Raw genomic sequence first — 141,755 nt, 5'->3', positions numbered from 1 at the left:
GGAAGGCACCCATGGCAAGAGGGGTTTCCAGAGATCTTCACAAGCAATACAAAGGATCTATAAACTATCATCAATATTGTGAAAATCCAAATAGAAATGGTTCCTCTCCTTTACAGCTGATTGGCTTAACCAGAGTGTCGGACTCCTGGGCTTCCAGCCAGCATGAGAGCAGGGGAAACAGAAGCAGACAGAACAAAGCCTGGTGAGACGATTCTGGAGAGGAACAGGACGACCCCGACCTCACTCTCTTCACTTACAGACGTCAGAGTCCCCTGCAGCCCACGCGTCACGCACAACAGGCCTCGAGCAGTTTCTTTAGCTTAGGAAGAGAATAAAATGCCTTGTTGAGAATGACTCGGCGCGTCCTACGACGAGAACAGGACAGACTCTGCTTCAACGTAAGATGTGCAGGACGGTTACATGACATAGACGCTGCGGTCAGACAGTAATTCCTTCTTCTTCAGGCTCTGCTCGGTCACTACCCCCTTTCAGGGTAGCTGGGACCATTGGTCTGGTTTGGGATGCTGTTCCTTCCAGACTCAGAAGGCCTGTGTGTGCCCTGAGGTCTTGCCCTGGGCAGTCTCCGCGGCAGACTTCCCTTGTTTGTGTGTTTGTTTGTTTTTGATGTGTGTTTGTTTGTTTTTGTTGTGTGTTTGTTTGTTTTAACGAATGACAGGCAGTTCTTGGATTTTGCTAGGCCATTTTCTCAAGACACGGTTCCTATATACAAATTCTTTTTCTTTTGTTTTCCATCTGATTTGCTGTGAAATTTGCTGGATGCCTTCTTGCTAGTTACAGAGGTTAGTGCTTCTTGTGAGATAAATCTGAGCAAATAGAAGCATGCCCAGGGCGGGTTGTGGGAAACAACCCTGGTGAATGTGCAGGGCCTTGCTGGGGAGGTGTGAAATGCTAGGCAGTAGGCTTCATCAAACATTTCTGGTTAGGAGACTGACAAAATTATGAGGTCCTAAATTAATTGGAGTACTCTAGTTTTCTTGGGTCCTAACTTCAGTCATATCGAAAAGGGGCTTTCCTTTACCCCTGATTCCAGGAAGAGGAGTGTCTTCCTAAGTGATAGCAGGAGGCATTTATAGGAGCGCCCAGGGAAATGGGCCTTGTCCTCAGAAAAGTCTGGGAAATTACCTCTTAAATTGTCCTTTTGGGACTAACGTTATACAGCGACATCATGAAGAACCTGAGTTCTCTGCCTGAGGGAAACCCGTTTAATTTTGTTTGGTACAAACCTTCTCAGGCGTACTGGAGAGCATCCCTTGCTGGGGAGTCCTAGCACACAGTTCAGTGTTTGTTTTACCTTGTTCTTTCTGCTCAACTCTGCCCACAGGCCCTGCTCAGAGAGAACAAGGTGAACTCACTGAAGTGCCTTTTGAATATTGAACACAAGTTAAAATTCATTTGTTAACTTTTTAACTATATGTCAGGACCCATTTTCTACAGGCATGTGCCCTGCCTTAGCCAGAGGGAGACCCCGCTGTAGCCTGTCCCAGCCACAGGAAGACCAGCACGCCCTCTCCCAGCACCAGAATCCTGCCATGTCACTGCAGCCTAGTTCCTCCTGCAGACTGTCCTAAACTTTCGGGAAACTGGTCAGTACCCCCTTGTGAAAACCTACTGAGTAGTCATGAGAAAACATTCCTTAACAGCCTCTCACTATCTGGGCATCACGCCGGGTGGCTTTGCTCACCTTTTTGTGACTGTCACCACGGTCCATTTTCTTCCTTACAGTCACTCTAGGGCAGCTTTGAAGTTCATCAGGAAACAAGAAACACAGGGAACAGAGACTTCCCAGTGCACAGAGGCAGCTGAGTCATAGTTCTTGGAGCAGAGAGCTCTAGGTCGCCAGAGGGAAGGGGGGTGGGGTTAGTGGGGGTGTTAGTGGGGGTCAGTGGGAGGCTAGTGGGGGGATGCTTACTTCCCCAGGGGTTGAGGCCACAGAAGCAGACAACTCCAGGTGCTAGAGGGAAGGGGGGAGGTTAGTGTTGGAGGAGGTTGGAGGGGGGTTAGTGGGGGGCTAGTTTTGGGGAGGGATGCTTACCTCCCCAGGTTTTGAAGCCCCCAGAGGCTCCAGGTCACAGCATGACCCCATCCACCCCAGTAGCAGCCGGATGGCTTTTAGGCAAACACACAGAGACTCCTCAGGAACACTGTGGGAAACCAGTCACAGTGGAAAAGTGGCACAGTTGTTCTTTCCGGACAAGAACACAGTGTGCTTGTCTAGCACCTGAGCACACAGGTGCTTCAGACAGCGACACTGTGACCTGAGTGAAAGAAGACACTGGTGTCGAATTGCAGGGACGTGTTTCTAATTCTCTCTAAAACTTTCATGGCTTTGTGTGGATGTTAATCTTCAGTTAATACGATTTTACATAATCAATTGGCAGTTCAACAGTATTGAACCTGTTCTAAGAGGGCAGATATAGTTTCTGGAAACCAAAAACCCGTATCAAGGAACCTACTTATCGTGTCCGTGACTATGCCAAAAAATGAAGTTTGGAGGAAAAGGCCCTGGCTTGACAAGTTTGCCTTGAGTGGCCAAACGAGGAGCAATCCTCTGTGACCCATGGGAGGTTAGTCATGTCGTTTTTGAAGAGCTCACACCCTCCTCGGAATCCAAGGGACCAAGAAGTTCCCAAAACCAATTGCTAAGAACTGGATATTAACCAAACAGTAAAATAAATAATAAATTACCTATACAATAATATACTTCCAGAGATAATGGCAGACTTTACTAATTTACTTTGACTTTATGGAGGAAGTTTATTAATTTTGAGACAGCTTTTTTTTCTTAAAGATCTGCACATTGATAGACCATGGGAACAGCAGCCGCATGGACACGTTTGCTCCAATTTCCGGTTCTGATTGTAAGTCAACACCGGGTTGGGAAAGTACATGGATTTGTTCTATTTTTTTAAGATTTTATTTATTTATTTGACAGAAAGAGAGAGCACAAGCAGGGGGAGCAGCAGGCAGAAGGAGAGGGAGAAGCAGGCTCTCCACGGAGCAGGAGCCTGATGGAGGACTGCATCCTAGGACCCCGGGCCACGACACAAGCCAGAGGCTGTCGCCCAACCTACGGAACCACTCAGGTGCCCCAGCACACTGATGTTGAAGCCAGGTGGTCTGGGGCCAAGTCCCAGCTCTGCCGCCGACTAGCTATAAGGCCTAATGGAAATTAAGGACTGTCCACTAGAGCTGCATGAGGCTATTCCGCCTTCCTCGCGGGATCCTACACAGACTGTAGGGCATTGTGTGTGGAAGTCTCGGATACAATCAGCATTTTTTCTTCCTCTAATGAACTCTTTCCCTTTACTCAGATATTCTCTTTCTGTCAGTTCTGAAATCTTGAGGTTCCCTAAGCTAGAAAGTATGTCTGAAAGCAGCTGGGAGACTGCGGGCCCCATTTCCCTGACAACCTTGTACAAGCTTCTTCGGGCAGATCTTCGCCTCTGTAGTTAAATTTGCTAAATTTGCTCAAATTGTCAATGTGATACTCCAGATCAGGAGTCAAGTACTGATTTTGGTCCTTAAAATCCCATCTCTCATGCTCCAGGGGTGCCCTTGGGCTCCAGCGGTGGGAAACCTGCATCTCTGAAACCCTAAAGAGAGAACGAGCAGCCGCAGAAAGCTGTCTGGACGCCCACTGGAAACCATGGGACAGGAGGAGCGAAAGGGAGCTTGTTGGCAAAACGGGTGATAGCTTCGGGCTGTTTGGGGCCTTCGGTCAGGCAGACCCCACAGTACTCAGGCTCTGACCAGTCCAAATCAAGTCAAAGCCCCAGAGGGTTATCTTGTTGGTACTTCCATTTCCTCTGAGTCTAAATTACATGATCGTTTACCACAGATCTGTCATCTGAAACACCTGGTTAGTTAGCTGTCAGCATTCTCTTCTTTTCCTTCTAGATTTTAGAAAAGACACAGTTTGATGTGAGTCATGAGGAACAAAAAGCTCCAGGTCGCACCCGTACGTGGCAGTGATTTGTAGTGGGAAAGTGTTACGAAGGAACTTTGAGGTGGTTGCACACAACAGCATCTGAAAAATGGAAAATAGGTACCTCCCTTGAGAACTGGGTTAGGCTTTTCTTTAGCTCTCTCTGTTAACTCTCACATGGATCAGTAGTAACGTTCTCCCTCTCCCCTCAAAACAAACAAACAAACAAACGAGAGAGAGAGAGAGAGAGAGAGAGAGAGAAAACGGAGGGTTTTGAGTCAGAGATGGGAGCTCAAATCCTGGTTCCATCAAGTCAGTAAATGTGAAATCTTGGGCAAAGCATACGGCCTTTCTTAGACTTGGGTTCCTAATTGGCAAAGTGACTCCAACTCCATCAACCCGTAGTTCATGTCCCCTGAAACAAACACCGCCGCACCCGTACCCAAAGATACGTGCTGTTTGGAGAAACGCAGGCTTCCTCCTCTCTGCGCTCTCTCGGCACTACAGACACTGCCTCAGCCTGGTCCAGCACTCCAGTGGCCTCGGAGATCATGCCTCGCTTGTTCTCGGAATTTCACCAAGTGTAATGCATAATGCAGAGCATAAAGGCCAGGGCAGAGGATCTGCCGCCGCACTGGGCTGGCTTGATCCCTGACTCGGTGACTTGCTAGTAGAGGGATACGAAGAATGGTGCATCGACTTCTGCTCTAGCTGCAGAGGGACAGGCACCGTCCTATAGGCTAGGATGAGGGTTAGAGAAGCTGATATTGGAACTTAGTACATCCCCTAGTTTGTGGGAGGTGCTACACACTCCTCTGATAAAGGAAGGAACTTGTTCTCACGTCCACAGTCGTGTCCCTTCAAAGACCCACCTCAGATGTTTCTCTACGGTTCCATCTCCTTTCCCTCTACTTCCAAATCTTGATAGCAGTAAACTGGTAGTCAATGGTTATCCCTTTGGAGTATGGAATTGTCTCCCTTGGTACAAAGTAAGAAAGAAAACCATCTTTGATAACTAAAATAACCCCACAAAATTATAGGGGCTTAACATAACAGAAGTCACATTTCTCACAAGGCAGCAGGGATTGGGAAGTGGATGGCTCTCCACCAAAGATTTGTGGTCGCCTCAATGCACTTATATTTTGCAATGTTCCTATGAGGAACAACATTTGCTAGCGCATCTTGCATGGGTGAATTCATGCAACTGAGTCCCAGCCAATAGAATATGGACAGAACGATGCATATGTTTCCAGGGTCAGCCCGTAGAAGTGTTCCCGTGGATCCTCCACTCTGATCTTGACCCCAGCGGCCACTGGGTATTGTTGGAGCTGACTTCAGTGGGTCTTAGAAGCCATTCATGGAAAATAGCCAGGTTACTGTTAGGAGGGTCCCTGCAAGTTGACCTGACCCCTCATCCCTGCTGCTGGTCAGAAACACCCACCCTTGGAGATTCTTGGAGATTACTTCCAAGAACCTAGAGCCAACATGAGAAGTCCTCACTGTCTCCCTCAGTGATTAAAATTCATGGAAGCTCACATCCTTCTAACCCATTAATTCCAATGAATTTGGTGGTCTGAATTTAAGTGTATTTGATGAGAGAAAACAAAGACAAGAATGTGTTCATGTAACCTATCATTATATTTTGGAATATTAGTCTATTGTGTTTTTGTTTCTCCCCCATTCTGTTAAGGTTTAAACATGAAACTTGTGTTTCTAAGTTTTAAAACTCTTTTAATTATTAATATTTGAGTAAAATATTGCATGAAAAGTTGTATGAGAGAATATGTATTCTTGGGCTGGGAAATATATCCTTGCACCCAATGCAGACTTTCAAAAAATTACTTTTATCACACAATACTACACGCATATGACCTTTGTTTTTCCACAGAAGACATACAGATGATCAACAGACACATGAAAAGATGCTCGACATCACTCATCACCAGTGAAACACAAATCAAGCCACAATGAGGTGTCACCTCACACCTGTCAGAATGGCTAGAATCAACAGCACAAGGAACGACAGGTTTTGACAGGATGCGGAGAAAGGGAAACCCTTGTGCACTGTTGGTGGGAATGCAAGCTGGTGCAACCACTCTGGAAAACAGCATGGAGGTTCCTCAAGACATTAAAAATAAAACGACCCTATGATCCAGCAATTTCACTATTGGGTATTTAGCAAAGAAAATGAAAACACTAATTCAAAAAGATAAATGCACTCTATGTTTACCTCAGCATTATTTACAAGAGCCAAGATATGGAAGCAATCCTAGTATTCACCCATAGATGAATGGATAAAGAAGATGGGGAAAATATAAGCAATGGAATATTACCCAGCCAGCAAAAATACGCCATCTTGCTATTTGCAAGAACATAGATGGCTCTAGAGGGTATAATGCTAAGTAAAATAAGTCAGAAAAAGACAAACATCATATTATTTCACTCCTATGTGGAATTTAAAAAACAAAACAAACAGTGGCACCTGGGTGATGCCCAGGTTAAGCATCTGAATCTTGGTTTCAGTTCAGGCTGTGATCTCAGGGTTGTGGGATCGAGCCCCACATTGGGCTCTGCACTCAGTGCAGAGTCTGCTTAAGACTCTCTCTCTCTCTCCCTCTGCCCTTCCCCTTGCTCTCTCTCAAATAAAAAAATCTTCTAAAAAATAAAATAAAAACACAAAACAAGTGAACAAAAAAAGAGACACACAAACAAACAATAATGGACTCTTAAATACAGAGAATAAACGGGTAGTTACCAGAGGGGAGGTGGGCTGGGGGACGGATGAAGCAGGTGAAGGGGATTGAGAGTAAGCGTGATCCGTGTGACACTGAGTAATGTAGAGAATTGCTGGGTCATTAGACTGTACACCGGAAGCTAATATAACATATTAATTACGTTAATTTGTCATCTATACTGGAATAAAATGGAGAACACACACATAAGTGTCCGTGTAATGAGTTATTACATGAACACCAACGTGCCCACCACTCAGGCAGGAATAAAACATTGTCAGCATCTCCCCTGTGACTTGGCCTGGTCGTAATGTCTTCCCGTCGAACACACCAGGTGTGTTGGGCTTATCATCATTTCAGAAGGGAAGAGTTCATCATGGGGGAGCCGTAAAGCTTCTCAGCAAAAGGCATTAGAAAGGACCTGTACTAGGATTTGATTTATATTTGGTAATTTGGGGGAAAACTTAAGGAAGCAGGGCTTTGCTCTGGACTGGAGGCTCCCCGGGGGATGGGTGATTTCACTGCTGGGCCCCAAAACATCTGGTGCAGGAGATGGAGGACGGAGTGAGGCAGACAGCCAGCAGACACGGCCTCTGGCTGGAGATGGGCACTGGGCGGTTTGTAGCTTGGACAATGTCCACATTTGGTCTGTTGAGGCGTGACTGCCAAGGGCTCTTAATCTTTGTCCACACCCGGTGTTGAGGAGGAGGGCACCAGCCCAGCTCCAAAAGGGGAGGGTAAGTTTTTCTCTCTCTCAGGGGTCACCACACCTCTCTGTGCTCCTCTTCCTGGGGACCTGCAGCTGCTGTGTCATTAAAAGTACCTTTGTGACCCTGGGAATCCAGGTGTTGAAATTATCTGCCGGACAGTAGCACATGGGTCCCCGACCTCCCGTTCAAACTGAGGGTCCTTTCTATTCTTCTCCAAGTTAACACTGAAACAATTACAGGTGACCTCAGAACAACACAGGTTTGAATTGCATGGGTCTACTTATTTGTGGATTTTTTTCAATAAGTATCAAAAACATGTGATATCAATAAATACAGCACAGTACTGTAAGTATATTTTCTTCTCCTTATGATTTTCTTCATAACATTTGCTTTTCTCTACCTTGCTTTATGAAGAACATGGTATATAATGCACATAACATACCAAATATGGATTAATCAACTGTTTATATTATCAGTAAGGCTTCCAGACAACAGTGGGCTATTAGCAGTTAAGTGTTTGGGGAGTCAAAGTTACATGAGGTTTTTGAATTGAGAAGGGGGCTCAGTGGCCCTAAAGCCCATATTTCCAAAGGTCAACTATATACCATTTTCCTCAGTTTTTAAAGAACTCTAGAATCAAGCATTTAAAGATTGAAGGAAATAGTCAGATGTATTGACACAACAGCTCACTTTCACAAAACTCCGTGTGGTATTTAAAAGGACCACCTTTGACTTGCTTTGTGGCTTCAGCCTTTCTGTGCCCTCAACTCCATGCTTCGTGCAGTACCAGCCCATTTTCAGAAGGAAATCTGCTTCAAAACCATATGAAACATATCTTCTCTATTGACCATATTGGCAGCTAACCCATAATCCGCATGGTCAAAAGATGTGCCCCGTTCTGCTAACTTGGATGCGACTGGCTGTGGAACTCGGGTTTACTCCCACCAGCAACATGGTGCCAGGAGGGCTTCTGGGGATAAAGGGGGTGACACCAGAGAACACGCAGTGAGTTCTTGGTCAACTGCTGCGTATTTTACAGAACTTCTCTACCTTACACTTATGAATCTTACTGTGCTGTTGTCTTATGTAATGATTATTGTTTTAACTAGAGTGAGAATATTCAACCATAGAGTGGTTCAGCAATTAGCCCAATTTCATTTATTGTGTTAAAGCCAGAAACCGAACTTTATTTTTTTTTTCACTCCAAACATATATATTATTACCACTGTTCTACTGAATTGTTTTTATTTTTTCATGTTCCAAGATTCATTGTTTATGCACCACACCCAGTGCCCTCCACAATACCCACCACCAGGCTCACCCAACATTCCATCTCCCTCTCCTCCAAAACCCTCAGTTAGTTCCTGAGTCCACAGTCTGTCAGGGTTTGTCTCTTCCTCTGATTTACTCCAATAACTCAAGGCTTTTTTCCTAAGGAGAATTATGCTATATTTTCCTGAACACTCTCATTTTCATGCAGGGAAAGCACTACAATACAAAGATAAGAAGAGGGGCACCTGGGTGGCTCAGTGGGTTAAGCCTCTGCCTTCAGCTCAGGTCATGATCCCAGGGTCCTGGGATCGAGCCCCGCATCAGGCTCTCTGCTAAGGGAGTCTGTTTCCTCCTCTCTCTCTCTGCCTGCCTCTCTGCCTACTTGTGATCGCTCTCTCTATCAAATAAATAAATAAAATCTTTAAAAAAGAAAAGATAAGAAGAGCAAAGCTTACACCCCTAATAGCCCAAAGGCTGTGACTTTTGGGTCAAGATCTTAGCAGTCTGAGTGTGACTGTCCTGGAGCCTGCTTCCCAAGTCAGTACTGAAGTTAGACGTCACTAAACACTCTGCTTTCCAGCAGTTCCAGCCATGCCGCCTGTTGTCCTGCTATTAGTTAGCATTTCAGGGTGATCTGAGAAAATCTGAAGTGGAAAACCATTACACACCAACCAAAACAAGAGGAAAATATGCATGTAATGCAATCACCGCTCTCAGAATCTAGTCATTGACTCCAGGCCTCTGAGCCCGCACCTGACCCCAATGCAGCCTTCTAAAGATAGATATTGGGGAAATTATATAAGTAGGAAGAACAAGACAAAATAATAATAGATATATGGTAACTTTAATTTAGGAATAGAGACATAGAATTATTGCTAAAGGTGAAAATAACTAGTGTTTCTTGACTTAAAAAAAGCTCCCCACTGAGCAGAGAGCTCGATAGGAGGCTTGATCCCAGGATGCTGAGATTATGACCCAAGCCGGAGGCAGCCACTTAACCAACTGAGCCCTGCATGTGCCCCAAGAGCACCGGGTCTTAAGTCAGAGAACTGAGATTGAGACCGGTCTCTGCATTTGCTAGATGAAACTTCATCTTTCTTCTATAAACGATGATTCTAACATTTGTTCTACCCAACTCCCAAGATGGTTATGAGGATCAACTATTTAACATTCTTGTGTTTGGAACCTCTGTAATGTTCCTTTTACTTGTATCTCACTGACATTATTAGTAAACTTTATCTGTGAAAAGAAAGAATTAAATTTAAAAATTGCCACGATTACCTTCCTGACTCTAAAATTGAGAAGATGTGTGACTTTTTGCCTTCCCCACCCTCTGAGCACCTACTTCTCATCATAAGATCAAATGAAACCCTGACAGCTTCCAGCTGTTGAGAACTTTCTGGGTCCTTCGTGTGCACTGCTCTCATCTGCACTTTAATTTTTGTGATTAAGCTACAGACCTTTTCCCCAGGAAACACACACACACACAAACACAGGTGCATGCTTGTTGATTCAAGAGCACTTCACCGGTATTCATATATTATTTATCAAATGCTAATTAGGCATCTAATGTGTACTAAGTGCTATGCACCAAATGCTAATATTCCAGATTGGCAAATAAGGATCCTGACATTAAACAGTGCAAAATTAAACCACCAGTTAGTCCCAAAGGCAGGATTCAAACTCAGGCCCTTCTTATTCCAAAGTCTGTGCTAACACACTCTGCTATGTTGCTGTTTCTCCAACAGTCCAGTAGAATACAAGTGAGTTGTCTTGAATCCTTCCACTATCATTCATTCAGTATAAAGTCAACTGAACAGAATCCTGGGGACAATCACGTTCTGCTTACAGGAACCACAGTCCAAAGACAGTTTTACTAATGAGTAACATATGCACAGCACCTATTCTGACCCATAACACCTACAGGTGGGTGCTGTCTTGCATGGTTACGTTAGCCATGAAAAGTGCTACAAGCCAGGCAGCGATGGCTCAAGGGAAGAGCTTAGGAAGCAGTGGAGAAAGAACATGACAGGGGTTCCATCAGAGCCTTCAGGATTTGGATGCCCAAGGAAGGAGCCAGGGTCACTGGAGCAGGGGAAGTTGCTGAGGTTGATGGTTAAGTTCCTGAACAGGATCACTCTGAGGTAGGGGCTGGATCACAGACAAAGTGCCGGTGGGACACTCGTGAGTAAGGTACCGAGCCCAAACTGTATCTCAACAAAATGTCAGATCAGAAGCAGGAGTCAAAGGCAAACAGAACGAAATTTTTTTGGGGAAACCCAAGTCCACAGGGACAAGCCCCCGGAGCTCCCATAGGGAGCCTGGGCCATGGCCTACTGGTCATTTGAAACCATGCCTCCTTTAGTGTTAGCCTTCTGCTCACAAGCTGCCATGTGAGAGGCAGGGTTAAGGACCACTTTGAGTCAGACTCTCGAAAGCCCTGCTCGTCTGTGGAAGACTCAAGCAGCAGGAGCTTGAAATCCAAGACTACTGGTTAAGAAGGAGCCATGAAGCACCATAGGCCAAACAGCAATGCAGTCTTCCCAGAACCTGGGGAACCATAGACTGTAAAATAATAATCAGCGTTCTTTATCAGATAACAGAACAACTGGAAAGTTCTCATGTCATTAATGCCATGGACATCTGTTCCTTTTTAGAAAAGGCACACACACATACATATTGTTAACATATTTTTATCTAACCCCTTGTTAGTGATAATAACAGTTTCTTCAGGAGGCCAAATGGTTTATTTTATATTTTTGTTAATTATGGATCAGGAAGCTTAACTTCTTTTCCATGTATGGGATAAAGACATCCTTCTGTGAATACCTGTGAACAAATATCACAACTTTAGAGACAAAAATCTACAGTTGTATGAAAAGAATGTAACAATTTTTGCAAGGTCTGACTTCAAAGAACCCAGAAAACATGAAATATATTGTCCTAAAATAAAAGCCCCAATACATTGCTTAGTAAAGCCATTGTATTCACTGGAAATAGGTTTCCATATACAAAAAAGAGGTTGGCTAAATAAGGTAGATATTATTTTACTTTCAAATTCAAGAATCTCAGCTTTTGCTTATCTTTTGTAACCATGTCTTTTAACACATGCCACTTTTGAAGATTACAGACCAATTATTTTGTGCTTATTATCCTTAAAGGATAAAAAGCAAATTTACAGTGGAGAAACCCAGAAGACATGACTTTCAACAAGCAATCAAAGTTGACATAAACTTTGATGGGAAAAGTTGAAATCATATGCCATTCCATAGGATGAACCAAGAAGGACATAGTATCTCGTCTGTGATATATTTGCCAAAGATGTATGATATGACTCAAATTAGGAAGAACATGATAAGCCCAAATGAGGAACATTCTCCAAAAAAGACATACAAATGGCCAACTGGTATATGAAAAATTGTTCAACGTCACTCATCATCAGGGAAATACAAACCAAAACCACATTAAGACATCAGATCACAGGGCACCTGGGTGGCTCAGTGGGTTAAAGCCTCTGCCTTTGGCTCAGGTCATGATCTCAGGGTCCTGGAATTGAGCCCTGCATTGGGCTCTCTGCTTGGCAGGGAGCCTGCTTCCTCCTCTCTCTCCCTCTCTCTCTCTCTCTCTCTCTGCCTACTTGTGATCTCTCTCTGTCAAATAAATAAATAAAATCTTAAAAAAAAAAAAAGACATCACATCACACATGTTAGAATTGTAATTACAAAAAAAAAAGCTTATTGTTGGTGGAAATTGAAATCCTTGTGTACTATTGATAGGAATGGAACTTTGATAGGAATGGAACAGCCACTGTAGAAAATACCATGGAGGTTCCTAATAAAAAAGTGTGTGTGTGTGTGTGTATGTGTGTGTGTATGTGTGTGTATGTGTGTGTGTATGTGTGTGTATGTGTGTGTGTACATGTGTGTGTATGTGTGTGTGTATGTGTGTGTATGTGTGTGTGTATGTGTGTGTATGTGTGTGTATGTGTGTGTGTATATGTGTGTGTGTGTATGTGTGTGTGTATGTGTGTATATATGAATGACATGATTATATATGGGAATGACATGATGTGTAGATATATATGACATGATTCAAGCAATCTCCCTTCTGGATATTTACCCAAAAGAACTGAAATCCCATCTTAGTTGGGATAGGCACGTACAGGCACCGTGGAAAACAGTGTGAAGGTCTCTCGTAACTCAAAAATAGAACTGTTCCATGAGCCAGTAATCCTAATTCTGGGCTTTTAAATGACTCCAACTTCTCTCTTTTCTTAGAGTATTAGTCATCCTTTAGAACATCATTTAAGTAGTTGCAACAGAGTTTTCAATATACATTTGAAAGGAGTGGAAGTTTCCTTTTTTTATTGTGTTATGTTAGTCACCATAAAGTACACCAGTAGTTTTCGACGCGGCGTGCTTCTCAGGCAGCGCAGGGGTCTTCTTATGAGCACCCCACTCCTGCTCTCTGTGCCTTTGCCACTGCCGTCAGTATTCCACTCTCTGACCTGTAACAACCCAGGCATTATTCTATTACTACTTTGAAAAAGGCTGTCAGCTCAATATGTTTTAGCATTAAGGAAGATAAAAATTTAGTAAGTAAAGTAGATTTAATTTTACCTTCATTCATTCCTTCTTTAATGCTCTTTCTTTCTTTATGTAGGTGCAAGTTTCTGATCTATATATTGTTCCTTCTCTGTGAAGAACTTGCTTTAACATGTTCTGCAAGTCAGCTCCACTACGAATTTCTTCAGATTTTGCATGTCTGAATAATTCTTCTTCACTTTTGGAAAAATAATTTTGCTAGATATTGAATTCTACACTTTTTACGTCTCCTTTCTACTCTTTTCCTGCAAGCACCATTTCTGAAAAGAGGCTCAGTGCAGTTCCTGTCCCTGTTTCTTACAGGTAAGTTGTCTCTAACTCCCCTTCGGCACTTCTCAAGATTTGTTTTGTGTTGAGCTGTTTGAACACGATATGCCTAGGTGTACTCCTATCCTGTTTGGCCTTCTCTCGGCATCCTGGATCTACGATTTGGTGTCTATCATTAACTTTGGGAATCCTCAGCCGATCAATATTACTGGAAAGATTTGTTCTGCTCCTTTCTCTCTCTTCTGTGATTTCTGTTATACGTGTGTTACACCTTTTTTAGTCGTTCCACAGTTCTCGGATACTCTGTTCCATTTCTTTCTAGGTTTTTGTTTGTCTGTTTGTTTTTCTCTTTGCTTTTCAGCTTGGGAAGTTTCTACTGACATATCTTCAAGCCAACTTATTTTTCCTTGGTTGTTTCCAGTTTGCTGATAACCTCTTCAAAGGCTTTCTTCGTTTCTATTACCATGTTTAATATTTCTACCATTTCTTTCTCCTTCTTTAAAATTTTTTTCCTGTAGTTTCTACCTCTCTGCTTACATGACCTAACTGTCCCTGCGTTTTGTACACTTTTCCCATTAAAACCGCTGGTATAATAATCATAGCTGTCTTAAGTTTCCAGTCTAATTACTGCAAAATCTCTGCCAAATCTGAGTCTGGGTCTGAGGCTCATGTGTTTCTTCAGACTGGGTATTGCCTTCTAGCATGCCTTGTAATGTGATGGTGAAAGCTGGATGTAATGTACATAGTAAAAGGAATTGAGGTAAATAGTCCATGAGTATGAGGACGTGTGTGTGTCCGCCTAGGAGTCAAGTGTTACTTGCTGTAGCTGAAGATGTAAGAACTAGAATTTTCTCTAGTTTCCCTGTTTTTGTCTTCCCTGATGTCTTTGGGTTTCTTTGGACTTTTTTTTTAAGATTTTATTTATTTATTTGACAGAAAGACATCACAGTAGGCATAGAGGCAGGCAGAGAGAGGGGGGGGGAGCAGGCTTCCTGCTGAGCAGACAGCCCGATGCAGGGCTCGATCCCAGGACCCTGAAATCATGACCTGAGCAGAGGCTTTAACCTACTGAGTCACCCAGGTGCCCTTCTTTGGACTTCTCAAATAGGTTCTGAGCCTCCCAGGTTTTTCCCTTGTCCTCTCCCAAGGGAGCCTATTGCTATGGCGAAGCATGGGTGGAGAGGACACATCCCGTCACACTGTGCTTGTGTCGTAGCCTTTCCAGGAGCCTGTTTCCCTTGGCTGCAGGTTTCACGTGTGCTCTCAGCCTTTTTCTCATCCCTAGGTAAAACAGGAAGGCTGGAGTTGGTATTCCCCTTCCCAATGTTGGCTGTTGTGGTAAAGGAGTTTTCCTTGAGGGCAAGTGGAGAGCAGAATGCTCTGGGTGTACCTCCTCCTGGTTCTTTTTCCCCAGATGTATTTCAAAGTGCTTACTATCTTGTCTGTCTACTGGAATGTAAAGAATTGTCCTCCTGTTTTCTCTGTGAGTAGCTGGTGGAAATTCTGGAGGCAAATCTCATGAAATTGTGGGGACCCTCTTAAGATTGACTCCTCATAGGAGTAATCATGACGTCTGTAGTCATGCTTTCCAAGGGTTATAAGGACTTTTTTAAGGCATTGACTATTTTTGTTATATAGAAGTTTTTGTTCTAGACAGGTGAAAGTTATTATTGCTTATGAGATATGAATATAATGACCTGTGGCCACTAGTGATGTATGCCTCCATCATCACTAGCCGTTGACTAGTTCTCTCCCACACTGACCCAGGGCCGGCCCTCTCTGACCCATGTAATAAGGAGGGAATGTGTGACTTCCGAGGGGAGGTTATTAAAGGCACCACTACTCCTACTTTGGCCTGCTGCATTGCTTTCTCTGGAAAACCCAGTCACCATCCTAGAGATGGTCTGTGGGCAGAGGACTAAAGCCTCCAAAACAGCCAGCGCCAGCTTTAAAGCCCCATTCCAACTTTCAGATGACAGCCCCTTGTAGATCAGCACATAGCCACAGCTGAATAGCTTTCTGTCTGTCCTGCAGAGTCTCAGAATCCAACAGACTTCCTTCATTTTGTCACATCTCCATTTCCTTCCGTCAGAACTGGCATTGTTTCTGCTCATAGAATCCATTCTCATTCCTGATGTCTGCTGAGGTGGCCAATTAAATTTGAAATTCACAGGCATACTGATCTTATCAAATGGTTGTCCAACCACACCTCTTATGTTCTTTTGGAACACAATTTTTCTCCCTCTCTTTGCAATACAGATAAGCAGAGAATTTTCTAAGTCTCTAAATTCTTTAATCCCAAGGATTACCTTTTCTCTATTTAACAACAACCTTTTCTGATTTGCTACATACAAGGAATCCTCAATAAGATTATAAGGAGGCTTCTCATCAGAATCCATGGAAACCAGATGGTGGTGAGCTGATATATTCAAAATGCTAAAAAGAAAAAAAGAGTCCACAAAAAATTCTACATATAGCAAATTTATCTTTCCAAAGTGATGGAAAAGTTGAGTTCTCAAGCCAACAAAAGTTGAGGGTTTGTGACCACTAGATCTACAGGGAAAAATTCACATGGGGATCCTGCAGGTTGAAATGAAAGGACACTAGACAGAGACTTGAAACACTTACTGAGAAATAAAGAGTTCAGTAAAGGTAGGTACAAGGCCGCTGGGTGTAAGAAGTCAGTGACAGCCCTGGGGTGTTCTCAGTCTTGCAGGCTGAGACTTGGGAGGGGTGATCTGACCATTGGTTCCTTTGGTTACCATGCCGGGTTAGACTCAATCTGGCAAAGGAGAGCCACACTGACATCACTTCCTTGTTTGACTTTTCTCAGTCTCTCCCTTTTTCTTTGGTCCCTCCTCCGCCCTCTCCTACTCCTCTTCCACTTCTTTCCCACTAAATTGATTTTTCTTTTGTTCAGGCTTAAACCTGTGGATGGTTGCTCCTATAGGGGTTGGGGAGGCGGTTGTAAAAGACCATTGTTCCATGAAATGATGCTTTAAGCTAAAATATCCAGAAGCATCAACTCTAAGTGGCTAAACTCGTTGAATTAAATGACATATTGCTCAGACATGACTGATGGCAAGTGACATGAACCCCAGGAGTACAGTTGAACCACAGGAACAGGTATGACTCCAAAACAGGATTCAAGGTGAGTTTCAATGACCACGACAAGGTTAGATGGAGCTTAAATCCCTAGTTAGAAGATTTAAATTGTGACCAGATATTGTTTGTTTAAAATACAGTATTTGATAATATTATTTCTCTTATTTTAAGATTTATTTATTTATTTATTTATTTGAGAGAGAGAATGAGCAGAGGGAAGGGGCAGAGGGAGAAGCAGGCTCCCCACTTAGCAAGGAGCCTGATGCAGGACTCCATCTCAGGACCCTGAGAGCATGACCTGAGTCAAAGGCAGAGGCTTAACCAACTGAGCCACCCAGGTGCTCCAATAATATTGCTTCTGTTTAGAAACTCTATTTTTCTAAAATTGTATTAATTTTTTTAAGAAAATGGGGAATTCACTTTTTAAAATCTGAGTCCTATGGTTTAATCCATGGGGTCCTCCCCTGGGATTCGATTTTCTTCTCCCTAACAGTATATGCTAGCAGTGTGTCAATTAAGTAGGAGGGAATTACTTCTCTAGCTTCAAACCTGCCACCTCTAACTTACCAGATTCCAGCATGGCAACGTCAGTTCTTTTCCTGAGAAACCACTCATGCTGTGGCACTAAGGATGCAAGTATTAAGGATAAGGATAAATAAATAAATAAAAAGCAGGACTTACTTTCCCTTGGTCCATGTAGAGATGTAGAGATACCACAGGAGCTGCCTCTCAAGTCAAGCTACTGAATTTTCTGTACCTCAGTTTCCATATCTGAAACAAATCTACCTTACAGGCATGTTGGGAGGACGAAATGAGATCTGGCCTCCATATCCCTTAGCCACGTGACTGTATTATAGAAGGCATGATAAAGCCATACAACTAGCTTTATTAGGGTTATTTCTATTGTTCTTTTGCCTAGATGACTGTGACTAAATTTTAAAACAGATATTTGAACACTTACTTGTACAAATCTTATCATGTCTCATTGAGTGCTGAGAGTAAAGTGTCTTCATAAACTAAACAAGACCCATACTTGCCATGTAAATTGTACTGACACTTCTTTAGGATATTTTAAAGCAAAACTCTCCCTAATTGTTAAACTGGTATCATTGTGATCAGGAACTGTTGGCAGCTTGTGCTGCATTTCATTACTGATCAATAATACAAACAAATATTAGTCAGTGAGCCACTAAGGACAAGGAAACTGACTTTTAAAAAAGAAAAAGAAAAAAGAAATACAATATTTAAATATTAGTCTAGAATTTTGTTTCTGTAAAGTGACTTCTTTTTTACTGTCTTCTGATCCTTGTGCTGACACAGTGATGTAACAAGTTGGAAGTGTGCAAACTAACCATAAAATGCATATTGTTTAACTTCTTCTGTGAAGTAACTGCAAAATGCTGACATTTTTACTATCTTATTAAGTTAGGGACTTGAACCACCTGCTATACTTTCTTAGGAAAACCATTTATAAGCTTTTTGTTAGTGATCTGATTGGGCATGTAACATTTTAAGAAGTTTTGTTTTCTTTTCTTTGGTAAGAAAGAAAGGTAAGAGAGTGTCCACAGAGGAATAGTATAAACTTTCCAAGATAAAGACACTTAGGAGCTGACAAAAACCAGTGCTGGCTGTGCCGAGACCTTACACTAACAGAACTTCTCACAGCTGGAGTAAATGGTAGAGGCTATGTTTGCTTGAAAACCTGCTTATACACACACGTGATTGCTGTGCACTTTGAAATAACGACTTACAGGCTGACTGTCAACTTATCCAGGCACTGGAAGGGTCTTCATCCTTAATTTATCTTGACTTTAGACTTAGTTCAGAATAGCTAAGAAATTAGCAAAACCGATTATTTTTATGATTTCCTGAAAGCAAATCAAATGTGCCAGAAAAATCCACACCATCTGGTAAGGCAGGACAAAATTTGAAATATTCTTCATTGAGATTGATAATTTATAGTTTCTGCATTACTCCAAGTAATTCAACGGAGGTTGAACACTAAAAAAAAAAGAAATAAGATAAAATAAAAAAATTCCCACAGACATGCATATGTTTCCAAATTATTACCTGTTTGTATTTATATAGACAAAACATCTAGACATCTGGCTTAACTTCTCAACTTTGTATTTGTGTTAGGTGAGCAGTATTTTCTTTTAAGTCCCAGGACTGTGAACAGCTTATCCCTTAACCTCACTAAAAGAGATGCCGCACTGAAAATTGCCCCAGGCATAAAAATGGAATTCTACTGATTCTAGCATTTTGGCACATTACATTTTTCCTTAGAAATCACGTTCATAAAATAGTGTGAATGACTTACGCAAGATGTAAAGCAGTATGTCTGCCAACCCACCAAACTATCCTTTTGTGATGTTTTCAGGGAAAGGCAGTAAATTAGAATTAAGATCATCATCAAACCTGAACTGGATTAGAATTATATTTGTTGAATGAATGAAATGAAGTGTTAAAAGTATTCGTTGCTATGTTATTGCATAGGAAGATGAAAAAATTTGGTCAGCAAGATTTGTTTCACTTTTGAGATACAAATATAGCCAAAGATAGAACCCAAGGATCAGAATTAAGAATTATCAAAACTTGAGTTTCTCTTTCCCTATAAAATGTAGTAAGCGATTCCTAAGTTTGTCTGGCTCTCTGCACACAGGCATCCTCCAAACTAGTAGTGGGGCTGAGGAATTCACCAGGATAAAATGGTGTCCTGATGTTGACTGGTCGGCAAAGACTGGTCAGATTATACTGGGTATGGACTGACTTATCTCCACAGAGCTAATTAAATTAAGAGGCTGCATCGCATTAAATGTAATACTAGGAAGAGATGAGTTCCCGTTGATTAGGAAACTCAGGCTGAGTATGAACCTCAAGTCTGAGCAATGGCAAACTGACCCAGAATTATTATTTTCAAGAGTATCAACCTCATTTATCACTCTATCCCCAACGTTTGACATAGTGCTTGGTACATAGTAGGGACTCCATAACTATTGTTTTAAATATCAAATGAATAAAGAAAGAAATGACCTTAATGAATTACTTCATTTAAATTTTAATTCCAAGAATAAAACCTTGAGATTCTACCTTTTTTTGAGGAAAGACAGAAAAAATAAGTAGATATGGATTTTAGACAAATAATTATGTATTTCATGAAGGACAATACTCATATCAAATTTTGAAGAAATAAAAAAGTCTAAAAACTATGGTAAAAGGAAAACACATTTCATAAAATTATGTAGAATTCTCCAAATGGGAACACTGAGAAATTTCCACCAGACTTATCCTAACGGTAATCCTGTGTGGAACAGAAAACACATCTGATTCGTGTCCTACCCGCTTGTTCTTTAACTGTCCATGGGAGCAGTGCCAAGAAAGCTTGTTTCTTCTCAGAGAGTTTTACACAACTTCAGGTCATCCTAGTTTTCTGCAGACTGCCTCAGACTTCCTCAACCACTCCTAAAACGGTGCAGGTCCTAGTGCCGCCCCCACCACGTTGTCATCCTGCAGATAGACTCCAGGTCGCTGGGGTCCTGCAAAAGGGTAGAGGGGCCCTAACCGAAGCCCCCAGAACCCTAGGCATAGCTGAATCTGTGGTTTTTCCCCCATTTGCTCGGTGCCTTTCCTCTTCTCCAACCTGTTACTCTGTGTGCCGAGAATACTTGCCTCCCTGCCCTCTTCCTGTCATTAGGGTTTCCTCTAGGGACCTTTCAGTGATCATGACTACTTCGAACCCCCTCATATTTCACGGCTCCCTGTACTTAACTTTGCACTACACTGATCATCATAGAAAATGTATTTATTTGGATTCGTGATTCTTCGATGAGTACGTGTTTCTCCCACTAGACAGTAAAGCGCAGGAGAGAAAGGATCATGACTGATGTTCGCACTTGCTATCTCACGGCTGGCACGGTGACTGACATGGAGGTAACAAAATGCTCCGTATTCATTTACCTAATACTCTGGGAACTGAATTTCTGATCCCATACCTTTAGGTGAAATTTGCTTTGCTTTTCCCCAATCATTGTTGATTTACTTTTAGTATGGGTTCCCTAAGAGTAACAGTGGGATTTTCGTTAGGTTTTTTTTGGTAACTGAAGTCACACAGTCCGTTAAAAGGTGAGCCCAGATCCCAACCAAGTCATGACGATTCTAGAGCTTTCGTTTCACAGTGCTCGGACAGAGAGAAGGAAGGGTTCCAGGTGCCAACGCAGACACTTGGTGGGAACTCTGATGCTAGTCACAGTTCTCACCAATAAGCCCTGTGTGTGTTCACGCGTGTGCACGGGACACCCAGAAGTCAATATGCAGGACTGAACGCTTGTGGGCCGGGCTCAGCAGCTGTGGTGAGCCGTAGCCCCACACAGCCCCTGCGGCCCGGGGACCACAGACACAGGCACTGTGGGTCACATTGCCCCAGGCCCCTGTTCCGGATGGATTCCCAGGGAGAGGCAGGAGTGGGGACAGCCTCTGCCTCTGGTCTCGGAGACTGCGTGGCAGCTACCCTGGGGTAGAGCTTGGTGATGTAAAGACGGTCATGCAGCGTGTCAGTTCGCACCATGCCCTGACGTATCAATAATGCTTTTGCCACCCTCCGCGCACCGTCTGTAAACAGACGTCCACGTTGAAGAGACGTCCTAACCCCTCTGTCCTGCAGTTTGAAACGTCGGCTCTCGCCCGACTGTGCTCACGCCGCCTCTTCTCTGCTCAACACCCAGCCTCTTCCAGGGCCTCCGGCTGCTGATCGGAGGCTGTTCTCGCGCTGGCACCCATGTGCCCGGGAGACGTGCTCCCGCCCCAGACGAGCGCAGCGGCTGAGGGAGCCTGACAGGTCACAGCCAGGGAGGAGAGCTCTCCTCGGCCACCAGAGTAGTCACTGACAGCGGGCTGCGTCTCCTTCCCTGCCCGGAGAGCACGGAGCCAGGGGCTGAATTCCCGAGACAACGGCTCAGGACTGGGGCGTTCGTGGGTCTCGCTGTCTGCAGCTTATGGGCCGACGTGGCCTCCCTGCCGCCTCTGCTGCAACTGCGGAGGGTCGGATTCTCCATCGCGGCCTGTGCACTGACACTCAGAGGTGTGCTGGTGGGGCTCTGGGGCTCGTGCTGAGTGCCGTCACTGCGTGGACGGGCCTGTCCTCACAATGCGTCAAAGTCGTCGTGTGCGAGTTACCCTGTTATGTGGTTTCCCTGGAAACAAAAACTGTCTCATGTCTGTGCCATAAGGGAGAGCCTCTCTCCCAGCCTTTTGGGCTAACCCCGTAGGGAGAGACAGTCCCTTGCCATCGGCGAGACGGGCACCCGCTCGCAGGGGGATGGTCCTGCCGTCCTTGTGAGGCTCTGTGCCCTGAGGTCAGTGTTGCCGAACAGTGCAGGGGTCCTCTGGGGCCACGACTGCTGGGGTCCTGGGGGAATCTCTGGACGTTCAGTGGTGGCGGCAGAGGCTTCTGAAGTCGCCTCGTTCTACTTTTCCTCCATGGGGGGCAGAGCTAAGCCAAGGGAACCCTGTTGGCATGGGGTCCGGCATATAGCGCAGAGAGGGGCTCTGGAGCTGGAGTCAGGGGTGCGTGGAACTTCTGTAGCCCCTGGGATTTAGGGCACGAGAACCAACAGTTGCTATGGTGGGGGAGCTGCTGTGTGAGGTTCGAGCGTGTACAGATCACCAACGCAGCGGGGCTGCAGGTCTCTGGGGCTCACTGCCTTGACTCAGGTCTGGGGCTGGGATGAGACACACCATTGGCATGGACCCGGGAATGAGGGCCCAGGAATGAGGGCCCAACAGCAGCTCGGCCCAGGGTGCGAGTGCAGCTGGTCGGAAACCTCACTTGGGAGCCAGGCCCAGGCAGCAGCACTGCAGGTCCGTAGATGGTGAGGACGTGGGGATCCCACGGCCACAGAGTGTGGGACAGCAACAGCTCAGGCCTCTGGGGCAGGTGTCAGCATAGTACAAGCTCTGGTCCCAGGGATGCAGGGTGCCTCCTTCAAATGGGTTCAGCATTAGTGAAGACCAGGACACCCTTGGTAGTGAAGACTGTAGGTGTCCGGCTGATGTCACCTCCAGTGGTGTTTTCTGAATAAATGTACTATAGCCAACGAGTGTTTATACATTATATCATCTATGTTTTATAGAATATTGTGAAAATAATACAGTTTTCATATACCCAATATCCGGTTCCTCCTTATTAGAAAATCTCACACTAGTGTGGTATATTTGCCACAATTAATGAACCAATGTTGATACATGATTATTAACTGAAACTCATACTTTATTCAAATTTGCCTAATTTTTCCTTAATGTCCTCATTCAGTTCCAAGATCCCTCCAGAACACCACCTTACATGGTAGTCATGTCTTCCTAATCTCCTCTTGTTTTTATGACCTTGATGGTCTGGAGGAGGACTGCTCAGGTATTTCGTATGTCACTTGCTTGGAGTCTCTACGCCTGGTTTTCATAATTAGACTGGAACTAGGGTTTGGGGAGGAAGACGCTGCAGTCTTGCTCACCATGTCGTATCAAGAATGGGTGTGGTCAATGTGACATCGTGGGGATGCGAGCCACGTCACCTGGTTGAGGTCACGTTTTTCAGGTTTCTTTGCTGTGAAGTTAGTCTTTCCCCCACTTTCCGTGCATACTTGTTGAAAAAGGTCATCATACACAGCCCACGTCTAAGGAGTGGGGAGCTATACTCCAGTGTTTTAGAGAGAAGTACCCTCACGAGTCCATAAACTAAGGGGACATGCTGTGTTCCTGAGTGTACTGAGGGTCTGAAGCAGAGACATGCAGGGGTGCACACTACTGGGATGTCTTAAAAAGCAGGAGGAGGAGCCACCCTCCCTCTAGCATGTGGCTGAAGAATTAATCAACCGCACACACAGTTTGAGCTCAGAGTTTTGTTTCTGGATGTTACCAGCCCTGAGTTCAGGGAACTACTTCCAGGATTTGAAATACGCACTATTTCATGTCGCATGGTAACCCTTAAATCTGTTTACCATGTCTGATCTCCCTCCCTCTAACACTAACACCCAAGGATAAGCAGCTTGTTGACAGCAGAAAGAGCCACCTCTATATTCATTTTAACGCAGGCCAGTGGTGATTTGGGAATGGAAAGGTATCTGAAATGGTGTGTACCTTTATTGTCATTATCAGCGCGTGTCATTGTGGACACAGAGGCACAGGCTGTTTACTTCCGACTGAGTTTAAAGGTAGAGTCAGATTCTCAGATATTGGCTTGGGTATCTGAGAAGTATTCTCTGAGATAAAGGCAATTGCTACGAATCATATGAACATTGGCTTAATGAAGAGAAATTACTTTATAGTCCTAAACTCAAAAAAGATAAATATACACGTGCAGTTTGTGCATTTTCTATTAGTACAAATCAATTGCCCATATGAAGGGAAGGTGAGGTACGTAGAGCCTCAGCCCACAGCTGGCCTCTGAGGGACAGACACAGAGAGGAGAAGCAGAGACTAATCACGCAGGGTTAGAAGCGTTCTTGGCACAACCTGTTAGCAGTGTCCACCTTTGTCTCTTCGTTTTGGTTCCTCTCTGATGACTTAACTGGTCTTCCCAGGGATGCCTGCGTGGCTCAGTGGGTTAGCATCTGCCTTCAGCTCAGGTCATGATTCCGGGGTCCTGGGATCGAGTCCCATGTTGGCCTCCGACTCAGTGGGGAGCCTGCTTCTCCCTCTCCCTCTGTCTCTCCCCGCTCTCTCCAAAATAAGTAAATGAGATTTTTTTAAAATGTCTTTTGGAGAGGAGAAGGGAGTTGGGGGAAATCGGAGGGGGAAATGAATCCTGAGAGACTGTGGACTCCGGGAAACAAACAGGGTTACAGAGGGGAGGGTGGGGGAGGGGCGAGCCGGGGCTGGGTAGGAAGGAGGGCCAGGTCCGCACGGAGCACTGGGTGTTACAGCAAACAAGGAACCTCGGAGCACGACATCAAGAACCAATGATGTGCTGTATGGCGACTAACAGAACGTGATAACACACACACACACACACACACACACACACACACACACACTAGAGCGTTATAAACGGTGCTGTCCTTTGTTCTCGCAGACGGACGAATTCCTGCTACGATGACGTGTTCCTCGGAGAGAGCCCGACGGCTGGTGATCGGCCGCAGCCCCCGGAGCTGAGCCCCGTGGGCCGCTGGTCATGTCTGCTATTTACACACTTCAAGTTTTCCTGCCAGTTTATTACTACATATTTTTTTTTAGTAAAGCTGTGTTGAAATTTTATGTCAGTTGCCAAACTACTTTAAAATCAGGTTGTAAAGTTTTCTCTCCTGGAGCACAAACTTTTCCCGTGAGAACGCATAAAACCCAGGACTTGCAACCATGGGGACTGTCGTTCAAGATATCTGCACTTATAAGCCAGAACGTGCAATTTCTCATAAAATAAATTCGAGGCGGTCATTTTCTTTGGAAGTATGGTATCCGTCAGCCAACTGTAACCATGTGGTTCCAAACACTCAGTAAACTAGGTCTTTGTTTGGTCAACACGTGGGACTTCAAGTGCAAGCACCGGAGCACAGAAGGCCGCGTGTCACCCACGTCCCGGGCTGCGGCGAGCGCCGGCCCCAGAGCTCTGTTCACACCCGACCAACCCGGGAGCCTGTCTTCCTCCTTTGTCTCGGGCTCACTTTAATACACAAAATGACACCTGCTCCCGCTTCCCAAGAAGAAAGGCAACTCTAGCGCCGGGAAGAGGCCTTGGCCCTGCCTTGCTGTCCCCAGGCCCCGGGCGGCCCTAGGTCCGCGGGTGAGACGGAGCGCACGGCCCTGCGCGAGTCCTGCGGGCCCGGGAGGTGGGACTGGGGAGCGCACGGCCGGGCATCTGCCATCTGCGGGCGGGTGAGCTTCTCCAGGCCGCAGCTGCCCCCGCGGGCGCCAGGACTCCGTGGAGACCGAACTGAAGCGGCTTCCCGGGATCCCTGCTCCGGGCAACCCCCGGCGTGGCTCTCGGGAGTGCAGAGCTCGGCTTTTCGGGGGGACGTGGACGCGGGCACCAGAGCGACGTCCTCCGCGGGAGCCCGGGGTCCCTCAGACTCATTCCTCCGAGGCGGAGCCGACACGTACCAAAGCTGGGCTCGGGCTCCCGGGTCCCCCCGTCGGGGACACACGACCCCCGCGTCCTCGGAGAAGATGAGGCTCCGAGACGCGCCCGCCCCGTCACGGGCCCCGTCAACGTTAAAGGCAGGATTTGGATGGTGGGGGGGGCAGGGGAGACGGACGCACGGACGGACGGACGGGCGGCCTGCAGCGGGCAGGGACGCCGGCGGGGACTGTGCAGACGGCGGGGCCGGAGTCCAGCAGGCTCGGGGCGGCCGCATCGCGGACACTGAGCGTCGGTTCGGGAATGGCGCGTCCGGCCGAGCTGCGGGTCTCGGGCTCCGTCCGCGCAGAAGCCGCGTCCCCGCAGCGAGGCCGGCCGGGCAGGGCAGGGAGCGCCGTGGCAGAGGCGAGTGCGGAGAAGGACGCCCGCGCGCCCCGGGGAGACGGGCAGAGGCTCCCAGGGAGCCGCCAGCGGAGCAGGAGGAAGAAGCACTGAGCGTCCGGAGGAGACGGGAGGAAGCGCGGAGAGACGCACCCCGCGGTCAGGACGCACGCACCGGACACCCCACGCGGAGCCCGAGCGGACCGGGAGGTGGCCCGGGGCGGGGGTGGCTCAGCCAGGGGACATCTGCCTGCCGCGCTCCCGTGTGTGACGCCCAAGCCCGGGACACTCTCGGGTGTGGAACACGGAAAGTGTGAGAAACGGACGACCCAGTGGATAATTGAACACACGGCGAGACCCGGTTTCAACGTCGAGACATAAGCTCCTAAAGGCAAAAAGCACATGAACAAGTTATATTTCTATTTATTTATTCTATTTATATATTATATTTCTATTTATTTCTCTGACATAAAAAAAGGTCAGAGAGAGCCGGTCTGAAGAATTCGCAGGGTCGGCAGCCAGTGGAGTGAGGCTGCATTTCTCCGCACTACCCTCCGTGCTCTGCCAGTTTTATCAAAACGCTTCCACAACCCCGGGTCATGGAGAGTAGGGGGTTGGCGGTTAATAGGGGCTTTACCCGCGTCTGTGCCCCGCCTGTGCGTCCCGGGCGAGGGCCTGCGCTCCTCTCCGCGCTCCGCGCTGACTGGTTCAGGTTGGAGGGGCCCGGCCGAGGCCTGCTTCGCAGAGCGCTTCCACAGAGCAGGCGTGTTCTCGTTTGAGCTATGGTTGACGGACCTTCTGCCTTAGCACAGTGAGATCTTCCCGTGAGTGAATCCGGCGAAAGCGTTCCAGCCGAGTGACAAGGAATCTGCCCGTACTCACGGCCCCTGCTGTGTGCAACGGCTGCGTGCAGTTTCTGAGAATTCTCTTCATGTTGGTGCATTTATCTCTATTATTGGTTATTTTGAAGACGACATATCTGCATGTTTTTCATTTACTTGCTCTTTTAGCGGACCCCCTTTCTGCCGACTTGTGGTAGCTGGAGATGGAACACTTTGGAGAAGGGTGACCACAGTCGTGACCCCAAGACTCCATTCCAATACATTAAAAAATAAATCTAACTATTAAATGAATCTACATGTTGAAAATATAAATCACAGACTGCCTTAGGATGGTCAGGGATACTTCTAAGCAAACCCATTACATCCCTGAAACTTGAGAAGACCAGACAATCTGATCCCTTTCTCAGGGAGGGCTGCTGTCCTGGCAACAATCCCGCTGACCCAGTGGAAGATCAAACAATGCTTACGTAGGATTAGAAACTGTGGCCTGGGTCTGGGACAACCTGTGACTTTTGGCCTGTGAGCTGCACAGGACTGTTTCCCCACCTCAAATCAGGTAGAGAACTGTTGTGGTAACATGGGAAAAAGAAAGTTCATTATAGATATCGAATGCTCCAACTCCAGAACCTGTAATGATCAAAATCAGAATTTTTATAGACATAACTGCAGAAAATGCATTTAAATTAAACACATTTGTCATCCGGATGGCAAATTAAATAGTCATATGTGGTCAAACCAAAAATATTTACTACATAACACCAGATTCAAAGTTGTGAGGCCTGAGGCCATCAGTCTCAATGGCGTATTTTGAGGATATAATTAAAAAATTGTAAATGAATCTATTAAGCTTTTGCCCCCTCTCAAGTATCAACCACAGTGTGTTTTTAATTCCATGAATATTTGAGAATCTTACTGATGTCACAGACTGTGTTGGAAGAAGACAGAAATGAATAAAAAGCATAGTCTGTTAATTGAATCAAGCAGACAATGTACGTGTTCATTCAAACACTAATCAGAATGAAAAGAGCTAAATTTAAGGGAAGATTTTAAGCACTTGTGTTAGGACTTTTCTGGTGCAAGTTGTTGTCTCATGCACCTGCCTCACAGTGTCCGTTGGCATCCACGTATTAGCCCCACACGGTATTTTACTACTATTACCACTTCTGAAAAACAAACTTAAAAACAATTGCTATGGGGGAAATACCTTGTTCTGCCTTTAGTTTCATAGGCTTGGCTGTGGCTGGAAGCCAGAGGGACTTACACCCACCTCCATGCAGACAACCAGAGACGCAGCCTGCCTGGGCTGCCGAGACTTCGGGGCACCCAGGGCCAATCTGGGTGAAGCCGGTGCCTCACAGAAGACCACCCCAGCACTCGGCCTAAGGCTCAGAGATCACGATAGAAAAAAAAGTTGGACCACAGGCCCAACGAAGTGTGAAGACATGTGTTTATGGTGTAAGAAAGAAAGTCTGTGTGATGCTTCTTTGGAAAAAGGGCAATTTTAGTATGAAATGAAGCATCATGTGAGAATGAGCCATGGAAATGTGCCTCTGCTGGCAATGTCTGCAGTCGTGGTACATCCTGAGTAAGAGGCTTGGCACATACTGAAACTCCCTCATTCTATTTTGAGAATAAATACATCATTTAGCAAGTGTCGACTCTGACAGTTCCCTTTGAAGAATGTCCGGGAACTTTCCATGCTGTCCGGCACCAGGACTGAATCAGGGCACCTCGAGATTAGGCAATGGGCAGAGGAGGTGCTCTGACGAAAGTGGTCCCAACCAAGATGAATTGTTGGGACCTCAGCCTCCGGCGAGATGAATAATGTAAGATCTCACAGGAAATTCCCAGTGACTGAGAAACTTCGTCATCTCCTACACGACTGAATGCTGACTCTAGAGCTGGGCACTGTGGTTGCGTTTACTATAAAGCCCAGAGTCGCCTGTGGCTGCTCTTTCCAGGGGTTCAACGGTGAAGAGGAGCACAGAGCATTTGGATCCTGCCCTTTTCTTTGCTTATAGTTCTGGAGCTTTGGTTTCTTCAGCTACAAGGTGGGGATAGTCATAGCCCCTAACTCACAGAGCTGACGTGAAAAATAGGAGTGAACATAGGTACAGCACTTGGGAAATGCCCACTGGCTGTTATGAGTTACAAGAAAATTGAAGCTCAGACCACAGAGGACGTGGCCAAGTAGCACCGACAGGAAGTGGAAGGGCCGGCATCGGTGTCCTGGGCAGTTGGGCTCTAGAGGACTCTCTCAGCCGGCGCGCCACACTGTGGGGAAGTGTTTACTTCACGTCAATAGCTGCTCACCGAGGGTGCTGGACTCTAACCCCTTGGAGGTCGGGGACCAGGTCTTATTTACGTTAGTGCCCTGAAAACCCAGTGCAGAGTCGGGCACACAAGAGATGACACACGGTGACTCAGGAGGTGTCAGGCTCAGGGAGGTATCACGGGATGCGCAGAGGAAGACAATTGTCGGTCTAGAAGGAGTTCCAGCTGTGGGCCGACTCACCTGGCCCGAGCCCAAGCGCGCCCGAGGGAGTAAAATACCACATGACCACAGGTTGTGTGACTTGTCACATATAAAGAAACGCCTGAATCGAAACAAGATTGTGCCGGAGTTCTCAGAGACCGTCCCTTTCCGCAAGAGGTTAGGGTGATTGCTTGCCCTTCTCTTCTTCACTTTAACGTCGATACAAAAGTCCTTCCAACTTATTTTTGTTCATGTTAATGGCCTAGAACTTGGAAAAGGATAAGAGACTTCTGCCAAAGGGCTGCGTGAAGGGCGTTTCTCAGGAGAAACTGGCGCGGGCAGACTCACGGGTTGCAGAGCGAGCTTCGCCTCTGAACAACGACAGGACTTCGGAAAACCCCTCGGCACTCCTCTGTTGAAGGAGAGGGCTGCATCAGGTTTTCTTCCCAATGCCTTCCTACCTAAACTTTCTAGAATTATTTGACAGACGGGCTTCAACGATTATCTGTGAAAATGGCCAAGAGGACTTTGAAAACGATGTTTGACTCCAGGTGTTGAGAAATCAGAAAGCTAAGCTCGCAGTTCTCAACTACAAAACCACCTTCAGGGTTTTCCCGTGAATTCAGATCTTCTAGGTATTGTTGAATGAAAGCACTTTTGTTCTTATGGTTTTCTGGTTCTAAAAAACTCCTTCTCTAGATCTGAGCCAAAAACAATCAGAACTTGAGTATTAGTCACATTAGTCGTTAGGGTTCTATTTCTAGTTTATCACGCTCCTTAGATCCTCTGTATTGCTAAAAAAAAATAAGTCCAAGAGCAGGGCTTGTTTTTCTTAAAGACAAATATCATTTTGTATTCACCACATAGCAAGCTTACTCAGTAACAACCCCTAGTGGATTTCCCAAGACATTTTTGTCCGTGGTAGATAGACTAAAGCGCATAAAATAGGGCAACGTAAGAATTCAGTGCTCCAGATTCTTACTGCACAAGACACCCGTGACAGCTTCATTTACGCTGTGTTTGGATGAGACGGTAATTTCCCACATTTTGCAGCAGATTTTTAAAAAATTTTTGATACTATGTTATCAGTGGTACGTAAATGCCAGATGTGCCTGAAAATGTCCTTACAATCTTGATTCTTTGGATCATTAAACCTAGCTTCCATTGATGCATTCAACTCTAACAATAGCCCCACTTGTTGGAAATCTAATACACATTCGATGGTGTGCGAGGTACTTGCACTTCCATTTGCTCCCAGCAACACCACAACGTGAGAACTGTTACTCCCATCTTGCAACTGGGGACGCTGGGCTTCCAGTGACCGGCAAGTTCTTCAGGCCGGAAACAGCTGTCAGGAGACGGTGCTGGGATGCTTTCCTAGACTGCATGACTCTGAACCTTTGCTCTTCCCCATGCTGTGTTCTAGGATTTAGGATTACCTGTTAGGGTCAGGGACACAGACAGTAAGTGACAAGGTGATCTCCTATGGAACACCTTGAACAGTTTGGGAGCTGACAAGTAAACATGCTTGAAATGTGAAATAAACAGTGGGTGGTTATGTACAATGGAGAATCAGAAAAAATGTAATTCTGAGAAAGCTGGCATGCTGGGAGCTACAGTGGTCCATGAGGGCCCCACAGGGGAGGAACAGGCTACTCCCTGACCTCATGTAGGATCTAGACCAGAAACCAGAGCGGGAGTTATGTGGAGGAGGTGAAATCAGTCTGGTAAGCAAACACATTTGCGGAGATCCAGGAAGTTTGAGTAGTGGTCAAGGGTCACACATTAGCAGCCTGAGGGCTGACTAGGACTCTGAGATGCTGTTGTCGTGACCAACACGGTGTACGCGCAACTCTTCAGCTCTGGGTCTCTCCAAGCGGGATGAAGGCCTTGTTCTTTGCCAGAGGTCCCTTTCTTCTGTACGTCTGGTCAACGTACCCATCTACCTGCTGTCCACCGAGCCAACTTCAACAGTCCCTAACCTGCCCTGGTCCGGAGCACATTCAATTCCGTGGCCTCCAGCATAGACTGCTGTGGCACATCTGTGTTGGTAGACTTGGACCCCAACTGACAATAGTACGGCAAGATCGTTTGGCCTAACTTCCAGGAGATCTAAGAGTCATAGAAGTAATAAAAATAATAATCCTTGTATTTGCTTACTAAATCTCCTCAGGAAGGACCTGGTGAGAGTCGTACATGCATTTTTTTTTTCTTATTTGAACCTCCAAATCCCTCTGTGTGTGTGTGTGTGTGTGTGTGTGTGTGTGTGTGTGTGTGTAACAGAAAGCCCTAATTTATACAAATACATCTCGGCCTTTGGGAAATGATTTGGAGAATGGGAAAGGTAATGCGAAGCGCACACAAAAATATTACGAATCAGTCATTTCTCTGGTAGTTCAGCCCGTAACACTGGGCATATCTGAAATAACAGATTTAACACATGCTCATCGAGTGTATTTTAAAATTTAGCACTGACGACATGAGTGTTGCCAGCGAAGCCCCATTTTTCTGCGGGCCACGGGATGAATGCCCACCGCCTCCATGAGTGCAAGCGCCGCTGCGTGGGAACCAGAGACGATTTTTGTTTCCGCTTCAGTCCCCCCGCAACCACTGACCATTGTGCTGTCTCCATGGTTTTAGGCTTCCCAGAATGTCATAGAGTCGGAGTCAGACACGATGCAACCCTCTCAGATTGTCTTGCCTCACTCAGTAATACGCATTTTTGGATACTCCATGTCTTTTTGTGAGTGCTTCGCGCGTTTTCTGTGGAGAGAGTCTCCATTGTGCGGCTGGGCCGTCATGCTTAGCCATTCGCCTATGGACACACCTCCCTTGCCTCTAGTTTCCAGCGTTATGAATAAAGCTCCTCCACACGTTTGTCTACAGGTTTTGTGTGGACATAACTCTTTAACTCAATTGGTTGGACATGAGCGCGATTACCAGGTCAGACGACAAATCTATCTGAGCTTCCTGAGAAATGGCGGGGCTCCCTTCCACGCGGCCTGCAGCCCTGCATTCCCAGCGGCGACACAGCAGCGTTCCTGCCGCACCCCACCGTGTGTCCACATTCTGGGGCTGAGCGGTCCCTTCCGCGTGGCGTGCTGGCTCATCGCTCTTTTAATGTGCGTCTCCCTGGTGACGGCTTGTGCTCCTGTTCTCCCCTGCGCTTCTCTGTCACCCGCACACCTGTTCCTTTGAACTGAGTTCTCTGTCTGCTTATTGTTGTTTTCCCTCTTTGTATATTTTAGATACAGATCCTTTCATAGATTAGTTTTGCAAATATTTTTTTCCCATTACATGGCTTGTCTTTTCATTCTCTTAACAGAAGCTTTCAATTTAAATTTTATATTTAGGTTAGTCATAAAATGTTAAACTTTGGAAAAGATTCCAGTATTCAAACTCTGAACTATAAAACTTGAATTTTCTTTTTTAAAAAGATTTTATTTATTTATTTGACAGAGCGAGATCAAGAGAGGAAACACAGTCGGGGAGGGGAGAGGGAGAAGCAGGCTCCCCTCCCAGCAGGGAGCCCGATGTGGGGCTCGATGTCAGGACCCCAGGATCATGACCCAAGCTGAAGGCAGATGCTTAACAACTGAGTCACCCGGGCGCCCTAGAACTTGAATTTTTTTCTAAATTGAGTGCAGTTTTATTCAGAATTATGTATTTTCCACTTATTTACCAAGAACTATAGGAAATGTCATTTGGGCATCTTTACAGAGTGGGAGACGTGACATCCACACCTGTGGATTAGGTGCTACCACAAATGTCATGTGGATTTTTCTTTCCCTTCTAAACGGAGGTCACTGAAATGTGGCTGGAGCCTAACCCCGTTCTCATCTACGGTGGTCCTGGTAGAATTCTCATTTGCTGTGTGCCCCTCGGGGCTCCTGAGGCAGATCAGGAGGGGAGAGACACTGCCAGTCAAGGCAAGTCTAACTGCTGGGTTCGTTTCCGAGGGTGGCGTTGAAGCGGGCGCTGGCAGGCATCTGTGCACCCACAAAACGCCTGTGTGACTTTTCTACACAGTCAGGGTTTGGGGACCCACATGCTCCTGCAAGAAAAAAGTCATTGTCTATGTTCCTGAGAAGTCAGATATTCAACTGCATTATTAAGCATCCATTCCAGTGTGGAAATGTTTTGAAATCAGACTTACACCTTGGAACTTAGCATTTAATTCGTTGATACGTAGCTGTTTCCAAATTTTAATTACAATGTTCAAAACCACTAGTTGTGTTTTTTGGGAATGTTACATTAAAAATGATTAGACATTGTTTTGAAATTGGTGAAAAAATAGAAAGCAGAAATTCATCTTTCCTGTGGGGCACGCCTCCAAGTCTGTGAGGAAACGGGCCTCCAAATTTTCTCTGCACTTGAAAAAAAAAATGTTTAATGTCCTTGCAAAAGTCAAACTGATTCGCTTCTTTCACTAGTCAAAGGCTGTAACTAATCTCTCCCAGAGCAGCCTTGTGAGGATCAGCTGCCCCACCTCCACGAAGCCGATCTGGTAAAGATTCTGGAAGGCCAAAGGGGTCAGGAGGAATGTCAGATTTATTGGGCAGAGGGGTTTCTTTTCACTAAAATCCCATGAAGTAGTAAATTACGTACCATTCCCACTTTAATTTTAAAATAACTTGTTTTTTCTCTGCTCCAACATGGATCCCACAGCCACGAGTGCTGGGCGGCAAGAACTCTGCGGAACGCAAGACAAAAGGACAAAACGGCGCGCGAGTACCATGAGGCAGAACGACTCCTGCAGGCGCGAGAACCAGAGCAGACGCAGCAGAGTCGGGGCAGCAGGAGCGAGGACCGGCAGCGCGAGGCTCGGGGCCGCAGAGACGTGACTCTTCTGAGAAGCTCCTGTCCTCCCTGCCTCGTCCCCGGAGCTCGTGGTGCCCCCAAGGGCGCAGTGGGAAGACGGTCGTGAAGCTGCGGAGGCGAGGAGGGGCCTCGGTTCCGGGAGCGGCACAGGCTGCTGCGGCCGGGGGACCCTGCGCGTCTCAAGGGGGGCGTCCCTGCTGTCCAGCCTGAGGGTGGTGTGCTGTGGCGCTTTGTCCAAGGTATGACTCTGTGAATGACGAACGTGGCTTTACAGCCGCGAATTCACATCGCATCCTGGGCAAATGCTTATTGTAAATTAAAATGCATTTTCAACTTCTATGCGCATCTGCTAATTTGGCGGGTGTTTGGTTCCCTCAGAATCATTTCAGCCAATTCGGTTAATCAGACACGCGTCCGCACTTGAAGCCGGCACTGCCGCACCGCCCGGCGCGCACCCAGCCATTTGGGTTTGTCGCATTGTCAGAAAGTGACGTTTCCCGGAGATGCCACGTCGCCAAAATAAGTTGTTCGGGTTTGCTTTCTTAGCGCTCCTGTTTCCCTTCTACCTCGGCTCTCTAACTGTTGGCGTTTCCCGAGGGTCTGATGACAGAAGTGCGCTGTGCGGTCATGGAGCAGCGCGGACGTGGCGACTCAGAACACGAAGTAGCAGCCGCTGACGGACAGACCACCACCTGGCGGCGTAGCAAGGGACAGGAGACAACAGCCAGGAAGGCTGCAGAGAGGGTCCTGCCAGCCTGCTGTGGGTCACCCAAGGGCCAGTGTTCTGCTGGAGACCGGGAAGAGGAAACCTGTGAACCGGAGTTTCCCACATCTTGGTATGTGGAAGCTTCTGCTACGGAGCTTCGTTTATATTTTGAAAAGAAACATAATCGTTGCGCATTTAAACATCGTAGAACGGTTAGTGGTCGTCGTCCAGACGTTCAGGTTAGTGGTTGTCGTCTGGATGTTCTTGAGTCTGAGGTCCTGAACTTCACGCCGGTGGACTCGCGTTTTTCAGAGCCACTAGAGAGACGTCACAATAAGTGCAGAGCAGCTGTTGTACAATGTGTTGTGACCTCAGAAATACAATATGAGTAACAATGCCCGGCATGGAGAGAATCAAGTGCTGAAACCCTGTTAGGCAGAGTTTAAAGAGAAACTGTGTAGGTCGTGAAGCTCCTTGAAGTTCTCTTGAAACATCGGGAAGCCACAGGCTCAGACAATGTCAGAGGCGTGTAACCCTCTCACGTGTCCCTAACCTTAGCGGGCAGTTTACCTTTCCCTGGGGTGTTTGAATGGAATGGAGGCCGGTGTGTTCACAGAAGAGGGGTCGGTCCTCCTGGGAACCTCGGGCAGGTCCCTTAGGCGCTGGGACGTGGCCACCAGGGGGCCCTCTGCCGCTGCCGGGGAAGGACCCAGGCAGGCTCGGCCTGTCCTTGAGAAGCCCCAGGACGTGGGCCACGGGGCCCTCTCCGACCCTCTCCGACCCGCCGCCCCGCCACCCCGCACTAAAGGGAGAGAGAAAGAAATGCGGGGTTAGCACGGTGAGAGCAGGCATCTGCCCCCAGCCGGCCAAGCAAAGAAATCCACGCAGAAGGACGGATGCCACATCGTAGGAGAGAAGGACATTAACCTGTGGAACAGAAATCCAGGGTCTGGTCTCAGTGTAGCCGCTGAAGAACACTCCTGAAGCTTGGTTTCCGGCTCTGAGGAGGGCAGCCGTGGGCGCCACCCTCCCCGAGGTCTTCAGCAACAAAGCCGCGTAACTTCCCGGCCGGCGCGACAGAACGAGAAGCGACACAGTGAGTCACCTGGTTATTCTTGTGTCCCAAATCTTCTAGAAAACCAAGAAAGATAACAGAATTCCCAAATAATTTTTTTTTCAAAATACAATATCTGCATTCTTACAGAGAAGAAGAGTCCATTTTGTCTCAAAGCTTTGGTGGCACCACAAGGATGGTCCTAGAGCTTAGTGGTTTCTTCAAAGAAAACCTTATATCTAAATTTAATCTGCACTTTCTGAATGTGAATAACACCACACACACCTGTGTAATAGATTTAAAACAAAGCAGAGGCTAAATAAGCAATTATTCTCCTATCATTACTTTCAGGAAACTCAGGACAAATACTCAGTAGCGCAACTTTTGGGGACGTTCATATTGTCCCAAAAAGTTGAGCTACTGAGTATTTTTAAACGCTTTCCCCACGCCTAGAAGAAAAGGCCTTCCAAGTTGATGATGACAGACCAAGGGAAGCCTGGGTGGCTCAGTCAGTCAAGTGTTCGACTCCTGGTCTCAGCTCAGGGCATGATCTCAGGGCTGTGAGACGGAGCCCGCCTCTCTGCTGAGGCCCTCTTCCTCGTCCCTCCCCCAACTCGCGCTCTTATGCTCTCCCTCGAATAAATGAGATACATCTCTTATATTTATTTTTAAAAAAAGAGTTTATTCATCTATTTGACAGACAGAGATCACAAGCAGGCAGAGAGGCAGGCAGAGAGAGAGGGGGAAGCAGGCTCGCCGCGGAGCAGAGAGCCCGATGCGGGGCTCGATCCCAGGACCCTGAGATCATGATCTGGGCCGAAGGCAGAGGCTTTATCCCACTGAGCCACCCAGGCGCCCAATAAATCTTTTTTAAAAAATGAAACAGCATTAGACCAAACATTCACACGTGTTGTCCTTCCTTCCGCAGAAACCACAGCACAACGGGCAAAGGGAGCCACGGGCTTGGAGCATAGAAGCCTGTGGAAACGAGGCCCTGATCGCTGGGCCTGAGGCTGCGGGCCACGGGCCTGGAGGGGCATGCGGACAACTACCTGGAAATGGAGGGACCGATTCAAATCTGGACTCAGTGGGGCCCCTCGTTAGCCCACATCAGCCCTCTCTGCCGGTAGCATGTAGGACACCAGCCAGCAGGCAGCTGCCTTCCAGCGAGAAGAAGAAGAACTTTTCTCCCCAAGAAAGGACACTGACTAGACCAAAGACCTCACTTCCTGATGTTCAGGAAATATCCAGAGTAACAGTCTACTCCCTGCCAAATTACCCCAGAGAAAGGCCCTGAGCTGCTCTCACTGATGGTAGCATAGACCGTGCCCACCTGAGTAATGGGGTACTGTAAAATGCGAACAGAAAGTAAAGGATCACCAGACATTCGGGGAAACCGCCTGCAGGGAACAGGACGTGAGCGCATACCCGCAGGTGCGTGTCCTCCGGAAACCGGCCCTCGATGCCGGCAGCGCTCCTTGTGCAGCCCGTCCGGCCTGTTCGGGGCTTCAGCCCCGCACATACATCGCGCTGCCGTGTTTTCACTGGCAGGATAAAACATGTGAAATTGCCAGTCTCACAGCTAAAAAGAGTCTAACATTGCCCGTTTCCCGTGTTTGACAACTTAAAAGAAATAGAAGGATGGAATTAACTCGGGTCTGGGTCAGCAACCAAGGAAGAAACAGGACTGGAGGGTTTTAAAATCATCGAAGAATAACAAGATCTGAGCTTAAAGTTTACAGAACAGGCTGACGCACAGTGTCTTGTTTGACCTTTCAGCGACTCTGCAATCATGATTATTATGAATATATGCAAAAATCTACATGTAAGTCAGTCTCGAGCAATGCAAGACTGACTCAGTGCAGCTGCCGCTAGCCCGCAGCTCTGCCCCAGCGAGTGACTGGTGGGGGCGGGGCCAGAGCTCCAGGTGCCTGACTCGTTGCCCTGAAGTGATGGGGAGAGATGGGAACTCGGGGCACCGGGAGACAGAGGCGGCCGGAAGGGTGGAGGACAATATTGAAACGGGGAGAATCGAGCCCGAAACCCAGGAGTTCTTGTCGCGGAGCCAGAAGTCGCACGGATCCCTGTAATCACAGAGCCTGGTGCTGGCAGCGACTCTCCAACGCTCAGGGGGAAAACATTCATGACACTGATTCCAGGAAGGATCAACTTGAGATATTCCAGATGCGAAGCAATTAAACCCTCACTTGGAAAGAATGACCCACATAACTGCAAAATGTCCATGTTAAGACATCAAAATCCATATGCCCACAGCAAATACAGCAAAGAAAAGACTCGTCAGCTTTCTGGAGACCAAATCAACGAATGTGGGAAACATACATGCACACACCAGCACATACACACCCGCACACCTGGGCAGCGTGCACACACTAACACACACACACCAGCATATACACACCCGCACACCTGGGCAGCGTGCACACACTCACACACACACACCAGCACATACACACCCGCACACCTGGGCAGCGTGCACACACTCTCACGCACACACAGGCACATACACACATGCACACCTGGGCAGCGTGCACACACTCACACACACAGGCACATACACACCCACACAGCTGGGCAGGTGTGCACACACACACACAGAGGCACATACACACCCGCACACCTGGGCAGGCATGCATACACTCACACACACAGGCACATACACACCCACACAGCTGGGCAGGTGTGCACACACACACACAGAGGCACATACACACCTGCACACCTGGCAGGTGTGCACACACTCACACACACACACAGGCACATACACACCCGCACACCTGGGCAGCTGTGTGAGCACAGATGTGCATATGCTCCTGTAAATACACACGTATGCACACATACATGCACACGTGTGCACACACCCATCATGAGCCATGAAAAATGGGTCAAACAAGGCACTTAGGCAGCTGGGGGTGTGTCTTTGGCAGGAGGATTGTTGTATCCCTGTCCTCCTGTTCTCCTTGTCTAGAAATGAATCCTGTTCACACACTGAGACCTGAGCTTCCTGAATCCGAATCAGCTCCCTTTGGAGCCAAGGGACACCCGTGTGACTCACGAGACCTGACTCCATGTTCTCTGCCGCGTGCAGCCTCTAGGGCAGGCAGAGAACATAAATGTAGTCAGTGGGCGGATGGAGACGGTGCCTGGGAAGTCACTTCCAGCGCGTCCCAGGACCAACTGTTTTCAAATGTTCACACAGAGAAGAGAGCACAGTCTGCAAACCGAGACCGAGCGGGGCGAACTCCCCTGTGGCTCAAAGCAGTGGAAGGCGGACGTCTGCAAGAAAGCCCAAGACATGGCTGAGCCGCATTCCACTGTACACGTGGACCATGTCTTCTTCATTCCTCAGCCGTCAGAAGGATGCAACCCACCGTCTGCATCAACACGGACGGGACTGGAGGAGATGATGCTGAGTGAAATCCGCCAAGCAGAGAGAGTCAGTTATCATACGGTTTCACTTCTTGTGGAGTAACACGGAGGACATGGGCAGATGGAGAGGAGAAGTGAAGGTGGGGCAGGAATCAGACGGGGAGACGAGCCATGACAGACTGTGGACTCCGGGAAACAGGGTTGCAGAGAGGAGGGTGGGGGATGGGAGAGCCCGGTGATGGGTTCTAAGGAGGGCACTGGGTGCTGCCTGCAAACAATGAATCGTGGAACACGAGCTCAAACACGAATGACGTACTGCATGGCGACTAACAGATCACAGTAAAATACAAGACCCAGACACGAAGCGCAACCACCTTGATGCCGGTCCATGAGGGTTGCAGGAAGTCCGTGTTCCCTCCCCACCTATAGACCTCCAGCTCTGCTGCAGAAAGCATCGGGCTCTGGCTGGGCTGTGGGAACCAGCACCTGCCTTGTCTCCGCCCCCCCGAGCAGGTGGCAGGGCTCCGTGCTCCTTGCGCCCGGCACCTGGGGCGACCAGAATGTCCGTGAGGACGCTCGTCCCTCCTCTGGGGAGAGGGACTCCCAGCCCACAGTAGGTCGAGTCCAGGCCCTTCGAGGTCACAGGCAGCTCTCTTCTGTGCATCGCTGGGAAGGCACACGGCAGAATGGTCACGGAAGCTGTGCTCTGACACCCAACTTCCGCTACTCGGTTCATATTTTTCATCCCAAGTGAATGAAACATCTTTGATCTTTCAAATGATCTGTTTGGAAATGTAAAAACAAAACAAGTTGAAACTCTGAATCCCAAGAAAACAACATTCAGTATTAGCAGACAGCTCTTAACGACCTAGGGCAACACTCTCAGGCACCTGACTCCCCTCCTTGCAGAATAAAGGATGGCCGGACGGCTCTCAGCCGCACCTATTCTAAACTTCGCAAACGTCAGCAAGTCCTCAGGCTGCTTATTTCTCCTTTTGGAAAAAAAGGCAGTGCCATTTGCTGTGTTCTAGGTCCTGCGAAGATGGATCCAAGCAGAGGTCGTAGAGCACACAAACTGAAACGTGCAGTCTTGGGAAAGAGGGTTGATTATTTTTAGACATCATAAGCTTGGTTTTATTGACACCTTTTATTAAACAGACCTTCCTTGCCAAACACCGCAAGACCAGCGCTGTGGAGGTCCCCCTGGGCGGACGCTGTCGGAGACGCGGGTTGGTGACTCGGGGAGGAAGCCTCAGCGCAGAGCAGCTGCCCCGAGAGCCTGTAAGTTCACAGGGTGCCGTTCTTTCTTTCAGAAATCTGTTTGCATTTTAAAGATTGTTGTTACATTTTCTTATGTAAGCTTTATGCACTGTAAGGTCCTAATTAAAGATTTTTAAATGTTGAGTAAAATGCTCATCAGTCTAGTTTGTAATATATATAATAAACCTGTCATGTAATTTAATTTTTTAAACAAGCTTCTTATACAAATTGCCCATGGAACTTTTATTTAGAATTTAAGGTCATTTGAGGCTTAAGGTAATATAAACAAAATTCTCAAAACTGCTAAGGTCCTTTTTGGGGCTGCATTGCTATACACCATAATCAAGCCAGGTTTGGTCAGCTATTGGAAAAACAAATCTTTCTTGGTCTGGGAGCTCGAATGCCTCCGGCTGTGCCAGATGAAGTTTTCATTACTGAGTCATAAATTCCTAAATGCAGTGCATTCTAGAAAAACAGACACACCTTTAACATCAACATTTTCATCTGACAAAGGCTTCAGATATTTTTCTCACTATAAAAGTTACAAAAAGGTGACCTTGATTCCTGGAAGGAACTTGCGGAGGACCTGGGCTCATGGAACCGGTGAGACACAGCGTGTGGGTCAGGAAGCCTCTGGACCTGAGCAGAAAGAACCCAGAGCCCCGTCCCACCTGCACTAGGCTCCAGAACACGGGCATACTTTTCCAAACTTCGGTTTCCTTCCAGTTAACAGAAAATCACAATATTAACCTGTTAGGGCCAATGTGTGGATTAAATGTGCTGCCCGGTGAGGTGCCTGGAATGAGGTGTGGCCCAGAAAGAGGAATCAGGACACGGATTCATCCCGTACCAGGCGCTGGGTGAGGAAGGGCCGAAGGTACCAGAACTTCAGGGAGCTGCCCTTAACTCCCTCCTGCGGTGTCCCCGAGGTGCGTGAGGAGAGGGGCTACGATAGGAGCAAGCAGGACTCGGATGCGGCAGGGCCCGGCGTGCCATACCCATGGCCGAATTCACTCTCCTGGATCCCGTCTTCCACGGTCACCTGCGCACAACAGCAGCCCCGAGTCCACTCCGTGTAGACAAACCCTGGTTTCCTGCGTTAACCCAAGAGCCACCTAAGCGCAGGCCGCCTTCACCCATCCCCCAAGTGCTTCTAGAGTAGGAGGGTGAATGGAGCGAATTAGCAGACGCGACACGACGTGACGTGGACCTATGAACCGTCTCAGAGGCTTCAAGGCTCTGCCGTGGGAGTCCCCAGTGGGCCTCGGCGCGTCACACGCTCCGTGGGGACACCACCCGCCGCGCCCCCGTGGCTCCGGGCGCACGGTCACCGCTCCGCCAACGAGCTCGTCCCTCTGCGGCCGGCGGAGAAAGCGACCCACGGGTCGACCCGAGCGCGAGGTGAAGGGGCGGCGGGGGCCTCCGTGGTTAGCTCGGTGGCTCCCAGGGCTGGGGAGCAGGCAAACAAACACAGCGGCAGAGCTTTCAGAACGCGCACGATCTCCTGTGTCCGGAAAGCCGCTGTTCCTGCCTGGGGGGGCCGCGCACGATGGAAGTTGGCGCTCCAGGTTAGGTTAATCTGAGAACCCGGTCTCTACTGTCCACAAAGGGTTGATGTGAGAACCGGGTCTCTGTTGTCAATACCTGAAGGTACCTTAGTTCTCATTTCGCTGGTTTCTGTAATGTAAAGCACAGGAGATGGAGCCGCCCGGGCGGGGAGTGGCCTCAGCCCCGGCGCGGGGTCTCCTGCGCGCGGACAGCCTGGGACCGGCCGCGCCGCGCTGCCTCCGCCGACGCCGCCTCCGGGGCCTGAGCCAGCGACCAGACCTGCGGCGGTGAACGGCACGGGCCCCGGCGAGGGCGAGCTCGTTCCAAGCCGCGGCCGCGGAGAGGCTCCGGCCGCCTCTTGCCGTCGATCCTCGCGCCTCTGCAGGGAGCTGCCCTCGGAGAGGCCGGTGCGGCCGCGGCCCGGCAGCCCGCGTGGAGGCGACAGCCTCGGGGTCCGGGTGAGAGCCGCGGGGACCCCGTGCGGACCGCAGGACGACGCGGCTCCGGGCCAACCCGCGGCTCCGGCTCCCGGGCCTGGAGCGCAGAAACCCACCGGGCCTGGGGCTGGTTCACTCTCGGCGCGACGTGACCTTCCCGCCTCCGGCCCGGGGCTCGGCACGAGACACCCGGACTGTCTAGAGACGCGGCGACCCCGGCCTCCAGCGTCCTCCGCCGGGGCCCCGAAGCGCCCGCGTGCGGACGGACCGACCCGGGACAGGAGCCGCGGGGGCGAGGGGCGGCCTGTGGGCGGGGGTCCCCGAGCGGCCTGAGACCTGCCGACGGCGCAGTGCGAAATCACCATCAGGCTCGGTAGAAAATCAGTTTAAGAAGGCGCTGGTTAAAATTTATAAAAGTGACTACTAACAAAGTTGTATGAATAAACAAATATATAAAGACCATAAAATTCACAAGAAAACCAACATTTCGTTACTATGTGAGGTGACAATAACTAGACACTTCAAAGATCATCTCACACCGTTTACTAATATCACGTCATTAATTTGTCCCCCTGAAACTAATACACTCTATGCCAACTACACCTCAATAAAAATATCTTAATTAAAGTTTTTAAAAGAAATCACATGAAAAACTGAGCTTTTATTTTTTTCTTGTCCAAACACCAATTTTATTATATCTCACAAGCTTTATAAATTACATTTTATTAACATTAATTACTGTTTTTAAAAGTTTTCATTTTAATTTTTCTTTATCTCATTCGTTAATTAGCATCATATATTATTTTTTTGATTTTAATTTTCTTTTTTATAAAGATTTTACTTTTTAAAAAAAATTTTTAAATTTCTTTTCAGCATAACAGTATTCATTGTTATTGCACCACACCCAGGGCTCCATGCAATCCGTGCCCTCTATAATACCCACCACCTGGTTCCCCCAACCTCCCACCCCCCCTTCAAAACCCTCAGATTGTTTTTCAGAGTCCATAGTCTCTCATGGTTCACCTCCCCTTCCAATTTCCCCCAACTCCCTTCTCCTCTCCATCTCCCCATGTCCTCCATGCTATTTGTTATGCTCCACAAATAAGTGAAACCATATGATTAAAAAAAAAAGACAAAAAAAAGACAGTCTCTTCAATAAATGGTGCTGGGAAAACTGGGCAGCTCTATGTAGAAGAATGAAACTCGACCATTCTCTTACACCGTACACAAAGATAAACTCAAAATGGATAAAAGACCTCAACGTGAGACAGGAATCCATCAGAATCCTAGAGGAGAACATGGGCAGTAATCTCTTCAATAGCCACAGTGACTTCTTTCAAGATATGCCTCCAAAGGCAAAGGAAACAAGAGCGAAAATTAACTTTTGGGACTTCAACAAAATCAAAAGCTTCTGCACAGCAAAGGAAACAGTCAAGAAAACAAAGAGGCAACCCACGGAATGGGAGAAGATATTTGCAAATGACAGTACAGACAAAAGGTTGATAACCGGGATCTATAATGAACTCCTCAAACTCAACACACACAAAACAGACAATCATATGAAAAAATGGGCAGAAGATATGAACAGACACTTCTCCAATGAAGACATACAAATGGCTATCAGACACATGAAAAAATGTTCATCATCACTAGCCATCAGGGAGATTCAAATTAAAACCACATTGAGAGACCACCTCACACCAGTTAGAATGGCCAAAATTAACAAGACAGGAAACAACATGTGTTGGAGGGGATGTGGAGAAAGGGGAACCCTCTTCCACTGTTGGTGGGAATGCAGGTTGGTGCAGCCTCTTTGGAGAACAGTGTGTAGATTCCTCAAGAAATTAAAAATAGAGCTTCCCTATGACCCAGCAACTGCACTCCTGGGTATTTACCCCAAAGATACAGATGTCGTGAAAAGAAGGGCCATCCGTACCCCAACGTTCCTAGCAGAAATGGCCACAGTTGCCAAACTATGGAAAGAACCAAGATGCCCTTCAACAGACGAATGGATAAGGAAGATGTGGTCCATATACACTATGGAGCTTTTATTTTTTGATTAGATATGAGCATGTTAGAGCATGTGGAAGCTCTGGCCAGTGGATCAAAGGGAACAGGATTTTGAAAACACTGCACCATCCTCTCTCCGTACTGATAATAGCTACTAGGAAAACAACCTGCGGGCGCCTGGGTGGCTCAGTGGGTTAAAGTCTCTGCCTTTGGCTCTGGTCATGGTCCCAGGGTCCTGGGATTGAGCCCCACATCGGGCTCTCTGCTCTGTGGGGAACCTGCTTCCTCCTCTCTCTCTCTCTGCCTACTTGTGATCTCTCTATGTCAGGTAAATAAATAAAGTCTTAAAAAAAAAAAAACCAAAAAACTTGGGGTAAAGTATGGATTTAATTAGCTAAAGTGGACACCAGGGGAAAATTTAAAGAGAGTTTTGTTGTTATTTTTAAAGAACATGCATTTGTGCCAGAATTCAAGAGCGATTACATAGAAAGTTTATTTTTCTAAGAATATTTATAAAAGGTCTGGAGAGATGTTTTATTTTTATAGACTATGGTACACATGTCAAACATAATTGAAATAATACTAAGTTAGTTGTTTTCCACACAAATCGTTATCTCCCTGTTGGCTTAAAACCACTTGCTGATAAGATTTTTTAGGTAAAAACAAACTTTAAATTCCTCCACAACACCAGAATTTTCTCTCAGAGCCATTTGCACCCCATACTTTAAGCAATGGAGAATCTTTGGAATGAGAACCTTTGGCTGTCCTTGTTCTATGCTTCTCTCACGAGGTGTAAAGACCTTCGCTGCAGTGCACGACAGGGCTGGGGTGCATGACAGGGCTGGGGGGCGAAAGGCAGCCGCGATCTCCACCGCACTGGGCGAAACCCAGACGAGCGGTCCCAACGACACCAGCGTCCCCACAAGGACCACGGGACTCCCCCCCAGGGTGCTCTGTCCTCAGTCCCGAAGAGAGGCCGGTGTCCGCTTGTCACAGGGGCACCTGGCCAGTGCCGGGCTGTGCTGCTGTCCGGTACCCAACCCTGCGCAGAACAGCCTCCACTGCAAAGAGTTATCCAGGTCAGAATGTCAGCAGTGCTGAGGCTGAGAAACCCTGAATTAAATGAGAGATTTAATTAAATGATACATTTTTCTCTCTCTGATTTTTTTTTTCACTTGTGTATACTCCGTAATACCAGAAGACAGACTCTAGTCTTAGGCATCTCTTAAGGGAAGAGTTCTTTATTAACCTAACTATGTGGTAACTGTGTGATTTAAAAGCACATTTGCTTCAGCAGCAGCAACAACAAAACATATAATCTGGTTAAAAATGAGCAGAGGTGGGGGCGCCTGGGTGGCTCAGTGGGTTGGGCTGCTGCCTTTGGCTCAGGTCATGATCTCAGGGTCCTGGGATCAAGCCCCGCATTGGGCTCTCTGCTCAGCGAGGAGCCTGCTTCCTCCTCTCTCTCTGCCTGCCTCTCTGCCTACTTGTGATCTCTGTCTGTCAAATAAATAAATAAAATCTTTAAAAAAAAAAAAAAGAGCGGAGGACTTGGACAGACATTTTCGCAGAGAAATACGCAAATGGCCAGGCAGCACAGCCACGCGTCAGAGAAACCAGGTAAAAACCACAATGAGAGAACAGCCTTCACTCGCTCAGATCCTGATCAGGTCAGTAGAAAATATCAATGGCTGAAATCAGAATTAGAACCACTGGCCCTGCCGGTGGGATTGTGAATTCCGCGGCCACCGTGGAGACAGGACGGAGGCGCCTCAGATCACTACGGACAGAACGGCCGTACTACGGACAGAACAGCCGTACGGTCCAGCATCCCGCTCTGGGCAGCACCCAAAGGACTCAAGGCAGGATCCGCAGGACACGTCTGCAGGCCCCATCCTCACTGCAGCGCTGTTCCCAGTCGGCAAGAGGCGGAGACAGCCTCACGTGCGCGGACAGACGAACGGATGAAGAAAATGTGCGACGGAATATTGTTCAGCTTAAAACAAAACAAAACAAAGCAAAACAGGCTGTGACTCAGGCTGCCCCATGGATGAGCCTCAGGTCTTGCTCCAAGTGAAGTAGGGAAGAGGAAAGACGCTGCTGAGCCACTGCCACGAGGTGCGCAAAGTCTGCAGATCCCGGAGCAGAGAGGCGGCTGCCCGGGCTGGGGAGGGAAGGGGCGGGCGGAGTTCCAAGCGCCCCGAGTGCCAGTCGCCGGACGACAGAGGTTTACTTAACCCTCCTCAGCCATGGACTTAGAAATGTTAGGGTGGCAAATTGAGTGTCCTCTGACCCTCATAGCAATTAGAAGTGAAATTCAGAGTTTTAAAAAGTGCACGTGCCCATGCAGTCATAGACATGACCTCCCAGACCCAAGACGCTGGGGGCTGGGAGCGCAGCCAGCAGGGGCTGAGGGACGCCCACAGCTGCCCCACAGCTGCTTCTGTGGACGTGGCCACCTCCTGTTCTTCCAGATCACGGCCGGCTTTCCCCTCCTCTGTCTGCACCTGTTCCTTGCTTTCTTTATTTTTTAAGATTTCATGTATTTATTTGAGGGAGACTGAGAATGGGAGAAAGAGAGCATGAGAAGGGGCCGTCAGAGAGAGAAGCAGGCTCCCAGCCGAGCAGGGAGCCCGATGTGGGACTCGATCCCGGGACTCCAGGATCATGACCCAAGCTGAGGTCAGTTGCTTAACCAACGGAGCCCCCCAGGCGCCCACGTTTGCACCTGTTTCTGTCCAGCTGCCTCCACCCCTGCCACGCTCCAGCCGGCCACTCCTGCCAGAACTGACCAGAGTGAACGGTCCCGTGGGCACAGGAGGGCAGCCCACTCCACAAGGCTCTCCTGCAAGCAGGGTCACGGCTCTAAGGAGTGAACAAAGGGAAGACGGCACAGTTTTCTCGGCAAGAGAGCGAAGAAGGCAACGGGAAGCATCTACCGTCGGCTGGACACCCGCCCGCTGCAGGTGCTTCTTCCGAACCCGTGCAAGAACCTGGTGGCCTGAGCTGCCGCGGGCCTCGCCTGGGGCCACGGGGCTGCCGTCAACCAGCCTTCCTGTCCCACCTCTGTGCTTTCCCCATGTCGAGGGCCTCTAGCTGCTTGGATATCCTTAGCAGTTTCTCCATTTTAGCCAAATTGTCTCCTATTCAGACCAGGGGATGCCCTGGCTGTTGCGTCACCACTGCCCATCTGTTGGACAGGGATTCTTCAGGGGACCTCTGGGCTGTTTGCAGCTGGGGGATCGTGAGTAGAGCTGACGTAAGCATTCGTGTGCACGTTTTCTTCTTGGCCCTGGGATATACGACCTACTCTCAGAGGACACTCTCCATGTTCCCAGGTAGGTATCTAAGCGCGGATTGTTGGTCACTGTGCTGATGTGTCTGACCTTGCGGAACTGGGACAACGTAGACAAGTGGCTGCGCTGTGTGTTGTCAGCGGCCACGTGGACAGTGGACGGTGCTCGTCCTCACAGTGGACACCCAGCGCCTGCCCGGAGAAAGAGCCCCTGGAAGAGGTGCGTCTCCCTGACTGCTGGGACCCCAGGGCTTCGCACCGTGCCCCCGCTCTCCCACGGCCTCCGCATGTGGCCTTCACGCCCTGTTTCTCGGGAAAGCTTGGGTCTGGAGGATCCCCGGTTCCGGAAGATCAGCGGAGAACTTGACTTGCTTGACAGCCTCACGGGCCGGGCTGTCTGCCCCTCCCCACGGCCTTCCACTCTGTCGTCTGGAGAAGCGCCGCGCTGGGCATGGGACCCACACCAGCCTGGGCTGCCTCTGCGAAGGCGTCAGGTCCGCAGTCACGCCCACGGATGCCTGGACTCGCCTCCTCGCGGCCGCCTCCAAAAGCTCCTCTCAGGGCACCTTCCTTCACCCAGAGCCCAGGGTGACTATAAATAGGCCAAAGGCACAGCTCTGCTGCTCAGAGTCATAAACAGTCCTTCCTGGGACATTATTCCCTTCAGAAAACATCTGACTCCTACAGTTTTCTAGCTCTGGGGGAGGCACAGAAAGAGAGGGTTATTTTAGAAATTATTTTTAACCTTCCAATTTTACACAGTCTTGGCCCTTCTGTGGCCCAAGTGGACATTTTCCCATAACTAATAACATACCATGAGCCCGAGGAGAAGCTCGACAGAAAAACCACTAAGACTTAAAATGTATTTTCTCCTATGAGCTCACAACCTGTGCTTAATGAACAAGAGAATCAAGAGAAATGAGTTCTTAACGGGACCCTGTTTTGATGGGCTCTGGGCACGCAGCAGGGTCAGGAGATGGGAACCACAGCCTGGGACGCTCAGTAGGTTTCGGAGACGGGAATTGGGTGGGCAGGCCCTCGAGGGCCAGGAGCCCGGCTCTGGTCGCTTACGACAGTCTCCCAACTACTGGTCTTCGAAGGAGGAGGCCAGGACGGTGTAGACGCTGACGGCCGTGCCCGAGCAGGTTTACACGGGTGCTGCTGTATTTCCCTCCACTCCGATAGTCGCTCGCACTTCAGCCTGCTGGAGAGAGCGTGTGTAGAGCTTTAAAGAGCAACTAACGCAGAAACAGTAACATTAAAAAACCCTCGGATTCCTTCTTTTTCCTCAAATCCTCTCTACCCCAAATCATTTGTTCGTATCCCTTGTTCATACAGATGAATCCCGTTTACCTATTCGAGCCCTTGCCTGGAGCGAGTATCCGGGGACGGCGCTCCCTGCGCTCCGTCCTCCAAGCAACCCAGTGTCCTGCTACCGCGGCAGGGTGTCTGGGCTCTCGCACAAGGGTCGTAAGAGTGACTCTGCATGATCTCTCACGCTCACGTTCAAGTCGTATCATGATATTCCGTCTTGACTTGAGTCCTTTTAATCGTTCTCATTCTCCCTTTATTTTCTTGAGGTGCACGTCCCACATTTAACCAGCTGATGTCAGAGACGGACTTCAGTTCTTCCAGACTCATGCATGTTTAAGGGATTGAAGTGCCCTCATCCCCGGGGCAGAGGAACGCGGGGTTTCTCACCTCTCAACAGAGCCCTTCCCGGGCCCCTCCTCCCCTTCCCTGCGCCCTGAAGGCTAGCTTGTTTCCAGCCCCACACGTATCACCTAGAAGCTTCCGGCTGGCTCAGGATTGGCGCCCCTTGCCGTGGCCACCCCCAGCCACGCTGTCTGCCAGGCCGCTCCCCCGGGGCCTCCTCTGGCAGCCCAGGGAGGACTCGTCCCCAGACCGTCATGGACAGCTGCACTCCATTTCCCTAAAACTGCCTCCCAGTCTCCACAGCCACCGGCCTCTCTTCTCTCTCTCAGAGAGCTAGCTCTTTCTTTTTTGTGAGAATAGAAGTCAGACAGGACAGCCTTGGTCTTCTGAGCTCCAAACCTGCCAGTCTGTCAGCATTTGAACTCAGAGTTCGTCTTGCCTCCCAAGAGAGCCAGTGGCCTGGTCTGGGACAAGTCGCCCTTGTCTGGGCCTCCATTCCGGCAGTGTGCCCCCACCACCGGCATCGAACCCCTGCAGAAGGGCCTCCTGGTTCCCTGCCCCCTGCTCCTGCTTCCTGGCGCCACCTTCACAGCTGTGAGGTCTGTGAGACCCCCACCCTGCACCCAGCTCACCCCTGGAACGGCTGTTGGCAAGACCGTCCATGGCTTCCATGCCAGTGACCCAAGGACCTCTCCTCCGTCCCAGTGGCCGCTGGCCTCACTGTGGCTGCCTCTCGCTGTAACTACTTTTTCTTCCTCAGCTTTCCTTTCCTTGAATCTTCCTGGCTTTGCTGACCACTCACGTCCGCAGTCCTGCTCAGTTCGGCACAGACCTCTGCCCGGACCTGACCCTTCCTCTGTGCTTTACTTCTGGTAAATGCACGCGTCCTGACCTCGAGAGCCCCTCTGCTGATAGGCTCACTCTACGTTTCCACATGTTTAGCCATAAACTTTTTAATGTTTTGTTTGCTTTAATGTTTTTCTGGCATCTTTGTGTGTTCTGGGCTGGGGAGGGTTCCCTGGTCCACGGATACGCCATGTTTTCCGGAGCGAGCCCTCTCTCCACCGTTTGTTGCTCGTTGTGATGAAGGACTTTGTGTCATTCTCAACCAGTTTAGTCCAATGAAATGCAAGACGAATGCAATTGTTCTACATGCATCCCTGAGTCGGTGAGGAGAGGGTCCATGTGAAAAGCCTGTTTCATGAAGCAGGAGGACTTCATAGCAATAGGAAGGGCTTTCTGACCCCGACATCTTCAAACATCGCACGGTCCAACACACTGGGGCTCTTCCTGCCTGAGGAGGAATCAGCAGGCCAGGAAGAACGGGGTGGGCAGTGGACGAGCCTGATGGGCAGGAGGTCAGAGAATGTTGGTTGCAAGGTCAGCCGTTCCCCAGGGAAGCAGGAGGGGGCCTGTTCCTCATTCCAGTGCTCAAGAGAAGGCCAAAGGCCCTTTCTTAAGGGGGAATCTTAGCCGAGGTTTGGCTAACAAGGATTTTGTTCCAAATATCAGTGGAGACAGAGCAGTTCAGCTACGTCATTTATGGGACCAAGAATGGGAACTTGGAGGGTGTGTGTCTGGCCTTGTTACTGGTGACCAAGAGCCACTAAGGACATGGGGGAGGAGGCGGCTCTGTCTCGGAACGGGGGGGCTGCCTCACCTTTGCTCTTTTCCGGGAGCATGGGCGGTCGTAAAGGTTACTTCTCCAGCATCTACAGAAAGAACTGTTGTCCAGCGTAGACGTCATCCTGTGTCCGAGGTCTAACGTCCGCGCACTTCTCTGTGCTGAATTCTGTGGGTTTATCTCAGCTCTGTCTCATCGACCACAGAAGAATTAGCCCCTGGCACGACTGTAACTCTGCTGGGGGTGCCTGACCCCTGCCGGGTCAGCTGTGCACATGGCACAGGTGGGCGGACAGAGCGTCCTCTTCGGTGGAAAGAACACCGCTGCCCCGGGGCTGAACTGAAAATGGACCTCGTTCCGCAGAACACGAGAACCTCAGTGAGACCTCGATGACCCCAGGAAGCAGAAGTTAAGGGTTTTAATTACTTTGTTTCTGTAATGATGTGGTGTGTGTCTGTAGGCATATATCGCACACTTGATCTTTTTCTAGTAAACATGGGACAGCTTTTTGAAGTCCGAGGTTTAAGAAACCCTCCCAGGATTGCTGCAGACGAAGAGCCTGGTCCAAGTGGGCCCCACAGAAGCACCGGAGCCCCCCAGTCAGGCCCGGGCCAGGTGCTGCTGCTTTCAGAAGGGGGTCCGGCAAGGGTTCCTCCTTCAGTCCACCACACAAAACAAGGACACACAAGCAATCCCTGTGCTTCTCCGTGACTTCTATTGGGTAAAAGGCAGTTGCTTCTAATCATTTGAAATTAAGGGCGATCAGGGTGCCTGGGGGGCTTCGCCTGTGGCTCAGGTCAAGATCCCCGGTCTCCTGGAGAGCGCCGCGCGTCAGGCTCCCTTCTGCTTCTCCCTCTGCTGGTCTCCTTTCTCCCTCTTTCAAATAAATAAATAAAATCTCTAAAATAAAATAGAAAGTTATCCGTGGACACGTGCTGCGAGAAAGTTGTTCTCAGGTGTGAACTGAGGAGGGTGGTTTCCTGGTTAACTTTGTTTCAGCACTTTCGTAACATGAACCTGTCCACAGTGTGATACACTGACCTTGTTTCGAGGAACCACCAATGTGATTTCACAGGTAGGTCTCTTTTTCAGGATTTACGTTGCGATTATAATCCCCTTAGAGGTGCTGGGGAGACGTCCCAGCTAGTTTGGCAAAGCTCAGCCAGAACAAAGCAAGACCAAGTGATACCGTGCTTGTGTTCATTTTCGTCCTTCAGAAAAAATTAATTCTACGTGAATTCTTATCGTAGCTGTTACCATTACTAAGAAAATACGACATGCTTTACAATGTTGGACCAAAAAAGTCTCAATGCACAACCTCAGCACCCAACACACAAAACATTTCCAGCTCCAGTTTCTTTCCAGGTTCTGGGCAGGTGCACAGCTGCGGCCACAATGCACACAGGGCTGGGGGAGCTCGGTCTCTTCTGGACAGTATGCACTCGGCTGTGCTGGTATTTGACGGTCATGGTCACAGCGTTAATGGCTGAGTCACAGGTAGGTTTCTCCATGCTGATAAATAAAATGTCTGTGTGGCGGTGAGCAACACAACATTGTACCACAGTGGAAAACACAACCCGAAGCCTTAGGCATTTAGAGAGTTAAATGTGTGACATGCACGGCCACAGTAGCTTACGCTCGTGTACTTGACAGTTCACTAAATAGACCACAAGGAAATCCGTCCATCTCATTGCTGGATCCTTCTTGTCGAGTCGGCAACATGAGCTCCCCCTTGCCTGGGCCTTGCTGGGTCAGTGCACGGAAACAGAGATATTAGACTCGTTCTCTGTCATTCTCAGGGTCCCCTGCATTCCCACAGTTTAAAGTTTATTTTAAACTTTATCCTTTCCCACATTCTTTGGTTTTTCTTTTTTAGATAACATGCATGTAATTAGGAAAATAAATTCAGAGGAAGCAGGGACATGCACAGCACAACTGCCACGGGCTGCAAGGAGGGCTCCTGTCTGTGCTTACTCTGGGGGAATAAGCAGTATCATCATCGCTTTAGAATGTTAAGAAAATAAAAACCCAAAACACTGAGTACAGTTGAACCCGGCCAGCCTGTTTGGTCGTCTCTGAGTGGCTCAAACAGACCCCACAGGCCGTTAGGTCTTATTCAGCCTTAATTTCTCTGACGCTTTTTCTTGCAAGGGTGCAAGCAAGCTAAAGACTCACTTCAGTTCAGTTGAGCTTGTTGCTGACTAGACATGTGCCCTGACGAGAGGAGGACGGGGACAGCCCTGCCATCGGAGCCCAGTGTTGGGAGGGACACAGACAGGAGAAAGTTGTGGGACACGCTTGGCTTCCATGGGTCCAGGGCAGGAACGAGCCTGTCTTGCATGGGGTGGGGAAGACCTAAGCGAAGCCAGGCGAGTTTCACTTCCATTTCGTAGCATGGCCTCAGCAAGGGTGAGTCCGCCCAGTCCTGCTTCCGAGGCGGCCTGGCGCTGCTTTTCTGGGCCCTGGCAAGTGACGAGAATGCAAGCAGTTTCTGCTGTGCACCCGGCACAGAGCCTCGGGGTACTTCTCAGGAGCCCTCCACCGCCGCACAGGGCAGGACACTGGTCCCTTTCGTTCTCTGCCTGGAGTGGCGTCTGGAACGTAGCTGACAACAGACACTTGTCGATCAAATCAATGGATGATAGAACCGGCGTGTCACACAGTAGATTCTCATAGTAAAGTCTTATAGGAAGTGGTTTTAGTAGACAAGATGGTATAAAATCTGAACATGGGAACTACAAAACTTACCCAACACCCACTTATTTAAGGGCATTTCCTGCACCTCAGTTAGCCTCCTGAGCCCAGTGGGCACGACAGCACGGTTTATGTCCCTCCAGGGAGCTACTGCTGTGCGGTGGGAGACACGGCATGGAAGCTGGCGCAGAAAGAATGATGTGAGCTAGAGGGAAGCTAAGTTGGAGTGAGGACCTCCAGGCACGGAGCTCATGGCCCATCCTCGGTAAATGTGTGACAGAAACTCCAGTCAGAACACTCGGCACAGGGATTCCTGAGTTTACAACCCTGGGTGGTGCTCCGCGGGCTCCTACAGCTTGCTCAGGGACGCAGGCAGGTCTGTCAGTGACCGTGTGGGATGGCGGCAGAAGCCAAGCAGAGCACTGTCTCCACTCGTGCCTGGAACTGAACGACCTGTTGGTCGATGGTCGATGGTGATCACCCCTCGAGTGGGAGGTTTCATGGGGCGACAGGAGTGGCGCTTCCGTGAGGCTGCTGAGCACCTCCTGTGTGCCCAGCCCTCGCATTCGTTGTTGTGTCTCGTACCTACTTAGCAGATGAGAAACCAGGATTCAAAGACAGCAAGTCACTCAGATGGGCCTTGTTGCTGGTGGGCGCCAGGGCCAGTGTCCCACCCGGCATTTGGGCTCGGGATCTGGGGCTCGTCTAACCACAGCACAGCGCAGGGGCTCCCAGTGGACGTGCACAGATGCAGCCACTCACAGAGCAGGCCCCTCGATGGACACCGGGGAACAGCGCTGGTGGGGTGTGGCCAAGAGCGCGGCGGAGAAGAGCTGGTCCCCACGGGGTCCCCACGGGGTCCCCACGCTGTCCCTGCGTGGTTTTGAGACAGTGCTGCAGATAGTCCTCACCACCAGTATTCGCACAACAGTCCTGCACCCGTTCAGCCGTGGGGCTCCAGGAGAGTGGTTTTCTTTTTTATTTTTTTACAGATTTTATTTATTTAGTTATTTGACATAGAGACAGCGAGAGAGAGAGAGAAAGAGCACAAGCAGGGGGAGCAGCCGAGGGAGAGGAGAAGCAGGTTCTCCACCGAGCAGGGACCGGACATGGGGCTCGATCCCACGACCCCTGGGATCACGACCAGAGTTGAAGGCAGATGCTCAATGACTGAGACCCTCAGGTGCCCCAAGAGAAAGGTTTTAAAAACAAATGGTAAGCTGTGAAGCCATGAAGCCTGAGACACACACGTTAACACTTTTATTTGATCTGATGACAGCATAGACATTTTTAAAGAAAAACACTGTTCACCATTTTTAACGAATGCAGTTATAGAAGTTCTAACTTTGTGTTTTATTGATGTTTTACGTAGACTCTTTGATCACTTCTTCTCCGTATGACACCAGTCGTGTTGTATTGACGTACGCTGTGGCCAGCAGGAATTTGGGGGGCATCTGGTGGAGAGATCAGCCGTTCAGAATCTGCACTGGCCCCACAGAACTTAAGTGAGTGTGGGTCTGAGCTCACAAGGAACGCCAGCCTCCCATACCTGGGAGCCGGAGGAAGTCTGGACAGACGGGCCAGCAGGACCTGCGGAGCTCGGGGCTGCATGCTCTCAGCACGGCTCTGACCCGGCCCAGGAAAGAAAGAAATCACTCAGAACCAGCTTCTTTTTTTTTTCAAACTTATGTCCAAGTCTGAGTAACTTTCCCAGAAATATTATTTTAGTATTTGATGAGCCAACAGCCTAAGGGCTGCAGACGGACTTCAGGTGGCGCTTGGGAACCCCAGTGAGAAGGGTCCCTTACCTCACGCGAAGCCGTCGCTGTCTCTACCCGCCCCCCCTCGCTGACGTGGCCCACAGGAACTGTGTCTGAAGAGAGACAGATTTGCTTTCACTGTTTTGATAATAAAAACACAATTATGAAATAATGCAAATGTGCATATAAAACATACAGAAAAGCCAAACCCAACAGTGACCCAGCCAAGTCCAGCAGTCTAGCCGTGACCCCTAACAATGCCAAAGACAGACTCAGGCCTTAAAGGTTTATTCAAACAGCACTTAAAAATATGTAAACTTAAAAACAAAACAAAACAAAACTCTATGCAAAAAATTCAAATGCAAGTCTGTATTTTTTAAATTTTGAAATAATTTTAGACTTGCGGGAAATTCACAAAAATAATACATAGGTTTCCCACATACCCGTCTTCCCCTCAAGTTAGTATCTGATGGGACCTCAGTGCAAGTGTCTGAACTACGGCCTGAATAACAGGTCAGTCTTCACCGCTGCCCTCACTGCCCCGGGACCCAGCTCAGGCCCCACACGGCCTCTCTTGCCAAAACCCCCTGGTCCTCACGGCGTCCGCGGCCCTCGGTCTCTCCACACCGCTCGTGAGATGAGGGGATGTGCTGAGATCATCCCTCGATATCTTACCACCGAGGACCCCAACGCTGACCCCTCGGCTGTGGCAGCCTCTGCTGGGTTTCTCTGATGCTTCCCTTGTCATCACGTGTGTTGACTGACCCATGATGCCCACATCGGGCGCCCCTAATTCTAATCTGAGACTTGGGTTTACTCCTGACCCTGGCCTGTGCTTGCCTCTTCTTTCTCCAAGGTTGAGATAGGCACAGGTCTCATATGTTCAGGGCATCTTCCTGTTTCTCCGACCCTGGTACACACATGGAGTCTTTCTTCATGCTTATCCGATACCATTAAACAGCTAATTTACCAACTAGAGTACAGTACTTGTGTACAAGTTTTAATTTCTTTGCTACATTCACACTATGGGATCAGAATGCTGTCAGAGAGACACCGGCAAGTTCCCGCCCTTCCCGGCCCTCTGGCTGACACACACCATCCCTCGTAAGACAGCAAGTTTACCGTGTGGTTTTCCAGTCATTTTAGGTCACTTTCCTGATCTCTGGCTCTGTGTAAAGTGAAGTTTTATTTACATGGTGGCGTTCCAAAGACGTCTGGTGAGGTTGGTGGAAGACAGCCCTGGAGGAGAACGTGGGCGTCTTGGCACCGTGGCCAGTGTCCCCCTGGGCTCCCGTGGGGTGCAGAAACACCTCTGAAAATGCCCGGAGCAGAGACGGGACCCCAGACAGGCACAAGGCCACCTGCAGGTCATCCAAGCCAGACACATCCACCTTTCCTGGCTGCTCCCCACGCACAGGGACACTTTCATCTATGTGGTTTGCTTCTCTGGACATTGGACAAGGGCAGTTTCAAGGTCCAGCAGAGATTAAAGGGTGAAACTCCAGGGGCTGCCATGAGGAGAGAAGTTTGTTTGTGATGACGGGTGTGTGCAGACGTGCAGACCTACAGGAATCCGTGGGGCTTATGGCTCGTCTGTCGTTCCAACCATCCCACTGCCTGGAGCTGCTGGGGCCTGACCTTCCCTGATGGTTTTCAGGGCAGAGCCGGACTCCGTGAGGAGGTTCTCCCCCCGCCCGGGCAGAGGCTCTTCAGGGAAAGTGTGGGAGGCGGGGCTCGCGGCATCACCCTCTGTTTTTATCAAGGGTCAGTGGTTTTCCTTGGATAAATGCTTCTCAACTTATCTTACGCTTAATTGTCAGAGTTCAGAATAGTTGTTTTTGACAATTTCTTTGAGCTTTTTCATGGCTTTTTGAAGAGAGTTACCCTGAGCTTCTACGCCGCCATTCTGCTTGTCCCTGGCCAAGACAAAAATGTTTCCTTTCCTTTGCCTAAAACAGATATTCCACTGTGGACTGACTGTGAGCTCCGGGTACGGAGCGTCTCAGACCCCGGGTTTGCTTCGCTGACCCCCTCCCTTGCCGCACCCCGACCGACTCGGTCCAAGGAGGGGTGGGGAGGGAGACGGGGCCGAGTCATCTTCACCTGCTTGAGTCATGTCCTATCAGGTTTGGCCTTGGCTCTAGTCTGTAAAGATATTTGGAGACGGAAATATCATTTTACGTACTTGTGCTCCCTGACACATTCGCTTAATCAGGAATGTGGTAATCCAGACTTTTACAGTGAAACCCAACGCGCTAGTGAAAACTGTGAGTAGGAACAGGCCTGGGAAGGCCGACGACCATTCACGCTTTCCGCAGCTCTGTGCTGGCGCCCAGCAGCGCCCTCTCAGATCAGGGTCCTGCTCAAGCCCCAGGAGCAGCCCAGCGCAAGGAAGCCAGCAGAGTGTTCACAGCGCGCACGCGGCAGGTCTGTCTCGCGGCTTAGGGAAGGTGGGGCACCGTGAGGCCGACTCAGACTGAGCTGCACACACGCTTTTGTGGGATCTCCGGGCCGCCCATGCCGCAGCAGCCGCATCCTTCCACAGCGCTCGCGTTAAGACTCCCACGAACCACAGAGAGGCGCCCAGTTTTGGTGAAAGTGGGTGTCGAGATCTCTTAAGTACTATTTCTCAAACATCGATCATTTCAGAAGAGAATTCAATTTTTTAGTTCTGATGTTAAGTCGATCTCCAAAAACCAACTTGTGTGTTTGAAAAATCACAATTATTTTTCCTCTTCTCATTATTAAATTCTCATTAATTTATAATCAAAATCAAGCACAAATTTTTAAAAATCCTTCTGTTTCCAAAAGCTCTGTTACCAGGAGTGATGGGTTGTTCTTCTGTTTGCTAGGCCGTTCTGCAATGTCCACAAAGAAAACGAAAAGACCCATTTTTCCCTCTGCTGCCACCTGGTTTGAGGAAATATTTATGACGTAATGACAATGTGGAAACTATTTCAATCTGAAATATTTTCGGTGACTTTCTGTGGCGTGAGGATGTAGTACTCTGCTCTGAGCATAACAATGTTCACTGTCATTTTAAATCTTCAGCTGGCTTCATGGTACACATCTCAGGGTGTGAGTGGAAATGAAGCTTAGAAAATACAGTTTTTCTTTGGTTTTATTCATACTACCCAGAAATCAGAACATGAGCAGCAGATGATTTAGTTACTGAAATCCTTAAGTATAATCCTTAAGTATTATCCACATTTGTAAGTGCTCGTGCCTATATTTTGTATAATTTACACAATGTAGATTTTTATTAAAATACCATCTTTTGTCTTACCCTAACTAGTTAAGTTTACGAAACAATGTGTTTGCTGTGATATCTTCATTTTTTTTTCTAACTCACACAAAAACACTGACACCTTAACATTTGCACACGTCAGTCCAGACTCTCAGTTTGAAGGTAACTGAATAAGTGAACATTCCCCCTTTGTCCTCTGGGGAATCACTAAAAAGCCACAAGGGCAATGCATTTTTACAAAATGATGAAAACTCCATTTCTAACAAAACACATCAAGCAGGTGTGATCTGCGGATCCCATGGGAACTCTAAGGCATGTCGAAGAGAGCGGACGCCGGGCGGCGTGCAGAGCGGACCTGGCGGGAGGCAGGTGTGGAGAAGCAGACACACTTCTGGGTGCTGAGAAGCAGAAGCGGACAGGAGGCCCCTGGGGAGGCTCGCCGGACACCCAACCCAACCCCGCACCAGCCCTCTTCACAAAAGACAGGTGTCACAAGGAACGGAGACAAACCCCGTGGGCAGAAAGCAGCACCTTCTGTGGCAGAAGGAACGTGAGTTTCTGCATCGTGCCAACCACGTGGGGAAGAGTACAGCTCCTCTCAGCGCACAGGAAACTCTAGAAGATGCTGGACATGAAACCCCACCCCTGCGGTGATTCGGACTTAGAAGGAAAGGGACAGTATTAACAAAGGGAGGGAGGAAGGAGGACGTGGGGGGTGGGGAGGGGAGCAGGAAGGAAGGAAGGAACGCGCGAAACGGAGCAGCAGCCACATGGCTTCCAGGGGGTGGGAACCGCGACGGAACGTTGCGTCGACCACACAAATCAGTGCTGTGGTAAAAGAAGATCAAGAAGCAGAAAAGCACAATCTTCAGGGCGAGGCGGTGAGATAGCGCAGAAGAGGAAGCCGAGCGAGTAGAAGTCAGAGAAGTAAGGTCCCGTCCGACATGGTGACAAACCCCGAAGCAGCATCTGGGTGAGGAGTTGCCTCAGGAAACTCAATAGAAAGCAGAAAATTGAAAGCTGGAAGCAAGTGAAGAAAGGTTGGAAAGACTTTCCAACAGTGAGTCAGGCCTCAAAATCTTTGTGGTGATGGGGTCAGAACGAGGAGAAACAGGAGGGCCGGGGAAGCAGTGCGGGCCTGGCCCAAAGAAGGGGTCCGGCAGGCAAACAGATGGAGGGATCCTGTGGGATGGACCCCCCGAGCAGCCAGACCCGCACTGGACTCCAGTGGGAGCTGGAGCTGCACGGGAACACAGGACAAGCAGCCACGTCTGCAGCCGAGGCTGGCAGGAGACCCCAGATAACCGGAAACCCCAAACGGTCACACGTGGCCAAAAGGGTTGGTGAGGAATGAGCTCTGCCCACGGAAGGGGAAGGACGCCTGGGTCACACGGCCCGGCTGGCGTCCAGGCTCACACCACCCATGGGGCCCCTGGATGGGGCCTTTCAGCGGGAAGTACTTCTGGACTGTCAGAGCAGGCAGGCCCTCGGCAAAAACACACTTTCTCTGCAGGTCTGCAACCGGAAGCCGAGACACAAACACAGTTGCCAGGAAATTGATCTGTTTCCTATCAAAAAATAGCCAAGGCCATGGCGGGTAAGAAACAGCCAAGAACTGAGCAGAGTAAAGGACTCACGAAGGACTTTCAGCGCCGGAGTTCTCACACGTGAGAGGTGGAGCCCCAGCGGTCACACCAGCACAGCAGAGGCCAGCGGAGAGACGCGAGCACAAGAGACTGACAAGGAGAAGCAGCACATCTCGAAATCCGGCTGCAGAAAGTCCAGTGAGTACCAAGTGGGGAGAAGTGAAACGTAAAACTCGATGGTGCATTGAACCGCGGCCACAACTGAAGGCGAGTTTAGGGAACAGAAGGTCGCGTCTGGAAACATTCTCCGAAGCACAGTCTGATGAGACCAGGGGATGGGAAGACGCGCGAAAAGCGTGGCCACGGCGAGGAGGCTGGCCCTTCTGCGAGCTCCGGGGAAAAAGAGGGAACGAGAGAACACGACAAAACTTTAAGGACGTTTGCTCAGAACGTTTCCGAATGGTTGAAAAGGCAGCCCTTGGGTCCAGGGAGCCCAGGGAGCTCTCATCCTAAGGAAAAGGGTCAACACTGAAAATAAACCCACTGAAGATCAAAGGGTTTTGCTCCATCCCTTCTCAGGACAGACAAAAACGGCTGCAAATGGATCATAGACCTAAACACAAACCCCAAGCGGTAATGCTGCAAGGAGACCCCTGAGAGACTCCTCGAGGCTGAGGGTTTGGCGGAGACTGTTCAGGTTCACAGAAGAAAAATAGACAGAGACTTTACAAAACGCTTGCGCTCTAAAGTGCGTTGTGACGAGAATGGGAACGCGGGCCGCGAGAAAATCCTTGCACGTGGGATATCTGGTTTTATCCAAAATGTATAAAGAAACTGCAGGACTCAAAAAAAAAAAAAAAAAAAAAAAAAAAAAGCAAAATTAAAATGAGGAAAAAACTGACTTGGGGAGCCCGCTGGGTACAGGATGGGCAGAGCACAACACGGTCCGTCGGGAAGTAAACACGGAAGCCGCGCCCCAGAGCTGCGGGGCCGTGGGACGCTGGGCCAGGACAGCCCTCCGGGCCGGGTGCTCACAGCGTTTGCCCGCGGGCGCCGCTTCCCACCCCGTCCTCAAACCCGCCTGTTCTCCAGCCAGGGAACGGCTTTGGAGCCTGTGTGCCACTCACCCCGCCCGGCACCGTCCCAGGAAACGTGTCTTCTCCTCGCATCTCCCCCTCTTTGTCTCGGCGTCCGGCCCTGTAAGCTCCCCCGAGGGTGCTGTGCCGACCACACCCCGCACAGCAACTATCGCTAGTCCCCAATTCTTCCCACTTCTTTACAGGTCCCTCTCCAGACACCCCAGATTTCAAGAGACCAGGGGGGTCCTGGCTCGGCCTCTGTCCCTCACCAGGCCTTCCATCTGGAAGTCTCTGGGCAGGTGCCAAGGCTAAACCCAGGGGACATGCTGCAGCCACCCTCCTCCTGCCCACAGCCCGAGATCCACTGAAACCAGCTCACGCCCACCCTCTTCCCAGCCACACACCTTTTCGCCTCGCTTGAGACCCTGGCAGGCTTCCTGCCGAGAAAAGAAGCCAGGAGGGAGGGACGACCCCACCGCCGGCAGCCTTCCTGAAACTGTCCCCAGCCTGGGCAAGTCCCTCCCGGTGACAGAGGGCGTCCGCTTCCCGACCTCACCCTTCTCAAGGAATTCGGTGCCCACAGGCGCTTCTGCTCGGGAGACCTTTCCCGCAAAGCCCCCAGCACCACCCTCTCCTCCTGTTTCCCACGGGAGCATCTTCACCTCCAAGAGACCTCTGCACCCCCTGAGGAGCTCTCTTACCCCATCCAGGAACTCGTTATGTCTTCTTTCTAGCATTTCTCACTTTCTAAAATTACTGTGGTGGTTCTTGTTCTATGTCCTAGGAACTGTGCATCCTCCAGACTCGCTCCGTTCGCCCGTATCCCCAGCACGCCGATAACACCAAGCAGAAGAGGCCCTCAGAAAAGTGTTTCCACAAACCACCTGAGTCCGCCTTGGAGATGAGGGAGTTGCCAAAGAGCAAAGAAAAACCACGCACCCGGGGACCCCGAAAGTCTCCCCCACGGGCCGCTGTTCTCAGGCAGCGGACTCCTTCCCGTGCAGGTGGGCCTGGCCGGCGTGAGTCAGTTTGGGCTGGAAGCCTCATTCCTACAGGGATGACCACCGAGGAGACGAGGAACCTGCAAGCAGGGACCCTGAGAAGAACTCAGGCTCCCAGTCTGGTATCCCAAGGAGGCCTTGTGTGTAGACGGAGAGAGAAGAGCCCCGCGGGCTTCTGCATGAGCCAGGCCGTCTTCTGTATACATACGGCATCACACCTGGGAGCAGAATAAAATTGCTTCTTCCCTTTCCAATGTACTTCATCCGAACTCTCAGTGCCAGAGAAGAGTTGAAAGCGCAGGTTAAGCTAGCGCATCTGGGATTCTTCCGGTGGCAGAGAAACACTAGTAACTGCGATCATCGGAGCTAAGCTTCGGGGGCTGCTTGCGGAGTACACAAACGCCCGGCCCAGAGCCTCGGTGCGTGCGTCCCTGCTCCCAGGCCTGCAGGGCAGGTGTGTTCTGGAGAGGCCGAGTGAATTCTAACCTGTCGCAGGGAGTCATTTGCCAGCCACAGTGTGCGGTGGGCGCAAAGTCCAAAGTCCACTGTCGGCCTGCAAAACCATGTCAAAGGACGTGAGGGTTCTGCCCAAGGCCAATATTCACATTTCAAAGTTCTGGAAGAGGTAGCCATCTCATAAATTCACAGGACAGTCAGATTTCACTTTTGCCTCAGTTTTAGGCAGAGTGATCTGACTTTTGGTTGGAAAATCCATCATGTCCAAAGCTCTTGGGTACAACGTCCTCACTGCGGAGAACAGGGGGGCCCAGCCGGCGTCTCTCTCACCTGACGGACTTGTTAGAGTGTGTTACATTGTTGGAGATGTTTTCAGGAAACCCTGTGGCCTCATCTGAACTCTCCTAGAAGCAGTAAGGTAAACCACATTTAAACAAAATTAAGACCATTCTGCAAAAAGGATTGGCGCAGTGACATCGGAACTTAGCGAGGAGCTGCTAACGTTCATTGCGATGTCCGTCTGCAGCTCCGACGGACAGCGCGCGATGCTGTCTCCAGTCCCCAACCAACCGAGTGGGAACCTAGACTACTTAGGTAATCGAGTAAACAGGAAGCCGAGAACGCTGAAATCTAGGAGAGAGCACATGGGAAATGTGTGTTTTACCCCACAGACGGCAACGGCCAGTTCAAAGTGGTTCTTGCTGCTGGGTTAAGGTTTCTTTCTTTCTTTTTTTTTTTTTTAATGTTGTTAATTCTAATTGAAACCTTTGTTAAAGTTTCCCAATTGTAGATAATATTGAAGAAATGCTCATGAGCATTTTGGATGGGAAAATGTTTATCTTTTTACCAAAGTTGCCTTTTAGTGAAGTCTAAAATGTAAAACATCTTCATGGTTGGACGATTTGGTTGAATTCTTTTCAGTACAGACTATAGACTAAGAAGAGTGCTCTAGGGTCCAGGTCTTGGTAAAAGCAGGGAAACTTGGGCACGCTCTAAATCTCCCAGGCCATCTCTCTGTCCTCTGCTCAGCTGGGAACTAGATGTCCCTTCGGAGACAGACCACTGGGCCCAGCACTGTAAACAGACGGGGACACAGCACCTGCTCTCCCCACCAAAGCACTTGGCAGTATGCGGTGTGGGGGCAGTAATTAAAGTAGGTAGACGGCAAATTAAAATATGTGTGAAAACGTAAACATGACAAGAAATATGCAAGTTACACGAGGGCACGTTAAAACATCCCTAAAAACAACAAAATTAGTCTTGAGCCAATGGAGAAATGTCCTTTATCCTCGCTTGGGCAACTGACAATCATAAGGGTACCAGTGTTCCTTACGTCAAAACACGAATTTAACAAAATTCCACTAAAAAATATACTAAGTCTGTTTTCTGGAGATAGTCAAGTTGATTGTAAAGTTCACATGTGGAAATAAACAAGCGGAAGAGCTGGGAAACCTGCAAAGCAGTGAGAGGAGTTGCTGGTCACGGTTACCACGGGACATCACCTCTTGTCACCTGGTTAGCCTGTGGTGGGAAATGAGTAAGCAGCCGCAACTTTCCTGCACTTTATTTAAGATTTCATCCGTTTATTGACAGAGAAAGAGCCCAAGCAGGGGGAGGGACAGACGCAGACGCCCTGCTGAGCAGGCTCCTTGCAGGACTTGAACCCCAGACCCTGGCACAGAGATCTGAGCTGAACCCACCAAGCTCCCAGGAGCCCCTTTCCTGCAGTTTAAACAAGCATATGTTTCTGAACTTCAGTACAGCAATTCTATTTTTGTTGTGTCTAAGTTACTGTTTTGATAATTTTTTTTCAAGATTTTATGTATTTATTTGACAGAGAGAGATCACAAGCAGGCAGAGAGGCAGGCGGAGAGAGAGGAGGAAGCAGGCTCCTCGCTGAGCAGAGAGCCCGACGCGGGACTCGATCCCAGGATCCTGGGATCACGACTGAGCCGAAGGCAGAGCCACCCAGGCGCCCCTAAGTTACTGTTCAATCCATTCTTTATCTTCTTGGGTTATTTTTTTTTTCAATTCCAAGTTTTCCATTTAGTTTTCTCCTATTATATCAACTTTCTGTTAAATTTTACGCTTTATCGTGTGTGTCTGTGTGGTCTCAAATTTTTCTTTCAATCCCAGCCAGTCGGCACACAGTGTGAGTTTCAGGAAGAATCTGCTGATCCATGCCCCCGGGGGCCATCACAAGTGCCCCTTCGTCCCCACCAGCCAGCGCCCCCACCCCAGTCCTCTCCCAGCAACCCGCAGTTTGTTCTCTGTAGTAAAGTCTGTCTTGTGCTTTTCCTCTCTTTGTCCCTCTATGTTCATCTGGGTTGTTTCTTACATTCTACGTATGAGTGAGATCCTGTAGTATCTGTCTTTCTCTGACGGACTTATTTTGTTTAAATCATACCATCTAGTCCCATCCACGTTGTTGCACGTGCCAAGATTTTGTTCTTTTTATGACTGAGTAATACTCCACTGTACGAACATACCGTAACTTCACCTTTTCATCCTTGAATGTATACATCATCACTTGTTTATGACAATTCAATGGAAAAGGAACACTGTATCATCTTTGTAAGTTTAGAAGTTTAAATTTTGTAAGCTTACAAGTATGTGAGACCATAGCACACAGAGCCCGGGGACACACGCACACACAGAAAGCCATAAAGCCACATGGGGGACTGGGAATGAGCAAGCTCGGGGGCGCTGACCTTTGAGGAAGGAGAGGTCAGGAGGGTGGGGGGGTACACTTGGTTTTGTTTCCTGCTGGGTGACAAAAACGCGGGTCTTTGTGCTTTTCCTCCTGTCTTCAGAGTTGACTCTGAACAGATGCTGGCACGTGTGTGTGACATACGGCTGTCGGGAAAGCTGGTGAAGGCCACGATGTAGTTAAATTCAGAATATTCTGATACTATAATGAGGATGGGAAAATCACAAAACTCTAGGATAAAGAGGAAAAGAAAAGTATTGGGGCCCCTGGGGAACTCAGTCAATAAGCATCCGCTTCAGCTCAGGTCATGGTCTCAGGGTTCTGGGATGGAGCCCCGCGTCTGCTCCCTGCCCGGCGGGAAGCCTGCTTCTCCCTCTGCCTCTCCCTGCTTGTGCTCTCTCTCTCTCTCTGTGTCTCTCTCTGTCAAATAAATAATTTAAAAAATTTTTAAAAAGTATTAGTAACTATACAATAGTTTCAATGGATATGAACTGTAAAAAATATAAATTGTGACATCAAGGAGAAAATGAGGGTTTAGAAAAGCTTTTATGTGCGTCCAAGTTGTTATCAGTGTAAAGTGCACAGCTGTCACTCTGTTTTGTGTAAGTCTTAGGGTAACCACAAGCAAAAACCCGCAGAAAATGCACAAAAACAAAGAGAACGGCATGAAAGCATACTGACCGTGACAGAAAACCATCATAAAGGGGAAGGCAAGAGAAGCGAAACAGAACTACACAATAGCCAGGAAACAACGAACAAAGTGTTAATAGTAAGTCCGCGACATTCCAAAATCACTGCAAAGGTAAACGGACTGAAGTCACCATCAGGAGACTTGCCGGGACTGAGGGGACTTGAAAAGACTCGAGTGAGTCTCACTTCAGACGTGAGGACACACTCAGACCACGAGTGCGGGATTGGGTCCCTATACTTCTGTCACACAGCATAGACTTCAGGCCAAAGACCGCAACGAGACAAGGGTTCCTACGTAATGATAACGGGGTCGACGGGCCGAGCCCAGGAACAGCTGTGACGACGCACCGACACCAGAGTGCCCTGACTGCACACGGCCGAGGCTGGTGGACCTGAAGGAGGAAGAGACTGCAGTGCGGGCCCGGGGGAGGGGAGCGGCGGGGAGGGGGCAACCCCCACGTGCGACAGAATGCAGCATCCAGACAGAAAATCATGAGGACTTGAACTTGGGCTACTGTCAGAGCAGCTGAACCCACAAACATTCTGTGCCGCGGCGGCAGGACTCACAGGCCACATTCTCCAGGACAGATCAGCCCCCGAACCACGGCCTGATACATTCGATAAGGCCGAAATCCCACCAGAGACCCTTTCTGAACACAGTGGTGCAGCCGTAGAAATCCAGTACAAGAACAAACTGGCAAATCCGTCCGTATGTAGAGATCAAACGAGAAGCACACGGGACCCGTCCGCTGGCGTCATCACCCCACAGGGAGACGTGGAAGTGTGTCCCCGGGATCGGTACGGACCAGGGTGCTCACCCTTGGCCCTTCTGTTCCACTCGGTGCTGGGAGTCCCGTGCGGACACTCAGGCAAGAAAACAAAGCACGAGTGAAAGACACAGACTTCTGGTTGGGGAATGACTCAAGGCCACATGGGGAGGGACAAGCACAGTAACCTCCGCTGGCAGGTGACAAGCTATTGTGTATAGAAAGCCCCGTGTCCGTTAACAGATGAATGGCTAAAGAAAATGTGAGGAGAGAGATATATATGGAAATCCTGGAGTTTGAGGAAATATGGATGGATCCTGAGGGCATTACCCTAAGTGAAACAAGTCAGTACAAGACAAACACTGTATGATCTCAATTACACAGGACTCTAGAAAAGCCCAAGCTCACAGAAGCAGAGAGCAATGGGGTGGGGGTCACCGCAGGCTGGGAGATGGGGGAACTTAACATACTGGTCGAAGGCTACAAATTTCCAGGCATAAGAGGAACAAGTTCCAGGTCGAGTGTCCAGCATGGTGACTAAGTTCGGTAATATTGTATTCGATAACTGAGATCCGCTGAGAGAGGAGAACATCACTGTTCTCACCAAAAAATAAATAAATACATAAAATACTTGAAATGATGATGGGTTAATTAACTCGGTGGGACCTTCCGCAGTGCATCTGTACATCAAACCATCACACTGTGGTCTTTAAATAATACTACTACTACTGCTACTACTATTAAATAAACACCAGTGTATTTGTCAAGCATGTATTAGTAAACCCAAAAAGAAAACAAGTCGGGCAGCCAATCATCGTGCTGGATTTTAACCTTCAGGCCAACCACAGGACCTCTTACTTTACACAGAGAAAATGCGAAAAACAAGACATTAACTTATCTTTTTTTTTTTTTTTTTTTAAAGATTTTATTTATTTATTTGTCAGAGAGAGAGCGAGCGAGAGCAAGCACAGGCAGACAGAGTGGAAGGCAGAGTCAGAGGGAGAAGCAGGCTCCCTGCGGAGCAAGGAGCCTGATGTGGGACTCGATCCCAGGACGCTGGGATCATGACCTGAGCCGAAGGCAGCTGCTTAACCCACTGAGCCACCCAGGCGTCCCTAACTTATCATTTAAAGAACATTTATTTAGGCACAACTAGGCCATGTCAACATAAGTTGATTCTCCTACTAGAAATGAATAAACATAACCTCATGCAGAAGAAAAGTCAATGTCACCTTTGTTCAATGCAGAGCGGCTGAAATTCGCAACAGCAGGTCTCTGCCACCAACACACACAGAGGTGGTTTTTAGGAAATAAAGATCATCTTTAAGGATTCACACTCTAGCTTGCACCTACAACTAGGATTACTAAATACCTTCCTTAAGCAGATTCCTTCTTCTCTAGGCACTTTGCAAATAGAAATACATGAGTCGGTATTCACAGCCTGCCCCTAAGATCCTCAATTAGAATAAGCAATTACCACATACAGAGCCACTTGTGGGCTTAGCGATGCTTGAAAAGGAACACAGAAGGACTGTGACCATATGAATTGGAGTATATTAACTATTAAATAGGATGTGTGATAAAATTAGTATGAAGTATTGAAACGTATGTAAGTTAACCAGCTATACAGAGAGAAAAAATCTTTACATATTTGATAAAAGTTTAAGAAAAAGAGCTGTATTTTAAAACTTATATTAAACACTGCCTAACTGCAGAGTAAATCCTGTCCGTGGAGAAATAAATGTTTTATAATTCTCAAAGAAGAAAATAATATAAACTTTAATTCATGGCAACATAGTTGGCTGGAAAAATGCCAGTTTGACCTCGAAGCTTTCCTTCCCACCAATCGAACTGTGAGTCTGTTTTTGATATAACTGTGATTCTGTCTCCAGCTTGAAAATTCAAGTCCCCAGGCTGTTGTCCCTTGAAAGAATACAACGCCGTCACTTCCACGGGCTCGTCCAGATAGCCTAGAACAAACAAGCAGAGGTACTTAGACTACGCACACGTCTGATGGGAAAGCCTGGGAAGGGTGTGGGGCTAAGACGTAAATTAACTTCCCTACTTGATACTCTAATGCCTTCGCACATGGGGTCTGTGAGATTTTCATCCTATTATTAAACTCGTGTTTTTCTTCTTCAAAAAGAGCAAGTGTTTGGTAATAACACTTCCTAAATCCACACAAGTCAAACTACCTACTATTATATACTTGACTATGCATTTAGCAAATATCTGTGGTTGTAATTGTTGGACTTCTGAATGATCTCCAGGATACCACCACAAGCCAACCCTTGAACGCGGTGGGCGCTTACACATGGAATGTTTTTGTGATTAACAGTATGATAATATAAATGTATTTTCTCCTTCTTTCCTTTTTTTTAAAAAATTAATTTATTGACTTGACAGCACAAGAGAGCACTGGCAGAGGGAGAAGCAGACTTCCCGCAGAGCAGGGAGCCCAGAGCGGGACTCGATCCCAGGAGCCAGGACATAGAATCAAAAGTGATATGTGGATTTTCAGCTGATTGGGGTTTGGTGCCCCCAAATGCCACGCCCCACATGTTCAAAGGTCAACTGTATTTACATTTTCCCCCTTTTAATCGAATGGTCATTGTGGCTTCCATGAACTGTAGCTGTTAGAGAAAAACACATTTATGGTCACGATTGTATCATACAGGATTTAATTGAAAAACCATGCTCCAGGATGGAAGTAGATGTTATTACGCTAAGGGAAATAAGTCAGTCAGAGAAAGACAAATATCCTATGAGCTCACTCGTATGTGGAATTTAAGAAACAAATGTGCAAAGGAAGAAAAAGAGAGAGAAACACACAGAATCTGAGGAACAGACCCAGACTCTAAACTCTAGAGAAATACGGTTACCCGAGGGGCAGTGGGTAGGACAGGGATTGAAGAGAACACGTATCGTGCTGAAAAATAACACAAAATGTTAAAGAGAACAGAACAGGAGCCGCGCTCAGGAGCCGTTGGTTTTGAGGGCTCCGACTCCCAGGCACTTTGCCGGTTCAGGAGCGCTTTCCCCACAGGCTTCACGGCTGCTCGCTCTACACTGTCGGAACAGAGACAAAACTCAAACCAGCGCAAGAAGAAGGTCTGCCTATGCTTAATCAGAGTTTCTCTCTCTCTCTTTTTTAGGATTTTATTTATTTGACAGACAGCGATCATAAGCAGGCAGAGCAGCAGGCGGGGTTGGGGTGGCGAGCAGGCTCCCTGCCAAGCAGAGAGCCCGATGCGGGGCTCGATCCCAGGACCCTGAGATCATGACCTGAGCCGATGGTAGAGGCTTAACCCACTGGGCCACCCAGGTGCCCCTTAATAAGAGTTTCAACATAATCTGTAAAATTTTTTATATTGTGTTAGGAAGAAAATACTTTGAGAACTGAGGAGTTATTACGAGTAAAATACAGTAACTTTACGAACTGTGCACCAGCAAAAGAAATATAGAGAAACAGATACTTTCTGTTCATTCATCCTTGTGCGCATTTTAGGCAATTTGATGGTTGTTAAATGCGTCTTAGTAGAGGCACACTGAAAACATAAATAACCGAATTCTGAAACTTAGTTATTTAACCCGATAATACTATAATAAAAGATAAACCAAATTTGGCTTGTTGGTAAGAAATAAAAAGTCAAGACTTGAGTTACACCGTACTGAGCGAGATTCGCCGTGTGTCACCCACACACAGCGTGCGACAGTCCTTCCTGTGAGAGCGGTGCCCCGGAATTGTCCGAGTCCTGCGGAAACAACCCCAGCAGCAACCCAGGGTCACATCACAGAGACTCCGGGGGTCGTTATTTTTTCTACCACAGACATGCTCTGTTTTTGTAATTTATACCATGTGAACTTGCAGTCTGTCCATTTTAAGGAAGAAGGACAAACGTGTGTCACCGAAAAGAAGAATCCTGATGCAGCCTGGGTATCATCGAGACCAGCGGAGTGACAGCCAACACACACTAACGAGCCCTCCGTTCCTCTGCATGTGACAAGCGCAGTGGGACACCGAGCCAGTCCTCACAACAGGCCTCTCTGTCATTAAACCGGAGGAATGCAAGCTGGTGTGAGAGGGAACGTCGTTCTGAACAGCATCTTCCCATCAGCTTACTCACCACCCACACACGAAGCTCAACCTCTTCAACCCCAGTTAACGGACACCCTCAAGACTCCTCCTCTCCCGTCTCCAGACGTCTCGGATGACACAAAGCACAACTGGAGGAGCCCCAGTGAGCATCAGGGAGTGTTCTGGAAGTCATCGCCATCTCAGCAGCCACGTGTCGCACAACATTAAGACATCCGAAGGGACGAGAGCAATGGTGACAGGTGCTGCCTCTGAGCTGTACCTTCCAGATGCACGGAGGACAAAGTGCTGATGGGAACGTGGTGCGAGGGCAGAGCCAGCGGTTTCGAGAGAAGGCGGCGGCACGGCGGGGCTTCCCCGACCCAAACTCTGGGCAGACATGAGGCAGAGGGGCGGGGATCGTGGCTGGTAGAGCGAGGGGCAGTACGGGCAGGACAGGGAGCCGGGGGGAGCCCCAGAAGACTCAGAAGCTGAAGCCGTTTCGGGGAAAATCCACACACAAGAACACGAGGCAGGGAGCCCAGCCCGAATGAAGGCCCTGGAGGCCGCAGCCCGCAGGCCCCGCAGGCCAGGCCCTACTGCTGCTTCTTCCAGCAAAATGACTTAAAGCTCTCCTTTGCTGTAAATATTCGGGATATTTCCCACAAGGAAAAGTTTAATGCCCACAAAATAGCTTATAAAAAAAAAAAAAGTGGGCCTTTTTCTTCCGGGAGGGGGGTTGGACCTTTCAGAAAGGGAAAGCCCCCCAGGGACCACGGAAACCGGCCCCACTGCTGATGAAAGTATCTGGCGTTCACAGATGCCTTCCCTTCTGAGTGACCCAGGCCTTCCAGTTTCCTATTCCTGTGCTCAAGAAATACGGAGGCTGGGGCGCCTGGGGGGCTCTGTGGGTAAAGCCTCTGCCTTCAGCTCAGGTCATGATCTCAGGGTCCTGGGATCGAGTCCGGCATCGGGCTCCCTGCTCACGGGGGAGCCTGCTTCCCCCTCTCTCTCTGCCTCCTTGTGATCTGTCAAATAAATTAAAAAAAAAAAAAAAAAAGACAGAAAGAAATATGGAGGCTCTTTGAAACAATTAGCCATTTTCCTCATCATATCCAACTTGAATTCAAACACAGGTTACTCTTCTCTCCCAGGTCAGACCCACAACAGGAAACAGATCACAGGCCCCAGGGACGGGCAGCTGCCCTGAGGCTTCTAATTAGAGAGGCCACATCTACTGGGTCTCACTGCGTCCTTCCCTGTTGCTTCCTCCGTGCTCTGCGTCATGTAGCCATAGGTAAGCAGCGTCTCTGGCCCCGACATGGTTCAGGAAAGGAATCCCAGCCTTCGGGAGGGCGTCTCAAGGCAAGTGGAAGTAAGAGCACAGACACGTCCTCGGTTTTGGGTACATTTAATACAGTAGTGAGCTGCATGACTGACCTAAGTCTCCAGGTCGGGGGTGGGGGTCTATCACTGTGGGGACCACATCCTCTGGAAGAGGATGACAGTCCCTGGGGACTGAGGCAGACAAGGCCACAAGGTGAGTCCACCAGAACCAGCCGCTCTCAGATGGTAACATCTGGGGCAATTGTGCTTGTCGCAACTGGGGCAGGAGTCCTATCGGCACAGACTGACTCAGCCCAGGGCACCCTGCAGCACAGGATGGCCCCCACGGTGGACGTGTCCAGACTGTCACTGACAACTACAGGGTGAATGGGGGGTGGATGGTGAAGACTGACACAGGAGGGCACGGGGACAAGGTACAGTAAATCAGGCTGTGCACTTGCAAGGCTGTCTCGCTGAGACACCCAAGCACCAGATAGCTGGAGCTTCCAAAGGGTAGAACAAAAGTACACGCAGTTAGGAGAATCACTGCTTTCCCCAACAGCCATGCAGAAGTGCAGCTGGTCAGCGTGTATGGGTCAGGCAGAGAGCAAGCCCGCGGCAGCCTGGACGTCCTGGTAGGTCGTGTTTAACTTGAGGTTCAGGCCTGTGCCCTGTGCTTTTTCTCTGCAGCAGTGCTTGGCCAGGATGTAAGAAAGTCCTTGCTAAGAACTGAACTGGTTTGACAGCTGCTTTAAAAAAACAAAACAAAACAAAACAAACAAAACGAAACAAACAAACAAACAAAAAACCCCACAATCATGTAAAGTAAGTTTTATTTTAAAAATAGACTTTAAATCTTCTTTTCCATTTTTTTTCAACATCCCTTATATTTGGAGAAAGTTATCCCAGTACCCACTGTTTGTACAAATTAATTCACCCTATACTCAAATATATAAACAAAACCTGATCGGCCAAGAACTGTCTGTGGTCGCATGGCCAATGCTCAACGTCCGAGCCTGATTCCAGAGCCCACTCAGGGTTTGCTGCTTCTAACTTCACACCGCCCTCAGTGCCTTTGAGGGGTGTTTCTAACATTCCTGAGGCACCCAGCCTGCGGGCACAGGCCCTTGGAGAACCCTGTGGAAAGGGGGTCACCTCTACTTCCGCTGTCCCTTGTCCTTCGGTGTCCCCGCTGGCCCCTCTCCCTCAGCAACTCAGCTTGTCTGTTGACCTCAAATTTAAGAACCGCTTTAACTGCAAGCTATCTAAGTGTAGGTCTAATTCCAGCAGAGTCTCCTGAAAGACCGCGACATAAAGTTCTAGTCGTCTATGCTACTTGGGTATAAGCATTTACATGTTCGCCCCTTTTGCTTCTGAAGGGTGTGTGTGTCCCAAGGTCAAATTACTGGCAAGGTCAATAGTCTCCAGCCGGTTGCAAATCACATTCAAGAGAGCAAACTACATTTTAAAAGCCTCTTAGTGTTTTCCCGCTGTGCGCGAGACCACGGCTCAGCGTGCTCAGACCGTCAATCCCGGCAGCAGCCCCTCAGACGCAGGGCGACCGCAGCTTTCCCGGACACCGCCCGGGAAGCGGGCTCCACACCGGGGGAGCCAGGCTGAAAGCACGTGGGAAGTCAGAAGCAACTGCACCAGGAAAGCATCACTTCCGTGGAAGGAACTGTGCTTACCAGACATTTTTGAAATATCTTTACAAATTAAAACCAAAATGTGTACTTAGCTACCTTGAGGTCCGTTTCCATGAAAGCAGTGATGCCCCGTAGTTTACTTTCCCAGGAGTATGGGGTTCTGTGACTCCAGTGACAAAAGGTGACGGGAGAAAATAAACAGGCTATGCGACAACTGGTTCACCTTTGCCCTCATTTTGTGTCCCATTCACATTTCTAAATAATTGCTTAATTCCCCAGGAACGTTTTGTTAAGAATATTGAAGTAAGACAGTACATCCTAGTAAGTTTTAGGTAGTTGCCAATAACGGCAAAATATCTGAACATGAAAAAAAAAAAAAAAAATCCTTAAAATATACAAAAATATTCACGGGGCTAAAACCCGGACAAGATGTGATGATGATGAAGTTGCAATTCACAATGAACAAACCTTGTCATTCTATGGTGACCAGATCGTAGAAGATCCTGCGGTTGGTCCTCCCACGGCCCCTGCGAGTCAGAGGGGCTCCATCCCAAGCTGGGGTGCCAGCCCCTCCGCCGGCAGGACCTGCGCAGGTGCCCCGCACGGTCCCGTCGCCCTCCTCACCGCGGACGAGTGCCACCAGGAGAGTTCCCTACGAAGCAGGGAGAGGCGCGTGGCCCGAGGTGCTGCCCTCCCAGAGCTTAGACACCGCCGAGTCCTTAGCGTGCGACCGTAGGACGCAGGTGAGTCATTTTATCGCACAGATGTCGTACTTACCAACTCTCTGCGGAAGGCCGGGAAGCTCAGGGTAGAGCTTGCACTTGTGTCCGTTACCTGCAAAACAGGGACACCGGGGGCATCGGGAAGACGGGTTAGCCTATCGCACCTAAGAGCCGTATCTTCACTCCCGACGATCGCTGGAAACATTACTTTATCACAGTTTAATCCCAGAAAGCAGCCCCGCCATCGGGCAGGGGTCGCCCTCTGCTACTGCAGGGTCAGAAACGCCGGACCACTGCGCTGACCTGGGTTCCAGGGTGGCGGGGCACACACGCATCTTCTCCCCGAAAGCGACCACGAGGGACCCGCGCGTTTTCCGAGGGTGCAGCCCCCAGGGCAGCGGTTTTCCGACATCCTCGTCTGCTCAATTCAAACTAATTTTCAAACGGCTCCTGTTCGCGCACATTTTTAATTAACACCCAAACGGTTCAACGGGACCCTAAAACCCGCAGACGGCCTCCGGGGCCGAGTTCAGCGGCAGTTGCGGAAGCCGGGCGGTCGCCTCGCCCCCGGGTCACGGCGTCACAGCAGGAAGAGAACCGCGCCGGCCCCTGTCCCCGCAGGCCGCAGAGCCCTGTGGAGTCCGCGCCGGGGCGGGAGCGCCGTCGAGCGGCGGGAGACCTCCCCGCGCTCGTCCGTCTTCCGGGACTTGGGAAACGCCACGGGCTCTACCGACCGCGTGCGGGTCAGACCTCGTGCGGGTCAGACTGCGTGTGGCCGCCCAGGGTTCGAACAAACGTCGACGCGGGGGGCGTCTCCCTCCTCAGAGGCTAGTCCACCGGACGAGTAAGCGCCGGAGTCGGACCCAGGCCAGTGCGCGGCCGCGGACAGGAGGTGCGGGGTTAGAGGCGGGTTACGAGGCGGGAGCGAAGAGCAGCTGGTCCCGGGCACCTCCCCGGGGCTCCCTTCAGGCCAGTGCGCGGCCTCGCCAGGGCCCCGTGAAGGGGTGGGACACGGCGCTGGAGCAGGGAGCGGGGGGCTCGGGTCCTTCGGCGCCTCCTCCCGGACCTGCCGGTTCCCCCCGGCGAGGCCCGCCAACGTCCGCCCACCGGTCTCTCCGCGGCTGACCGACGGTCGATCGGAGCCGGCCGGGGTCGGGCCCGGCCTCCGCGCTCCGAGGCTCGCGGGAAGCGTCGCCCCCTTCAGTGGTGGCCCCGGGCATGCGACCCTCTGCGCCAGGGAGGCAGGACCCCGGGAGTGACCGTCCTACGGACCTGCGAGGGACAAGGGGCGGAGGCCGAACCCTGCGGTCCTGCAAGTCGGCTCGACGCGGACGGCCCGGGGGACACCGGAGCTCCCGAGGACAGGCGCGCACCGGAAACCAGCTGCTTCCAACCCGGCGCGTCCCGCCCGAGGGGGGTCGGCCTCTGGGGGGAGCAGACTCTGCGGGAGAAGCTTCCGGCAACGGGCCTTGTCCCCGACGGCGAGGAGGCCGCGCCGTCCCTCTTCTCTTCAGCCCGTCCGTCCCCCCCTCGGACCCAAAGTGGAACGACAGAGCCTCGGGACAACCACGCGCAGTAACGAACGCGCCTTCGTCGCGACCAAGGACTTACTTCGGGGGCCTCGTGCGGGGGGCGGCTGCGGTCCCGGCGTCGGCGTGGGAGGCATGTCTGTCGCCTGCAGCAGCACAAAGAGAAAACATGGAAGCACTAATTCACGTCGGCGCATCCAAGGGCAGAGTAACCCGGTTCACCTGCGGAGAAGAGCGCCCGCATGGCCCGCGCACTCCTCGGGGCCACACTCGGCTGACCCAGGGCCACGCGACGGGGCTGCGGGGGACTCTCCTGTCGCGGGAAGCTCCCCTCAGCCACGGTCCGGGGGGTGGGGCAGGGTCAGCGGAGGCTCCGCGCGTCCGGGCACGCTGCGCTGCGGAGTCCGCGCTGGGGCTCCGCGCCCAAAGCCTCTGCCCTTCGCGGCCTCAGCGTGGCCGTCGTGGGCGTCGCTGTCTCCCGCTCGCAGCCACACGCCGGGGCAGGCGACTGTGGGAGAGGAGCGACGCTTCGCCCTGAAGCTGCCACCAAGGACGCGTCCGAGTTCGACGTGTCCCCGAGGACATCATGTGACTGGACGTGAGCGCGAAGTCGGGGGTTCCGGGGGGCTGAGGTCCGGGACGGCCCGCGCTCCGAAGCCACCGTCCCGGGACCGCGGGGACACGCACCGCAAGGACATGCACCGCGGGGACCCGGAACCACAGGGACACGTGCCGCGGGGACACGGGATCGCGGGGACACGCACCGCGGGGACACGCACCGCAGCCCGCCTCCGCTCCCGCGCGGCTCTCCGGGCGTTGGCTCGCTGTCCGTCACGCTCGTACTTGGCGGTGAAGGAGTCCAGGACCTCATAGAGCTCGTCCGCTTGCGCCGGCCGCGGCGCTTCTCCGAAGAGCAGGTCGTAGGCTCGGACGTCGCGACAGTAAAACCTGGTGGAACGGGTCGGAGGCGGCGCTTAGGGACCCGCGGCTTCTCCCCAGTCCGGGTCGGGCCGCCCCTGTGCACAGGCCCGTCGGCGCCGCTCGCGCTCCCGCGAACTCGTCGCGCCCCCGCGCGCCCCCGCGCGCCCCTCGGAGCCCGTCCCGGAAGTCCCCGGGCGCGCGTCGCGATCGCGTGCACACGCTCACACACGTACACACGCGTGTGCAAGGGCCCCCCCTGAAGCCGACGCACCTCGAAGCGCACACTCTGTACAGGCTTCGACATCTCAGCTCCGCACGACGCCGCAGCTGCGGCTCCGCCGGTCCCTACGGCGCTTCCTCGGTCCGAACGACACGGACTCGCCCCGCGGCCGAAGACGTGCGTTCGCTTTAGTCTACTCCGGATTACGGGAAATCCGCCCAAAGGCCCAGAATCCAGTTTCTACCAGAATTCCCCGCCTCGTTCCTCCGGCTCATCAAACCAGAAGGAAAACCTCCGCAAACCCCGGTGGTCCGGCTCCTCCGACTTCCCGCGGCCGCGCGGACGGACGGACAGACGGACGGACCCGGCACTGGGGAGCTCGCAGGGACGGCCCGGTCGCCTCCGCGCAGGCTCCCGTCCGGGGCTCGCTGTGCCCCACCCCCCCGGGCTCCCAGCCCCGGACGCGGACAGGCTCTGGGGAAGTGGCTCGGTCTGTCGGGGCAGCCGGACTCACAGTTCGGGGAAAAACTAGCCAGTTTAGAGTACAAGTTCTTCACCCGTTAGAGAATGTCTAAATCTCCCCTTTTTACATTTCCTTTCAGTGTCCCAAGGGTCCCTGTTCAGGCGCCACCCCCGTGCCCCTCAGTGCGCGCCACAGGCTCTCAATCCCTTCGTAAAAATCAGAATTCGTCTCAGTTTTATGCAAGAAAGACAAAGCGTCATAGCAGACAGCCTCTCCTATTAGGAACATCTGACTGACCTACAAGGTGCATGAAACAAACTTGGTGAATATTATGGAGCCACCGACTCATATTTAAGATTCTTCTACCGCTAAGTGGGAAAGAAAAGGACTCGTAATTGTTGTGACCAGAATCGTATGTGGCCAAACAAGGGGAACGGATGCTCAGGAAAACACTGTAAGGCAATAAAGCTAAAAGTGAGTCATGTTACTCTTAAAGAAGTAGAATGGCTTTTTTTTTAAATAATTTTTTGTCTCTTCTATATTTTCTTAAGTACATGTTACTTCATATCGAATCTTTAAATAAATAAATGCACAGTTGGAGTCTAATGCTGTGTTAAAAACGAACACACAAGGTTACTCTGTAAACTCTGAGCCACGACACAGACCTCGGAGGGGTCACTCTTCTCATCACGCTTTCCTGAAACCGGTGAGAATTACTTGGCCTGACTTACTTCCGATTAGTGTCTTTCCTTTCGATCAAACAACTGCCCTCTAAAGATACGCCAGCAAAGAGCCCTCTTGATTTGCAGTACGTAAAGACAGCGGCAGAGCTTCTCAGGGCAACGTTTCCTTCTAAATTCCTGCAAAAGAGAAGGTTTTGCGTCCTGGAGTCCGGCGGGCTGGGCCCTAAGATGGCATGCGCAGCACTGCACTGCAGGTCACTTCGCTCAAAGGACAGATCTTGTCCTGTCCGTCCGTCACGTGCCTTTCTGTTGTCCTTCCTGCTCTCCTGGGCTACTCGTGCTTAGCGTGGGCTAGAGCAGGGACAGGGCATGGGGAAGGGCACGGTATGTAAAACCATTATAAAAGGCCGTGCTGATTCCGAGGACTGCATTGTACCGAACACATGGAAAGCGGATACTTTCCGACTTTGTCTCCCTTTCTTGAAACAGGAATGTACCTTTTAAGAGTACTAAGGTCTGTGGGTTCTTCTTACACTGAGTATTTTCATGGAATTTAGAAACCTTTCTAGAAGATTGCATGTTCTGAGTTTTCAGCATTTCTATATTGCTTGAATGACCCCAAAATAGTTGTACACTACTTAGTTGCAACTACTTAGTTGTAACTAAGTACACCAGCAAACTCCATTAACAGAGGGGTAAAATGCACTCTATGTACTATACATACTACTCTAGTGAAAAGCTTCTATTTCCAATTTTCCATAATTCAGTCTGAAGAAAGTCTTTTTTCTTTCTTGATCAATGCTGCCTTTTACCAGTTAATTAAATTGGACTTGGCTCCTTCAGAGCTTAAAGGTAAATTTTATGTTCCATCCCGGTCGATATAATGGCCTACGTTTCTGAAGTATTCAGTTTTTTTTGTTTGTTCCAGTTTCAGATTTTCTCATTTTATCACACTGGCTGTACTTTACAAATTTCTTATTTCCAAACAACCTCAAACCCTCCAGGACATATATAAACCATAAACCAGTTTCGTTTCAATTGAAGCTTCTTCTTAGGGCAAAACCATGTATAATCTTTAAACCATTACTATCCAACAGCTGTCCAGAAAGTACTTTATGGTACTCACCTTCCCAGGGGCCCAACTGCCACAGTAAAATTCCCTCCAAGGGTCAGGTTACCACCTTTTGCAAAAGCTTCTACTGCTCTGTCATAATTCAAAATTATTACCAAATCTGATACCTGAAAATGAAGAGACCCATTTCTTTAAAAATAATTATGCACAAATGTCATTTAAAATATATGCTGATTAAAACTCAAAATATATACCATATGATGTAGCAAGAATTTCAGTGTAGACAGTGAAAGAAAAAGAAAGAAGAATCATTTTTGTTTTGAGCAGAGGACGTAAGCCATGGCTCTTTCCACGGGTTAGCACAGCAAACACCGCTGAGCATTCACTATGCACCAAACCCATACTGGGGGGCTCCGTGCACATTCCCGGTCCTCGGCAGGCTTGTGATGTAGGCAGTGACAGAGGTCTAGTGAGGTGACTGGACTGTCACGGTGAGAGCCGGAAGAGATCCGACAGAGGTTGTCAGGAAGATTACAAGTACTCCCTTCGACTACACATGCCAAGAAAGGCAACCAGCTAGGACTCAGGGCGTAAGATCCAGGGTCCTCAGTGACATTTCCACACTGAAGTCCCTGGCAAGGTCACGTGTCTACACTGATAAAGAGCATGTTGTCCACTTTCTTTTAGGGGCAGAAATTCAGAATAACAGAAGGAAGCTAGTTAACTATTAGTTCATGCCCCTACTGACTTAATTCTCTAAGTAAAAGCAAAAGTCAGAATGTGGGAATAATGCCCCAGATGAGCCAGCATGGAGGAGGTGCTCCCCACCACTGCACAGAGCCCAGTGCGAGCCCAGAAGTGTGGAGAGCCCTCGGGGCTGGAGGCCCGAGCCCGGTCCGGCCCCCTCCTGGAGAGCTGGTTGACCCGCGGCGTTCTGACCACTCTGCACCTCTCACCTGTTCCTGCGCACACTCACTTACCCTCTGAAGACCGAGGGTGTGTGTCACATACACCCTAGAAAAGGAAAGGCATACTGACTGAGGCTAAGAATTTGGGCTAAAAATCTAGCTCTTTGGGTGTGAATTCAACTTCTGCCTCTTGCACATCATGGGATCTTAGGCAAACAATTGAGCATCTTGAAACCTTAGCTCATTCCTCTGTTTTAAGGTGGGTATGATAACAGGAGCCACGTCCATACGTAGACTCTGCACACGCAGGCACGTGCAGAGACACGTGTACAGATGTGTAAAGGGTTAGCTGAAATCCTCTGTAAAGCCTGGTGTGTTCACCACAACTCAATAAAACATGAAAAGGCCAAACAAACTGGTGTTTCAAAGATTACTTAGTTCATATAGTTCTTTAATGTTTTCTAATGTTTTCAAATCAATTTTTCATGGGACCTACAGAAGATACCACCAAAAGAGACCGCACTTGAAAAGACCTAATAGAGATCCCAAGACAAGTAGATTCTTTTAAAAATGCTTAATTTGGATCATTTTATAAAAAGAAAATACAGTTGAGTTCCACAGCACGAACTAAGTACACCAGCAAACTGACCTCTAGGAAATACTTCACCGTGAGTCCTATGAACTGTTATTTCCAGCGCACATGTGGACAGTTTCTAAAGACTGCAGGGTCAAATAATACAGAATTACCTAGCATTTTTAAGCAAAATTAAGTAATTTTCCCCATGATTGTGTGAGCTATCTCTTACGTGCATTTTCAAGTAATACATATAAAATTGTTTTGCACAGTGCTTGGTGTGTACACACGCAGAGAGCGCACAGCTCTGGCCCCGACCATGTGAATACCTGACTGGTACTGTCCTCTGCACCTGTGGCATCGCAGTATAATTAAGGGAAAACTCTAAAAGTCAGTTTAAGAAAAAAAAAAAATGACCCTTTAATTTTCTGGGTCACCTCAATTCAGCTCTCTCTGAAGAAGAGTAAAATGACCCTGTGTTCCTTGGTGATGTCGCTTATGAGGGAACCAGGTCAAAGCTTATGAGGGAACCAGGTCAAAGCTCCACAGAGGTGGGAGAGGGGCCAGACTCTAGGTTCGTTTCCACAACTTAGAGGAAAAGCAAACAGATTCCCTGAAAGAAAACTAGCAAGAGAGCAAGTAGACAGTGTAAGACAGACACCCGGAAACGGGGTCAGCTTTCCTAGGAGGTCTGCAGTGAGTAAGATGCCAGCTCTGCCGTTAAATTTAACCCTTTCGTTAAAGAAAGAAGCAAGCCCGATCCCCCTGCAGGAGAAGCTGGCGGAGGCATGCTAACCCCAGACGACCCCCAGGAACAGGGTGCTGTGGCCGGGAGCCCACCCGAGAGGCCGTCATCACCAGGAGCCAAGTCACAAAACGAAACCATGCAAAGTGGGCATTTGAAGTAATCTGCAGGCCAGACGGGGCACAACCGTGGGGCTACCGCACCTGAAGGCAGACTGTGTGAAGCCTGGTGCACCCGGGGCCGGAGCTCTACAGCCCAACATGGACATCAGCAGCCCTGCGAGCCCAAGCCACAGGCGGCCAAGGACAATGTGGTCCCTGTGAGGCGTATCTGTTCCAGAGATGCGCGGAAGGTGGGCACAGAGCACAGGATGGACAGGCCGAGCTCTACTCCCCATGAAGAACATGGGAGACACCGGGCAGTCCTAAGAGGGCATCTCTCCGGAAAATGAAATACGGATTGCGTCGGTGGTGAAATGAGAACAGGAGGTTCTCGCCAGTTCTGTGCAGTAAGTTTCAGCTGGTTTTAGAGAAAACCGCAATTGTGTGTTTCCACACTTACCTCAATTCCCACTTCGAAGCCTCCGCCGAGCCCCGCTATCCCGATGGCTGAAGGCGCAGACCATTCTAACAAAAACAGAGACACGGACGTTACTCTAACATTAAAGCCCCTTGGCACACAAATATGGGTAGGAAAAATGCTACAGTGAGAATGAACAGTGTTTCTTTTAAAAATAATGAGACTGTGGCATTTCTCCCTGCAATTTTAATATTACTTAATAAGAGTATATATATCTGGTTAAAAGTATTTTACTGATTACAATATCAATTCACAGCAGCACTTCACAGAGCAAGTCTACAAATGAAGGATCCACATGCATGGAAGAGCCAACACCACCATTAAATCAGGGTACAAGACCACAGTTTGGTTTAAAGCTTTCTTTTTTGTTTTTAAGACTTTATTTGACAGAGAAACAGAGATCACAAGTAGGCAGAGAGGCAGGCAGAGAGAGAGAGGAAGGGAAGCAGGCTCCCGGCTGAGCAGAGAGCCCGATGTGGGGCTTGATCCCAGGACTCTGAGATCATGACCTGAGCCGAAGGCAGAGGCTTCACCCACTGAGCCACCCAGATGCCCCCAGGTTTAAAGCTTTCTAAGAGCTTTCATCTACTACACTCACCCTTCTGTCGTCAAACTACTGAAAAAAATTGATTCAAGTTGCGTTTGCTTTGACTGAAGGGTGCTAAGGTCGGAATTAGAATAACGTATTTCTGCGGGTGGGTTTCTGTTCAGAGGTTGCACACAGACAGCACCCTCCTCCAGACCCCCGGCACCTAGGAACAAACCATGGGTGAAGTTCAAAGGGTCATTGTTTCCTGCGGTATGAAGCAGCTTTTTAAAGTTCCTTCACCAACTGCTACATAAATTATGAAACTAGAGGTATATTTTTATGACAATTACCATAGACAAATTTGTGAACAAGATATTATCTATTTCATCAAAATTCAATGTACAGAATGTTGACAAAACAACTTTAAGAAATGTGACATTGCTGGGGCACCTGAGTGGCTCAGCTGTTAAGTCTCTGCCATCAGCTCAGGTCATGATCTCAGGGTCCTGGGATCGAGCCCCGTATCGCACCCCAGGCTCTCTGCTCATTGGGGAGTCTGCTTCTCCCTCTCTCTCTGCCTGTGTCTCTGCCTGCTTGTGATCTCTCTCTGTCAAATAAATCATTAAAAAATCTTTAAAAAAATGTTTGAAAGGTATTAGATATTGAGGCTGACAGACTCACAAATCCACGTCCTTTATAAACATGTGTAATTCATCCAACTGTGGAACCCTCCCGTACTGAACACATATAGCATTTGACCACTGCAACTTTCAATATTTATAAGTTTTACAAAATAATTGAGGTGTATAATTTTATTTTTTAGTTAGAGCTTTATCATAGATATAAGAGAGCAAAAGGAGTCAAGATAAGTTTATTATAATCACTTTTAAGGGTAACACAATAATAAACTGTTTCTATTGTAAATCTCTGAGGACAAAAACTGGTCTTTTTGTACCTAGTAGAACAAGAAATAGCCTACAAATTCAAGATTATTAAGATTTTAACAAGATAAATTTCCTTACACTTGAAAACTAAGTACAATAATTCCACTTGAATTAGGGAAAAAAATTAATTTGATGGGGGGAGTGTGAGATTGTGTAGATAAAGGACTTTCTGAAAGGCTTCTTGGCTTCTGAACCTAATTTTGTCTTCTAGATAACAGGATATTGCTTGGATATATTCAGAACTAATCCACCAGGCTTAGGGGAGTTTCGATTACAGAAATTAGTGTCATATAATCCCAAGTTGTTTTCCATTTCCTATGCTAAGAACATTCCCTGTCTGAAGACTGCCCATCTGGCCAGGATCTGGGGAATCTGCTGTTTCATCCGGGCAATTACAGACGGAGCAGCTGGCCTTCAGGATGGCGGGGAGGGAATGGAAAGGGCCACCTGTGGGGCGCCTGGGTGGCTCCGTCGTTAAGCATCTGCCTTAGGCTCAGGTCATGATCCCAGCGTCCCAGGATCCAGCCCTGCATCGGGCTCCCTGCCCAGCAGGAAGCCTGCTTCTCCCTCTCCCACTCCCCCTGCTTGTGTTCCCTCTCTCGCTGTGTCTCTCTGTCAAATGAATAAACAAACAAACAAACAAATAAATCAATCAATCAATAAATAATTTTTTTTAAAAAGGCCACCTGAGGTTCTGAGAGACCCCGGAGGTCGTCAGGCCTCCCCCTCTGCAGATGGTGCCCCTGTCCACCCCCGGAGGGAACAGCTCACAGACACTGAAGACCCTCTGAGTGGGCCTCCACTTTGTCTGGTGTGACCCGGAGGTCTCTCAGGAAAGTGTGTGCAGTGCTCGAGAAGAAGGGAACTTGGTTGTTTCCAGGTCATCGGCAAGGACTAAACCACGAAATGCTGGGCCACAGCTTCGGGGAGAGATTCCAACTTACTCTGGGGACACATCATAGGACACAGTGGACCTGACCACCGAGGTTCAGTGGCCACACGCCCCACATACTCCCAGATGTATCTACGGTCATTGTCCTACACTCTCTTCCAGATTAAAATTAACTTACCTACACCAAAAAAATCTATTAAGAGAGAAATATATTCAATTATATGAGCAAAATGAGAATGTTAAATCAGTATAAAAAGCATTTCAGTCGGTCATGGCGCATGTGCGTACATTCTAGATGTCGCTGTAGACGCCGGCTAAATCTTCGGGAATTAAGGAAAGTGTGTTGTGACCTCACCTCTGACAGGCCAGATGGTAGACTCCACCCCAGAAAGTAAAGCCGAATTGTATTGTCCTGACCTGCTTCCACCTTTAAAGCACAGGCTTTAAACAAAACTTTCAGGTTTTATTGTTTCCTACAGGAATAGCAGGAAGTTTCCAGATGGCTCTGATCTTCTTATCAACTCCCAGAGAATAAAAGAAAAGTTGTACCATAAAGCTGAAAATAAGATTCATATTCAACACCAGAAATGCAGATATTGTCACATTCAGTATTTGCTCCATGGAAGAAGTACAAAATGTACGTAAGACGAAGCAGATGTACGCCTGCAAGTGTCATCTAGCATTTTAAGAGGAGAAGAGAACGGGAAACCCCCGCCTTGTGGATGGGACATGCAGAGTGCACATTCCAGGGTGACAGCAGTAGGAGGATCCCCGCCAGGGGTGTCCAAAATGAAGACAGTCAACTTACTTCCGTCCGGAAGACGAGCCAGCACGACCCCACTGCCTCCTCTAGCAGTTACTAGAAATCCAGCTTTTATCACCGACAAAATGGCAAGGCCCTTCGCTTTAGCGATGACGTGGGCTGCAAAATTAAAGACATCAGGCAGGTGAGGTCTGGAGTGGACTTGCCTGAACAGACGACGTTAAGCAGACGGATGCACAGAAGTTCTGACGGGCAGGACCCCAGGCTTCTCAGGACCGTCTCAGTGGCACCGGTGGGCCAAAGAACAACTCGCCAGCGACACGGGGGCCCGATCGCCCCACCGCCCCATCCTTCCCTGTGCTGTTTCCAACACCCACAGAACCAACGCCCAGATACGGGCAACAGATGGGATTCGTGATGAGATTCTTTTAGTTGACGTGTACTAGCAGGACAAATGATTTGGAAATTTCAATTAATTGAGAATATAACCCATAAAAAACAGGTTACTATGTTAAAGGGAATGCAATCCATATGGAACCAAGTACGAAGGAGAAAGCCAGCAAGGGTGACCTGCACATGGCAGAACCTGGGCCTCAGAGCCACACAGCTGGTTCACCTTTTACCAACACGAAAATTACATGTGAGCACAGAAAAACGAAGTGATTCGCCACTTTAGAAGAGTTTTAGCTTTCGTTCAAGTATTTAAGTACCACGTGCGTCCCAGCGCACTGAGGACAGAGATTACACACTTGGTTACATCACATAGAGTGAGTTATCAGCACACGCGCCCCCCAAACACTGCCCCCCCGGATTCCCCCACACAATACTGCATCTCCCAATAACAAGGGGAGATGGCTTGATGTACTGTCCTTGGTCAAATATTCCACCAAGAAAGCCACATTGGACCTGTACTCAAATACAAGGAAATGCTCTTGAGGAGGCTCTGGAAAACACGACGTTTCTCGTGTAACTATGCACGCCAATTCAAAATGTCAACGGCAGTGTCTCAGAGATAACATGCTCACAAGCATGACGTCTGCACGTGGACATGTGGAGCCTCAGAGCCCAGCAACGAACAGCAAACGAGGCTGCGCCTGCCTTCCTCCGGGACTCTGCAAGGCTCCAAGTGCACCGTATGAGGCTGGAACCTTACTGTCTGTCACAGAGGGTTATTTCTACAGCCACATGTTGGCAGAACATCTGCTCCTACAACTCACTCTCCACTCTCTGCCCGTACGGTCAGGACTGCCTCTATTTAGACAGAACAAAAGTAGATGGACATATTTCCAATGTCAGGTTTGTTTTTAGAGATTTTCCATCCAAATTCAGGGACACTAAAATACCAATAATGCCTAAATAATTTGTGAATTAGCTTTTCATTTATAATATAGATGCACTGACTACAGATTCCCTGATGGAATTTTACTGCACTAATTGCTTGATAAATAATCCATACTCAGATGTTTCTATGCCGGGAAATACAGTTTGCCCATAAACTGGGCGAGCAGGCTGTGTTTGCTGAAACAGCTGACACATGTCAGAAATGTCTGCTGTCTCCTGTTCCAGAATATCGCCACCGAAGACTCCGTTTCTCTGGCTGAATTTTCTTCAGGCCCTAACACAGTACTTATCAAACTGGTATGTGCGGACAGATCACTGGAGGTCTTGTGAAAAATGCAGATTCTGACCCCTTAGGCCTCAGTGGTGCCTTGAGGTCTTGCGTTTTTAACAAGAACCCAGGGGATGTCCAGCGGCTGGTCCAGTCTGCACGTGGGGTAGCAAGGCTCCTCGGAGCCGGTCTTCATGATGGCAGTAGTAGTGTCCAGACCCAAATAATGATAATAATAATATTTATATAGTATTATATATTAAATATAATAATATTATTACAACAGCAAATTAAACTTTTTTAACATTTAAAGTTCTGCTAAACAACTTTAAAAAAATCTGGTGTAAGAAATTAAACTAGTTTTAAAAAAAGAAGTTAAATCCGTTTTGTGATGCAGGATCTGTTTCCCAGGCCCATGATTAATGAAGAGCGAAAGTAGCCTGAAGCAGTCCCCAAGCCAGTTTGCGTAGGAATCTTTGCTCCTGGTACCAGCCGTAGGAACAGTAGGAGTAACTGGGAGCAGCTGGTTCCCCAAAGCCCATCCTAGCCTCTGGCCTCCTGCTTCTGTCACAGACCTGCCCAGGCCGCTCTGCTCCCAGGGTGTATGGGGCAGATTTGGGGGGGGGGGGTGCTGGTAGAGGTGCTGTTATTTTCATGATCCAAAGAATCTCATGCACAGCTGGGTTAGGAATGATTGACTCATGTCTTCCCCAACCCCTACAAAACATAAATACCTGACCTCAAAAAAAGAAAACCCAAAGTTAAAATTGGTTTCTGAGATTGGCTAGTGATTCTGCAAGATAAGCTTGCAAAGGCTTCAGAAACCAAGGATGATGACAGGGGAGTTTGGGGAAGCCCAACTGGACACAACTAGGAGGAGGCCGGAAGGGGTCTCTACGGGGGAGCGGGGGTGCCCCAGGAGCCCAGCCGGCAGACCACCAGGAGGAAAGCAGTGCTCTGCGGGCCTGCTGCCCCTGGGGCCTCCATCTGAGTGCACCCAGCAACTAACGCACGCAACCCAGAGAAACGAGAGGCACATATTTTATTTACCAGGAATGATCTTATCAGGTCCGTTTCTGGAGGTTATTTCCGTGAATTCTCTCAGAATTTTAGCAGCCTTTTTTGCTTCCGATTTCAAATTGGAAGGTATAGGATTATTCACTGAAAGATTAAAAAAGGAGATTTTAATGAAAAAATCTAGTAAACGGAGTTAGATATGTATTATGGTTTCAGTTTTTCTGAGCATTGACCAATTCCATCCTTCTAGACAAAATAAGTGACCTGAAGACCCTCAAATTATTGTCTCATCTCTGTTTTCCTGATAACATCAATTCACTCTGAGATTGGGAAACCCTACATTCTCAAAACGCCAGAAATTATAAAATCCTGGGATTCTAAAAGATCTTAAACAAAGTCCAATCTCCTAATTACGTGTCTGCTCTCTGTAATTCTTAGCTCACCTCAATACTAGTTAAAAGACATTAAAATCTGAAGAATTAACAAAAGATGTAACTTACAACTGTGTGTAATAAAAAATACAATATTTATCTGGATATTTTTGTCAGAATACTGAACTATCTGCATAGATTCTCCTTGTGAATAAAATTCTGAGACTTGGGAAGTGAGCGACCACTCCTGTGTTTGCACAGCCCCAGCTTTCAGGCCTGCCTGGGTGTCCTCAAGTCACGCAAGCAGTGTTTGTCCCCAAAAATGCACAGACAACCCTTCCAGACCCGAAGTCTGTGGGGACAGATCACCCTTCTCACAGGAAAAGCGATCTGAAGAGCCAAGGAGCCCACGAGGCGCAGATGTCGAGTCTGTGGCTCAAGCCATCAAATGCCTTTTTTATTGCAAAGACAAGGTTTTCAGCTCAGAAGTTCACCTGCTTCGGTTCTTTCCGTTTCTGTTCTCAATAGATGCTGGTTGTTCCTTAAATACTTGAGCATATTTTAAAGGGTGTTTTTTTATCCTTGTCTGATAATTGCATCATCTCTGGCCTTTCAGGATCTGCTTTTGACAGATCTTTCTCCTCGTTATGGGTTAGATTTTCCTTTTTCTACCCACTTCTGGCAAAACCAGATGGTTGCCGGACCCGGTGAATACGCTGCATGTTGGGTCCAGACTCTGTCGTTGTCTCTGGGGCCGATGCCCTTGGCAGCAGGCAGTGCCAGGAACCCTGCGTCAGCTCAGTCTTCCCAAGGCCTGCTTTTGCGGGAGCCGGGGCGCCTGTCGCGTGCTGGGGACGGAGCCCTGCAGCCAGGTGCGGCCCTCCGGGCTCTCTCAGTGTCCTGGGGCTTCACGTGCTCACCCCCCCCCACCCCGTGCCGGAGCTGCGGCCCCTCCAGCGCTGAACTGAAAACTGGTCACATCCTGGCTCCTCGGTGGTGGCTCTTGGCTCCACGGCACTCACAGGGATTTGTGGGGTCCCCTCGCAGAGTGCTGGAGTTCGCCCTCGCCCTGGCCCCCCTGGGCCTGCGAGTGTCTCACACAGCGCAGCCCGGGCCCCAGAGCACATCCTGGCCCAGCAGCCGGGGAAGGTGCCTTCGGGCAGGAAAAGAGGCGGCCTCCTGGCTCCGGCCTCCTCCGAGGTCCCAGGCACGCTCACCGGGTACCCCACGGGTGCAAGCACACACCCGCTCTCTTTTGCCCAGTTTCGAGGGTTCACAGAAAGTGGCAGGGCGTTTCTCTGCCACGAACCCCCCAGCTTTTACTGGCCGAGTAACGGGAAGTCTCTTTGCGTCCCGTCAAGTCTCTTAGCGCTGTTCTGTTTCGTATTCATTTGTAAAGTAAGGAAATTAATCTTTTTCTATTCAATAAGTCACAAATATTGATTTGCTGTTTGCCATTTCTCTTTTGAATTTTCTTATGATGTTTTTTCTTCTTTTTTTTTTTTTTAAGATTTTTAAGATTTTTGGGACGCCTGGGTGGCTCAGTTGGTTGGACGACTGCCTTTGGCTCAGGTCATGATCCTGGAGTCCCGGGATCGAGTCCCACATCGAGCTCCCAGCTCCACGGGGAGTCTGCTTCTCTCCCTGACCTTCTCCTCGCTCATGCTCTCTGTCTCGCTCTCAAATAAATAAATAAATAAATCTTTAAAAAAAAAAAAAGATTTTTAAGATTTTTTTTTTAAAGATCCATTCACTCGACAGAGGGAGCATAAGCAGGGGTGCGGACAGTGCGAAGCAGACTTGCTGCCGAGCAGGAAGCCGGAGTGGGGCTCGAGGCCAGGACCCTGGGATCACGACCCGAGTCAAACTCAGACGCTTAACGGACTGAGCCACCCAGCTGCCCCTTATGATGGTTTTTCTACTTCTGTCTTCATGAAATCAAGTTCACCTTCTCTTCTAAGTTTTACAAGTGTCTCTAACTAAACGAAATGATTCCCAAGTTCATATGGAAAAACAAACAAGCAAGAGAATATAGAGAAAAAGTATGTAAAAGAATGAGGGGGACAAGTTCTGCCAGAAGCTGCAACGTACGGTGATGCCTGCGTATTGTACCGTAGAGGCAAAAAGAGGCGGGAAACCCAGTTTTACAAAACAGAAAATTCAGAAACTGACTCGAACATATAAAATAATTTACTACATAATAAAGACAGCACCTTAAATCATTGCAGAAAAGCTGTATTACACAATAACTGGTGATCTCTGGGGAAATTCATCCACTGCCTCATATAGCAGACCGCTGTAAACTCCAAATTCATCAATGACTTGAAATGCCCAAAATCAAACCATGAAAGAACCAGAAATTACATGAGAATTACTTTTCAAATTCATAGTACAAAAGGCCTAGGTATGACCAAAAAAAGTCTATATTTTTAAATGATCAGAACTTATGGCATAAGCATACTGTGAACCAAAAGGGAACCGTACACACATGCAAACACAGAGGGAAACGGCCCCTCCGACTCTGGGCACCCACCGCACTACTGTCTGCCCGACGCTCGTTGACCCCTGCTGCTGAACGTGTGCCCTATTTCCACTTCCAGCTTCTGTAGATAGAGCCGTTCGCTGGCGACTGTCTTCAGATAGGGCCCTAAACGCTGGAACTGAGCAATCAGAGAGACTCAAGATCCGTTAGCTGTTTATTAAACTGCCGAACTGTCCCCCCAAAATACTACCCAAGTTTAACTGGCTGACACCCCACTGAGTAGCACCATAAAAAACTCCACTGTTACGGCTGACACTGGGAAAGGCAAAGTCTGTACATCAGAAAAACAGGATGACAAATTTTATTTGAATTTACCTGAATACTAGCAAATTTTCCTTTTGTTTGATTATATTTCCTGTTTCACATATTTTCTGTTCATATACTTTGACTTTTTCTGGTTCCATACTCCTTTTGCCCATAATTTTAATCATGTTGTAAGTCTATGTCTCAACTTGCTTTAAAAAAAAAAAAAAATATTTAGAGTTTTCAGCATTTGTTTTTAATTTATATGGCAATATTTCTCTGGGTTTTCTACTGTTTTCTTCTTTCTACTACTGTGACTAAAGGCCTTGATTAAAAACAAAAACAAAACCAAAACTGATACAGCCAATATTCCACGTTCTCTACCCAAGCTTCTATTTTACATTAAATATTTGGTCCATCTCAAACTTTCATTGGCATAGGATAGGAAGAACCTCATATTTTTTACATACACAACACAACTTACTGAATAATCCACAGCACTTAAAAGTGTCACCTTCTTGACAAAAGCAAGGAAGATATATTCATATATTTACTCACATACTTAAAAATATATGACAGAGATGATGTGGTAGTTTAATAAATTATTCTGGAACAAATGGTCATTCAAATAAAAACAAAATAAATTTATATTATAATATCACATCATACAAAAAAATTCAATACATGATTGCCTTAATACTAAAGGCAAAGTTTAATACTTTTAGAATAAAAGTAACCGAAAATATCTTTATTTTCTGTGCAATGAAGGGTTGCCCTAAACAATGCACAACTATAATAGGAAACTACAGATATATTCAGCTACAGTAAAGTCAAGAAAAAGTGTGTCAACATACATTTGAAAATAAAATACAAGGGAGAGGTCGGAAGATATCTGTCATATGAATAAACGGCAGCTATCTAGGGTTCAGAATGCACAGAGATCTTTAAAATTCAGTAAAAACACACATAGCACAACGGAAAACTGGGCACAGTATTCGATCAGCTGATTCACAGAAGAGGGAAACTCTGAGGCCACCACCTGAAAAGCTGGACGTGCCCCGTAAGGCCATCGTGAGTCACCAGTGCTCAGTCCCCGGGCCGGCAGGCGCGGGACGGTCTGCCGGTGCGTGTGTGGTCGTGACAGGAGTAGGAGGACCCCAGGGAGGACGGCAGGCGGGGCCGTCCCTACAACCCGCGTACTTCGCTCCCCGCTGAAGTCGCCAGTAAAGGTCCCCAGGTGTGCTCACTGAGGCCGTGGTGAGTTGAATGCTGGCCCCCAAATTCGTGTCCACCTGAACCCCGAGAATGGGACCTTGTGCGGAAAAAGGGTCTTTGCAGATGTAACGAAGGTCCCAAGGGGCGCTCCTCCTAGGCTACCCGGGTGGGTGGACCTGAATCAGAGATGTGGACACACATCTCTTGTGGGGCACAGAGGAGGGAGCACAGTGGCCGTGGAGCACCTCTGGGCCCCGCATGCCCGAGAGCCCAGGAGAAGGGGCCCCGCAGGCCTAGGAGGGGGTTGGCCCTGCACAGAGCAGATCAGTTCCCGCCAGTGTGCAGCGCCCGGAACCAGCACCACATGTGCAGAGGGGTCGCTGAGGCAGGGCTCCCCTAGCAAACGAAGAAGAACACGTAGAAACACACACATTCGAGGAAGGACGATTTCCCTCAAGAAGAGGCTGATCAACACGGTCCGGTGTGGCCTCAAGCCCGTGCTCCATAGATACCGACCAACTGGCAGACACACGCCGGAGGGAACATGGGAACAACAGAAGCAAAACGGCTGCACGAAGACACACGGGGCATCGTGACGTCCACGGCAACGTTTTGAGGCACGAGCAAAAATATGTTTTGTACAAAATACAGAATTTATAGCAAAATACATATATTTGTGTGTAAAACTTATGTATACAATATACATATGTATAATCGAAGTATAATGCTATTGGATCCGGGGGTGGGTGGTCCTGGGGAAGGCATCTGGAGGGGCTTGTATCTTCCTCCCTTCCCTGTGTAGTGGGCCGTGCGTGTCGATTATGCTGTCCTCAATAGTCCCTTGTGGGTCTGAAATATTGTATAATGAAGACTGGTCGGCAGAAGCGGAATATTATGTAATTAAATATTTGCTATATTAGAGGCACCTTATGACCCTGCTGTAAACATTTCTATTACAGGTAATGACCCCATAAGTTGTCTATCATTTCGAATCTGACCTCGCAGGGCCACAGCATTCGTTGCATGAAGAGGCATGGAAAAGCAGAAACTGTGCGCTTCCCGTTGACACACTCCTGTGCACACACAGAGACCCCACCCCACCCCGGCCCCGCACACACAGGCCAACAGGCCTGAGCAGAATTCTAAGGGGAGCCTGGGAGGGAAGCTGTACACTAAACACTTCTTTGCTGTGGTTTGCATTTGGATGACACGGACAGTTCTGGAATCTGAACTTTTAGGAGCTCACAGAGAGTTACTCCTCATCTTCTCAGTCATGTACTTATTTAGAAATAAAACTATCCCATCTTCAGGACGGTACTGAGATACTGAAAGCTGATAGTCTTTTGGGACGGCTCCTTTTATTGGCAATGGCTCCTTCTAAGCACAGAAATGAACACAGAAGAATCTTCAGAAGCACAGGGAAGCAATCTTCAGACAGCCGTCAAAATTATGTCAACTTACTAGCAATCTTTAAATCTGTCCTATTATTAATGCTTTGATTATACAGTTTGGATTTAGAGGGTCTCAGAAAAAATACAAACTAGAAAAATTCCTTTAAAGTCCATTTTATGGAGGTAGTTTTTAGCCCTGACTCCAGCTGGCACACGAATGACACACAATTGTTTCATGTATTCCCCGTGACCTAGAAAATACATATATGGCAAGGGGCATTTCCAGCCTCCAGTTTTCCACATCTCCTGCACAGGACGGGGCCAGCGGATAGGAGTTAAAAGCCACGAGGTGAGCACGCACAGTGACAGCAGTGGCTTCATCTCCCTCTTGGTGGCTGAGGAGGAGACGGGGTGTGAGTCGGGAGATGGAACTGGAGAACTACCACAGAGCCGCCTGCCCCTAAGTTACACGCCCCACTGTCCCTCGCAGCATAACGGACGGGTGTCTGAGTTCCTCACTCCTGTGCTGCCGGAGACCGGGCAGCGCAGCGCACCTTTCACGGGACGGGCCAGCGGCGCCCAGAGGTTCCGTGTTGCAGGCTGTGTGGCTGGGCTGGCCGGCCGCCTGCCCATGTGGGTCCTTGTGTCCCCGCGGCGCTTCTCTCCACCCTCTCTCTCCTGTCGCTGTCACAGCCCCAAGGGGGATGGACAGAACGTCCCCGGGTCAGTGCCTGGGGAGAGCAGCCCGGACCCAATGCGCACACTGGACGGCGGTCCCTGAAGGAGAGGCTCTTGCTGGGCTAAGTGACTGAGATCTGGAGGCTTCTTACCGCAGCTAATATCACCCCAATCACCACGTTTCCAACATCACTTGTGCTCTCCGAAGAAGAAAGATGGTGGGGAAGAACCTGCGACTTTCATTCTGGACTTAATTTGGCTTGTCCTGCATCCGTGCTGTCCGCTCACTGGTCTGGAGAGGCGGGAACGTGACCACCAACACCGAGCACGATCCGGCCTCCGCTAACGTGCTCGGTTACGGGGTTTCCTCACACACTAGTGCACGTCCTTCTAAGAGGAGCCAAGCAGCAGCTTTGCCTATTAAACGTAAAATGTAACAAGATGCACCTTCTCCACACCAACGCCTCTCAGTGTGCCCCGAAAGCGACGGGCAGCTCTAGGGCCCTACTCCGTGCTGTCCTCGGGCGCCTGAGCTCCGCGGCAACCCCCCTGCCCTCCAGAGCCAGAGCTCAGCCCGGGGTGAGCCGGGAGGAAGAATGGGAGCAGCAGGTTGCGAGGGCGGTCGGCGGTGAGAGTGACTCGCCCTGGATGCGCCCAGGGCTGAGGGAGCACTCAGCCAGGACGGGTTTGGGGGAGGTGCACACTCCTTGGGGAGGACGGCCACGTTCTCCCAGACTGGACCTGCTCTGGGGCTGGTAGGCCACCTTCGGGGGGGGCAGGCCGTCCGCAGCCCCTGGCACGGGCCTGTGGTTGGTGTCTGGGCGCCGGCAGGAGCTGTGAGTTCTGGTTTCTGAGTACAGGGGCCTCTCCTGGGCCTGCGGCTGGGTGGCTCTACTGGCGTCCTCTCGCCACACAGCTGACCTTTTCCGTCTCTGGTGATGTCCCTCCCACGGCCACGACTGGGGAAAGTCATCCCTGTGCCTGCCTGAAAGGAGTCATCCTCTAAGGGCTGCTGCTGCTGATCCCGGAGCCCACACTGAAGGGCACCCTGGGAGCTGAGGGGCAGGAAGTGGGAAAGGGGACCCCCTCGGGGTCGGCCAGCGGTAGCCCTGGGCCAAGTCCAGCTACCATCTATTCACCTGTGGGCAGGGAGGTAAGAAGACTCTTACATTTTACCAGCTAAACAAATTAAATCAAAAGGATAATAATATTTTGTGTGAAAACACATCCTCATGGATGTAACCGGTGAGATCAGTTCTGGCTGAACATGCGTGATTTACTTTGATGAGAAGGAACATTAACTTTGAACCTCAAGTAGCAACATGTTCTCCACATAATCACATCTGACTCCTCACAAGACTTGCATTACAAAGAAAATTGCTCAATCACTGTACTTCACTTTTTATCAACTAAAAAAACTGGTCATTGTTTTCTGTCTTGTTGTGGAAGTGTCTACATATAACCTCAAATTTTGTTTACCCTAATATACGTACTATCCGGTCCTTTAAGGAAAACCATGGGCAACCTCTGGCCTCTTGAGATGTAACTCATTTGTCAAGACCAACTTAAAACGCTGCTTCTAAGTGAAACCATCCCGCACAGCCCTGGGATCGCGGAGCTCCTGCCGGGGCTGAGTGCGGCGAAGGGCCGTCTGAGCAGGGACGCGGCGGTGGGTCGACGAGGCAGCCTTCCGACTCCGGCTGCCCCTGGGGCTGTCCTTCCCGGGGCTGCAGAGCTTCTCCACTGGGGCCCCCACCAACCAGGCAGGGACCTGAGGAGCCCAGGGACAAACCTGCCCCTGGGTCTGGTTTCTGGGTTCTCACAAGGACCCGGCAGCCACCATGGCTGCTGGCACAGCCTTGATGCACCCGCAGGAAAGCGTGAAGAGCCAGGGGCCGGGCCTCCTCCTCAGTCTCGCCAGGTCCCCCGGCCCCCGGCCTCCACCCTTCTCCTCCTCTTCACCACCAGCCTGGCCCAAAGGTGACCAGTTCTCGGGCGGCTACCCCAAGCCTCCTGCCTGGTTTCTTGGTTCCTCGTCCTGACCCCCTATGGTCACTTCTCCACAGAAATGTTCCATTTAAGTAACAGCTCAGAGAATGGCACCCCATTGCTTACCTCCGAGTTTTCCCATCATCTTTAGTCTGCACCACAGCCTATATCCTTACGCTGTAGGTCAACCGCACACATCTGTCTGCACCTGTATCTGTCACATCTGCCAACCAGGGACTCCTGTCTGTCTGTATCTACGTATCTGTCTGTCCACCCTCTCATCCGTCTGCCTATCATAGTCTTTCTTGTACGTCTCTTCCGCCACAAGGCAAGCACGAGGGTTAAGTACTCTGACGATCTCACTACCTGTGGCATCTCTAGCACACGCCATCATGACACACGGTAAAGCGGCCGACTTGGGAGCCAGAAGGCCTGGTCGAGGGCATTGCCCCACTAGCTTCGGGTTTGAACTGATGCAGGCCTAATCTTGCCCAGGGCTGGATCGCCTGGCAGATAAGCACGGCCTGATAGTCTCTGGCCTTTTCCTCTCATCCTGGGGTCTCTCTCAAAGAGCCCCTTGCTGATCGACCACAAACATCTCTCGGGCTTGCAGGCCGGAGAAGCCTTGAGAAGAATTATTCTGCACCTCGGACACTGCAGAACTTTAGGTGCGCACTGTGATAGATGTTTCCTCCCTGGGCTGATGTCTGTCCAAGGCCTTCACAGCCGAGCCACTGATACACCCCCTGCCTGCTGCAAAGGGAAAGCCTTTTCGCCCTACTTCTCTCCTATATACTTAGCTTCTCCAGATAGCTTCTCGTTTGCCATTAACCTATACCCTGTTTTCCTGGAGACCCCAGAATAAGTTACCAAAAAGCACATATTTGTGCTACCTCCCATGGCTTTCTGAGGGACATGATTACTCAAGAAGCAAGACCCTGTCTCCTATCCCTGACGCCAGCCTGTACCCACTATAGCTTAACTAAATGACATGTGCTGAACAAAGAGAAATTGTCTGATGAGTGCTTGAGTCCTCTGATGTCCTTTGCATGAAGGTAACCCCCTGCCCCAAGTAAGCTGCCTACATAAGACGCTCACTGAGCGGCCATAAGCCGGAGGTGCCTGACCACTGACCAGAACTCACTGTCTGGCCTCTCGTTCCTCTTGCCGACACTGCCCCTCCCTCGGGACACCTGGACCTGCCGAGGCTGGACACCGACACCCGACACATGCAGCTTTTGGAAATTAGAGGTCAAATCCCTGTGAGGACTAGATGGAGTTCACATACATACAAAATCCAATGGATTTAGAAAAAAAAATGTGCTGAGTAATAGAACATTTCTCTGTCTCTCAGATGTTATAATATTTCCCCAACCTCATGAGAGAGGAGGGCCAGAGGGAAGAAAGGGACAGGTTCATGTGCAGTGCCTTCAAGGAGCCCTTCCCACATCCTCTAAAGAAAGGGAGGAAGAGAATGGGGAAGGAGACCCAAGGGGGTCTGATGGCCATGGGACCAGGACTGTAGCCCCTGCATGCCCAGGGCCAACAGGGCTCACCCCATGAAGCTCCTGCCGGCCCAGGAGGCATGGGAGAGCCGGCAGTCCTGCCCGCAGGAGGACACTGCACTCTCCTCTTGGCCAGGACTGTCAGAGCCTTGCGCATACAGCAAGGGGCAGCTCGGCAGCGTCCCCAGGGTCAGTAGCATTTGAGGATCCAAAGCAAATCTGAGTGGACAGTGCTAGCCCAGGCCTGGCGTTGGCCTGAAACACGACTTCCTCCAGGGAGAAGGCAGACACACAAATCGGACAGAAAACCAGGGCTCAAGACACGTTTTCATATTTTCAGCACTTGAGTTTGTGATTTGAAGCTCACACGCCCCACTAGCTTCTCTTCCTACTTCCCTTGTGCTCCCAACTTTTTCTTTTCGCACCACTAAACTACAAGCCTCACGGGCCAGAAGCAGGAGGTTGACTGATCTGTGCCCTGCAGCGCCTCGTGCATGTGTCTGGGCACCCACGACAATGTCCTGAACCGGATTAGCAGACTGGGGCAGAAATGTGTTCCTGCTCCTCCTGAAGGCCTCCGTCTCATTTCAGAACCAGCACAGGTCGCCTCTTTCACGGACGCCATCTCTGGAATGGAGCAGGTGACCCAAGTGTGCAAATCAGAATAAATCTTGGGCCACAGCAGAGCTTCAAACCAAAGCTGAACCATCGGCATCTCAGCAAAGGCTTGTGCAGAGCTGCTGGAATTCCTCTCTTCCAGGCACGTCCCTTTGGACTTGCTCCAAGACTTTGTCACCACAAGGGGAGAGCCTGAGAGCACAGCCATGCAGAAGGGCCCTGCCCCAGAGCTACAGAGAGAGTGGGGCTCTGCTGGCCCGGCTGGAGCCCAGGACTAAGGAACAGCTAAATCCACTGCAGCGCGGAACTGCCCAGTCACTTGGCCCAGCACGGCTTCCCTTTCTGCTAAAGCCAACTTGGATCAGATTTTCTGACACAAGCAACTAAAACTCGGTAAATAGTACATAAATCTTATCCCCGAAGACTTTCTGCTGTGAACCCTATCAAGCAAGCAGAACTGAGCCAGTCAAGTAAGCAAATTCCACAGCTGAGAGCTGCTCTTGCAAACATCCTGCTGCGGAGAAAGGTCGAAGCCTTTTTTGTAAACACGGAAAGGGGGCTATGGGACTTGGGAATTCAGATCTCGCCTGCAGGGCCTGCACAACACAGAGTGGGTCTCTAAGCCCTGTACACTGGGGGTTCAGCAGCCCAGTCACGGCCAGGATGCCTTCAGGTTCAGCTGGACTACATGAGACTCCAGATACTTTGCTTTAGCACAGACTTTATTAAATTGCCTGGTCGTAGCTACTACAGTGAATTTCTCTGTCAGAGTCAGCAAATAGCAATAACAATTTAGACATGGCCCTCCGTTTCCTGTCCTCAGCATCAAATCATGGCCCACCCACTTCTCTCCTGCACCATAAGGGATACAGACAGCACCGTCTGCTCCAGAGGCATCACTCTGACCCTGAAGTTATGAAAATACAGGTCATTACTAAATAGGCCTTTTAACTTTTAAATCATAGTTAGCATCTGAACATTCATAAAAGTTTTGAGTCTCGGAATCCCAAGGTGAAGCCAAATCGCTAAGAATATCCAAGTTTCCTCCTGAGAGTGAATGATTGCCAAACCTTGAGCTAAGAAACTTAGCTTAAAATTTTCTTTAAAAAGTGATTAAAACAGGGTGCCTGGGTGGCTCAATGAGTTAAGCCTCTGCCTTCAGCTCAGGTCATGATCTCAGGGTCCTGGGATGGAGCCCTGCATCGGGCTCTCTGCTCAGCAGGGAGCCTGCTTCCTCCTCTCTCTCTGCCTGTCTCTCTGCCTACTTGTGATCTCTGTCAAATAAATAAATAAAATCTTTTTTAAAAATTGATTAAAACATCTGAAAATGTCCTTAATAAGACAATTTTATTTTAAATTAAGTTTCTAAAATACTGGGAAGAAAATTTTTACTTTGGAAACCTGAAAAGCTTGAAAGGAGCTTAAGCTAGGGAAATGATTTACATATTAATCATAGGCAGTAAACTAGATGCTGGGTTGCTGGGGCCAACTTGCCACCTGGGGAGAGAAACTGACCTCGGTTATGCACCCTGCACCCACTTCTCAAGGCCAGGGCTCCCCAGATTTTCCTTCATATCAACAAGTACCAACAATGCTATGAGAGAGGCACCTACAGAAAAAAGTTCAAAGTTTAGAAATGGTTTTCCAAATGCCCATTAATTATTGACCAAAATATTAAGCCTTATAACTTACATGAAATAAAGGTTAATTTACTGAATTGATAAAACCCTAACCAAAATCAAAGGAACTAGAATGCTGCTAAGGAAATAGAGAGAACAATTAGATTAAATTTTAGTCAAAGGAAACTTCATACATGTACGAAATTTTCAAGAAGGCTCTGGTGTATGGCCCTTCGCTCAGAAGCCTTGTTACAACATTACCGTCCTGAGTGCCCCTGCCACTGCCCGACAGAGGGACACTGTTTCTCAAGCCGATTCTGAGCTCTCTGTGGCCTTGGTTAAACGACTTCCTTTGACTCTAGGGGACGGGACTGGTCAGTTCCAGAAACCAAATCCAGTCTCTCTGGTCACATCCGCAGCCTTCCTGGTCCTTACTTTAAAGTGTCCATACTTTTGTGTGTCCATACTTTTGGCTGTTTGAACCCCAAACATTAGTGCGCCCTGCGATTCTGTCCTCCCCCCGGCCCCAGGCGCAGATGGGGCGGAGAGGACGTAGCTTTCAGCGTGGAGACCCTCGATTTACACCCGCTTCATCTTTCAAACTGAGGAGCGACCCTGGCTCACGGCCGGAACCCATGCACGTCTGACCCGCAGGTACAAGCAATGGGCTCTTCTCCCAAAAACAGAACGTGTGCTTCGGTTTTAAATCGCGCAGGACCGTGTCCTACCCTGACACACTGGCCGACAAGGCAGCGGGTCGAGGACGTCTAAGACCGGAGCCGCCGGACCGCACCAGCGTCCCCGGCGCGCGGTCTTCAGCGAACGTGGGCACCGGACGGCTCCGGACCCGCAGAGACGGACGCGCTTCCGAGTGTCGCACAAGACGAGGGTGAGGGTGAGGGTTTTCTCGGACGGAGTCTGCTCACACTCGCGAACCCCACAGCCGGTTCCCGGGGTAAACAAGGCGGCCCGACGGGAGCCGCGGACACCCGGCTGCCCTCACGTCCCGCGCAGCTCCCCAGGGACGGAGGCTCCAGGCCACCGGCTTCGTCTGGAGGGCGCAGACCTAACTGACCTCCGCGCTCATCGGGGGCCCCGGGCCACGACCACAGCCCCGACGACGAGAACGCAGGACACGCGTGTCCCGGAGGCGGAAGAAAACCCGGAAACCCCGTCCCCTCCCGCCAGATCGTCCCGGGCCCCTCAGACTCGGACTCGCGGGCGCAGGGGCCGGGCCGGGTCCTCCTTCCCCTCGCAGCCCGGCGGCGGCTGGACGGCGCGGACACGCGTGTGGAAACGAAGGGAAACGCCCGCGGCCGCAGGTGCGCCTCCTGTCCTGGCCGCCACCCCCGGCCCCGCGCGCCCGTCGCGCGGTCCAGCGCGGAGAAGCCGCCGCAGCCCCGACAGCCCCGCCGTCCCGGGCGCCGAGCGGCCACCCCGCCCGCCCCTTGTGCCCCCGGAGGCTGTCCACTCCCAGGCCCCCCCCCCCAGCCTGGCCGGTCCCCGCCCGCGGTCCGGCGCGCCCGCCTCGCCGCGTCCCTTCCCGAAACCGACGGGGAAACACGGTCTCGGACCTCGACGGTCACGAGCGAGTCTCAAGTCCGTGAGCCGCAGCGGCCGCGTCCGGGGCGGGGGCCGGTCACTCCGGTCCGGGGCGACCTGCGAGCGGACGCGCGTCCCAGACGCACCCCGGCCCCCGCCCTCCCGCGCCGACCGCCGACCCCGCGGCTCGGCTCACGGGGAAGGGGCGACCCCAGTCCGGGGGGACCCCGCGGCCCGGCTCAGGGGGAAGGGGCCACCCCAGTCTGGGGGGCCGCCGGCCTCGCCCACACCCGTACTCACTGGCGACCCCGAGCAGGTGCCCTCGGCGCCCCGACCGCGCACAACCGCCGCCGACAGGAAGGGCTGCGCGCTGGGCCCGCCCCCCGGGGCAGGGCGGCGCGGGCGGGGCGCACCTGGGCAGGTGAGGGGGCGGGTGAGGCGACGCCGTCCCGCCCCGAGCGCGCGTCCCGGAACTGGGCCCAGCCGGGCCGACGCCGCCCCGAGCGGACCGCTGCGGGCAGGGGGTCCGGCGGGGCTCTCGGGGCGCGGGCGGGCTCCGCTCACCCCCGGCTCGCGGTGCGGGGCGACGGGGGACAGTCCTGACACTCGGGCACCCGCTCGGGACTCCGCCCTCGGGGATGGGTCACCCGCCCCGCGCACCCCCACGGCGGGCTCCGGGCGCCCTCCCCCGCCCTCAGGCGACCCGAGTCCAACCCCCACTGGGCCCGCCCCCTTTCAGGTAACTCACGGCCCCGCCCCCTGGCCGACTGTCTCCTCGAAGAACCTCCCTCTCCCCAAGGCCCCTCTTCCCACCTCCGACCCTTTGCCCCGCCCCTACACCGCCCCTTTTCCCGGGGCGCGCCTTGGGTCCTCCTGAGGACCTCGGTCCCCCCAGTCTCAGTACTGCGCAGGCGCAAGGCCCGGACGCGCGCCCCGAGGAAGCGCGGAGGCCGTACTGCGCAGGCGCGCGGGACGGGTCGCTGGACGTGCGCATGCGTCGCGCAGGGAACGTGCCGACGCGCTCCGCGGGCGCCTGGGCGTGCGCGCGGGAAGATGGCTGAGCCGGTGCCCAAGTCGGTGCTGTTCGTGTGTCTGGGTGAGACCGCGCTGGCCCAGCCCCGCTCCGGCTTCCCCAGACGCTCGCGCCGCGTCCCATGGGTCTTGGGCCGCGCCGCTGGGCCACGGACGGTGATCGGAGGAGGCCTGGGACGGGGAAACCGGAGGCTGGGATGGAGCGCCCCGGCTCTCCCGCCCCGCGCCCCTGCCGGCGGCTCCCCGCGCCGGGCGAGCTTCTGCCTCCCCTGCCCGTTTGCGGACGGGGTCCTCTCACCCGCTCGGCCCCGTCCGGGCCGGTGCCACTCCCCGGCGCAGTCCTGTGCGGGCGGGTCCCGGTCACCGCAGCCCGCGGGGGTCCCCGTCACCGCAGCCCGCGGGGGTCCCGGTCACCGCAGCCCGGGGGGGTCCCCGTCACCGCAGCCCGGGGGGGTCCCCGTCACCGCAGCCCGGGGGGGTCCCGGTCACCGCAGCCCGCGGGGGTCCCCGTCACCGCAGCCCGCGGGGGTCCCGGTCACCGCAGCCCGCGGGGGTCCCGGTCACCGCAGCCCGCGGGGGTCCCCGTCACCGCAGCCCGGGGGGGTCCCGGTCACCGCAGCCCGGGGGGGTCCCCGTCACCGCAGCCCGCGGGGGTCCCCGTCACCGCAGCCCGGGGGGGTCCCGGTCACCGCAGCCCGGGGGGGTCCCCGTCACCGCAGCCCGCGGGGGTCCCCGTCACCGCAGCCCGGGGGGGTCCCCGTCACCGCAGCCCGCGGGGGTCCCCGTCACCGCAGCCCCGGCTCGCTGGCTGGTTCTCTCGGTCCCCGCCTGCAGACCGCGTGAGCTCCGGCGGCCAGGACGGCGAGGAGCTGGACCTCCTCCAGGGAGACCCGGTTCTCCAGTGTCTGTGTCACAGGACACGTGCCCGCCTTCCAAATTAGAACTCACTTTCCCTTCGGGTTCGGGATTCTTCCTTTGCGTGGCGCCGCGGGGTTGTATTTCTCAGGGTCTGCGCCCTGTCCCCCAGAGAGGAAGGTCTGGGTCATCAGTTGTCCAGTTCCTCCATGTCTTCTGATGAGGCTGCATTTCCCGAGCACCCAAGTGTCCCTTCCTTTCTGGGCTCGCCCCTTGGAGAAGAGACGCGAGTCTGCCCCATGTTTCCGCTTCCTCTCCACTACCCTTCCCTGCCCGTGCCTTGTGATTTCTGTGTCCCCGCGGTTCAGGGGCGTAAGGCACCTTCGTGTGGTTGTTTCTGGGAACCCATATTGCGTGTTCCTTGGGAAGACTTTCCGTAAGGTTAGAGCCGGATATGCTCTTCGCTTTTCCCAGATCGTCTGAGTGGAAGTAGTTTACCTATAACCCTTTGTGGACACCTTTCTTTATATCAGTTTCTCATGTTACTTGATAGCCTCTTGGGGTCACACCTGGATTAGCCCTCTTGAGGGCAGTAACTGTGGCTTATTTTTCTGCATTTCCAGCTTGAAGACAATTTGTGACGACAAGTAGGTATTTGCAGAATTGAATTTTTGTCAGGGGAAAAAGGAAAAGGGCCACCTCGCTTCACTTTGGTAGTGGGCATCCACTGATTTTTAAGCTCTCCATGGAAGACTGACTCACGGGATCAACAGATTGGCTCAGTGGCTGTTCAGTTCATGTTGTGCGTCTGACGGGGTCATTGCCTTATTTTACTTAGTGCTGTCGTTATGCGGACATAATGCTCATGGTGGTTATTAGCGGGGATGTGTGCCGTGTATAATGTGTATTTATCTTCCGTACAGTTTTTTTTTTTTTTCTTTTTAAGCAACTGCTGTATTACCAGGTACTCTTCTGAGTGCTAGGGATGGGTAGTGAGCAAAACAGGAGTTCTGCCTCTGCACAGCTCACGATCTGTCACCTACAGCCAAGCCCTTGGTTACTCACTAAGCTGGTGTTGTGTCTTGAACAGTAGAGCAGGGGAGGGAGTGGGAGTGGAACGCACTTGTAAGTAGAGCAGTCAGGGATGGCCTTGCCTACAAGGTGACATTTGGGTAAAGACTTGAGAGTTGAGAAGGCAAGCCTCGGGTCTTTGGAAAAGTGTCCAGGACTCGGAAGAAAGCGGGTGAACGGTTTTGAAATGAGAGTGCTGATCCGGTTCGTACTGGCAGAGAAACCGCTATGGCCTGGCCTAGAGACCCAATAGCTTTTTCAGCGAGATCTTTCTTCATACCTGAACTCGAAGGTAGTTTGAGTGACTTTTGTCGATGCTGCCATAAATACATAACTAGAAGTGTTCCAGGTGCATAGGGAAGCTCGTTCCTTACGTAAAAATGAACACGCTGGGGCAGGAGTCTGTGAGCTCCTTATGTAAAGAACTAGAAAGTAAATATTTGGTGCTTTGCGAAAGCAGACCTAGACAAAACATAAACAATAACGCGTGACTGTGTCCCGGTAGACTTCACGTGTGGACACTGCAGGTTGAATTCCATGGGATTTTCTCATGTCACAAGATATTATTCTACTTGTAAGTTTTTACAACTGTTTGAAAGGTAAGAATCATTTTTGCTTCTGTGGGCCGTACACAGAGGTGGTGAGCATGGATCATGGTTTTCAGATGCTGTTCTAGGGCCCGTCGAGGACATGTCTGGTGAGTCCCCATGAGGGCTTGGGCTTACTCGGAAGGAGATAACCACTGGGGGATGAAGCCACTGATCAGAGGTGGAGCACTTCGAAAGACGTGTTCAGCTGCTATGTTGAGATTAGACTGAGCAGGAGTGAGGCCCCAGGGTTGAGGCCAGGGTGCAGAGGAGTGTGTGCTGGGTCCGAGAGGGCACCACGGGTGGAAGTGCTGAATAGTCCTATGTTGGGCAGGTTTGAGGGGTCCATGAGTGCTGTTCTCATGATACCCTATAGACACAGAGAGCAGTAAGAATGGTGTATTTTTTGAAATGAAAAAAAAAAAAAATAGTCCTTCAAAGCATTTATTTGGGCTCTTTTCACACTGAAGTGTAGAGAGGAGTTTCTGATATTTTCCTTTGGTAGGGCTAGTGGCCGGAAAGAGCTGCTCTCCTCATTTTGGCAAGATCATTGGAAGCGTCCCATGGTTTTGTGCCATAGAGATGCACTGACCTGTTGAAGGCACAGGTGTTTGTGCCACAGCCAGTGTGGTAGGACGTGGTAACCGTGAGTGCTGCCAGGTTACCCGATACTCCTTAACTGGTATTCATTGGTGCTTCAGATGTACTGCACCTTGTGGGGTAAGAGACACAGCCCCAGCCCTTGGAGAATTTCGTTTTTTCCCTTTGTGAGGCTCAGGTACTGAGTACATATCAGGCTGCCTGATATGGAAGAAACAAACTGAGACTTAACAGATTGAGCTTTTTTCTAAAGAAATCTGAAGATGACATTTTAAGTTTTCCAAAGGTGGAAACTGAATTACTGTGTTTTACTATGAGCTCTGTTTTTAAATACTGCATTAATTTGGTGATACCAACTTTTGAAAACAAGAGATCAAGTTACAAGGAAGGAGGATTCTGCTAATTTCATAAGTAGTATCACTTCTAAGTTTTATAGTAGTAATTTTTCTTCCCATCTCTACTTAAACATGCATCTTGCTGTAAATATAACTATCTGGGAAAAAATATTTATCTGAATGAATATGCCTTGACTTTAAGGCAGTAAATAAACCTAGTTTTTGTTTTGTGGGGAAAGCTGTTATTTTGCAGTTAATAATTATTTTTAAAGGGATGAAACTAGTTTTATGAGATTGTAAGTGTTTATTCTGAAGTTTTAAGTTTTTTTTTTTTTTTTTTTTTTTTTTTTTTGACAGAAATCACAAGCAGGCAGAGTCAGGCAGAGAGAGAGGGAGAAGCAGGCTCCCCGCCGAGGAGAGAGCCCAATGTGGGGCTCTATCCCAGGACCCTGAGATCATGACCCGAGCCAAAGGCAGAGGCTTAACCCCCTGAGCCACCCAGGTGCCCCTTTTCTGGAGTTTTAAAATAATAACCGTTGTCTTAAACTGAACAGAGTGGTTGCAGATAAAAGTATTCCCAGGGTGTATGGCGACAGATAAAAGAGTTACACATCTGTTGGAGCCTTTCAGTAATTAACATAGCGGGGATGATAATACTTATTTTAAAAACTAAACCGAAATTCAGAATGTGGTAGGAAGAAACTTGACAATACAGACAAGCTTACAGAGGACGTTGGGATTAATTCCTGTCCGTTTCTGGTTGAGTGGTTGATAGACTTCCCTGCTGTGGAAACCACAGTCTCTGGGGAAGACAAGTCCTTTATAGATACATTATAAGGCCCAAGACTAACGTGGAAGCTGAAGAGTTGAGCAGTAGAGTGAGTGTTGGGTTCATGTAACAGCGCATCAGTTGGGTCTCACAGCCCATCGGGAGATCCAGCTCCACATGCGTATCACAAGCCCGAAGATTCGAGCGTGAGTCAAGAGTGACCCGTGTCTTCTTAACTCAGCTCGTGTCTATTCCTGGCATTATTTGTGTAGGCCTGTGTAGGCTGTCTCCGCCTATGATTCCAGGCTCTCCGGCCCTGCAGTGTCCCTACCTTATGGTCTCTGTAGACCTTGCCCGGTGCTGGGCTACTGCGCCGTCCTGCCGAATGCTGGACATTCCTTTCCCACTCGGCCCTCTGAGTGCCCGTTCTGGGCCCAGTTACGGTTCCTGTAACCCAGACCCACCAGCGCACATTTGTCGCTTGTTCCTACAACCCCTTAACTTAAATGTCCAGCAGAATCCTCTCCCTAAGAGATCAGGTCCAGTCTCCCTTTTTTTCTGATGAGGAACTTTCTCATTAACTTGTTTCTGATTTTAGCATGATTCCTTAGGGTAATGGGAGTGTTTTATTACTCCAGGAGGTCTGTACGTGTTCATGTGTGGAGGGTGAGGCAGGGTGGGGTCTGTGAGCCCCACGCTGGGGACAGGGGAGCTGGAGAGTTAGTTCAGCTGCAGACCCATAATTCCCTCACTCACGCCTACCTAAGGAAGCTCGGTGAACCCTTGGCACTGGGGCTCTGGGGAGCCTCCTGGATCACAGTACCCTGAGTACTGTCCCTGTTGGATGACGAGGGTGACATGTGTCTGAGGACCAAAGAGCTTCAGGTTCAAAACGCTTCCAGAATCTGCCCTATCTGCTTTGAATCTCTTTGTTATGATAAAACTATAATCCTAAGTCTAGCATTTTCCTGAGTTTTATATGTTCTTCTAGAGAATTATTGAATGTGTGGGGACGCACGGATCCGTAGCTTGCTGCTCCGAAGTGAGGGTGGTCCTGGGGATTCCCTGAACTTGTAGCTGATGTCGAAAGTTCTGGGCAGACTTGGTGACCTGGAGGGCAGCACCCTTAATACAGCCGGCCGACGACCCAACAGACTGCATCCTGAAGTGTGTGTGTGTGTGTGTGTGTGTGTGTATTTTGTGAAACACTACTAATCGTTACGTGTAACTTACTTGAAAATACATATTTTAACCCTGTTGTATTTCATTTTAAAATAGGCTTATTGCAACCCACTTCATTGATTTCATGAGTTACTTCTGGGTCACTGAGAGCAACCTAAAAAACAGTGATTGCAGTTGTAATTGATTTTTTTACCTCTTGGTTTTTCGTACTTTGAACGCATGGGCAGCGGGTGTCGAGTCATGGGGCTGGGGTTTGGTCAGCGGTTTCCGGAGGTCCTGCTGTGCACGCACTGGTGGGAAGCTGACCCGCTCCCCAAAGGGAGGTGCAGTTGCTGTGTGTCGCGTGGGTGACGTGGTTGCTGGATTCTGCCCTAGCGTCAGCCCTGACACCCGCTCTGCCTTCCCCTCTTTTCAAGGTAACATCTGTCGGTCGCCCATTGCGGAAGCAGTGTTCAGAAAACTTGTCACTGACCAAAAGCTTTCAGATCATGTAAGTACCATTCTCCATATTAAAGAGGCCAAGCCGACTGCCTTTGTGGCAGGAAATCGCGAAAAAAATTCTTCTTTTCTCCTGCAGTGGAGGATAGACAGTGCAGCGACGTCCACGTACGAAATAGGAAACCCTCCCGATTACCGAGGGCAGAGTTGCATGAAGAAGCATGGCATCTCCATGAGTCACACTGCCCGGCAGGTACTGTGCGGGAACTTGAAGCTACCCGTGTGTGTTCTGTGTTGCAGTGGGTCATTGACAGCGGCGCTGTTTCTGACTGGAACGCGGGCCGGTCACCAGATCCAAGAACTCTGAGCTGCCTCAGAAATCATGGCATTAACACGGCCCATAAGGCAAGACAGGTAGAAGAGATCTCATTTACTTTCTAATCCTGGAGTCCCCTAATTTGAGAACTCGTGAGCTTAACTACACTGACGGGCTAACGAGTGTTTATTCTGGGTCCGTTGACGTAGCCACGGGTTCCCCATTTTGTTTCATTGCTGGTTTCACAGTTCTGAAAGGTGGGCATGATCTGGGAATTGACTTATTTTTATTTTATCTATTTATTTTTTAAACAATACAAGAGAACAAATCGACACCTTTGTTTATTTTCTTTTCATTAAGCTTAAATCCTTGGGGGTTCAGCCTCACACGGATTCTGGGCCAGTTTGATGGGAGCCACTGTTTCCTTGAGCTCCGGTCACTTTTCCCCGATTACTGTGGCTTTGTTTGGCTTGCTTCCCGGAGTCACTGTGCTGTTGTTTGCCTTGTGCACAGAAGCACATCTCTTGCCGTCTAGAATTCAGTTTCATCTTGAGCATAAACACCTTCCGTTTTTAAGAAGAGTTGTGTGCTCCCTCTAGTTTTGGAGACCCCACTTACCGCCAGCAAAAATGGCCTCGGACCACAGCCTTCCAGACACACTCGGCGTTTTAGGAGTGCGGCTCCTGGCAGGCCTCCCTAGGCCCCAAGAGGGTGGAAAGAGAAAGGCTAAAATGCGTTTATAGTCACATGAGTGATCCTGGTGAGAGCCCTGCCTAGGACCTAGAGATCTGAGTTACAGTCTTCTTTTTTCATTTCTGTCTGTGACTGAAACATTTAAGCCCTGGTAACTAGTCTGCTTATGGTGCAAGTTTGTTGCTAGAATAAGTGTGTCTCAACTGTCAGGTGACGTAGGAGCCCAGGGTATCCTGGTCCCACTAGCGATGCACGTCCTGCAGGCCGGCAGTGGGACTTCTGGGCTGTGGGATTCTGACGTGTTGTGCAGAGGAACATTGTGGGATGAGGCAGGTGTACTGGGTCTGCTCCGTTCAGTGTGGAAGCCGCTAGTGGCTCCACTGTACTCGCAGTGCGGCCCGTGGGGCGGAGGGACTGAAGTTCACATGTTAACTTACCTGAGTAGCCGCCTGGATCTGGTGGGCGCCCAGTGGGCGGCGTGGTTCCAAGATTCACACGCAGCGGCCGCGGGGAGCGTGAGGGTTGTGCCACCGCAGCCTCCGTGGGACACCAGAGCTCAGGGCAGGCCCGCAGAGCGCCATTGCTCGGAGCGTGCCGCCAGTGCCGCTAGTGCCGCTGGCCCCTTCCGTCACCGCGGGGACCGGCTGCTGAAGAGATGGGCTTCGTTTCTGACACAGGGTGCTTCGTGGGCCGTCATGCGAGGAAGGTTACGTTTATCACTCTCACGACTTTGTGGATACTCAGCTGGATGTTTACAAATCCCGGCCAGGGCGCCCGGTAGCCCAGTGAAGCGTCCAGCTCTTGACTGCCGCTCAGGTCGTGATCTTAAGGCCATGAGTTCGAGCCCCATGTCAGACTCTCCACTGAGCAGGCTCTGCTTCTCTCCCTCTTTCTCGCCCTCTGCCTCTTCTCTCACTCGCTCACTCTCTCAAATAAATCTTCCAGAAACATTTAAAAAGAGTTAGTTAGAAGTTAGAGTCTTTTAACTTCTTTTGTGTCCAGCCTCACAAAATATGCGGGTCTGAGGACCAAGCAAGGCTGCGGGTCGGTATCGGAAGCAACAGGCTGTGTCCAGGGATGAGAGGCCTTTACGCGGAGACGCCGCCGGCTGCCTTGGAAGTCAGTTGTCAGATTTGTACCTGGTCGGAGGTACGGCTGGTGGCGTGCGAGCTACAGTGTAGTTTTAGTGTTTGCACGAGAACTTTGTGGAGGAGGGACAGAGACAGGTCGTCGTTACCTCCGTTACCTTCACCGAAATCTCCCACTGCTCTGCCGCTGAGCGTTGAGCTTCTGTTTCTGATCGTCTCCGTCTGTCCTCCATTGCCTTGCTAGGGAAGGGAGTCGTTGGTGACCCTGTTCTGCACATGGAGGAACAGTTCTGGAGGGAAAATGTATAAATTATCAAACGTCACCCAGCTTCAGAGGCATAAAACTGGGATTTGACCATAGGCTTATTTGATTGTTTTAATAAAAACATATATAGTTGTGAGCCAGGAAGTTCACAAAAGTGCCACCGAAACACTTCTGATGCGTTAACAATGTCTCAGAAGCTAGTGACGCATGCTATTTTGGCTTAGATAAATTTACTCTGGAATCTGTGAACTTCTCATTTCTGGCTGTCAGATGACTGTATGTTCACTAAGTTAGCTGCCTTGAGGCCAGACCTGTTCCAGCATCGAATCTTCATTGGACAGAATAGTGCACATTTTGTAGGTCACGTGTCCTCGTCTCCAGGAGCTGCACACCTTGTCCGTTTCTACTTCCTCTGTCTTAGAGAACGCGAACTCATTCTCAGGAGTTCATGATTTCAGATTTCAGTTACACCTCCATGTTTTCTGTTTTTAGGATCAGATTGTTTTTTGTACAGAAGTACATAATTTGGGCAAAAATGAAATATTTTAAATACACATGTCTTTAGCTAGAAACTTCTCATTTTTAGAGATCAGTTGTAGTTGTTGGTTTTAGAATATTCCCACACAATCTGATTCTTTTTCCCTGTTCCTTTTACGAAAAATTTCTTGTTCTTTTTTTTTTTTTTTTCTTTTCAAAACACTGGTAAGGTGGGGTGCCTGGGTGGCTCAGTGGGTTAAGCCTCTGCCTTCAGCTCAGGTCATGATCTCAGGTGGGATCGAGCCCTTCATCGGGCTGTCTGCTCGCCAGAAGCCTTCTTCGCTCTCTATCTCTTTGCCTGCCTCTGCCTACTTGTGATCTCTCTCTCTGTCAAATAAATAAATAAAATCTTAAAAAGAAAAAAAAACTGGTAGTATGTTTTGTAAATTAGTATCATATTTTCTTAAAAGATTTTATTTATTTGACAGAGAGATCACACACAGGTAGGCAGAGAGAGAGGAGGAAGCAGGCTCCCCACTGAGCAGGGACCCCCCCCCCAGCCCCCCATGTGGGGCTCGATCCCAGGACCCTGAGATCATGACCTGAGCTGAAGGCAGACACTTAACTAACCAAGCCCCCCCAAGGGGCCATGCAGGCTTTCTCTTTAGCAGTTGTCAGAATTTATAAGGGAACTATTCTGTTACATTTCTTAAAATTTCCTAATTTTAATTTTCCTAATACTACTTGAGCCTGGGTTTGATAAACAAAATATGTTTAGGGTGCGTCAGGGGTTTTGGGTGTCTGATTGCAGCCAGTTAGTTCTGTGGAGACGTTCACTGTGTTACCCTGTCCTTCTTGTCCACAAACCTTTGACACCTGCACGTGTCATCAGTGGGGTCTTGGGACCAGTCACGCTCCCTCCTCTCCAGAGGTCACTACTCACATTCTTTCTGCCTTTTTAGTGTGTGGCCTTGGAATCCTTGTGTGTGACTCTTTCTGTTGGTTTTTCTCTGAGAGTCTCCGTGGCCTGTCTTGGAGCTCCTGCTCTGAAGCCGCTCTCAGTACCTTGCTCCAGTCCGGCCGCCGCGGGTGCACCGTGCCTCACCCGGTGGACACTGGGCTGCTGCTTGTTTGGGCTGAGAGCCGTGGCGGGTACACCTGTGTGCAGCTCTGCTAGACGCACACCCGGTGTCGCACCTGTCGGGCGTTGGCCTCATTAAACCAGTCAGAAATTTCCCTCTTTCTCTGTTCTCTTAAGAAGTTGGTTGATCGCTGACAGTATTTCTGCTTTAATGGCTGTGCAGGGGTCATTGAATCAGTTGCTGCTGTTCCTTGAAATTGCCCTTACTTTCTCTGCTGTTTTTACACTTTTCTTTTGGATTCTTTTTCTTGTCTTTTCCCAGCAGTTTTACTGTGGGAAGCCCAAGTATGCATCCTGAATTTGCACCCTGATGGTTTCCATCGGTTTTGGAAAAGTCTGTGTTGTTTTCTTTTTGTATTTTCCTTCGCGCTCTCTTCAGAGATCAACTTCGCTGTAGTCTGGACATAAACCTCTGATGCTGTCTTCTCCATTTTCCCTCCTTTCCGCCTGCTGGTCCTGGCTCGGGGGGTGTCCGTGGCGCTGGACCATTCCCCCTCCTGGGCGGGGTCTTCCAGGACCCCTGCATGGGGATCCCCCGCAGCCCGTGAGCCGCCAGCAGGGCTCCTCCTCCTCCCTCACGGGCTTGCTGCAGCCTCCCCGTGGCCTCTTCGTTTTGCCCTGAGTAGTTCCCAAACTTGGCAGACGGTTTGAGAAGAAAGCTTGTGAGTGCCGGGCTCTCTGTCCTACTAGCCTTTATGTCCTGCTTCTCCGGCCTTTGGGGTTGCTACCTGGTCCCTGGAGCTTCTCTTTTCCAGCAGCGGCCCTGTGCCCGGGCTTCTGGAGCAGGCGCTTGGCCTCGGCACCGCTGGCCCTGCCTCTGGTGGTGCTCTGTTGTGGGGCTGTCCTGGGCCCTGGGCAATGTTTGGCAGCATCCCTTGTCTCTTCCCGCTGGGTGCGGAGCACCCCTTTGCTCCCCAGCATAGCAACCAGAGATGTCTCCAGACATTGCCAACTGCCCCCACTTTGAGAATCACTGCCCTCAAATTCTCCAAGTATCCAGGAGGTCAAAATTATTCGTGAGTAAAGGATCCATTCAAAATGTCAGGCTGACCAGTGGACTGGAACAGAGTAATAAAAGTTTACAGCTGTTTTTCTTTTCCTACTCTGTATTGCAAGTAACCTTTTTTTTTTTTAATATATTTTTTAAAGATTTTATTTATCTATTTGACAGAGAGAGATCACACGTAGGCAGAGGCAGGCAGAAAGAGGAGGAAGCAGGCTCCCTGCCGAGCTGACAGCCCGATGCGGGGCTCGATCCCAGGACTCTGGGATCATGACCTGAGCCGAAGGCAGAGGCTTTGACCCACTGAGCCTCCCAGGTGCCCCTCTCAATCATTTTAATATCTAAAGATCATGTATGGTTTTTATAGGTAGCTATCAGTTCTAAGGCTGTCTTTTGATCCGTAATTGCAGTAATTCTAAAATTAAAAACAGTGTTAATCCTAGCACGTTTCTCATAAACTGGGGAAATAGCTTATAGTATTGTAATAGATGTTGAAATAAGCTAGTGCCTTGAGAGTGTTAACAAAATACAGTCCTCAGCACTTGGACGTGCTTCACTAAGAACTCCTGCAAGTGTATGTTAAGAGCCACAGTTAAATTTTTAACAGAACAATGAGTATAGTTATTATTCGTTTGCTATACTGATCATTACAAATAGTATCAGTACTCTGTTAAATTAAAAAATTTTTAAAGTACTCATTTTAAGAAAAAGGGTTCTGGGGCGCTTGGGGGGCTCAGCTGTTAAGCCTGAGCCGTCAGCTCAGGTGATGATCTCCGGGTCCCGGGATCCAGCCCCGCATCAGGCTCTCTGCTCGACAGGAAGCCTGCTTCCCTCTCTTCCACTCGCCCTGCTTGTGTTCCTTCTTTATTCCTTCTTTCTTTATATATTTAATTTCTTTATTTTTAAATTATTATTTATTTGACAGAGAGAGAGATCACAAGTAGGCAGAGCAGCAGACAGAGAGAGAGGAAGGGAAACAGGCTCCCCGCCGAGCAGAGAGCCCGATGCGGGGCTTGATCCCAGGACCCTGGGATCGTGACCTGAGCTGAAAGCAGAGGCTTAACCCACTGAGCCACCCAGGCATCCTGCTTGTGTTCCTTCTCTAGCTGCGTCTCTCTCTGTCAGACAAATAAATAAAATCTTTAAAAAAAAAAAAAAGTTTCAGTATCTTCTTTGTAGTTTCCTAGCACTCCTGTATTTTAGATGATTTTTTAAGTGGGGAAGGTTATTACTGAAAATTACATTGTTAGAAATTATTTCTACGTCCATTATGTGGCGTGTCTGCGTTCCTTTCTTTCTAATTCTGCCAGTGTTTATGAAGGCAGAAATCATCAAGTAATTTCCGTACTTAACATTTTAGTGGGCTTATGTTGATGAACTGTGACGTCAACAAATTGACCGAATCAGTAAAAATACTGAGTGGCCTTCCCTTCCGTGTCGTGTTGAGACTGTGCATGCTCAGGGGAGGGAAGGAGCACGCGTCCAGGCCTTGCCTCCCCTTCCCGGGGACTCCTGGGGACACCCTGGTCACATTTTTGTTTCCCGTCTCCCCCGGGCTCTTCACACGGCCGTGCCGGCGTTGCCTGCCCTGTGCTGGGGGGAGGCCCCCAGGACGGTCACCCGGCTCTTTGGGTGTTTGTCACTGGGGCTAGGGTGTTCCCTTCTTGCAGAATGAAAAACGGGGTAGAACAGTGAGGGGGTTAAACGTGGGACAGTTTAGTATGTTAAGTGAATCAAACTTTGTTACTAAGAAATTGCGGGGGATTATAAACTTGGTGTTTACATAGTATGCTGTTAGGGTTATTCCAAGGAACTTAATTAAAGTTCTTTGCAGTACAGTGTCACAAAATAGGTTAACTCTATTTTAACTTTAAAATGCCGTTAATTATTTAACTTAAGTCAGTTAACAGGTTCAAATATAGCAAATTTTTTGTTTACTGCTTTGGATCCTCTAGGTTTGGTTGTTATAAACTCTGTGTTTTTTACTTCTATTTAATTTTAGGTTACCAAGGAAGACTTTGCCACATTCGATTATATACTGTGTATGGATGAAAGCAATCTGAGGTAATCACATTTTTAAAGGGTACTTCCAGTTCAGTAGTAGGCCAGTTGTTTGTTGTCAAAATGACTTTTTTATTATCTTGGAGTTTTAAAAGTAGTGATGGTCACAACATACAGAATTCTGTGTTTAGAGTAGTAAGAAACCAGCGAGGCGCTGAGCACTGTCTCCCAGCAGTAGACATGCTTTCAGGGGAGGGGGAGCCCGGTGAGCCGGTGCGGCCCGGGGACCGGCCGGGCTGTGAGCAGCTTCATGGAAGCTGGGGTTGGTTGTACAGGAGAGCGACGCCGTGATTCCTGGGCCTGTGGTGTTCTGTTGTCTCTCGTGGGATCCTGTTACTGCTGCCCCAGCCCCCAAAAGGAGGATGGACGAAAAGGGAAGCTTTTGACGCTCTGGATTGTTGCTTGCCTTCATGGATATAAAAACAAACCCAAACAGGCCAGACTCTTCGGTAACGGGCTGACTGCGCCGTGGCCTGTATTAGGTGCTCTGCACACCAAAGCACTTAACCCTTGTTCCGCATCTTATCAGAGAGGCACGAGAGGTCACGTTACACGTGGAGCAGATTGGTGTGGCAGAATTTTAGCCTTGGCTTTGTGAGGCAGAGCCTGCTGTGCATCTCACTGTCACCTTGCGTGGGGACGTGCATTTGGGTGACAAGGAACTTGGTGGCATTTCTTGAGTGAGCTTTGTGTCCTGGCACAGTGCCAGACGTGGGGACCCACAGATGAGGAATTGTTGTTCTGCCCACCCTTGACGTGTGCAGGCTGGCGTGGTCTCCTCGCGTTAGCCCAGAATTGCCTGACGGTGTGAGACCATGTGGTCGTGCCAGGAGCCAGCGAACGCGGTGTGTGCGGCAGGTGTCGGGCTGTTGCGGGTGAGACCCGAGAGATCATATGAAGTGGTTCCGGTTGGAAGGCCGGGGCCCTGTGTGCCTTTGTCACACGGCCGTGTGTGGTCTGCCGTGCGGGGAAGCAGGACGGCTGCCTGCCCGCTGGCTGGTCGCGCGCTGCCGGCGCAGAGGAGGCCCGGGACGTGCCCCGGTGGGACTGCAGGGATCTCGCTGAACCAGTGCTAGTTCACAGGACTCCACGCGTTTTATGAATAGAAACTGTTTCTGCTTTTAACTGCCTTTGTAGGCGTGTTTAGCTCCACTTCTGCTTTTATGAATCAGGAACGTCACCGAATACATGCATTTTCTCTATTTATTTATTATATTTCTGTTCTTGTTTCTCAGTTGTTGGTTTGCCTCATCCTCACTTTTCTCACAGGCGGGGATTGTCAGCAGGGGCCTCTCTTAGCCGGGTCTCCAGGGTGGGAGGGCGTCCCGAGCAGGGTCTCCATGCAGAGCGGCTGGAGTCCACATGTCTGCCCCGGTGGTGGGGGGATGCGTCCAGGAGCTCGGAGGCCTGACCAGCCTTCCCCGTGCACCAGCAGTGTCTGCTGTGTCCGAGGTGCTCCGCGGAGGTTTGGCCGCCCAGGAGTTTGGCGCTCTCCTCACGGCTGAGCGCGTGCGGGGGATGGGGTGGCGGGCAGGAGCTGTGCCTGCAGCTCGCTCGGCCGTGGCACAGGGAGGCTGGCGCCAAATGCAGTGTCAGGACGCCTGGGGATGGGATGGGCAGCCCTCCGGGCCTCACTGCACGTGGCTCTCGGAGTCCCGTGCTGCCGCCTGTCTAATGTCTGGAAGAGGAGCTTTGTGATGTCATCGTCTCCGTGTACACTTCGCAGAGGGTAGAGAGTTCTGCTCTGACTGAGGGATGCGTGTTTTGGGTAAAAGCATGAGAACATGCCACCATTACAGACCCTCTCGCTGGTCTCGGAAACCTGTGGTGCGAGGGTCACGCAGGTCCACAGGGGTTTGGTTTCCTTTGTAAATCAGGTCACTCTTGCCGGATTCTGATACGGCTGTTTCATAAAACCCTAGCAGATGTCCCTGTTTAACCTGAAACCATCGATCAGAAAACTAAGTTCATGTTTCAATTTTACAGAGACTTGAATAGAAAAAGTAATCAAATTAAAAACTGCAAAGCTAAAATTGAGCTACTTGGGAGCTATGATCCACAAAACCAACTCATTATCGAAGACCCCTATTATGTAAGTACGCCTCTCCCTCCGGTCCGGCACGATGCGAGCGGCAGTGTGGGGACTTGCTGTGTGTCCCGCAGCGACAGATCCAGTTCTCCTCGGGGCGTGGGCTTATGTGGGTTTTGTTCTTTCTTCTTCCCTGTGCTTTTAGGGGAATGAGTCCGACTTCGAGACTGTCTACCAGCAGTGTGTGAGGTGCTGCAAGGCCTTCCTGGAGAAGGCCCGCTAAGGCCCCGCCCGCGCTTCCCTCCTGCCCCGCTGGGCCCCGCAGGCGCTCCTGGAAGGCCGCATGCCTCCTCCACTCGACCCTCAGTTGCTTACCTTAAGTCATTGTAGATGGAAATCAGTTACTGTGTTTGACAGACAAATAAATAAAAATGTTTCATGCAGACGGTGTATGGGGTACGTGAAGTGTTCTCAGACCCGTTGAGCCTCCCACTTTGTCCCAGTTTCAGAAACGGTGGAGCAAACAGAATAGCACAGGCACCAGGGCATGAGGACACCCCACGTCCCTCTGGCGCACGAGCCCCACCTCTTCCCTGAGGTTGTGCGCGACCGATGGGGGCTGTGGCCTCCGCTGTCTGCACCGGCCCGCCCCGCAGCCAAGACTCGCCGGTGCGCACCGTGCGCTGGTTACATGCGGTGGTGCGCAGCTTTCCTGCCCGCGGTCCGGCTCATCAGGACGCCAGCTTGAGTGCATTCGGACGTTTTGCCCCTCGAAGTGTACAGCCAGAAAGAAGGAAGCTGTATGCTGGTCGGTCTTCCTGTCAGTTTGAGGAACGTGTCTGCTTTTCAAGCCTGTGGAACTCAAATGCCAAATAGAGATTAGCTTAGTGGGAAAAAACAGTTAAAAGGTTGGGAAAAGTTTATGTTGGGATGCTTAAATATCGAGACAGGAAGTGTTCTCTCATCAGTGCGTCCAGACAAATAGGTGATCTCTGTGCACTTTGAGATAACTGATCTAAAACTCATATGGCCATATGGCAGAAAAGACTGTGGCAGAAAAAATAAACTGGGGATATTATAAAAATACAACTACGAAGTATGGTGTCTGCTTGCTTTCTTATTGATATGTGAAGAAGAATTGGAAAACAGTGGCTCTCTTGTCCGTTTCCGATGACCTGTGAGTTTCTGTGTGTATGTTTGTCTTCAGTGTTAGGGAGTCAAAGGACAAAGGTCCATTGCTTCTGCTGCTTTGTGAAAGAAGTTTGAGGCCCGTGCGGCCATGCCCATGTCCTTGGCTGACCCCACCATCTGGGGAGTGCGGCAGTCTCCTCCTTGGAGCTGGCTGTCCAGGCTGGGCCTTCCTGGAAGGTGAACGAAAGCTTGCCGTGCTCCCCGTCTGCCTCCTCATTCCCAGCCGCTGGCCCAGAGTCCAGGGAGGAGTGTGGGCCGCCGTCCTCCAGAGCCCAAGTGGATCCTTACTCAGAAGTAGGACTTTGGAGGAAGGGCTGCCCCATCCGGATGGCTGCTTCTGGGTGTTGTGGAGCTGCCTGTCCTCAGAACCTGGGGGTCCCGGGTGGGGGGTGGGGTGGGGTCTTTAAGTCCTGGAGGGTGATCGTGATGACTTTGTCAGCACCCTTCCAGGACGTGTGTCTGGCTCCCTGTGGGATTTCCCAAAGACAGGCCTACCTGAAAACCTCTGCAGCCGAGCGGGAAACGTGAGAGGCCACATGGATTGAGAAATTGGTGACGGTGTTCTAAAAAGTGAAGAACGGAGTGGAAAAGATCAAGTAATTAGGAAATAGGACTAAGAGCACGGCCAAGTTAGCTCTGCCCCAGTCCTTCTCAAGATAACCCCATAGTCTGTCCCTTCAGGATCATGAACAAATCCCCAAAGTCGGTTTTCCTTACGGTTTGCATCTGTATCTCAAATACGGACCTCAGACCTCTCCTGGGAGTTGTGTCGGCTTTCGCCATGCAGCTGTGTCCAGACGAGAGGTCCTGTGGGCCGAGAAGCTCAGTGTTGAATTCACCTGTCGTAAATGGAACGCAGTCATATTTGTTCAAAATGTATCACCTGTCAAAATCAGCTGCTTAGAAGTCTTACCTCTTAGCTTTTTCTTGATCACGCAGTCACACAGGAAGATACAGAGGCAGCCTCATTTAAGATCACGCAGTCACACAGGAAGATACAGAGGCAGCCTCATTTAAGTATTCACCCCCGTATTGGCCTCTGTCTTACCACATGGCCGCCATGACACAGTAGCTCTCCTTTTAAAAACACCAATTTAGTTGTCCCTTCGGAGGACTCCTAGCCTTCCCCTTTCATTGGGAAGGGGTTGATGCTCTTCTATCCCATGACGTTCTGGCGGTGTTAGGATCTCGTTATAGGCCGTTAAGTCATGAATTCCCTCTGGTAAGCTTGTTAGAAGTAGAGTCACTTGGAAGACTTGGTTATCACAAACACTTGGTTTATTGTTTTCTTTACAGCATTTACATATTGCACAGATATCCGGATACTATCTCACATTTATGATACAAAGGACAAATGAAATTAGCCTGGATATGTTCACAGACTTACACTCCACTGTCTCCAAAACGCAACAAGTTTTTTTGTGGGTTGTTTTTGTTTTTGTTTTCCATGCAGTTCCAAATAATACTCTGGGAATTTAATTGTAAAAGTAACAAAAATATTAAATCATACCAAATGCTGTATGAAAATATAGTTTCAGATTCTGTTTATGTTTCTAAAGAAATACTCTTTGAGATTTCACCTACTGAGGAGGATGATGGCACTACGCATTTGTCTGTCGGATATGGCACTACGCATTGGATGCGGAGCCCTCGCTTCTCCCAGCAGCATGGACGGCAGGTGTTACCGTCAGGGACGCTGATCTACTGAGTACGCATCTGCCAACAGTGTCGACAACTTATAAAACTCAAGTTAAAGGGACTATGGAAGAGTCTGTCTGCAAAAATAAATCTCTTGTTCACAGGGGTCATGTTCGTGAAGGCAGCAGGTTCTGCTCCCTGTTGGTCTCCAAGGCACTTCTCATGGTCCGTGGGCTCTCGGTCCTCTGCAGCTCTGCTCACTGCTGAAAAACACATTTGGTCTCATAGAACTCCACACTTTCTTATCGATTCTAGAAGACCTGTGCGTCAAAGGATATAACATAATGTGTCTGAAAACACAAGCGATCACAGTCTGCATGTGTATTTCTCTCTGTTCCAAAGTGTCGTCTGTCTTACTGTGGGAATGACCAAGTTCTACCATTGGGACACCCCTGCTGTGCTGAAGGAATGAAAACCATCACTGGGGCAACCGAACGGTCACTACTCAGTTCCCCCTCAAGTCTGAGGAGCAGCCCGCAGTCCTGACATGTGTTGGCGGGTCCTCTGATTCGGGCCACAGCGACGGACAGTCTGGCAGTCCTGAGAAACCACTCAGTGGCCCTTATGCCTCCATCTGCACGAGCATTTGCAAAACTAAACACCAAGAATGAACCCTTTCCTCTAGCGCCCCATGCAGTACGCCCGAACCACTGGTACACTGTTCGTTAATATTAGAAACCCTGGTGAGCTCCGGGGTCACTGGACTTAAGCTGCATTTTGTGGACTGAACTGGCTACTTGTTACTCAGAATTCCATTTCTAACTTACCTGAGCCTTTGAACTTAACTGAGCTGCAGGTCTAGGCAATGAAGCGGTGCGTGCAAGAGGTCCCGAGTGTGTGTGTCTGGGGGAGAAGCTGGGAATCTAGTGTTTCTTTGGCTGGAGACAGTTAACAAGAGTTACTTTGGAAGGGACCGCAGAACATTGGTCTTCCCTCCTGTAAGCAAATGGACGTTCTTTTCCGAGGATATGCCTGGTTCATCTCTGGAAACCGTGCTCTCACTAGGAAGGCGGGCTTAGGAAAAAGAACATTCCCACCTCCCCTAGCATGTCACCTTCAGACACTTAAGAGAATCCGGCCCTTGCTCTAGAAAGAGGTTTTCTGTGTGCCTTGTAGGCAGTGAGAGAATCCACACAGGACTCGGATGGGAGGTGAAGGTGGAGGTCAAGGTAGTGCCCGGCACTTCTCAGCTCTGGCGTGAAAAGCCATGCTTTCACCTCCCCCACGTGACAAGGCCGTGGACGCTTCTGTGAACCTGCAGGGATCCAGCCTCACGGTCCTGCACTAAACCACACGTTTCTGTCCTTAGCGGTGGGACTTGGACGGGGAGAAGGCGGTGCTGGCAACGGCACTGGCTGTGCCTGCGTGCCCAGACGGCGGCCGGGGTTTGGCTCAGCCCCCTGGGCACTGTCCAGACCTTTATGGGCACAGGTTTTCCCACAGCGAGCGTGTCTGTGTGGAAAGAACACGACTCCCGCGCCCACGCACACGAGGCGGACGGGGTAGCCACGGCCTGCATGGTATCACGTCCCCTCTGCTCACATTTCTGGACAGCCTGTAGGTTTCCCGGGAATGGCCACCAAGGACCAGAAGCGGGTCTTATCTGTGGGGGTAAACGTGGCCTCTCTCAGTGCCCTGCGCACACCAGACACATCGTCAGTGTGAGATTATGAAGTGACCGTTTCGTGCCTGAAGTCCACGCATTTGTGTCAGCGCGGCCAGCCGGCTGCGCGGCTGGTCATTGGTGCGCATCAGCGCTCAAGAAGCCGAGGCTGAAAATTTAGTTCCTAAACTCAATATGTTTTTATATTTTACCGCTGGAGGCTGTGGGAAAGTAACTGATAGAAACAGAGCGAGAAGAGCTATTCTTGGCTGTTCCTTATGAGCTTCCGGCATAACGATAGATTCCAACTCACGCATTTGCCAGATCTGTCTGGAAGGTTGCACGGGTGTGGTTAGTCATGTACTCACTTATGAGTGTGAGTGAATGAAAGCCTAAAAGTGAACAAGCAGGATTTCAGCTGTGTCCTCGTTATGCATGAAGTCATGTGCTGAAATTAGTCGAGCAGAGGATGCGCTTCCAGCAAGCGCCCTCTGCCCGCCCAGTGCTCCCGGGAGTCACTTGCAGCCGCCGCCGGGGGCACCGCGCAGAGGCTGGCGGGGCGCCTTTTACTGACGGCCCATGTGCGTGTCAGGTCGACCTTACTCCAAGGAAGCCTACTTAAGCCAAAGGAGTATTTCTGAACTCCCATGAATTTTTCATGTCCCTTACGGGATTTGGGTCCATGGTGTGTGTCCCCGCAAGGCTGCGGTCAGCTTACCTTAGCCCTCCATGCACATTGGACTGACAGCCAGCCGTGTAAGAAGCCGGGCACATCTTTTATAGTCTGTAGGGAACATAAATTGTGGACCCTTGTCAGTGACATCAACAACCCCTGAAGTATTTTTATATCAACTGCTAAAGACATTGATTTCTTTAAATACTCTGAATTCCCTGGGAGTGAGCTGCGGACGGTCATCTGAAATCATGGGTTCTAAGTTGTTGACTGAATCGTTGAGGCTACTTGAGGGCCTGTCGGGTGCCCTGGCAGGAGATCAGTGATGGGACTGGCCACTGGGCGGGGAGGGGCAGGTGCAGGGTCTCCTTGCCCGGTGTCCCCTCACGCTCATCCAGTTGACTCTGGTTTTGCTCCCTAGACCGTCTCCCCTGTCCCATGGGACTTAACTTTCAGGGCTCCTGCAGGCTGGGTCCCTGCTTGGGTTGATCGTACACAAAACCCTCTGCATAAAAATGTAAAGAGTGGGTCAACAAGTAACAGAGCAGAAAGACCCAGGTTGGATGGGAGAGCAAACAATGTGCTCATTCTGGAGCACACCTGGGTTTTCCTGGATATGTCACCTAATTTCCTGTTCCACCGCCCCAGAGGCGCTCCTCACGGCCACAAAGGAGTTTCCTCGGTTTGAAGTTCTGTGGAAAGCTACAGCAATTGATAAATTACGGACGTTTACTTCTCAAGAGTCTCAGAATCCTACTTAAAAATGGAAGAATTCATGCTCTTAGCTGAAATTCTGAATGAAAATGTAAACTGATAGCAATGAATTCGCACAGTATGTCGGACAAGCCTCTACTTCCAAAAACGCAGCTCCTGATATTTACACAACATGATGGTTTGTGTTCAGAGGGGGAGTGGCCTGACAGCTGGAGACGGGGTCATCTGGATTCCTGGGATTTTTCCCCTCTCCGTGGTTGCACCAAATGTTTTAGAATGCGGCTTTCCTCGATAGAGTACAGCGGAGGCCGTGTCATGTGAGTTCAAGGTAAAGCACATCCAGAGACCATGAAGGTGACCACCAAGCTCCCCCACCCCACCCCAACCTGGCATATCTCCAGCTCTAACAATCGGGATCTTGTCCAGGTGCAGCCCGGGGAGACTTCAAAGTTCTGCTCTTCCCAAGAGCTGCCTTTGGGAACCATGCTTTCAGTGAGAAGGCTCTGGTTCCTTCCATCCGTCCTGACCTCCCACGATTCCAGTTTTCTCCCATACAGCCTAAAGCAACACAGAAGGGGTCCATTCGGCTCTCTACCTCCCTATGGGAAAGTGTAAGTATCCACTCCCCCAGTGCACACACCTGCGGACTTCCATGCTTCTGAGGGGCCTGAGGGGAGCTGTGATGGGCCCTGGTGGCCGCCTCTCCTAATGGGTGAGCAGAGATCTGGGTGGCGTGTGGGTGAGTCACTCTGAGCAAAAGGAGGCAGTGAGTGTGGGCACGCACGGTGTCCTGGGGGAGGGTTGGCAGAGTCGAGTGTGGGTCTGTGTGTTGGGGCACAGGGAGCCGAAGCGTGTTTTCCGTTTCCTCATCCATATATGAAAAGATTAGAAGTAATGACCCCCAGAGACCACTTTCAGATTTAGAATCTCTGCTCCTATATTGTAAGATGGTATTTAAAAGTGTAGACACATTTAAACAATCAAAATGAGAAGGTTTTTTGGCCCCTGAAATAGTGAAGAAGTCTCCAGCAGAAGATGATTCCATGTCAGAAGGAAGTGGGGTTAGAGTTAGGGCAGGGCACAGACAGGAGAGGGACCGAGGCCGTGCTGAGGAATTAATCCGAGCTCCGTGGGACATGCGTGCTGTTGGCCATGGCTGAACCCTGTGCAGCTCTGAGGGCTTGAAGGCCAAGTACCCCAGCTCCCTGCGGAAGGCGGTGCGCCCAGACAAGGAGCACCACACGGCAACACCAATGGTTTGGGGCAACCTTCCTGCCTGAGCAGAAAACTTCCACTTCATAGAAAGTGCCTTATTTTTTTTACTTCTCATTTTTTGAAGGCAGGGCAGGAAAGTCTGGTCTGGACACTCAGGGTAGTCTCTGAAAGCAGCTGGTGAGACATCTGGGGTGTCTGCCTCACCTTCCTCCGGGAGTCTCTCGCGAAACGGAAGGTGTAGCCCCTCCAGGAGAAACGGGCTCAGGTCTCTAGGTGGTGTCACTGTAGCCAGTAAGTCACTTGTCATCATTATGTGTTTTGTGAGGAGCACTAGCAACCCTCTTTGGGGGAATAAAATACACTTTGTTACAGATCAACAGCCAGAAAGCTACAGCTGGGTGCTGGACAGAGAGCGGAGCCCTGCACCCCGGGGCTGGTGAAGAGCAGCCTGTCCTCCGGGCGGGGCGGCCCCAGCTACCGCAGAGCCTTCCCCTGCGCTGGAGCCTGGGCAGCGGCTCATTCTTAACGTCTGCTTGTCATAGACACAAACACAGACATCATGCCGGTTCATAAGCCAAACGAGAATGTGAATGGAAGAGTTGAGCCCACTCCAAGAGTTGGTCAGTTCCAGTGAATGTGAATAATTTCCCCTTCGGCACTAGCAGAACGCAGCCACCTTCCTCTACGGGCTGGTCCCCCTACCCCTTAACCCCATAGTTAGAAGGGAACATATATTGGCAAAGAGCAGATTTAGAAGGAGGGGCGGGGGACACGAGAGACACATGGACCCGCGCTGGTCTTCCCAAGCAGTCACTTACACGCAGGGATGGTGCAGTCTCTGGTGTTGTGGTAAAGTCTGTGAAAGTGTTTGCTGCACTTTGGACTGAAGTAAAGAGGACCTGGAACGTGGAAGAAGAAGCAGAGTGTGAGGCCTTGAGGAGGCCAGGACCTGGGCACAGGCGAAGGAATGACGCTTACCTGTAAGATGTTTGAGAAACTTGTCCTTCATCCTCAGGTCTCGAGGAACAATTTCTGTTTGAGGGAAAGAGGCTAGTTACCGCATTGCTTGAAACAAGCATTTTTTCATGTGCTCTCCGTGTTGAAGACGGTTCTCAGAAACCTCATTAACCAGTCACACCGCACTGTGTAAAACACTTCGAAGACTCCAATCGCTGTACATGACCCAATGTGAAGACTTGTAATCAGATCCCAATTTCTTCAGATAAAGTATTAGCTATTCACAAAGCTTCAATATTGTCTTGTCTCTGCCACTAGTATGAGGACAGTGACCATGAAGTTAGATCAGGGTGAAGAGGTGTGTGGGGATGGGTGTGGTTGATAGTTAGCTCCTGATTTATAAATCGCGTTTAGGTGCTTTCATTTTGAACAGCTTGGTAATCAAATACAAGCTCTTAAAGTTCCCAATGCTTCAAACAAACAAAATTGTCATAAGACTTTTTTTCTAGGTATATACTTAGAAAAAGGACTAAATGCCTTCAAAACCACCTGTTACGAAGGCTGGTGTAAATGCATGGAAAGAGACATTTAACTGGCTTGTGAGATTACCGTAGACCGCCCAGAGAGACAGCGCTCGGTTTTTGCTTGGGAGCTAGCAAGGCTCTCATTCCTTCTGCTTCTGGGCGTGGTTTTTCTTCCTCGCAGTCACCTGTAAGCATTTCTCACACACTCGTTCTGGGTGGTAACTTGAGCGGTGACTGCGTGTGGTCACACTTTGTTCTACCTCGAACACTGCTCATCTGAGGAGGCAACATTTCCTAGGACGCTCCCGAATGTCAGTCTGTATGAAATTGACCTTATCACATTTGACCTAGTTGTGTCAGGAAAGCATTAAAAGCTTGCGCGCTTTCTCTGGAAATTTCCCACGGGGCACCCACTCTGGGAAGGCTCTGCCATTGGCAGAGAGGGTGAGGGGAGGGGGTGGCTCCGAAACATTTCTGTCTGGGCTGAAAGTGCTTTGCTGAAAATATTTCCATTTCCTAAATACCAGATGACAGTTCTGTGCCAAAGCTCCCGACCTAGGTAACAGCTCACGTGTCTTGCAAGTGAGGTAGGGACAGTTACACGCCAGGCATCAGCCTGTACCCACCACCTAGTTTTTTCAAAAAAAAAAAAAAAAAAAAAAAGCCTAGTTTTTTCCAAGCACTCGAAACGGTTTTATCTTATTAAAACACATCTGCTTTCTCAAAGTCGGTTCTGTTTCCAAGCAAACGCGAGTTCAGGTTCTGCTGAGACCTGACAGGTACGCAGACGCGCGGGGGTTCCCTCTCCAGCGCACACTCGCCCGCAGGTCCCTCCGTCCGCGAGCCCGTCGCCAGGACACTCACCCACTCGCTGCTCCTCGGGATAAACCGGGTAGTCCGGGACCTCCCTGCGGCCCAGAGCGTAGTCGTGCGGGCCCGGGAGTTGCAGCCTCTTGGACTCGCCCGAGTGGTACTTCTTGAGCTCCTGGAGGATCTCCACGATGAGCCGCAGCACGGTCTGTCCGTCGGCCGCCTCCCGGGGCTCGGCGACCCCGGGCCCCGCCGCCCCCAGCACCAGCAGCAGCCCCAGGAGGAGGGGGCGCCCGGGCCCGCGCATCGTGCGCTCGCTCGGCCGGAGGGAGCTCGGCTCGCTGGAGGGGCTGCGTGCGGGGGAGACCGGGGAGAAAGTCGGCGGGCGGTGGCGGGGCGCGGGGGAGGCCCCTCCGGCGGAGCCCGCGGCCCCCCGCCCCCGCGCGCAGACCAGGGGCCGGCGGCGGAGGCTGGGGCGCGGTGTCCCCGGGGCCCGCGCAGGCCCCGCCGCGGCGCAGCCGAGAGCCGGGCCTCGGGCGCCGCCGCCCCGCTGCGCGCCTCCCCCGGCCAGGCCCGCCTCCGCGCCGGCCTCCCAACTTTCCGAGGGCCGCGCGCCCGCCCGCACTCCGCGGCGCACGCCACCGCCACAACTTTCTCAACCTCGCGAGCCCGGCGGCGCGGCCGCGTCCACTCCGCGGCGGGCCGGGCGCGCACCCTCGGGTCCCGGGCGGCCGGGGGACGCGGGGAGGGTCCTGCCCGGGCCCCTCTCTCCTCTCGACCCCCGGCGTTGCGCTCTCCGGGGAGTGGGGGCCGCGCGCCCCGCCCGAGCGGCCGCGCTCAAGTTTGCCTTTGTGTGGTGGTCGCCGCCTCCTCCCGGCCGGGTGTCCCCCCAAAACGCCCCCCGCGCCCCGGGACCCTCGCGCCAGCCGCGCGCTGTGCCAGATTTTAGAGCCCCCCCCCCGCCTTCTCGGAGGGGACAGACCCCGGCCCACACCTGCCCGGCGCCGCCCGCGGGGCCACCTGCGCGACGGAGCGCGGCCAGCTTACCTGTCCCCGAGTTCCGGCGCCGCGGGCGTCCTTCGGCGTCTGTCCCGGCGTCTGTCCCCGCGTCCCGGAGCCGCCGCGCGCCCCGCTACTCCATGGCCCGCGGCGACCCGGCGTGCGGAGCGCACAGGACGCGCGGGGATGGAGACGCGGTGGCTCCGCCGCTCGGAGCGCTGGACGCGCGGCTGCCTGGGCTGCGCTCCGGCCGCGGCCGCTTCTTATGCCCGCGCCCGCCGACGTCAGGCCGGTCCCCGAGGGCTCCGCGCGGGGCTTTAATTAGAAGCCGCTCGAGTGCCCGTACCCCGGTGCGGATCTTCGTCAGACACCCCCTCCTCTCCCTACCCCCGACTGTCCCCCTCCCCCCGCCCCGCGCTCTCCCCTCCCCCATCTCCTCCGTCATCTCCTCGCTCCCCACCCCGGCTCTCCCCTCTCCCCTCCCCCGCCGCGCGCCTCCCTCCCCTCGGTCTTCCCCTCCCCCTGCGCTCCCTCAGTCTGTTTCCCTCCGTTCCTGTCACTTGTGACAGGATGAGAAGAAACGCCTTTACCAGGAACTCGGATCTGTTTTTGTCTAAATGTAGATCTTGGGCTATTAAAAAAGGAGCTGCCTGATTGCCTCGACATTTAATAACTCAATTAGCGTCTGTCCTTTCGGAGGGATCTTCCGGCGCGGCTGGGGGCCACTGTCAAGACCCCAGGAGGTGGGCCCCGCCCCAGGGTCTGGAGCCCGAGGCCAGGTCCCCGAGGCCGGGCAGCCCCCAGGGCAGGGGGCTGGGTTAAGGGCGGGACAGGAGCAAGGCCCTATGACTTGGGGATGCACACAGGTACCGGGCAGGACACGTGGCAGCCCCCCCAGACCCCCCCAACCAACACCTACGCAGGAGCCGAAGCCCCTCCCGCAGGGGACAGTGGCCCGCACGCCGGGCTCTGGGGACCAGTCGCTCGCTCCCCTTCCTCGGAAACGCCCGCGGCAGACCTTGGGACACCTCCCTCAGGCCCTGTCTTTCCGAAAGTTTTGGTTCTTTGGATACAGGCAGGCACATTTGTGAGGCTTCACAGCTTATCTGCTTTCATTTTTTTTTTTTTCTTGTAAAATGTATTATCAATCAACTGCGCGCTTTCCCATTTTATTGGCGCTTTCTGGGCAAGAGCTGGACATCCTCCAAGTCAGCGATCTGAGTGGGAAAGGTGTTCTCAGAAGGACGCCAGAAGGGAGGGTGCGCGCAGGAACTAAAAGCCTCACCCTTAACGCGACCAGCACCCAGGGCCGCGGCGGAGATGCGGCGGCCCGCGCTGCGGACCCCTGAGCGGGTGCTCTCGGATCGCAGGGGCGCGGACCCCCAGGGAAGGAACTCTCTCAGTCTGTGTCTCTTTGTGTCCCTGTCTGTCTCTGCTGTCTCTCTGTCTCTGCTCCCTGTCTCAGTCTCTGTCTCTGTTTCTGTCTCTGTCTCTGCTGTCTCTCTGGCCCAGTCTCTGTCTCTGCTCTATCTCTGTCTCCCTCTCTGTCTCTGTCTCCCCTCACTAGTTCTGTAGGTGTTTGTCAAAGTGAAGCTGGGGTAAACAGAATAGAGACAGAAGATACTAAAATGTGATCATCCAAATCCCCTCCACACCTTTGGGGGATGTGTAGACTGCACTCTCCTTAAAAGGAAATGGTTTTATTTCTCAGTGAGCCCTTCTTTTGGCAGGCCATATGACTAAAATGTGAACGTTTCTGCTAAGATATACTCAAAAACAAGGGGAGGGGATTCTTATCAAACAGTTCTTGCTCAGATAAAGTAGGATTTTTTTTTTCCTTTTTCCCTTTCCCCTGACGGAGGGGTGCCCGTCTGTTGCCCAAGCGCCGCCTAGTGACAAAGCTCCCGTCTGTGGGGACCTGCAGTGGCTGGTGCAGGAAGCCTCCTTCCCACCCAGCAGAAGGGGCACATGAAGCTTCTGTTGTAGAACATTCTGGTGTAAAATGTCTTTGGGAAATAAATAAATAAATACACACACACACACACACACACACACACACATATGTGTGTGTGTACGTATATATATTTCTATAGTAAAAAAAGAAAACAAGCCTAATCACATATTAATTAAAGTTAAATCACATATTAATTAATTACATAGAGTCTTTCCTTTTAAATACTATTTTACAAAATCAGGTGAAATCAATGAAGAGGATTAAGAGGCACAAAGTTCCTGTTATAAAATAAATACACCTCAGGGATGGGAAGTACAGCCGGTCATACTGTAATCGTGTGCGGACAGATGGTCACTACGCTTATGGTGAGCGTTTTCTAGTATATGTCGTGTGAAATTACTATGTTGTACACCTGAAACTAGTACTATATGTCAACTATGCTTCAATTAGAAATAACAAATTAATTTTAAGAATTAATTTTTAAAATTTAGGTTTTTCTAAAAAATACCAATTAGAACTACTCCCCCCGCACCATAAATTCTACCAACCAAGGAAGAATAGTAATTAATACTGTCCTTTTTTCCTTTGTGGTTTTTAAAAAAGATTTTATAATTTATTTGAGAGAGCGAGCTTGAGCGGAGAGAGGTCAGCAGGAGAAGCAGACACCCTGCCGAGCAGGGAGCGGATGTGGACTGGATCCCAGGACCCCAGGATCATGACCTAAGCTGAAGGCAGATGCTTAACCAACTGAGCCACCCAGGTGCCCCATCTTTGGTGGTTTTTAATGGGACAGACAAATGGATTTTTTTTAATGACTCCATTCTATCACCCAATCGTATATGCAGTTCTGTAGCCCAACTCATCAGATACTTAGGCGCGTAAACAAGAAGCACAGAAATGGTGCTTGTTTGGTGTTTAGTTTCACAAGATGCGTGAGATCTGGAACTTAGGGATCAGACCATCATGTTTTAATTCATTCATTTTTGCAAAGCTCTGTTCTGAAATGATTCCAGGAGCCACTCAGTTTGTATAAACCATTTTTACAGACTTTCTCAACGAAATTAAAAAAGTGCACTGAATTGTCATCTCAGCTGACTGTTCAGTTTATGGTGTTGTCAGGAAGAGCCACTTGGAGTTCTCCAGCCACCGGAAATACGGGTTATGCATCCACTGTTAGCACACTCCGACTGGCTAAATTAATGGTCTGTGCTGGTTCAGGCAAAGCAAAATAAGTGTAAACGGGCTTACGTGAAAATACGAGTTATGTTTGACAAGTGGCTTGGGCTCTGCACTTCTTTCCTGTAACGTGGAGAGGTGGGGTTGGATGGTGTCTGAAATCTAAAGCTGAGTAACTCTGTTACGGAAAAGTCAGAAAACAAAAAAAGCAGTACTCCTGCAAAGACCTGAAGCTATTCACTAAAATAGTCACTATGAGTTTCGTCATCTGTTTTCATGCAAGAAGAGGTGATACATTCATCTTAGATAATTTAATTCCCTTCTTTAGTCAGAACAGCCTTCTACTGTGAAGGGTTGAAAAGAGACAAGACAGTGACACGGCCCTAAGTTCTATTGGCAAAAGTAGCTTCTGCTAGATTTGATTTAGTTTTGTTTCCTTTTTGAGAAAGCTGTGTTAGATCATAGAAAGAAAATTAACAAGAGAGGGGAAAGTTGTGTTTAACCCACTTTTATTGTAGATCTATGTTGTAAGATGGACAAGTTATTTTTTCCCAACTTATAAATAGTATAAAGCTCCAGTGCTTCAATTACAATGACTTTTCACTCTTCCTGTAAAGGTATAAATTTCATTTGAGATGACTAACTACCTTCAAACACTGCTAAAATAGATATTAGCTACATGTTTTTCAATGAGTTATTATATTTGTCCAACCATTATGCTGATCATTTAACTAACTAAGTTAACTAACTAATCATTTAACTAACTAAGGTGGTATTGGAGAGGAAAATATTACCTTTCATCAAGAACAACTTTATGTTGCTATAAAGAAATGTTACTAAATACTTACCTTTCATCAGCTCTGTTATTGTTATCGATACATTGTTAGCACGTTGTGAATGCACTAGAAAGTGTATGAAGCATTTAGGAAGACACGGTTTCTAACAGCGTGAGTCTTCCTGGGGTCAGTGTCGTCAGCGCAGTCTCTGATGGCAATAACGTGCGCCTGCTGTCCCGTGGCGCACTCTGGATGGACGAAATACACCTTCTACCCGGTCCTCTCTCTCCTGTGCAGACGAAGCACACTTCGGCGAGGGTGTGGGGGTCCTCCACCTCTTTTTTCTTTCTCGATACATGCTTTATACCCACAAAGCCACACTGCAGTGCCAGTCCAGCAGGGACAGGAGCCAAACAAAGGTCACAAAAGAAGGATTGGAATGCTCTGTGACATGACTGGTTTCCTCTCGCTCAGTTTTCTTACCCTATGGCCAAGAGGAGGAGGATTGTTAATGGGGAGGCTTAAAAGGAGCATGGGCTTGACTTTGTTCCCTGTGCGCAAGAGCAGACTGCAATGAGAGGCAGACACACTTTGAAGAGACAGTGTCCTGGTGTCTGGTGTCCACTTTCCTTCAGGAGAGCAGCATACAGAGTGAGCATGAATGCGGCTGTGGGTCACGGACATGGGCCCGAGTTCTTATTCCCACGTAGCAGCCTGTGAACTTGGGCAAGACAGTGTCTCTGAGCCCAGGTTCTTTATGCCTAGAAGGGAAATGACCTAGTAGTATCACGTCAGGGGCTTTGTGAATAATAAATACAATAATGTATGTCCACCTTTTAGTTCAGTGCCTTAAAAAAACGGATTGAACATTTCTAACTATTACTAAATCATTCATAGTGTATAGTCTCATTAAGTCTTTTTCTGTATTTCATAATTTCTTACTGTAATTCATAAAAAAAGAGCATTACCTGTATTCTCTAGTTTCGGGGGCCGCATGATTTTAATTCATTCAAAGCTACACAGAGAATCTGTAGTTAGGAAGGGGACTAAGATATTCTGGATTGTTAAGTATCCACATACCCAGTAATCAGAGTCGTGAGATCTCAGGGCACCGAGCGAGGGCTCACCCCGTGAGTAAGAACTTACGCCCGTGAGTGCCGGTTTACACCAGTAGGAGAGGCTCACGGCGGTGAGGGACGACTCATGCCGGTGAACAAAGACTCACACCAGTGACTGAGGGTTCACACAAGTGTGAGGGCTCAGAGGGGTGTGTGAGAGTTCACGCCAGTGCGGGAAGGTTCATGACCGTGAGTGAGGACCCCCGCCCGTGAATGGGGGTTCATACCAGCGTGGGGACTCACCCCAGTGAGGGCGGGCTGCGGCTAGCTGGACCGTGAGGCAGCACACGGACTGCTTCGGGGTGAAGGTGAGAGGTATGTGTGGTTGCCAAGGGATACGAATTCGTCCGCCTGATCCGCAGTTGGCTCAAGTTGGCTCACCTCACCCTTGCTTAGAATCATGGAAACATCTGACTATGGCAATAATGCTGCTTCTGATCCCCTGCCGCTGTTATCGTGCAGCCCAATAGAGAGGACTTGGGATGCTCAGCACCGACCCGAAGCAGGCGGACCCCGGCTCTGATGGAACTTGGAGTTCCAAAGGGCAGCAAAGGGAAACCTTCCATCCTCCCCGAGGAGGGGAGAGCTCCTGCGGAGAGCCCTGCGCTCACCCGCACATTGGGCTGCTCCTGTTTTTCATCCCTGGCATGCAGGCTGGCAGGGGAGGCTTTCTGCCCGGAGACTCCGTGCTGCTGCCCGTCGGTGAGCGCAGGGCCGAGGGGATCGGGGCTCGCCTGCGTGTGGAGCTGGAGCTGCAGGCCTGCAGGGGTGGAGAAGGGGGTGAGGCGGGGAGGGAATCCATGTGCAAGCCTGGCACATTTGGAACATTATGCCACCGAGTGGCCTGGGAGTGTCTGCGCCTGCTGTGCTGCGGCACAACATGGAAGGAGCCCTGGATGCCTACCTTCCCCTCTGTTGACAAATGACCAGTCGGGCGGCAATTCCAGTGCATGTAACGGATCCTTTTCAGATGGTTTATAGACCTGAAGTCGTCTTAAGGCCAATATTTTGCGCCCTCATCCCCGCGGACACCCGGCTCATAGTCGGGCTTGGCGGGCCTCCACTGGCGGTCCTGACCTCTGCTTGCTTGAGCTGACGGGAAGCCGCTGCCGTGATTATGTATCTAATACGTTGTGTTTCACTGTTGCTACCTCCCATGGAACCATTAGTTCATGTTTACAGAAGCACGCATTAAGAGATATCCGAGTAGGGATAAGAAGGACCTATTGTAACGATGTTTCAGGAAAAAATTAAACAATATCTTGTACAGCAGGATTTTGGCAGATGGCAACGGGTGATTATTTTCTCCCCACAGAGTAGGAACATTTGAGTTTGAGAAGAGAGCCGGTCTCTAAAAAGGGCACTTCATTTGTGTGTCCTTAAATTGCTATGACTTTACTAAGATCAAAATATATTTTAACTGCCTTGAACGTTTTATTTTTTCTTCCTCCCTTTCTTTCTTTTTTTTTTTTTTTTAGAGAAGGAGAGAGAAAGGGAGAGAGGGAGAGAGAATCTTAAGCAGATTAAGCAGACTCCAAGCCAGGCACAGAGGCCAGTGTGGGGTTCGATCCCACAGCCCTGAGATCATGACCTGAGCTGAAATCAAGAGTCGGACCCCCAGTTAGCTGGGCCACCCAGACACCCCCTGCCTTGCACATTTCAATAATTGATATTATGCTGTATTTATATTATAAAATAAAATCCAAATGTATCTACCAGCAGGAAGTAAGTATGGCTTTCGTTATTCAGAACCCTTGACATCTGACATTCTTCAGGCAGGGCCCTTACTAAATGTCATCAAACGTTATCAATAACCACGATGCTAATGAAAATATAACCAATCGAATGATAGTCTGGATTGAAATAGTCATTTCTGGAATTGACTGGTGTCATTTTAAAAGCATTTCTAGTTGAAGAGTTAGCAATACAGGGTTTCAAGAGATCTGTTCTGCTGAAATTCACAGAGAGCTGCTGACGGTGCTGACGTGGTCGGCAGTTCTTGCTTCCTGCGACCGCGCCGCCGCTCGAGTCCTGAGAGCACTTCTGACGAGGGGTTTGAGGCACACATCACAATAGGAAGAAAGTCCATTTTTATTGTTAGCATGCTGAAATCACGGACTGATGGAATATAGTGGATGTAAATTTAAATCAATGCAAAAGCTTTCACTGGGCGCAGCTGTTTTCTAGTATAACTTGCATGTACAGAAGTAAAAGGCTCTTTACATTTTTGACTTTTATTTGAACCCTTACATTTAGCAGGTTTGTGAACGTATAGTCCCATATGTAGGGTTTGGTAATTATAAGTTCCTCCATCTTTAAAATACATTGAACTTTGAGAAACTAAGGTATACTCTAGCAATAGCTACTCCACAAAATGCAAAAACATTTAGATGAAAAATGAAAAATGGAATCAATCATTCAGATGCTTCCAAATGTTTGGCATCTGTAGAAACTCTGCCCGAATGACTGGCTCAATTTTTTATGAAGTGTTTTTGCAGAGCTGACCCTGAGAATATGCTTGCAATTACTAATGTATATCCCTGAGAATATGGGTGAAATTTAAGTCGGATTGAATCTTAAATACGCTAAGGATGTTTGTTATTTAAAGAATCTGTGGTTAATTTATTTTTAAAGAAAATAAGCACTTCATAAAGAAAATTCATTTTTTCCTTCTTTTTTTGGTGAATTTAAATATATGTCACTGTAGAGATGGATTTTTAAAACACTTGTGGCTATTTTAGAATAATTTTGATTATTTCTTTTCATTTTACAATAGTTATCCTAAAACTAATATTAAAGTTATAATAAGCTGCATAAGAACGTTGTTTTTTTATATCTGTATGAACAATGTTGTATGTATATTGTATCTTTTGTATCTGTGTTTGCAGATAAACAGCGATGTGTTATTTACTGCTGTAGAACCCTGCTTTTCCAAGCCTCATCACTACCAAGCCGACTCCAGCTAGGCTTGGTCTAGGGCTTTGGGCAGTAAGGGCAAGGGGTTTTGGAAAAACGTGCAAGAGTCTACTGTAACCCCTAGTGTTACTCAAGCAGGGTGTATCTTTCCCCTCACCATCACCATCATCATGCTCTATGAAATCTTCTGGAAAGGAGAGACTACTCCTACATTGCGTACACATTCTCTATGCATACACCGTTCTCCCCAAGAAGGGCTGACTTGCCTCAGTCGGGTCAAACAGAATCTGCGCCCACACACACACACCCTGCTGCTGTTTACACCCCACAGCGGACCTAGGGGCTGCTCCCTTCTTGGAGCTGCTCCTACTGTGCGGTGGGGGCTGCCAGCTGCCACCGATGCCATCTGGGACCTCACTCCCCAAAGTCATGGGCCAGCTCCATGTCTTCTGGGAGCTGTTGGAAATGCAGACCCCCGGCTCCACTCCCCTGGAGTTTCCGCGTCTGCTTTTTCCTAAGACCTTGTTCCCCTGAAAGGTTAGAAGCACTGATGTTCCTGATTTTAATTTCATTAGATGATGTTACATAACGTCTATTGACTTTCAGGTCTGGTGCAGATTCTCAGCAGCTCCCTCCACTCTGTCCAGTGCGAACGTGGCATTTCTCTGTTTTCTCTTCTCCACTGCCAAGTCCGGAGCACACACAGCTCGCTCCCAGGTTCAGTACGGCTCGTATCACCGACTCCTCACCCTGCACATGTGGGCCCCCTTCCCTCGCCTGTCACTTCCAGCGCTGGGCCTCTGCTGTTTGTTTTCACGGTGGACAAGTCGTACCACCGGTGAGAATATCGTGTTCGGGCTCTCGCTGACCTAGTTGAGAAAGAATGATTCAGTGATGATTTTCATAATAAGGTACAGAAAACTCAAAAGTAGCTTGAAAGTGTATATGCGAACGACGCACACACACATAATGTCCCAGTATGTGTACATCTCCATGCCCAGCCACACACACCCAAGAAGGTAGCCGGTAGCTTCTGGGGCTCACCAGTGCCTCGGGGATGTGAGGTCCAGCACCGCTGTCCAGTGGACGTTTCATCAGGGTCACAAGTTGGCTGCCTCAGACTGAGGGTTTTTTCTCCCAGGAGCAGGTAAAGGGTCATCTGTGCGACTGGGGGTCACTGTGTACTCTAGTGCTGGTTCTCTTCCTCCGCTGCTGACGCATGTTGGGAATGTGGAGGGCAGCTCATTTTGTCTGTTAAGCAAATGGGTTTCTGGAGTGGGGGAGGCTTACAGTCCTCAGGAGGACTTTGGACTGAAAGCAACGTGCAGGTGAGAATTTTGTAAAGGTCCTGAGGAGGGATGCGTACGGGTGCCTGGTGGTCAGGAGGGACCCCATGCTGGGGGAGCTCTTTACTGACTCACTCACTTGCCATTAGAATCTGGAGGGAAGAGTTTGATACTGTGATTATTTACCAAGTTATGGACAAGTTACAGGGAAATCACAGGCCTCGTGTAGTACCAGGAGCTTCTCCCTCCTCCAGACCCAAAAGCCTGAAGGTGGGAACAGTGAGTATGACCTTTGGTGGGAGGAAAAATCACCTTGAGAGGACTTCACAGGGCTGGTAAGCACCCCGAACTTGCCTCCCTCCCTCTGCTGTTCTGTTGGGCTTCCCCCTGGCTGGACCTCGCTGGAAGCTGGAAGGAAGGGGTCACGAGGTGGGTTATGTTGAGTCCACTGGAGCAGACACAGGGAGAAAAGTTTGCAGAGCCGGCCAGAAGGTCAGACAGTCTCCTGTGCTTCTTGCTAGCTGACACCCATCTGAGAGTGGCTACACACGTTATTTCTTATGCTCCAAGAAAAATCCAAGTTGAAGCCATTAAAGCAAAAGTGAAATCCAGGATGTGTGAAGCAGAAAAGCCGTGGGACCGTGGTGGTGCTGGGAGCTTGCGTTTGAGGGGTGGGTGCGCAACCCTGGCCGACCTAGTTTACGCAGAAATACTTCTCCACTTAGCTGCTGGCCTCCCTGGTCCATGCAACAACTAGCCCTGTCAGAGATTACTTTCATGGGTCCGTAAGCCAACCTGCCCTCCAGGCATGAATGGTGGTGACTTGGAGCTGGTACTGTGAATAGGAACCTAGATTACAGTTGACTCTTGCCTTTTATGCCTTTCATCAGAAACTGAAGTATCTCCGTTTTACAGACGTGCCTCTGTGTGTGTGTGTGTGTGTGTGTGCGCGCGCGCGCAGATGACATGTCTTTGTATGAAAATCTCTGTTTGTTACTCCTGATTTTGATTGGTCGTAGAATACTGTCTTGGAACCAGTGCTCCAAGGAGCTGCATGATTTACGGGGAAGTCTGCGCCTTCTGGTGTTAGGTCCCCAACCCTCCATTAATTTAGTTTCATTTTTAAATTGAGTTTCTGTTTAATTTTACACTTCACAGAAAATTTTGGAAGTTTCACTCCTTCATAAGAGTTGAAAGTTACAGATCTATTCTCATGTTCTCCCTTTGGAGATTTATTCAGAGAGGTTAAGTTTCTTACGATCACACAGCTTCTTCTTCTTCTTTTTTTTTTTTTTAATTCTCTCTCTCTCTCTCTCTTTTAAGGATTTTATTTATTTATCTGACAGAGAGACACAGTGAGAGAGGGAACACAAGCAGGAGGAGTGGGAGAGGGAGAAGCAGGCTTCCCGCTGAGGGTCTCAATCCCAGGACTCTGGGATCATGACCCGAGCGGAGGGCAGATGCTCAACAACAGAGCCACCCAGGCGCCCGGATCACACAGCTTCTTAAGGAGCAGAATCAAGGCCAAGATTCAAGGCTTTGGATGTGCCCCTTCCACTAGGCTCCATAGTTTCTTATGCTAATTTTTAAAGGTACTCATGCAAATAGGCTTATTTTATAAGAAGAATAGGAACTGGGTGTCTGACTGGTTAACAGTGTTCCTGGGGGACCAGCTGAGTGAAAGACGGACGAGGGGCCGTGTCCCCACCAAAGCAGTGTGAGGCGAACGTGAGAGCCCAAGCCTTGCCGCATGGGCTGTCCTGACCGGGGGTCCGGAGACCCAGCCCCTCCACCCCACTCGCCCAAGGCCCTGGTGCACCCTGGAGGTCCCTTGTCACTGACATTCAGTGACATGAATGAATTTTCAAGCGAGGTTTTCTGGGAAATCTCAGTGCCCATTGGTGGCCGAGAAAAATTACCGTCTTACATATACTTAGTATTTTATGTTGATTTATTTCTTAGTGCAATTTATGAAAAATGCCTTGGTCTGTGTGGCCCAGTCCTACCCAGACAGAGCACGTGGTCAGGGGAGTCTCTGGGCAGGGAATCGTCAAGATAAATTTATTCAAGGAGAACATCAACATGATGCTACCTGGTTTTGAGGCAGGTTACTCTGATCCCTTAGACTTCCTCCGTTGCCATGGTAACCACTCAGTTAATTTATCCTCCCTGTTAAATGGAGCTTTAATTAGCATTCAATTTCGTCTTTCTGCTGGCCAGGAGGCTTGAGTCCGGGGTTCAGAGCCAACCATTCCTCTGCTCAGCATTTCCTTCCTGAACCTTTTTTTTTTTTTTTTTTTTTTTTAACAGCTAAACAGTTATTGTGCTATGTGAATGGCTAACTTTCACTAATAGTATCTCTAGAAGCACAGTACGATATAGCATTTCTTTTTGCTTTTCACTGTTAAAGAAAAGCACACTTTGTGTTTATACAGAATAAACCAGGTGCTCCTTCCTGCTCTGCTTGCCTCCTGGCTTGGAGAACCCTCCTTGTCTTGACGCGTTTCGTGTGAACTGAGAGACAGGGGCAGCTCGCTTGCTCTCTGGCCCTGGCTCTCTCTGTTGCTCCCTCTAATATAAACTCTTCAACCTTTTGTACATTTTAAAATAAAACACAGCTCCTTTATTTTGCCTAAATGTTTCTACTGAAAGCTTCTTGCTTATCCAGAGATCAGCAGTTTTCCTCGGCCGGCCGTCACTCAGAGTCTGATTGAAAATCCACGTTGACAAGTTGACTATTTAATTGAAGAATATATCTTTAATGTACATTTTCCTCTACTAGAGGCTATAATGTCCCTTAAATTATTCCATAAAAATACAAAAATAATAAAATGATAAGTGCATGAATCACCCCATGCTAACAGTTGCCTTGACGTGATTCCATGGGTTTGAGGACGTGAAGCGGTTCCCTCGGGAGCGCGGCGGCACTGCTGTCGGCGTGAGGCGCTGCTCTGCCTCCCAGTTCCACGCAAGACAGTCAGTAGTTACAGAGAGCAATTTGTTCTCAACAAAAAGGTGAGCCTCCTTCCCCAAAAGGACAGGGTGGGATGTTTTCCTTAGTGGATCAGGATTGGCCAGAGTTAGTCTTAAGGGTGACCTTCTAGGTACACATCAGCAGAATCAAGGTCAGCTCAAGGACAGAGATCTTGCGCCTGTGTTGGAACACATGCCCCGGGACGGAGAGATGATGACCGCTGACGGGTAGATGCTGTGTCTTCGAGCGACCGCCTTGCTGTGCTCTCAGCGCTGCGTGGCCACATGGTTGCTCAGCCTCTGTCCTGTGTAATTCAATGCCATAGTTATTAATGACCTAATGTTATTACAAACGTGAAAGGAATATGCCTCCAAAAAGTGATTCTTTTAAAAGTTCTAACCCAAAGTGCTCAGCTTCATTCCCTTCTTTCCTCCTGATGGAAAGGCCAGTCTTGTTGGGAGACAGATATCCTTTTGCTGTAACTTAGTAACGAATAGTTACTATAATTTATTGGGCTGACTTTTTTCTTAGCTTTCCTTAGCACACGTGTAACATTGTGGCTGGAGGCTCGCTGTTTGAAGATGCATTTCTGGCTGTGAATAAGGATGAAATTCTACTGGAGAACCAGGCTTCTTGTAAGAAAGCAGTGGCCGAGGCCTTGAAAGCGTGTAGAGAGTAGGGAGTGGCCCATGATCTCTGCGGAGTGGGCAATTTAACCGGCACCAATTCTAGATTCCTGCGGCACATCTGCACTGCTCCTTGTTGTGGGCATCTTGGAGCGCCGCCCTCTGCATCCTGCCTCTCAGTGAGACCCGGACGACCCACCCCGGAGGGCCGCTGAGACCCCGCCTGCTGGCAGGAGGCCGGGTGTCCAGGGGCAGCATTTGCCTTCGAAGGGGCTCTCCAGGCGCACAGCTGAGAGGCTGGCCGGCTGTCCTGCAGACACTTCCACAGTCTGTACCTTCTGATGACTTACTTTTCTGCTTCAACTAAATACAGTCTATTCTTTCATTTGTAAATAGAAACAGAGAATGGTATTTTTTAATGTGAAACAATTAACAAGTATTTATAGGATACCTTTGGTGCAGAATATTGGAATTTACTAAAATGTGCTC

The 141,755-nt window shown here is 49.8% G+C and overlaps 3 protein-coding genes across 11 annotated transcripts; 1 reads left to right on the top strand and 2 right to left on the bottom strand.

Annotated features, from left to right (window-relative positions):
• Positions 1-68,914: 68,914 nt before the first annotated feature.
• Positions 68,915-102,521, bottom strand: SH3YL1 (SH3 and SYLF domain containing 1). Of its 6 annotated transcripts, none has more exons than XR_009344490.1 (11): positions 102,415-102,521; positions 88,435-88,545; positions 85,821-85,934; positions 82,630-82,694; positions 79,896-80,008; positions 78,818-78,946; positions 77,247-77,430; positions 76,565-76,628; positions 75,009-75,065; positions 71,312-72,287; positions 68,945-69,154 (listed from the first exon to the last, which is right to left on the bottom strand). XR_009344490.1 is itself a non-coding variant. In XM_059132804.1 (10 exons), coding segments are annotated over exons 1-10 (1,029 nt in total). In that variant the 5' UTR covers positions 102,416-102,521; the 3' UTR covers positions 68,915-68,963. The 6 variants fall into 6 exon arrangements, 4 of the variants coding, with proteins under 4 accessions (XP_058988787.1, XP_058988788.1, XP_058988791.1 ...); XR_009344491.1 differs by having other exon boundaries at positions 77,262-77,430; XM_059132804.1 differs by lacking the exon at positions 71,312-72,287 and having other exon boundaries at positions 68,915-69,154.
• A 540-nt stretch (positions 102,522-103,061) lies between these two features.
• Positions 103,062-119,145, top strand: ACP1 (acid phosphatase 1). 3 transcript variants are annotated; one of them, XM_059132810.1, is made up of 6 exons: positions 103,062-103,210; positions 108,962-109,035; positions 109,123-109,236; positions 115,969-116,030; positions 118,014-118,119; positions 118,262-119,145. In XM_059132810.1, the coding sequence occupies exons 1-6, from the start codon at positions 103,168-103,170 to the stop codon at positions 118,337-118,339; spliced, it is 477 nt and encodes a 158-aa protein (XP_058988793.1). In that variant the 5' UTR covers positions 103,062-103,167; the 3' UTR covers positions 118,340-119,145. The 3 variants fall into 3 exon arrangements, 2 of the variants coding, with proteins under 2 accessions (XP_058988793.1, XP_058988792.1); XM_059132809.1 differs by lacking the exon at positions 109,123-109,236 and adding an exon at positions 109,284-109,397 and having other exon boundaries at positions 103,085-103,210; XR_009344492.1 differs by lacking the exon at positions 118,262-119,145 and having other exon boundaries at positions 103,085-103,210; positions 109,123-109,397; positions 118,014-118,082.
• Positions 119,146-120,507: 1,362 nt separating this feature from the next.
• ALKAL2 (ALK and LTK ligand 2) lies at positions 120,508-128,808 on the bottom strand. Of its 2 annotated transcripts, none has more exons than XM_059132811.1 (6): positions 128,489-128,808; positions 127,496-127,791; positions 126,129-126,182; positions 125,969-126,049; positions 123,267-123,332; positions 120,508-121,205 (listed from the first exon to the last, which is right to left on the bottom strand). In XM_059132811.1, exons 2-5 carry the CDS (start codon positions 127,746-127,748, stop codon positions 123,268-123,270), a joined length of 453 nt encoding a protein of 150 aa, XP_058988794.1. In that variant the 5' UTR covers positions 127,749-127,791; positions 128,489-128,808; the 3' UTR covers positions 120,508-121,205; position 123,267. The 2 variants fall into 2 exon arrangements, with proteins under 2 accessions (XP_058988794.1, XP_058988795.1); XM_059132812.1 differs by having other exon boundaries at positions 120,508-121,148.
• Positions 128,809-141,755: the final 12,947 nt, after the last annotated feature.

Source organism: Mustela lutreola, chromosome 9 (assembly GCF_030435805.1).
Source record: "Mustela lutreola isolate mMusLut2 chromosome 9, mMusLut2.pri, whole genome shotgun sequence".
NCBI classification, from domain to species: Eukaryota; Metazoa; Chordata; class Mammalia; order Carnivora; family Mustelidae; genus Mustela; species Mustela lutreola.
Note: the sequence above shows the minus strand (reverse complement) of the source record. Positions and strands in the feature narration are given on the sequence as shown.

Bases quoted from the DNA above. Each gene is read 5' to 3' on its own strand.
- ACP1 (XM_059132810.1), top strand. From the start codon at position 103,168: ATGGCTGAGCCGGTGCCCAAGTCGGTGCTGTTCGTGTGTCTGG. The intron at 109,237-115,968 runs GTACTGTGCGGG...ATTTAATTTTAG, and splicing joins TGAGTCACACTGCCCGGCAG to GTTACCAAGGAAGACTTTGC. The intron at 116,031-118,013 runs GTAATCACATTT...TCAATTTTACAG, and splicing joins ATGGATGAAAGCAATCTGAG to AGACTTGAATAGAAAAAGTA.
- ALKAL2 (XM_059132811.1), bottom strand. From the start codon at position 127,748: ATGCGCGGGCCCGGGCGCCCCCTCCTCCTGGGGCTGCTGCTGGTGCTG. The intron at 126,183-127,495 runs GTGAGTGTCCTG...TCCCTCAAACAG, and splicing joins TCCCGAGGAGCAGCGAGTGG to AAATTGTTCCTCGAGACCTG. The intron at 123,333-125,968 runs GTAAGTGACTGC...TGTTCCCTACAG, and splicing joins AGACTGCACCATCCCTGCGT to ACTATAAAAGATGTGCCCGG.
- SH3YL1 (XM_059132804.1), bottom strand. The intron at 80,009-82,629 runs GTAAGTGTGGAA...CTTCATTTTCAG, and splicing joins GCTTCGAAGTGGGAATTGAG to GTATCAGATTTGGTAATAAT. The intron at 77,431-78,817 runs GTAAGTCAGGCC...CCGTTCCACCAG, and splicing joins AGGAAAGACACTAATCGGAA to GTTTTACTGTCGCGACGTCC.